This window comes from Onychostruthus taczanowskii, unplaced genomic scaffold, assembly GCF_017590055.1.
Source record: "Onychostruthus taczanowskii isolate IOZ18803 unplaced genomic scaffold, ASM1759005v1 scaffold69, whole genome shotgun sequence".
NCBI lineage: Eukaryota > Metazoa > Chordata > Aves > Passeriformes > Passeridae > Onychostruthus > Onychostruthus taczanowskii.
The window spans coordinates 4,215,107-4,359,285 of record NW_024504676.1 but is presented as its reverse complement, the minus strand read 5'-3'; the positions used below and the strand labels follow the sequence as shown (position 1 = coordinate 4,359,285).

The following is a 144,179-nucleotide window of genomic DNA, read 5'->3' as shown; positions in this document are numbered from 1 at the left end:
AAACTGCTTAGGTATCAGTTATTCAACCTCTCGAGTCTGAACATTAATGTACACTGGGGAAAAGATATTAATTAAAATTACATTTTCACCTAAGTGCATGCCTTACAGCCCTTCAAGGGCCCATTTCTTCCCACTTCTTTTATACAATACTAGTTTCTGCAGTTAATTGTATCACGTCATTAGGACTATTACTTGTGAAGTCTGATGGCAAACAGAAAAAACACAGAACAGAATATTTAACTTCATTGAGAAACAACAAACAAGTATATACTCATTCACCCCCTACCAGAGAAGCTCACCTCATTAATGGAGATAAGCAGGAGGATTAAGAATAGCTTTTGTGTTCAATCCAAAGATCAGAAAACATTGGGATGTAAAATATTACAAGATTAATACTTTTAAGACTCTGGTCCTGTGGCATTTTTCAAATACAAAGACTGGTGACACAACATAAATGTTCATTTTAATCAGACTGAAACACATCTTCAAATCTGCCCTTCCATCCAGTAGACAACTTGTGGCAATGTTCAACTTTACAAAGTTTTGACTCTACATTAGCATGGAAACTAACCTTCCTGAGCAGCAGTACACTGGATTCTTTCAGCTAAGAGCAGAGGCAGTATCTCTTAAAGGTACTGAAGCAGAAGGTTTTTGAGCTATTTTCAGCTGAAATCCTTGATTGCCACAACTAAAACCATTTCCCTTCAACAAGTTTAAAAGCCTGACCTCTGCAAAAAAAGGAGCAAAAGACAGCCCTCCCACCCTTTATGTAACACACTAAAAGCCATTTGTAATGGAAAAAGTCACTTCCTTGTACTGTACATTTTATAGTCTTAATTTCAAACAAGGGTCAAGTCCTATTAAGGCAGGGAGCTGGTATTGGTTAACATTGCAGTACTCAGACAGTGATGTACAAGACATTTATTTGCAGTATGATGACAGTGATATAAGTGGAAAAACCAAAACTGACATGGTTAATATTAAAACTGTTCTGACAGCAATTCACATAATCTCTGAGATACAGCTTCTTTACTTGTTCGTAGTGTGAGCCTATACATCTGAAAAAGAACATAAAATACAATTTAAACAGTTTGGCATTAAAGGAATGCACAGTCAACAGTGAAAACTAAGTTACCTCTTACTTGCTTTGTAAGCATTGTTAGGAAAAAGATCTCAAATTAAAACACTCAGAGGCAGCAAGACAGTGAGCAACACAGCTTTTTCAAACCACTGGCTGAACCAACCCAATTTTCAAACCCTTGTTGAGAGTTACTGTTACTCAAGTATTTTTGGGCTTTAACAGAAAGGTGTTGTCCAGAATATCTGTTAAAGAGGAGCAAATGCTGTGGAAAAGTCTAAAGACCCTGTACAACCACTTATTCAGGAAACAGAAGACAACCACCAAAACCCTATTTTTAATCCTCAGTTAATTTTGGTAACACCTCTTTCAAGAAAGCTTTAGTAAAAATACTTCTAACGTTGTAGTTGCTTGCTTATGCTTTCCTCTTTTAGCCAATTACTCTTTTAATCATTTAAAGTAGCAAAAGAAAGCATACTTAATCTAGTCCAAAGTGCACAAGACAGTCTGGAATATTACAATGATCTCTTTCAAGAGGAAATGATAATTGCTCTGAAGAAGCATCTTACCCAGCTGGGCCAGAACCAGCTGCTACAATTTAATTTCTTGTTGGAGTCTGCAGTCCACAGCAGCCATTGCAATAGTGATTTTTTTTTTTTAAATATCTTAAAGGAGTTTCAGATACACAGAAATATTTAGTTCAAATGAGAACTTGCATCTAAGCTGGAGATAGTTACACAGATACCTGTGCCTGGAGGTTGGGTTCAAGGCGCAGCAAGCATCCAATCTGAGTGGTTTTTGTGTGTATGATACCAGCACCAACAAAGTTAGCAGGATTCGGATCTACCTCCTCAAGCAGGGCTGATCCAAATCCAATTATCTGTGAAAGAAACCAAGAAGATTTAGATGTGGGGAGAGGAGGACACAAATACCAAGTATACCCAAACAGTCACCATCAAATAGCAAAACAAGGAGGAAACTAGCTTTGAAGTCTTCAAGACTGCTTCATTACTACAAAATTTTGAAGGCTGACCCTCATAAATGAGCTATTCTGTAAATAAGGCTCTTTTCAAAAGCAACTGAGAAGCAAGTTAAGATTTAACATCAGTCTCCCCCGGTTTTGATACAGCCATTCCTGTGCATAGTCACTGTTCCTGTTACACAGTCACTTCTGTTTTGCCTAATGCACCCAAAAAGTAATTTCCTTTTCTAACCAGAACCTCAAGTATAAATTAAGGCTTGAACTATCTTCCAATTCAGTTTTAAGCAGTGAATTAGTGCTTTCTTAAACAGCTTCAAGTCTCCAGCTGCTACTGAAGACTGCATCTCATTCAAACCACAGCTAAAAGCTGTCCATTCAACTCAGCACTGCCATGATCTACCACACAGCATGGACTCACACTTTCACTGGATGATCCAACTGCCATATAAACAAAAATGCATAAAGTTTGCTTTAAATGCATGAAGTTTGCTATACATGGTATACCATGTACTAATCTGGCCTGGGAGAGAGTTAATTTTCTTCTTAGCAGCTGGCATGGGGCTGTGTTTTAGATTTCTGCTCAAAAGAGTTGATAACAGGGATGTTTTAGTTATCACTGAGCAGGGGTTACACAGAGCCAAGGTCTTTTGTGCTCCTCACCCATGAGTGAGGAAGCTGAGGATGCACAAGGAGGTGGGACAGGACACAGGCAGGACAGCTGAACAATGGGATATCCCACACTGTAAGGTGTCCTGCCTCAGCATGTAAGGCTGAGAAAAGAAAGGAGGATGTTCACAGTGGTGTTTTGCCTTCCCAAGTAACTATTAAACCTGATGGAGACCTGCTGCCCTGGGGATGGCCAAACACCTCCCTGCCAATGGGAAGCACTGAATTCTTTGCTTTGCTTGTGTGCATGGCTTTTCCTTTACCTACAGAACTCTCTTTACCTCAACCCACACGTTTTCTCACTTTTACCCTTATTCTCTGTCCCATTCCACTGAGGGAGAGTCAGCAAATGACTGTGTGGTGCTTAGGTGCCAGCTGGGGTTAAAACATGACCTGCCACTCCCTGTATGCTATGAATTAAAAATATCACACCACCACCCACCTTTGCTTTCGTGATCTCTGCATCCATTGGGTGCTTTGCTTTAAAGATATTCTGTACTTCCTGTTTGGGACTGCAAGACAAGGCAAGACAAATACATTATGAACAGCATTTCCAATAGCAATTAATTCTACTGAGAGAGCTCATGGCTTACAGAATTGAGTATGGGATGAGGCACTGCACCAGCTACAGTCACAATATACCTTTCTCTTTCCTTGCCCACCACAAGAGGCCCAAGTATAGAGTCTTACTTGCTCAGCTGCTTCCAACGCTGAAAAAAGTCTTGAGAAGACATCTCTGTTGGCTGGAAAAATTTATTCAGAGTGATAGGTAATTTTACTGAAAGATTTTGAAATGTTCCGCCGTACCTGCAGATGGAAGAGAAAAACCACAGTGCATGTGGCAGCCTCAGCAGTGTCAGCAGAAATCAACCAAGCAACTGAAGAACTGTTTATGATCAAAATCCATCAACTGCACATGACACTTCTAATATACAGTTTCAATCCACTGTTAAATAAATTTATTTTCTCTCCTTAGATGGCAATAGATGAATTGGCAGAACTGCTTAGAAGGTTCTCTCAGTTTTAGCAAAGGTTTATCCTTCTAGATAGCACCCTAAAGGGCAAAAATACATCCTTGTGAAAACATACCAGTAAGAACCAGTTTAGACTAGAAAAACAGCATGTAGCCCAGAACTCAGGATTTTATAAAGCTGAGCTGATGTTGAGTGGACAGAACAAGATTCTATTTCTGCTTGCATACACTTCCAGGCCAAGTTATTTGCAGAAATGTTCTTGGTTTCCAGAAGGGAGAAGTTACTGCATATATTCCTGTCAAGATTTCTTAAGCAAACAGGAAGACTGCTGTTTTATATAGACAGCAGAGACAGAAGTCATGGAGACATTTTATCAGCAGCTGCTTCTTGACTCTTTGGTTTGGCTGGGGTTTTAAAGCACATTGTTCCAAGTGGATTCTCCCTAGCACCTTAAAGCTTAATTAGATCAAATTTTCAAGTTATCTACCCAAGAGAGTTTTTTGTGTCCATATTTTGCATTTTAGTTACAAGGGCCATGCCAAATTTAACACCTTTCATCTAATTAATTCACTAACATTTGAATCCTTTGTTTTACCTGAACTGAATGTTCAGGATTGGAGCTTCCATGAAGTCTGACACGCATTCAATGTTAACAACCTGTTGAACCTGTGCACCTCCATCCACTGTGGGGTCAACAGGTTTTGTCTGAAGATTCAGGCATAGAAAAGTAGTTAAGGAAACAGATCAATAAACTGGTAACTTAAAAAATGTGAATCTTCCAAGAAACTCTGTGAGAAATTAGTATCATGTTTTCACTCATTCTCTGTGTGCTACCGAACATTTAAAGCTCAGGTTTTTGTACAAGAAAAGAGTTTGTGGGGGGTTTTTTGTTTGTTGCGGTTTTTCATATTGACACATATATAAGCAATAACTCTGAAAATTCTCAGTTCATTGGCTATTCTTAAAGAAAGATGTCCTTAAAAAGGTGTGAAGGCAAAGAGACTTCACAATAAAAGCCATAGGACTATTTTGAACATGACAGAAGTGCCTTGAGTCAAACAAGCCTAATTACTTAATCTCCCAGAAATCCTGAATTTGCAATAACAAGCATTAGGGACCAGCCATGAATTAAGTACCATCATCTTGGCATACATGTACTCCATCTCCATGTCAAGTTTTAGGTTATCTGCTAATCCAATACTTGAAGGACACATTTTTACCTCTGCTACTTCATGTCACTGGCGAAAGCTACAGTTCATATTTATTCAGTTCATAGCGAAAGTACAGTACATATTTATTCAGGTTAACTTCTTGTTATACCAAAAGTAAAATTTGTGTTTATAACCAGGGCTTTAAGGAAAGAATCTTTCATCCCTGCTCAAGACTTGATCTTTCTATGAGAACTTCAGAGAGCTATCAGCAAGTTTCTCATTTCTTCATGTTCAAGGACACCGTGTCTTGATCCAGCTTTATTATATTGAACAGCTTGAACAGCTTTATTATATTGTGCAGCAATAAACCACAAAGATCTAATAAGAACAGACAACTGCTACTACGTTTAAGGATATTTGACTGAAGGTCATCTGAGCAGATTACTGTTGGAGTAAAATTCAAGAACTGTGTTGATGTCTTATTACCATAGAATATGAACATACGTCCTGGAAAGAGAAGAACGAGACATCAGAATTTTTAGGTCACATAATCACATTGAACTACTCATGCTTCAATTCCCTAACACATTGTCTTTCTGCCTTTCTTTAAAATCACTTTTAAGAACAAAATACAGTTTACATGGTTTACCTCACCAAGACATGCACAGTTCAAAATGCAGCAATTTAACCAAGCCATTAGATCTCTCCTACAGTAGCTGCCACACAGGCAGTTAAATCATCAGTGAAGTCTTTCAATTGCTGGAGAATTTTTTTAAGATGCTACTATGCCACCAAGAGTTTTGCAGAAAGGGAGAAGCAAGAAATTCCATTGCTAGCCTGTGTTCAAATTCCATCTACTTCCTAGATGGTTCCTGTATCTTGTGCATTCAATCTGATCTGAAATGTATTGTGTTTCATATCATAACAATAAGCTTTATTGCAAGATATGAATTTTGAGAAGAATGGTCCTTTATAAACCTCGCTGCACCAGCCATACAATCAGGCAGCATGAGCTGGAGCTTAACACCCCTGTTTCATATCAGCTACCAAAACAATCAAAAAATTTCAGGAAGCAAGAGCCCACAAAAGCCAGGGATACACAACAGTGGGAGCTGTAGAACAGCTTAGACCTATAATGCTATTTCCCTCTTCAGCAGCTGAAAAGTGAGTCCTGTCTGGAATATCATGCTGGCATAGTGATTGATAATGCAGACAGCCAAGCACAGCACTACAGATCTTACCCAAGTTCTGTCGAAATTCAGATTTCAAGCCAATCTGTAGCAACTGATTTTCAAATAAGACTCCATTATTTTTACACACAAACCTAGGGGAAGAGAGGGAAAACATGTTTTAAATTGAGCCACATTAAACAATATTTAGAACCACAAAATTCAGGGTTTACACAGAGGATGAAGACTGCGGTTAACCTAGAATGCATCAATCTGTGAGAGAGGCCTTTGCAGAAAACTGCAGTTAGAAAAGACAATTTTACATCCAGAACCACCACTTGTAGGACACTAAAAGAGCTGACATTTTTATTTGATAGGCTGTCTGAGAAACTATGAAGGAAACCACAATATGCTACATGCACACACACTGTCTAATAAAGGACCAGGCAACAGGATTTTTCTTTTTAGTCTTGAGAACTTCTGAAACTCATTAGGTTCGTGCAGAATTGAAAAGTTTGAAGCTTTGACTGTTTAACCTGAAAGGAAAAAAACCTCCTTGTTTTATAATTTTTGTATCACCTAAGCCAACTAAAGATGTACTTTTTCCATTTTGAGAGAGGAAGACCATTCTCCAGTGATCTCAATCCTTTCTATCACCCTTCACTTAAAAGTAGAAGAGGTGGTCAGCAAACATCTACCTTTTGCATCCAAGGCACTTAAAACACACTCTCAAATATGAGTACTTTTGACAACTACTCTGTTTTTTATTTCCAAATAGTTGCAAAAACTTAACATACAACTGGCATTGCCTCATTTTAGAGCAGTGTGTGATAGCACTGGCTTGTAGAGAAGACTCTAACCTGTGTACTCATGAGTCTGTCCACAAAATCCACAGCATCCACAGATGTGTTCTAGTCACAAGTCTGACAGTACATGTTTCTCTAATTTTGCTGGTAGTAAGTTAATGAACAATATAGTTTTGCTTTATAACTATATTCTGGAAATTGCCCAGCCTTGCAAGGTTTTAGTATTGCTTACTTGTGAAAAAGCTCATCAGCATCATGCACAGTATCAGCTGGTTCCTCAGAAACTACCTCAGATGAAGCCAGGTCAGGGCTAGTTCAGGCAGCACAAAGGAAGAAAGGCAGTAGCGACAGAGACAGCAGGAGTTAGTAAAGACAGCTTAGAGCTTAGTTACTTCTTTTACCTCCTTCCTCAAAAATGGCACTGCTGAGCTTAATGCATGAGAAATTGATTAGCTGCCCTAGCTCAGTACCCTAGAAAGGTTTTAGGCATTAGGCAATGTTTTCCCCCACTTCTCTCCCCCATCCCACCCCGACTGTTAGAAAACAGCAATCCTTCACAAAGACAGCTGAAGGTGATCAGTAAATGTAAACCTCTTACAGAACCAAGTCCTTTTAGGTGTTTAACTGTGACAGCAAAAGTGTTTAAGTTCAAAATAAAAAAGGTAGCTGCATATTAACTACTACAAAGGTGTACTTAAAAGCAGAGGCCTCATCAAGCTTAGACACCCTTCTAATTACAGGTGCACAATCAGTTCCTAAAAACACACAAGTATTAAGCATAGGCAAGAGTACACAGGCACACAGAGAATGACTTACCCAAGCAACAGATTAGAAACAAAAGTGACAACAGCACTAAGAAAAGGCAGGAAACTGTAAAAGCAACTTCTCAGTATCATTAGAGAAGCATTTAATAATCTACAGACAGACCAAGGAGCTGGGCATTGCTATACTTTCTTCTGCAGAGAGAGAAAACTCTTTTTATGTAACATTTGCTTATGAAACTACTATCATTTGGTCCCTCTTAAAAAAAAAAAAAAAACAACACATGAACAAGCTTGTGTAGCCTCCTAAAGCCCTGGTTTTGTGTCGTATGATCAAGTATTGCTCCTGACCTTCCAGCAGAAACACAGGATCAAGTACTAATCACTGAAAACCTGCAACAATGCATTCATTGCCCGATATAAAATTTTGATGAAAGTGCCAATGATCCAGGCAGATCAGTTTCCCTGATTATGTCTTTTATATTAAGATGCACTGAAAATCTGTTGTGCCAACATTCAAAATTTGAATTACAACAGTAATACGTTCTTGTCCAGTAAGACAACTGATTTTAAAGACATTCTGTGATTTTATGTCGTTCATTCCCAAAAATTTAACCAAATAACATTTGAGAGTAGCCACAGGGACTTTTAATGATAATGGAGTTAATAACATATTGTACCTACACCATACTTGCTAATGTAATTGTAGTATCAAATCCCCTTTTAAAAAAACAAGAAAACCACTTGTTCTTTATCCCCTTTTCACACCCCTTTGGTCAGACAGTAGAGAACAATTGAAGTGTAGCATTAAAATCTGGGAAGCAGTATCTCTGGATACAATCCATCTCACTGTTTCAGCAGCAGCTTGCCATAAGTGGAGAGACAAGAATACTTCATGAAAAGAAAAAAAGAATAAATGTATTCATATCAGAACACATAACCCCCGCTTCAAGATGTATGGAGATGCACAAGCAGTTTAAGTTCACAAAGAAGCAAAACCAGCACGAAAACCAGACACTACTGTGTGGCAAATATCCTCAGGTTGAGTACTACAGACTCAGTTCATCAGAAGAGATATTCAATAAAGACAGTACATCCAGCAGAGTGTCCTGACACCTCTCTTGCTGCAAAACTACCACCCAGGAATGCACTCAATATGCTGGAACAAAACCAAAAGTTATGTGTTTTTTTCCTTCAATCCCGTTTCAACAGAAAAATTCTCCTGCAAATTCCTTTCAGGGTGACTTAATTACCTCGCAAAGTTGTCATCAGAACCAGGAGCAAGAGGTGCAACTGCAGAAGGTGAATCTGAAAATACATCCACGAGCAGGGTACCAGGAGAGGCAGGTGGGGGAACTGTATTGGTGACAGGGCCAGCGCCCAGACCCAGCAGATCCGCCGATGGAGAAGGAGTAGTCTAAGAAAGACAAGACACTTCGGTGTTACACTGCAACAAAACTACAACAAAGCTGTCTCGTTTGCATAGACAACTAACCCATGGCAAGGTGCCTCTCCCCACCCCAAATCAAGGTTTGAATGGATGTAAAAGGGTTCACAAATGCAGCAGTTGCCATGCTGAATTTCAACTTAAGGTCATTTACAGGTGTGGTTTTCTTTTTTTCCTTTGAAGAGAGTAATGCCCATCTAACCGTTAAATAAAAGCAAAACCAAAATTCATCTGTCTGAAATTTGGTTCTGCAGAAGAAAGATGACAAAGATGACAGCTTTTCCCCCCTTCTCTTTTCCCATTAGTTTCAACGGAAAATAAGTACTGTAGGGAATAAAATTCCCATGTTGCTTTTCTTTCATGAAGAATCCATCAAGAAAGCAAGTGGCTTTTACACAAAGCTAAATCACAGGTCATCACAGCATCTTTAAAATTGACTATCAATTTAATCCTGGGTTTCTGAAGCCTAGCAAATCTCAGAAAGAACGTAAACCCAACAGCAAAAATTAGCAGAGCCTGTAGCCAGTTCAAGCTGCAAACACTAGAGGAAGAGACAAGATGTTGAAAGTGTTTTTTCCTCAGCAGAACAAATCAAGCAGCCAGGACACAGAATCATGCAACAGAGGCTGCATATATCTGCCCAAGTCGCATGCAAGAACAAAGCACAGACTGTTAATCGAAATGGCCATGTATTAGACATTAGCAGCTTCCACTATGCCAGATAATCTGAGGATGAGTCATGAGATGCATTTGGATAAATATGAAATCTTGTTTTTGTAAGCCAGCTCCAAGTCGTCATATACTTCATACAGTATAATGAAAAATTCCCCAAAAGACTTCAAGAAGCCAATCATTAGGACCAACCAAAAACAAAGGAAGTTTGGACCTCAAATTTCTAACATTTTTGGAATCCAAACCAGATAAAGCCACTGGTGAAGGTAACACTGTGCAGTTTGTTACATGGCTGCAACCCATAAAGTGAAGCTTGTAAAGCACAACGCAGTATTAACTGCCAGTCACCTCAATTTGGAATTCAAAGAAAATTTTGCAGCTTTTCTGCTGGAAAGAGATTTCTGTCCAGTCAAAACTGTTGCACTTGGAGTAGCTACTCTTATACACTGTAGTGACTAATTATTATGCTTTAACAAACTGGGCAGGGAGCATGCTACAGTATTTCCTTCTCTAGGTAATCTTCTACAGCATCTTAAATCTAATTAGAAGTCATTCTAGGCATTAAAACCAGAAAGAAATATTACATTATGGGAAAAATTGATCCTACCAGCTTTAATTGACAATAAAATGAGAAATTTCAGCTCAGAAATAAAAATCATGTGGACTTGTCAAGCATGAACTCAAATAGCACTGTCAAATAAAAAGTAACAACTTTATATTGATTTAAGGACATCCCGGTGAAGGTAAGTTCTGTCCCCTTCTATTAAAAATAATAGCCAAGATGCAAAACAACATGTTAGACAAAGCAGAAAAAAACAGCTGATACTCTGAAATTCAAGTTAAGTCTTTTAAATATATTAATTTTATAATCCCACCCTCAGTGCAATTTTATCAACAAGGAAACTCACATCTCTAAAGTAACAGCAACATTTTTCAAATAACAATGTAAAAGGGAGTTTTTTAGGCTGGAGACAGTTTGTCCCCACTTACATAAGGTTTCCAAAGGAAAATTGCATCCAACCATGCAGTGAGGGGAAAGCAGCTCTAAATCCCCTGCTTTATAGCAAACACCCACAGTCTTAACTTTCAGATGGGAGGTTTTAAATCCCCAAAAAGCCACTTTGGGAAACCAGTCTTTTCTCACTTGCACACCATCTGAATTAGTGAAATAACAGATTTTAAACTCACAACAACAGTGTCATTGACAGGGGCAGGTTCAGCACTTCCATTCATATCAGAGCTCCTCTCCTTTTTGATCTCTTCCAGGTCAGTAACTGTGCCTGGGCCTTTCTTCTTCTTCAGTTTAGCCAAAATGGAAGATTCCCTCTCTGGAAAGGGAGGCATTTCTTCCAACACTGTAGCCTTACCATAGGAAAAAAAAAGTATTAGTTAAACTTGAGAGAAAAAGCCAAACCAGCTTCTAGAATCTTTGAAGAGACACACCCTCATAGATTGCATAAAGCAAAAGCAGAAGTAGTTACCCACACAGAAAATTATTATGCAGTTTACTGTAGTGAGGGATTGACCACTTTTTTGAAAGAAAAAATGCTTTAAAACTTTCTGAAGTCCTTCCAAAGCACTTGGTTAAGAAAACAGGAGCGTATCACTTCTCTGAAACAGTGATATTAAATTTTAAAAAAGAAAATTTAAATAATTAGATCATAGCAGACCTAAGGGTCCTTAAGTCAGGCAGACCTAGACTTAAATGACAGAGAATATTCAAGTTTCTACCCAGACCTAAGCATTTATTAGATGTCAAAACCAAATGTGCAATGCCCTGCTCAGACCTGAGAGCACCAGATTAAATCACTGAACTTCAAGAGACAAAAAATTACACTTTTCCTCCCCACCATCAACTAAGTCCTCAGAAGAAAGCCCCAGCCTTTTGAAATCTAAATCCTCTAGGACCCTCTATTGTGCCAGCTTTCCCTGGCTTCTCTGCTCCAGATTAACATGTCTTAATGGTCATATGTCCCACTACAGCAGTAACAACTTGGAATTTAGCTCTAAATTAAAGATCACTACAGCAGAATTAAGGAGACTAAAAGAACCAGCACCCATATTGTAATCCTGAGATTTCTGAGCAATCAAGTAAGGTTTAGTTGAGTTTAACTTGCTGACAGCAGACTACTGCATAATAAAGAAAATAAACCTTGATACCTACCAATATATCAGTACTAGCAATAGTACTGAGCCTCAAATACTCAACAGCTCTCTGCTGCAGCTCAACATCAGCATTCTTTAGCTGACTGTCACTGCGCAGCACATCTTGAATTGTAGTTTTGATTTCTGGAAAGAGGTTCACAAACTTGATGTAGGTAGACAGAAGCAGAGCTCGGGTAGGAACACTACACAGATGAAACTTGGAATGTAGCAAGTTGAACTGGATGAGGGGACTTTAAAGAAGGAAAAAAATTGTTCAGTTCTTGTAGATATGATAATCCTTATTACTGCATCATTAGCAAAAGCTGAATGATTTGTTAATTAGCTTTAGGAATGCTAGGAATTAAATTCTTTACAAAAAGCATTACTACTTCAATTCAGTATTTTAGAAGGTGTTTTACCTTGATCTTGGATCACCTGCTATCAGATTTCCAAATTCTCCCAAGATGTAGCCACCTACTTTTACAAGATTCTCGTGGCATGCTGGAGCTTGAAGGGCCTGTAACACATTAATAATCATTGATATACAATGTTCAAAAACAACCATCTTTTTCTGTCACTTCCATTCCCAGTTTTCTCCTCTACTTTCCTACAAGAACAGACGGTGGATCTAGACACTACAGAGTACTTACAAGAAAAACATCATGGATGGTATGATTTCTCAGAAGACTCTAATATGAGTATTACTTGATTAAGAGCATTCTTAGGCCCATCTAGCAGTACTGTGGACTTTTGATCACAGATAGAGCTCCTTAAGTTTCCTCTGTTGCATCACGTGCTGCTTCCTTAATTCTTAGCTTGTTTTGATAGGGAATTGAAAACAGTTACTCTCACCTCAAAAACAGTCTTTGCTGCATATCCTTGCACATCATCCCTGTTGATGACAATCTGAATAACTCGGTACCACACTTCTTCACTGACATAGTCACCAGCAATGCGAATCAGATTCAGGATTGTATCCACATACCAGGTGTAATCCACTGCATACTTCTCAGCTAGAATTGCAACTTTCAGAACCTGAGCACACAAAAGAGAACACAAAGTTGACTAGCTTTTACTATGAGCTGTATACACCTGGTGATGCCCCACACTGGCCCAGAAGCCTCAGTTTTAGACGCATGAGCTTGTTCATTTGTTCCCACAGCCAAGGTGAACACTGAAATGCTGTGCCAGAATACAGCAGTTGCCAGGCACATATTGCTTTCCCCATAATGCATTCAAATATGTTGTATCTTCGTGAATTTTCAATTGTGTACCTAAGTGATCAAGAGCAATTTATAGAACATTTTTTGTTTGCTATAAAAACACCATCTAAACTACCACTAACACAGGATCAAATAGGAAATTGGAAACCTCTCAAAAAAAGGCAAAAGCAAACTCAAGATAGCAGAGGCAAATAAGAGTCACCAAAGCACAGCTGACTTTTTCAGGTCATACTCCGATTCCTGCATCCTGAAGCAAACAATCAGCTTCAGGTGAGACCCCACACAATTTACTATCAAATGCATTTACTACTCTTAAAAGAACAGGTCAGTATATGGGAGCAGAATGAAATTCTCACTATTTGCCAAGTCAGGGGACATTGCCAACAGCAACCAGACAGCACAAGAAGTAAATCAACAGTGTATTCCACATTCACTTCTCTAACAAAGGGACTTCAGCACCTAACAAAGCTAAATAACTACTGTAAGTACAAGTTTTGCTTACCATCCTAAAAAGGTTGAAGTTGAGTATTTCAACTTTTATCTACTGGTAGTAAGGGGATAGATATCAGGACTCTTAGCTGATTAGAAGGTATTCGTTTTGGGAACCCTTAGAATGAACATTCTTAGACCATACAAAGTTCAACCTACAAATAACCATTCACCACTAATTTTTGAAGCTACTGGACAATTGAGACTAGAGTAGGACCTAAACCTCAGATGTAGAGAATGTGTTGGTGGCTCACATATAAAATTCACTTTGCTTTCTATATACACTGTCCTGAGACCAAGATCAGTTTTTAAAATTCTTAAGTTTCCAAGGTTTCCCCCTGCCGCCTGGATTAGCTTAACCTAAATTCTTTGCTATCAGACTACAAAGTTAGGAGTTTTTGTTTGTTTTAGTAATTTTCTGGTTTTTTGGTTTTTTTTTTTAAGCCACCATGAAAAGCAATCTCTATCACAGACTATGCAGCATCCTAATCAATAAATGATACTTATGGTACCAAATCCAGCTACAAAACAAGTATTTCAGAAAAACACCAATAGCTTACAATTTCTTCTCTAATGGAATAATCAGCAGTCTCCAGGTAATTGAGCATTTCAGCCACAATCTGTTGGGCATTGCTTCGGTCACACATTGCATACAGGAGATCTACAGCTCTTTGTCGTACACTTACATCTCTTTCAGTCTGCAAAAAGACACAGAGTCAAAGGTCAAGATGATTTCATCTTTGTTTGGAAAGTACATGCAACTTAAGAGATGAAACTTAGTACAATACACAGTCAAATTTAAAACAAATTAATTTGCATAATTTTTCAGATGCAGAATGAATTCAGGTTTACCCTTTATATAAGCTGTGAGTTTCTTATGCTATTTCTCACTTTCAGTCACCTAGGAAAAGCTCAGTGTAGACTCAGACAGCTTCCTGCTTTTAAATACTATCACAAAAATTTGCATCATCGGGTTTTGTTTCTGTAGCATACTTATTCAAATCAGTGCAGGTACTGAAAGAATGGAGGAGTTTGTACAGAACACTTCAGTATTACGCAGAGTAGGGTGGGTGAATCTGTGGTCCATTATGCACTGAGTAACTGGTACCAGTGGCCATAAATGCACCAATAACTGGCTGAAATTGTTAAACTGTTACCAGGCCAATGAGCATTTAGCTACCTGCAGGTTTAGTGTCAGGCATGCCTTGTAGCCACTGAAGTCCAGCTAGAACAAATACATACTTTGAACTTAGACAAATGTATAAATATGCTACAGCACAAATGTGGAAGAAAACAAAGCATTTAAACATCCATGTATGCAAGTAAATTTACATGCAAATAAGTCTTACTCTTTTGACTTCTGCTTTGTCACATAAACATGGCCTGGGATTGTGTCTTTCTGGTTTCTGGTCTTTACAATTCTGTAGTGCATGCTGATCTGCTCTACCACTCCCCGTAAGTTATTACAGCAAAGGAACACTGTCCAATACCAGCAAGACAGTAATGAAACTGTCTTCTCAGCATTCTCAATTTTGAAATTCCACATTTTAAAACAATTATTCATCTTCAGCCTACACTTCAGCAGATACCAGTGTTACAGGGACACAGCTCCAGGCATCAGATTTACCAAGGTGCAAAAATCAGCAAAAGGTAATTACCTCTGTAATTGCCAGCACAGCAAGATTTTGCTGGATTGAGGTAAAAAACTGAGGTAGACTTCAAAGAATAACTCATTTGATCCCTAAGTATCACTAACTTAATTGGGGACAGGGAGCTGGGGGCAGTGGGGGAGAGGGTATTGAGGCAGGGGAGAAGACAACACTCAAAACCAGACCACACACTTCAATATTTACCTTCAATGCATTGATAACTGTTTCTATGTGTGTTTTCACAGCCTCGTGTGAGAATTCAGAGCTGGCAAGCGTGCACATGCTTTCCAGTGCTAGGTAACGCAAATTAGTTTCTCGGTGCTGCAAGAACTGACCTAGCTGGTTACAGGCACGGACTAGTAGGTTTGGCTCACTGCACAGAACAGGAGAAAGTGAAAGGGTTAAAAGCAACAGGTTTGAGAACACTCAATTCAGAATACTATTTCTGCAGTGGAGATTTCTTAAAATGCTTCAACGTGTCTGCTAGAATGCTTTGCTAGTGAAATGCAAATTCAGATACTGTGAGCAAATAATCTCTGTTGGATTAGAGCAGTGGGGTCAATACAAAACATCAAATAAAGAAGCAGCAAAACCCAGAGTTACACAGCTCATTAACACTGTTCAGTTACATTGCTGTGGTTGTGTTCCAGTCTAGCAAGCAACTTTGTGTTCTTTTCCCCTTCACTCCCTCCCCCATTAAAATCTGATTAACTCTTCAGGACATAGCCCCATCTTTTCACCTTAAAAGCCCCTCTGATAACAGAAGTGTTGTCCCAGCTCACCTGTCATGATGTATAATTAAGCTTATTGCCTCAAACAGGACAGCATTCTTCGCATTTGAGTGTTGCACTTTCTTTGACTTTGGTGGCTCCTGTGCTTTGTTGAGGATGGTTTCCAGGCATTCTGTCAGACGGCCACGTACCGCAGGGTCTTCTGGAGAACAATGAGCCGTTGGACAACTTCGTTTTGCTCCAAACACTAATCCCTGCCTTAGGTTTTTCCCCTGGCTAAATCTAAATTAACTAAACTATTCTGAGACATTAAAAACATTTACACTCCCCAACATAAACATGGTAAAATAATTCCAAGCCACAGTTCTATTTGGGTGAGAACAAAAGCCAAACACAATCTGCACCACAACGTACTTGGAGGCTTTAAGATAGTTGATAGTATTAATGAATGTTTAAAATGGCAGCTGCCAATGATTTGATAGATGCACACTGGTTAGACTTGTTAAAATTAAACACAACATAACTCAAAAGGCCAAGTAGCTTAGAGCTATTAGAAACACTCACACTCAGGAGTACAAACTTCAGTATCTTTGCCACAAGACAATGTGCTTGCACTCCAAGCTATGGTAACACTGCAGTGCAGTAGCTCTTCAGAGCCAGTGTACTGCACAGGAGAGATGACCACTGCTGTGATGTGTGCATTACCTGGAGGGGGATAGCACTGTAACAGCCTCAGAAGTTTCACAGATAGCCAGGGAGCAGGAACAAAGTAGTATGTGTAATCCTGAAGGTCTGTTGATGCAGAAGTTACAATCTGTAAAACAAACAGCCAGCACATTAGCTGCTGAAGTTAATTGATTCACAAGCATGAAAAGCACCCAAAGAACACTGTAGGTCACCTCTGACAGAAGCTTAAAAAACTGTGTCACTAGCAAAGTCTAGTTCAGTAGATTAATTAGGTGCAAGCTGCCATACTATGAGTACACCACAGTAAATGCTAGTAATGGAAATCCAGTTTTATAGATACAGTAGTCTAGAAAGTCTCTTCTGAAAGCATACTTGCTTTTTTAAAGAATGAAGACAACCATCTTGTAACATCAAAATGTTTAACCAAAGTTTGACTTTCTCTGTTCTAGCAATTCACAGGTTCAGCCAACAGTTTGGTGGCTGCTGACAAGTGAGCCTGCAATTCAAGTACAAGATGCTATGACAGACTGACCTAAAGCAGAAGCATCAACTAACACCTTCAGTAACATCCATATAGCAAAGCAGAAAGAGACAGCATTCACAGAAGAGGTTTATATGCATAATGGAATGTGATGAGGATTAGATTAGATTGCCCCTCTTCATAGATTTATTTTACCCCTTTTATTCTAGGGTAACCATGAGTTTGGCACTAGCTTTGCTCAAAATAATTCTACCTAATTCTTTCTGCCCCATTACAGGACAGCCTTTCCCTCAGCACTCCCTTGCTTTTAAGCATTAGAAAAAAATCTTCGTATTTGACAAGAAATTAAACAAGTAATTTGGGTATAAGACTGCATAAAACTGGGTGTAAAACACATTTGTGAAGTAGTAGCCTCCCTAGTCTTGCCTACTTGAAGAAGTAGCCTCCTTCCAAAAGGAGGGGGAAAACAAAATCAAACAGAACAGTGACATCAGTTTTCCAGCACAGAAATGTTAACTTACAGATATGTCTCCCCATTCCTCCCTGCTCCTGCTTAACTCCCTACATCATTTACAGAATATCAGATGCTTATGATTATTAAGTTAGCAGCAGCTCAAAAGAAGGAATAGGAAGGCAATTAGTCTTGTAAGAAGCTTAGATAAAGTTAAAGCTACAGTCTGTATTTTTGAGGGGTTTGTGTGAAGTCTGCAGAATCAGTCTTTGATCCAACTATTCTTTGGTATTACAGCAACAAAGTAAGGACTATTACTTGGAGCAGGGATTAAGCCAAGAAAGTTCAGGCAAGCCAATACAGCTTTCTGTCCTGGTAAGCAACAAGCATTTAAAGAGGTTACCTGAAGCACCCACATGAAGTGACACTGAATCATCTTCACATTTCATGGTACAGTAAACTAATCTGACCCTAGAAAGCTGAACAGGAAGCTAACCTGATCTAGAAAGCTGAGTAAATTAATCAACAGTGAAGTATTATCAGGGTCATCATTGGACTCACTCTGCTTAATCTAGACACTGCCAAGGAGACTGAAGTCTTAAACTCTTCCGGGTTCTTCTGTGCCAAAGTGGTGATCAGACTTGTAGCTGCAGTAACCACACCCTAGGAAAAACAAAACACAACACAAAAAAAAAACATGTTCAATTTCGGATCAGTTTACAACACTGCCCATTAACACCTTTCAATTCAACTGGTTTTTAATATACAAAAAAAAATGTTTATCCCAATTACAAAGCCCTACATTAAAAAACCTCTTGTTTGGCCAGCAGCTAGACTAATTACACACCTGCAGAATCCAACAGAATTTTCAACAACATGATACTGCCATGCTTGCAAATTTAATGCTATTTTTTGTATTAGCTTTGTCTCATGCCTGGATAATACATCTAAAATAAGAGAACTGTATTAAAATTAAGCCTGGTCACAAATTGTCTTATTATACAAGAGAAGCATGAGCAGAAGAAATTCAATGCAGCAGATCATCCAGGAAAGAAGTCTTACAACCCAACAAGAGGAGAGGGCTTTGTATAACACAAGCACTGGATACTACTACTGCAGACTAAAGCACTCATTACTGTTGAAGCACAGGTATTAATAGCCTTATTTTCATAAAGTAACTGGACTGGGGGAAAAAAACGGTCTCCTTTCTAAAGCAAGAGGGTTTTTTAAGCATCAGAGTAAGAATGACATGGACACAACAGAACAAGGAAGTCTATGCAATGACATATCAAGTCTTGAATCTTTAGTGCACGTCTATTCTGTAAAAGCTTAGGGCAATTAATATTACACCTATACAATGTGGCTTAGTGTAACAAGGCATAAGATTAATTCATTTACAGCCAGAGGAAAAGAAGAACTTTTCCATATTATTCTTGAACCTACAATGAAAAGGTAAACAAAGCTGCATTAGAAATTAATAAATATAGCAAATAAAAAGGGCAGCTCCTTCCATTTTCTTCCCAAAGCCTGAAGACAACAGCAAGCTGCTTGCTTGAAAGACTCATGAAGAAATGAATTGTGTATTTAACAGCAGAAGGCACATCATTGTCTTTACACACTAGGCCCAAGAAGCAGAATGAGGCTGATTTACCAAGTGCTGGTCATTGAGGAGATGCACCACTCGAGATGTCCAGTCTCCCATGGGAACAAGGTCAGGAGAAGTTCTGTATAAACGCAGCAAGCACAAAGCAGCACTTTGCTTCACACTGTCCATAGTGTCTCTGCAAGACATACATACTGATTTAAAATACCGTGGTTAAGGCACAGCAATACCTGCAGGACAGCTTTATGCCAGACTTCACACTGACTCAGCATCCCTGGCCAGGCTGCACCTTTTCAACAGAAGGTCACTGAAGTCTTCTTATACTGATGTATTTGTTCTTCTTAACTTTTCCAGTTAGTTTACTTAGTCAAGTTTTCAACTATTATAGAGGCTAGAAGACACATGTAATGATTCTTTACAAACTGGAGTGACATTTCACATCTTTTATAAGAACTGAAAGTTCATCTCATCTGATCAAGAACAAGCTTCTTCCAGGCTGACTGAAATCAGACCGTTCAGATTACAACCTTATGAATGTGACCAAAGCTGGAACTACTGACAGGTCCTGCACATCAGATAGAAATCATGAACTATTCAACAGCTTCAGCACCTACAGCTGGAATGTAAGGTGGCTGTCAACAAGCACACAACCCACAAATCTATTCACCTTGCCATCCCTGCTGCTGGCACAGAAATGGACTATTTTAAGAGTGGCAAGCAACTATTCTAGTTCAGTGAACTCCTTTTCAGAAAGTTGTTGATTAAGCATTTTGTGTGATGCACAGACAACAGCTATAAAATGTACAGAGCACTACCAGGAAGAGTTTTAAGAGGCAGCTTATAAAGTGCAATCTTGGTTAGATGTTCAGAAACCTCTATATCCCCAGTAGAAGTTCAGCCCAGCTGTTCTTCATAAATTTATCAGTTTTCCATGAAATCAAGTTGTACATCAGTTAAAACCAACAAACCTATTCCTCCCCGTGTCTAATTTATATTTAAGCTACCCTGAACTAGCAAATGTAACTGACAACGCTCATTCTGCCCAGGTCACTTAGACAGGACAGGCACACAAACATGTTTCATACGTATTATCTTAGAAATGCAGAAGGAATGAGACCCTCAAGACTGATCTCAGAAAACAGACACATCTCCAAGTTTAAACAATTGACCTGAAGGTGCTGTGCTCTGTTTGCGATTAGTGACCCCAAGTGAAATTTTTGGAATTTTTTAAGGCTTTCTTATTATAACCCCATGACTCATCACTGCAGTATTGTCTCCACTATGCTACATGGAGAACATCACCTGGCAATGGCAATGGCCTGACATTTAGAATACAGTTCTTACACCACATGTCACTTTTTATATTAATGTAAGACAGTTACTTGTTATAAAAAGATCCATGCATATTCTAAAACAGTTCATATCCCTGGAGTTTAAATGCACTGTTTGCACTTGGACATTTTAAGTTTCAAAATAAATTAGCCTTACAATCACAAGTCCAACTTTACATCAACTTCAGTATAGTTTCAGACATTTCCCAGGTCTGTTTAGACACTTTCAGCTATACCAAAGTAAGAAAGTTAGTGGTGACTATTTGCCATTTACATGAATTGCTCTTTACAAGGTTAGTAGAGGAAGTAAGAAAATTCACACATCAGTATTATCATGTTCTTTATGAAGTCAGTACATTTACGTAAGAATTTCAGTTTAGAACAAAATTTGTAGTATAAACATCTATTTAGGTTCATTTATTTCTTTTTTCATCAGGAGAGGTAAGGAAAGTAAAACATATGAATTTCAGGGACATTCAGTACCACAGATTTATCCAAAACAAAAATCCAATCACAACAAGGCTGTAAAAGCCTATTCAAGACACCAAAACTCTGTTTGCACTCTAGTCTTATACTCCTACAAGCAATTCCACAGGCAGGCAAGTGAAAGCACCTGCAGGTATTGGAACTATCACTATACTGCAAGCCCAGGGCTGTAGAGTCCAAGCACAGATTAAGGTGCTGCAATGGAACCAAGCCGCTGGAAAATTTATTGGTGTTGTATTTGAAAGAGGCATATCACACCTCCCCAGCCACAAGAATTTTGGGAATTTCTCCAGCAAACGCTTCCGCCATCTCCCGGCTGCCCACATTGGCAATGCAGTGCAGAGCAAGGCCCATGAAGGTGGGGTTCCGGCTGGCCAGGTCGTTCTTGATGGCATTGTTTATCAGGCGAATGAGCTCGCTGTTGGAGTTCACCAGCACGGAGATGAACAGATAGCCCTGTGAGTCACAACATGGAAAATCTATTTTAGCTGACTTCATTTATTGTAGCATTAACAGGAAACACCATTTCTTTGACACACACACTTCTCTCCAATACCATATGGGCAGAAATGGGCATTTAGACAGAGCAAAGGCTAGAAAGATTAAGTGAATTAAAAATGAGTAAGTTCAGTGTTACCCTAATTATCTGGTTTTAAATGTTTTCTCATTCTATTCTGGCAGATAATCAAAAGATAATTTTAGATGGATGGGGACCAATCAAGATTTTGGCTTATTATTCAAATACTAACAAGTTACATGCACCTGACAAACACATCCTTATCTTCTGACATGGAAAGAGACATTTGGAAAATTAAACAGTTACTTCCCTTTTAATGCAAGGCTCAAGGCAGTTTCTTAACAAAAGTAATAATTTTATGCAGAATGCACATTTTTTGCAACTAGTTCAAGACTCCCTGTACACAAAGGTGTTTAGATTTCAGAATAATTCCTAGAGTCAAAATAAGGCTTTAAGCCAGGGCAGAGGGAATGAAGCAAAATTCTTTACAGACTCCACAGCTGAGGCAGGATATTAGACAGACCAGTTTATCTTTTTTAGAGCTCAAGTTACTCACAATTTGTTTCTCTGTATATCTATTGGAACTGAGCAGGTTTACAGCCTCCATGTGACCAAAGTCAATGTCATGACCCAGCAGAAAGATGAAGAGCAGTTTGCAGACATATTTTTTCTTACTGTAACCATCCAGGGCCTTGTCACCTGAAAAGCAAGGTAATAAACAACAATTAGGTCTATGTTTTACCTGGTTACCCAGTGATAATTCCATCTACCATTATCTATATCCTAAAGGATGATAATGAAAGGATGGTCAGGAAAAAAATGCTGTCACTTAGCCCTTGAGGTATCCTGCAGTGTCCTTAGAGTATGTTCCTACTAAGAGGCAACACATCCATGTTCGCTCCATTTTGATTTTCCCGCTTCGGTTAAGAACATTTATGTCTTCCATACACCTTGTCCTCTTAAACCAACTATCAAACCTGTATCTCAGTAAAGGTGTTAACATACTTTTCCAAGTGCACCACTGTAGAGAACTCAGTAGCAACAAAAAAAACTCCAGCAAGTTGTTTTACAAAGATCAGGTGACAATGGTCTATCCCAAAGACTTGAGGAAACACATGAATTGAGATTACCATGAGAATTTTAACGTTTTTGTAAAATGAAAGTATTCACGAGTGTTCCAGTTTCAGAAGAAAAAGGCACTCTAAATAGGTTTGGCCATATGTTGCAGTACTGCTGATTTTAGAAGCTTGCAGAAGCAACATGGAGCAGTGCAGCTTCCAGTTCATCGGGAGACCATTGCTTTTCCTGAAGGGAAGAGCTACATATGAACATAACACTTTCTGTGTTACATTCCCTCCCTACCTCAAATCAGGTTATAAAGGGGTATCCAGTAAATCAGGTAAGACTGACTGCTGAATAGCAAAATTCTGATATATACTGCTGCCTAAAAGTCTATATAAGCTCCTTCATCTCAGCATTCTGGACCTGGAATAACTGATCTGTCACATCAAGTGTGTATTCCTTAGCGACGGGCAAGCTCAGCCAGAACAGCACAGCATACTCTAAAGCTTCACTAAGATATCCCTTACTCACTGCCCTTGCCAATAAAAGCTCTAAGCTGCCTTTTTGTTTTATATTTAGCTGCCTATTACATAAATCTGAAGTCAAAAAAGAATCTTAGTAGCATAGAAGTTGCTCCTTCTTCCTTCTCATGAACTGATGAAGAGGCATATTAAATTTGCCAGGCCACATGAATCTATAGCTCCCCTGGATTTCACACTACATTCACAGACTGGATAAAAACCAAGGAAACCTTACCACTACTGAACTTACAGTTAGTGAAGGAATGAAGACTACCATCTATGTGTGAAGACATGTAAGAATGAGCCAACAGAAAGCGTACTGGTCCACTGAAGTACACAATGCTAAAAGGTTATGTTTACAGGCTGCAACTATGCATTTTGGGGGTTGCTTTCTATTCTGACCCTAAAAAATTCTTCTATTTAATCTTATTTCAACTGAGATCAATTTAAGCAAACCACTGCTATTTTAATGCCGACATTGATATCCTTCTAATTTGGGTTTTTAGGCACCTGTTGATTTTTTTTAACTGGCACAGACACTGCATCAGTTGCCAACAAAAAGCTTCACCTTAAATTAACTTTTATGTTGTGCGAAGAGGAGTCATCTTCAGGTCCATACTACAGAATATATGTCACATTTTACTTCAATACAGGAGGCAGCACTATTGAAGACACCCATAGCAGTGAAATTCTGGCTGTACTGGATCCTGTGAGCACCCTCTAACAACAGCAAGCTCTGCAGACAGCTGTCTAAAGGCATGTTTTCTTCAAGCCACTTTTACAGTTCGCTGCCATAAGGCTCTTTTCCTGCTGAGTCAGCAAGCAAATGTAGGGAATTTTGTTCTCCTAGACATCGGAATTACTGTCAGAAGAACCTGAGTGAAACGTCCAGTGGGAAGTATTTTTTTCCTTCTTTGGAAGCAATATGGCCAGAAGAAAGAGAAGATGCTCAAACATGTCTGCTTCTCTGCTGTGACCTCCAAACTATGGTGTAAGCAACAATGGAGTATTCTGCATAAATACTTCCTGTTATACTGTTTTCCCAATGAAATGGCACTCAAGAGCAGAACCTTCTTCCTATCCCACCATGGCAGGGAGATGCAGTTCAAAGATACCTTTCCTTAGGAGAGGCAAGGGAAAAAAGCCCAAAAACAAAACACAGGAAAGGCAGTGACAGCTTTACTTTTCTAGTATTTTTTCAGCTGCTTAGAAAGAGTTTCTACAAACTCTTAAGATTTGATTTTAATTGGTCATCTACATGAGATCCAGAAGGAAAAGAAATAACCAGTGAATAAACTAGTGGGTCTTTACATTACTTAGCAACAAAAACCACTCTAACTCCTGACAAGCCAGCTATTCTAGGGGACCAATGAAAGGAATAGGTGATGCTCATTACCATTAGCAGGTACTATTGTGACTCTCAGAAGGGGGTACTAAATAAGCTGAATCCATTTTAGTCAGTCTAATTCTAGTGGCCTAGCTCTACATAACTGAGGACTTACTATGGTATTGGATAGCATTAATATAATGAGTTGCTTCTCTGAGACTCAGATACACCAAAAGACATCAGAAAGTAGCTTTCACTTCACCACAAGTGAAGACACCCCAACCAACCTCCAAGACCGAATTCCCAGCAGGCCAAGAGGCTGACCTGCAGCTGCCTGTTAGTGTACAATCATCAGCAATACACAAAAGTTAGAAGTATTAAATCTAATCTCTTATATTCTCAAATAACTGGTGTTGACTTTGTGATACCAGAAAGGAAGAGGGAGTACAGAATGCTGAAACCCAATTGCTTAACGAAGAACATAGGGAATAAAAATATGTATACTTTGAATCACATCAACTTCCACAACAAACTATTTGTCAGAGTTTAGCAATTCCTTTTTTAGGTTTAGGACCTAGCTATTTAAAACATTCTATCCTTCCAAGATCCCAGTATTTTAAGAGTTCAGATTAGCAAGGTCCTTGGATCTCAGGGTATTTGAAGAATTTTTGAGAGAAGCTACGCCACAGAATCAAGCACAAAATATATTACCATCCTACTAACAAGCAGCTTCCTTCTCCACCATGTGGTATCAAAGAAAAATATTGCAAAATCAGTTCCTGAAACACCTCTTCCGAAGACAGAAAAAATGCTACACTGACTGCTTTCAAAGGCTTCTGTTCCTTGTCTACAGAAGTCAAAGCAATGTGAGAGTCCTCAAGCAACTTTATAAACTAGGCCAAGTTCTAGTTCCTACAGCTCTTCTAAGTCTTATTAGTTTCCAGCAATAACAGAATATCAGGGGTTTTAAAGTTTTTTATTATTTAATTATCTGAGCAATTTGAAAAAAGAGCACTTCAGTCAAAGGTCTCACAGTGGTTGTCTAACTCCAGCTGTCTTTTGAAGTCTGTGACTCTGATTCTTATTGAAATTTTAACTATTCCACTCCCTTCCATGTTGCATTTATGGAGAGTTCTGAAGGTTCTATTTTAAACATTACTAACAAGTCTCATTGCTTAAGTATGTGCCAAAATAGTACAGCTTCCCCCAGTCCCAAGCAAACATCCGAACAAGGGCAGAAGGAAATGTCACATGTTCTGTTATCTTTATTGCAATACACAATCATTTCTTTTAACTCAGCTCATTTTCAAATGCTTTCGGGAACATTTGCAAATGCTGCAAATCAAGTCAGCAGAAACAGGAAGGATTCACAATACATGTCAGCAGGTTTTGAGCACAGTGGGCATTTCAAAGGCTACTTGCTTTTCCTGAAAAATTTATTAGTTATTTGGCTAGGAAAAATTACTAACAGCTGATTAACAATGAGCACTATTAAGAAATAATTACTACTTCCAAATTTCTGTGTATCACCTCCCTAGCATTTGAACACAGAAGTTCTGGTTTTCCTTGCTCATACATAACTTTCACACAACCCTCTGAAAAGAAGTAAGGCAAGAAAGCATTATAAGACCTTTTAATTCAAAAGCAGCAGCTTCCAGCTCTAGCTGGGAATGTAAGTTAAAAAACAGCACGTGCTTTTCAATCGAACTCAGTGTATTTAAAAGCCAGTATGCTGCACTGTTACTGAGCCTGCTACCAGCAAGAGGGGTCAGGAAAACAGTTTAGTCCTTGGGATATTCAGTGGGGGTAGATAAGGAAGCCTGACAAGTCTAATCTCACTAGCTTTCACATGGCCTTAAAATCTTTGCTTTTAAAACCACAATAATGGCTTTTGCAAAACAGAATGGACAACACTGTTTCTTTGCTTCCTTCCTACACTGACCTCTGTTCATGCAGCTGGCAGCAATCCAGGGATATACTGTATCAGAAGGCCACTACTAGCTTAGAGGCTAAGAGAACTGAATTTGATTTCTATGTACGTAGCTACACTTTGAGACAAGATCTGTATTTCTGTAGGGGTGACAGTCCAAACCCTCTACATCAAACGCTGAATATTTGTGCAAAATAACCCACACAAATTCATAAGCTTATATTTACCATATTACTAGCACCAGAATACAGATCAGCCCTACAACTCAGGTCATATTTGAAGCCTGATTATACTTCCAATAATTCAGTTTGTCACTGAAGACACTTCATGATTTTACTGTGTGATTGCCTTCACACGTGACCAGAAGACAGTGTGACTAAGCAGACCCATCTTAAAAATAAAGCCTATGCTTTCACAGCCTGCTAGGAAAGCAATTTACTGAGTTCACTGTTACATAGCTTCAGTTTAAAACAGGTATTTAGACCTTATCTTAACTTCCTCCAAAGGGTTACCATGTATTTTGGGAAAAGAGAGATAAGTTGCTCAAATATGGCAAACCAAGTCAAAAGAAAAAAAAAAAAGGAAAAAAAGAGCAACAGTTAACAACTCACATTGGGGCACTTTCGCATGAGCTGAAAGAAGATACACAAGCGTGTCTGAAATCTAGCAGCCACTAGTACCACAAACCCTACTGAGCAATCAGAACAAAACTAAATCCTAATGCCAGAGCAGGAAAAAAGGAACAAGTGTGAATCAGGCAGAGAATAAAGTTCCTCTGACCGCAGAAAGAGCTTACAGATTTGTGGGCAGCTTCATTAATACATAAATTCTGGTTTGCAAGAGCAAAGTGATACAACAATTTAATAAACTGGGCATTTTTTCACTCCCAAAGCAGTTACTTCTTTGACACTCAGACTTCCAGTTTGGTTCAAGCATGGGAACAAAATCAGCTTACAGTCTGAACATGTAAAACAACAGGAATAGCATCTCTGCACATTTTACTCCTACAGCTTCTTCTTTATCACACTGGTGTAGCTTCTCTCTAGTACATTCTTCTTATCTCAGTTAATGCAGAAGCATTTAAAGCAACCGTCAAGGACACTGTGACCTCAGCAATGAAGCTTCCTCATGCTTAGACAAGAAACACAGTCACCTTAAGTACAGAGATTCTAAATTCCTGCTCAGCTGGGTGCACAAAAGCTGGATCACAACCCAAAGCCATAGCACAAGTTCCATGAGTTCAAAGAAAGTATTGCTTGTGCAGAGACGTAAAACCTCATCCCAGCCTGTTAAATACAAGGGTACTTTAAACACCAAGTTACCCAAACATAAGGCAGGTATCAGGCCTGACAGCTACTTGCATGCTAAAACAAAGGTAGAAATATTGAGGGTCTGTCTGCAACAGTGTAAGAATACACCTTGCAAGTTACATGGGATGGGCATCCAGATAACGCAACAGCGTGTACTGAAGCACACAAAGGCCCAGAGGTAGACCAGACTCCTACATTAGTGTCACACAAGAACTTCTCTGTCAAGTGGTGTTGTTTCTTGGCCTTTCCCTGATTACAGCCATGCAGCCAGTCCAAAAGCTGCACCTTTGGCCAGGAAAGGCCAGTAACTCAGAGCACCAGTATTCACCACAGTTATTTAGCAAGGGACTTAATCTTAACTTGACAATCACACATTTGTCTTAATCCAACTATTTTAAAACATTTTGAGGTCAGAGCTACATGAAAAGTAACTGGGCTAAACTGAGTAATCTCCACTTAAACCAAGAATAAAATGCATATGAAAGTCTCTTAAATTTTTATACAGCCCTTCTGCAACAAAGAACCACACAGCATGAAGTCCATGTGGGAGTCCCGCAGCAGAAAGATAACACAGCTATCAGCTCCTCACACTCTCAAGGCCTCAAGCAGTTACACAACAAGTTGTCTGAACACAACTTTTTCCAAATTGTGACATGTATGTTTTTACTCAGGCTTCATCAAGTTATTGTCTTCAGGTAACTAAGATTTTCCACCCAAAATCCATACAGATTTAGTAATAAACCATAATGAAGATCAGCTACAAGAAGGTTTAGCCATCTTCTGCTCAAGCTATTGAATGAGCATATACTGACCTTTATTCAAAACTATTTAAATAGTGCTTAAAGGATGCTACTCAAGGTATGCAGCCTAAAGTTATGACACTACTTTGCTGAAAGCACCTCTATTCTCTGATCACTGCCTGATTTATGGCTCTACATAGCCAGAGACTCCTATGATAATTTCTCCCCTGTTTCATGAGCAAGCAGAGAAGAATTAACTGTTCATGTACTTTTACCTATTTTTCTAAGGAAAAAATGTAAACAAAGAGGCACGTGATGGCTTCTAATTTTGAAGAATTTCTTGCACTGTCATTAACTCTTCCCTTCTAAGCTGTTGATGACACTCAGGTTTCTAAAGGTCTTCATATACCTTAAAGAGACATACTACTTAAAATGTACCCACAGATTATACAAAGTTCAGGAAAGTTATTTGTTAATGTATTGAGTATTCCAAACAGATATGCTGGTCTAAGCCAGGATAGCCAACTAAGGTAAATGAATTTACCACAGATCCAGCAGATTCTGAAGGCACATATATGACCTCCACATTGCAATGCCTTATCTAACTATACACACTGCCCCAGAACTATTTAAACAAAACTTGCCACAGCCACTACTGTCATAACTCAATTTAAAAACATCCCAACTACCCCTCAGAATCTTTAAACTTTGAAACCACATAGACAACTTGCATACAGCTAACAGCATGAGTTTTACCTTGTGCTGTTCAAAAGTTAATTGCTGCCTCTTGAAATTAGTTACTGCATATCCTTTGTTTCAAATGAATAATTTGTACTGTTGTTGCTTGTGGTCAAGATGTATAGCTTCAGCAACTACACATTTTAATTTAATTCTCCTAGAAGACAGCCTAACCCATTACTTCCATAAAGGGCTCAGAGCTGAAGAAGGAGGAAGGAAGAAAAGTTTAAACAGATGCTGTTTTACTGGAAATAATCACATCCACCTATTTTACTTCAAACTATTCACAGCCTCATAGCTTTCTGGAAGCAAACAGGCTGAGTAGTCACATGGTTAGGAGGGCAAGTATTAGAAATAGTTTGTGACCAGCAGCCCAATTCTTTGATAGAGGATGGAGTTTGCTTCTGTTATGGCCAAGAATCACAGGACTGTCAGAATGTTCTATAGTTAAAGAGAACATTTTCAACAGTAATTCTAACAGACTGCTCTACCATTTTGCTTGAGTCAGCAGCTGACAAAAGATGTACAAGCATGTAAAAAAAAAACCCCATAAAAGAAAGTTATATGGAAATATATATAGTATAGTATGAGCAAGTCACTTACCTTTAAATTTTGACCGAATGTTTGCTAGTTCTTTATTTATCCTCTTTATCTCTGCCTCTTTACTTTTGCCTGAAATGAAAAGAACACGTATCAGGACACAGTGCTTTGGACATCCCTCTGCTACCAGAAGCATTTTTTCACCTGAACAGAAATATACATTTGTGAACATACAAACAACAGGAGGAGTTACAACTCTCCATTTCCATCACTGGAACTAAAGGCAAACAGAGGTAACTCAAGCATCACTTTGTACAGAAATGTGAGAAGCTCTAAGGACCTCCCTGTTTCAAGAAGCTTTGCAGACTTTAGAAAGTGTCACTTGCATATAACCTGAGATGCCACTGGTACTGACTTTCACAAATGCTCCAGTTTCTGTTCCTGAAACTGCCCAGAGAAAAATGAATTTTACTTCCTACATGATTACTAAGTTGACTTTGTGCTTTGAAGGAGTGAGTCTCCTAAGCACAATCTTATAAACAAGCAGCTCAGGTTATTCCTCACCTTAAGGACAAGCCAATTTATTGTTTCTCTGTTGAACGGTCATCCAGTTCAACAGCTTTAAAAACATTCTTAACAGACTGAAGAGGAAATGCAGCAATCTCACAAGGAGTCCAAAGGCTCAAGACCTCACACAGTTAGGATACAAGTTCAGACTTTCAATGTATCTCATGAAAATAATTTGAAAACCAGAAATATTTAAAATTCACACTTTATTAGATGACTTGGCAATCCTATGCTTCTCAGCACCATCAGCATTTCATATCAACTTTTGATTCCAAGAATAGGTATTGGGATTTCTAGTACCAATTCAAGTTACATAGAGAAACAGCTGCAGTTCAAATTCTGGTAATGCAAACTTATTCAAGTAATAGTTGCATTGTCCAAACCAAAACAGCTTATTACTCTTTAGCATGTTAGTTTTTGGTGACTGAGATTGTAGAGACATCTGGGTCCGCTGTCTCCTACATGAGCAGAAGCACAGAAAGGTAAAACAGCCAGCTCGGGCACTGTGATCAGCTGCCTGTCATTTGAGGGAAGCAACTGAAGTACACTTCAGCAATGCAGAACTGGCCATTTAGTTCTGTAGTTAATTCAGACCTGTACCTACTCAAAATTTCAACAAGTCTAAAACTTTTGTCCATTTTCCAAAAGTTTCAAGCAGTTTCAAGCATTCCAAACATCAACTAGCACCAGAAAATGACAGCTTCCTTCCCTCTTCATCACATATATTTGCTACAAGGTTATGAGTAAAAGTCTCCTAGCCCTGGTTCAAAATGGCCCAAACTTATGGGTTGTGGGGATCACATGCCCTGCGTTCACACATTTCCCCACACCATCGGGATCACAGCTACAGCCATGAATGTGCAAGCAGGGGATGTGACAAGGCTTGAAGGGCAGATCATGATCAACATTTCAAAGCACCTCCAATCTCACCCCTTTCTTCAACAGAAACATCTCACAGTATTTAAATATCCCACTACATTTCCAAGTCCAAAAGCCTGTGTCACCCTAGGATTGTTAATCCTCCCTCTACTATTCCTTTGGGGAGCTTACAGCAGGCTCCATAAAAGGTGACTAAGTAACTCAAGGAAACAAGTGCCTTAGGATAGTTTAAGGGCAAAGTATAAAGGAATCCCTTGCCAAGTACATATGAATCTAGATTTTGTAATTTCTTGACTTAGAGTCAAAAAAATAACTGAAGTTAGGCACTTCTGAAACCAACTCTTGCATAAGATGCAGAAAACGGGTTTGTATTAATCTGCCTCTAACAATGGCCACAAGAGAACAGAGAGAGAGCAGCCATAGCACACTGCACAAACAGAACTGTTAGGCCCAAAATAGAAGCAACTACTTTAGTTTGCCTTGTCCTTTTAACAAAATACCTACAGACCCCACATACTCACTTCAAATGGAATTTTTCCATTCTACAACAGTATTTTGTAAGGGCTGCTGCTCAAAAGACTTAAGTGCGGGTGCCTTGGCAGGCACTCCACAGGGCAAAAAACAACCCACAACTTCAGAGCTCAATAATTTACAATAGCTGTTCTGAAACAAACTGTAGTTTATATCTGTATGCACTTTGATTTCCAGATAAAGCAGAAGATAATGTCCACAGTTTTAATTTGACCTAGAAATTCCAATTAACTTCCCGAATGACAAAGCTAAAGAACACAGTATAGTTCCCTCTGTTTATAAAGATGCATCTGTTGGAATCACAAAGTCTAGCAGTTTTCACTAATATATTATGAAACAAGAGTTTTGTTCTAATTTAACTTGTCAATCTAAAGAAAGCTGGTTTTAAAGCAGTAACACTATTTATTGTGTCAATGAGCAGCAAGTCGTACAATCTAAGACCTGAAGTGTCTTCCTTTATAGATTTTAGATTGGTCTTAATTGGATTATTTGTCCTGTGCACACAGCAGAGAAACTCAAATGTTTGCTTCTAGGGCACTTGCCAGCATTAGGAGTTCATTACTACACTGAAGCAAGTCGTTTGCTTCTCCACCCTGAGAGAACAGGGGCCACAGTAACATACCCCGAAAGGGTGCAAATGTTTACATAAATAAACAACACTTCAATTTTGTAAGCTATTTCTTTTTAAAGAGTTGAAAACAACTTCCCTTGTTTTCAGCCATACATCTGCTTCTGATGAAAAATTTAATCTCCTGAAGCTATTAGTTTATTTTCCCTTTTACCATGGGAAGAGCACGTCTCATTAAGACATAACCACAGAGTCTGGAGATTTTGTACTTCATTTACATTAACAGGGCAGAGAATGTAGAGCTCAGTCTGGGACATTGCTAGCCTGAGTAGGATATTTAGTTTTTAAATTTAGAAACTAGGTCTTTGCTCTGTATCTTTAACCTATGTTTGTAAGGAAAGTGAATTGCAATATTTACTTTGAATTAGTAGCAATTGTTCCTCTCACCTCAGCAAGTGTAGTAATAATCACAATTTTAAAATGTTAAAAATAGGGTGAGGAAAGGGAAACAGTAATACATATCATTTAGCTTTTCTTAACCCAAGATGAAACCAAGGCCATCTTTTACTTTTTTAAAACCACCGAAACCTCCTGGCAAACCTTTCAAGCAGTATTATTTACCTGCTACACTCACAGATTATCAGTTACTGCTAGAAATTGTGTTCTTTGTGTCCTAAGCAAGCAACAGAGCATTAAGCAAAGCCTGACTAAAATACTTCAGGAATTCGTGAAGTCAGCACCTTCTGTAGAAATAGTCTGCAGGCTCAGCAACACAAACATGGAAATCCCACCCCCATGCATACAGCTGTAGCAGCGAGATGACAGGAACACCCAGAGTCACATCTGAAGGTTTATTATCTCAAATTTTAAATCTTGCTTAGCATATGAACAAAAGTCTTCTTCAAGTAATTCCTTCAGGCTTCTATTTTGAAGGCAGTATATGATCTCATCCAGACTATGACCAAACATAAACATCTTAGCAATTAGCAGGTGATAAAAAGTTTAACTCCATATACTGGAGATCACATTGAACAATTAAGTTTTCACCTTATTACTAATTACAGTCTATGCAAGCCTGCAATTGTAGTTTTAAAGAACAGTACCAGCACACCAAGTGTTAAATGTCACTGAGGGCAATCACACAATGCTGAGGACAACTCACAAGTTAAAACCAGGCTGAAGTACCTAACCCCAAATTTCCTCAACTCCAGCAGTTTATATTGTATGGTAACCTTATTCAAACACAATTAACTGCTTATATTAGAGGATAACAAAGCAAAACAAAAGCTCACAGTGGAAGGCAGCTTCCATTATAAAGGACAAAAGAAAATAGAAGTATCATAAACCAAAAACCAATTTTTAGCTAGATCTTCTGTCACACCAAGTGTGGAAGGGCACTGCTAAAATGTGTTTGATTAACTGAAGTTTTCATCACATTACTCTGACTTGCCAGCATTCACTGAATAATTTCTATATGCATATTTTATTTTTACCATCACTAGAAACACTCAAGTAGCCTTTAGGACAGTAAAAAGGAAGATGATGATGATAGCTGAAGGAGTGCTATGCTGCAGGAATAAAGGCTTACGTTTCAGAGCTAACAAAGGCACTTACTCTGCCACACTTTCAGGCTGTTACCCAGCTCCCAGTCTCATGAAATTATCAGAGCTGTATACCAACAAAATGTAGCCTTACAACCCTAGTGTGTGAGTGCTGCTCATCATCTCCAAGATGGGTACTGAGCACACAGGTACCCAGCCACAACACAGTCCAAGGTGCTTATGGGTGATTACTTCATATTTGGCAGTTTGTCAGGCTTCAGACTGCATCATGCTGCCTACTGCCTTCACTAGAGAAGGTAAATTTAGTCTGCAGAGCAGTATTATCTTTAATTACCATCTTGTTTAACAAAGATAGAGTAGGGAACATCGCAAGTCACGCAGCTCATCAAAGAATCAACTACTATTCTTGTATTTCCCAGTAATCCAGGCTACAGCCAGTACTTCAGTTCTGCATAAATACACCTCCATTCCTCTGTTTGGAGCTCTGCATTACAACCTAAAGAATGAGAAAATAGAGGTTGCAGGAAAGGGGTTTGTTGAGTCCATTCATTTGAAAAGAACACCTGACATAGCTTAATAGTAACCTGGCAGCAGGGTTGCAAAGTTAAGTAAGTGCTTCAAGGTTAGAATTAGTGTGTTGCTTTGGCTCACTCAGACAGTGACCTGCTCCATCAGGATTAACTTGCTGCTACACTAACTGCAGACTGTTAGAGGAAAGGTTGAGGCACACAACCTACCTGTGCTAACTAAACTGTTCTACTAGTTAAGAACTACTAGTTCTTAACTTTCATACAAACCACTTGATATATTTCTGACCAAGCCTACACATTTATTTCCCAAAGGAAGAGAGAAGCATTTTTTCTATCAGCAGCTACACAAACACTGAGCTGAGTAGATTTCTGCAGGCAAGGCCTTGAGACACAGGCATACTGTCAACATTGAAAGCAACAAATAAATAAATAAATAACTTCACAAAAGTTTAGATGTTCCCAGTACTCATCTGGCTCCAATCTGCTTAAGGCCAGCAGTCAGTGTAACTGAGCCCAGCCAATAATTCATTTTGAATTTACATACAGGGGATAACTACACTGTGCTACCTCTTAGCCTTACCTGCCCTACGGCCATCTGACAATTTATGATTACAGATGCACAACTGCTGGCATGAACTATAAGCAGAGGATAGGAGGCTCTGTTAGCACAAGGAAAAAGCCTGCCACAATTCTGTCATGCTTCCTGAAGGCCAGTAGTAGTGTGACTTTTTGAGGCACTATGATAGGCCTAATATAACATGAACTCTGTTCACATTCAATTATCAAACAGGCCTTGAAGAGAGAGGACAAGTTACTTTTCTGTTTAGGAGAGAGAATACAAATACTACCAAGGTTAATTAAGAGCAGCAGCTTCTCTGAATTCCTTAATGGCCAGGAAAACTTAGGAAGAACACAGTTCTCACAAAAAAGATAAATTCTCAATTTCAAAGGTGATGTTAGACATCTTGCCTGAGAGCTGTGAGTCACTGTTTTCCAAACATAAGAATGTTTCTGGTTATGTTTTCCTCAGCCTCGACATCAGGAGCATCCAAGCTGATTGGCCACTGCAGTGGGAGAGACAGCACAGCCAAACTGCTACCCAACTTCCCTTGGGCAAAACACTGATAGTTTGACAGTCAGTTTGATTCAAGGCTGTGCTTCTTAAGAGACAGCTACAGACAGTTCCTAAACTCTGCTCTTGTCCCACACATTCCTGCTACTACCTTGTATTGCTGCAGATCAGTTTGGGAGCCTAACAACCAAAAGCAAGATGGCAAAGTCTAGGCTAAGGCTAGAGCTAAAGCTAAGTCATGCCAGCTTTATCACAAGTGATAGTGCCAGCAGAAGACATGACCAGGTATAGAACAAGTTCACCCATTCACTGTCTAAACACACTTCAGTTGGCATAAAGCAATCAAATGACCCACTTGCCTTTTCTATTGCTAAACCAGCCTGCAAACATGATGCAAAGACTACACTGCATTTTGAACCCTGCTGTCAGGGAACAGAGAAACTGGTTGAAAGGCAGGGAAAGTCAAAACAAATAATAGTGTCTCCACTGAAAAAATGATAGAGGAAAATATGCATGTAAAGGTAATCAGTGCCTCCATTTTTGTCTTTGTGAAAGAGCTTTTTTACTTACTCGTATCAGTAAATTAAACCATTACTTTTACCTGCCAGCAGGACAGATACTCACATTACAGCTCTAGAGGATAGATTAGCCATTTGCTATGCAGATCATGATCTTCATGAAGTAAACCACCAAATCCATCCTCTAGCTCTCCCTAATCTCTCAGCTGGCTCTTTAGCACAGCAGGGAAGAAGGCAAAAGAAAGGCAGACAGGTTGCACAGCAATACATTAGAGGAGTCTGCTTGCCCATCCTCACATTGTCAGTCTGTCTATATAAATTCCTTCATTTGCTTAAACTATCTAGGGTACTACAATAGAGTTGCAAGCTCCAGCTCCACCCGAGTCTGAAGGAGCTTGTTGGTGCAATTGTTTACAAACTCACTGCACAAGTAATCCAGAGAGACTACAATAAAATACTGAACACCTTTACCAGAAAAAAAAAATGTTAGTATGGCTTCACTTTTGTTCACAAATCAACCTGTTCAAGTCTGCAGAACAAGAAGCTTTTTGTTTACTGACGTGCTAACATCCTGTTATGAACAAAAACAGGAGTGCATGCTGTCCTTCCACAAGATCTGTTTGATCAGAAGAAAAGAAGTGCCTGTCATGTTGAAGATCACGAATGGCACAAAGGCAGTTTAGGAGTGTTGTGTCTTTGGACATCCTGCTGTGATTAGATATCTAAAGACAGACACCAGTGACCTACTGATAGTTTAGAACTTTATGTAGAGTACATTTTCTAATATTCAGCACAGTAAGTGAACTACTATCCACAGAACTGACTTCTTCCTCCACTATGCCACTAGAGATTTGCCCCTGTAACAACACTTCTCAGGAAACAGAAGGGAGTCACAGGCTTTACTGTAATCCACTAATCCATTAACTCCTTGTCCTCATAAGAGAAGAGAAATAAGAGCACAAAAGCAGCTTTCCAATCCAGATGTCATAAACTGCAACAATTTAATACAAGTTTAATGATTTTTAGATGCTTACCATGGCTATTTTTTTCTAACTAAGCACCGTAAGTTAAGAGAAAATTTGAGAAGTAACCAGGTAATAGCATCTTGTTTAAGACCAGATCTTTCTCCAGAATAACTGAAGGCGTACTGGAAGTTCATATCCAAGTGACTTTGTGACATCAGAACATCTGTCTGGCAGTTTAGGCGGCAAAACAGCATTGACTCCTCAAACTCAAAAGAGAAGTTTTAAGCCAAGAAGATATGCAAACAGAAAGTGCAGGGTTAGGCTTGTATACAAAGCAGCTCTTCCCTCTTCCTTGACTGAGCAGCATCCGAGCAGTCATTGCCTTGACCAGACTTTGCACACTGCAGAGCTACACTCCCTTCAACAAGAGAAGGCAGTATTTGCACTGATTTACTACACGTCACTGTGGACTCTCTCTACCTTAGCTCACATTCAAACAGAAGAACAGTTTGAGGCCTATCCTAGTTTAGCTATCACTTCTAAACTACTGTTTCAGGGACCTTAAAATACTTTTGAGCTCATTAATTAATGCAGATATGTAATAGTCTCTGCAACAGCCCTTAATTTCCTCTTATCAGTCCTGATGGGCAGTCTTTATCCAAAGGAATTCAAATTAAGCAGTCCAGGGTATCTAACAGAGAGGTTGGATGTCACATGAAAGATTCTAGCTCTTTACTATCTCTCCTCTAAGTCAAACATGCACAAATTAAACAAACATTAAAAAAAACTAACAAAAAAATCCCAGCCACTACGAGCTCTTTGAAATGACCAGGAGCAAGCCAAGACAGAGAAGCAATGGGAAGAACAGCAGTTTTGTTTTAGAGATCCTCCTCAGACTAATCTCATGCTAATTGTGTTTTCCTTAAAGCACTCTCCTGCAAATAGTAGCAAGTGATGCAAGACTTAGAGCTTATTATAGCACGTTCTTAGGGCTGTTTTTTCAGGCCAGAAACCGACCATATTAGATGCACTGCCACAGCCTTGAAGAAGCAACAGGAGAGCAAACAAAGATGCCTTGCCTTCCAATTTCTTCAAAAAGGTAATTAATCTAAGAATACATGTAAAAAAAGTCTCTGACTGTCTAGATAAGTATTTCAAGTCCTGCTTTAACACTTCATGCAATGCAAACAAGAAGCCACACTTCAGAGGAGCAATGCAGTAGCTTTAGCCTACACAGTGACAGCTTATTACTGACATATAATAATTACTTACAGGTAACTAAAGCAAGCTGTATGTGCTCAAGCTTCTACGTGAAGTTTGTTTCACTGGGTGGCTGTTCTCACAGAGAAAAATAACTCCATACATACCCATGTAGTCATTTAATCCATGAACGTGCCCCTCCCACCTACACCTGCAGTGCAGTTCATAACCTACCATCCATGCAAACAGGTGATCATCATATGATGAACTTAATGAACCATCTTTTTTCAATCCCCACTTGCTGACCTGTAACCTGATGCACCAGTCCCAATGCAGTGAAGCAAAGACACATTTTGGGAGGTTCAGCTTCAGGACATTATCCCTTGTCTAGTACAATGAAAATTAAATGCATTAAGTTCTATGAGAAGAAATAGACCTTTGTTTATTATATTTGTTGGATTTTATTTAAGGAAAAAATTTGGCCTGAGGAAAAAGAAACAGTAACTTGGAGGAAAATATGCAAAGAAACTTTTTGAGAACAAACTCAGGAATTCTTCCTCCGTCTGTCCAACTTCTGGAGCAAAACTGAAAAAGTAAGACAGTTACCTAGCAAGGGAAATTAAGAACTGTCTTGTCCTCCAAACCTGTGACAAAAGCAGCTTTTGCCTCTGCTCAGACACATCTCATCAACCTAAGAGGAAGTGGCTTCCCAATTTTAATGTGGAGCAGGAGGTTACCAGTAATACACTTAATACTGTAACAGAAACTATTTCTACATTACAGGCTGCAAATGAAAGGAGAAAAGCAAGCTTTCCTGGTTGTCAGGGTGAACAGCAAATAGCACTGTTGCTGCAGCAGAATAGGTGAGTGACAAATGACTTAAAAGTATTTCATTGTGAGATAAGCATGAAGCTGTACTCAAAAAAAAAAAAAAAAAATACTCCTGATGATGTATCTGTCAGCTAAGACAGCTGGAGAGTTTATAAAGCCCCACCTTGCATAAGCCAATTGCTTCAGCAGCTCTGCAGTAGATACACAAGAAAAGACTTAACATACTATTTAAGAATAAATATTTCTTGCAGGAGTCCATATGCTTGTAACACATGCAGATCTTGTTAGGTTTTAGTTCGTGAGGCACATAATCCATGCAGTGACAAGGACTCCTCCTGACCTGAACTCCCAGGTTTGGACAGCACTACCAAATCACAGGGTTCAGGAACTTTCAGCTCCACTCCACCACAAATTTTTGTACAGCATAGCCACACCTAACTATTTTCTCAGTCACACCAACCAAGCACTCATTAACTGGGCTATCCTAATCAAGTAAGTACTGCAGTTTGGCTTTCAACCTGTAGTTTTCTCGTCTCTCCTCTAAAAACCTACTTACTGTAGTAATTTATATATTTTACAAAACAATCCAAATAAACAAGTTTCTAGACAAGTTCATGCATCTGCCAGCAAACTGACAGACATCTAAAAGGGTTATTTTCTAAAACATATTTTTATCTGGCATCTGCACTAAGACCTCCCATATGCAAAATGCAAAGCCTACAGTAAGAAGCTGCCCTGAAACAAAATTCTGGAGAGCTATAAGGAACTGAAGGATAATTCATTTTCTTGTATTATCATATTTTGAAAATTCACTTGATCTTTGTATGAATAAAGAATATTTCATTTTGAAAGAAGACACTCAATATGACAGCTTCACAGAGGCTAGAGCAAAGTCAAAGTGCTAAGATACCTCTCTTAGCCTTGAAATGTTTTACAATTGCTGCTGCAAGTAGTATTCCAACTGTTTTTAACAAAAAACATCAGACTTTTGAGAAATCAGTGTATTTTAAAATAGTCTACTTTAAAAAACACATCTGACACAGAAGTATTTAAGACAAAAATCAAGAAGTTTAATAGATAAACCATGTGCCAAAAATATGTCTGAACAACACAGAAGTGACAACCAAGCTTTGAAGTATTAAAGACAGGCTGGTAGTGCGAGCTGCTTGTTCACAATCAGCTACAGTTGTAAACACTGAAAACTGCTACCAAGTAAGACTTATGTGAAGCCTGTAACAGACTGGTATAAAGATAGGCAAGACAGGCATCACTCCCAAATCAGTAAGACATCCAACCTGTAACCTAATCCTGCATTATTTAGTACTGCAGACATAGTAGATACAAATGTCCAAAAAATAAATCTTGATGTAAGGAGATCATCCATCCAAGCACAGTCAGTGCAATTGTGTGTGCACCCTTCTTTTTTCAGCAAGATCTGTAATGTAGCATCCTTATCTGTGCAGAATCTTTCAGAATAACCCCTCCCCAAACACACCATGTTTCACCATTACTCAAAATCTGGAAATGCTATTGGCAAACTAAAAGTGCCAAACTTTTGTGGCAGTATTTAAAAGAGATACAGGAGTCCAGCAAAGCCAAAATTTGGATTGAAATTAAAAATGCCCGCAGAACTTTCTGTGTTACTGCAACTATCAGATATTTAGTCCAATTTTAAGGCTAGAAATAGAGGTCAAGAGCTGCACATGGCATCTAGCTTCCCTCCCTTCTCAAAAAAGGAACACTTGCTTTTTCTTTGCTTAGTAAAAATATGCTGTTCACCTTAATAGCTGCTACTTTTTGTTCTTGACAACATCTAGCTCCTCACTGAAGAGGCAAAGAGGGAGCTCTAGCCAACAGCAATACCTGCAAAGCCCAGTCTCCAGAGAGTACTTCTGTGAATACTCCAGGAAGCGCTTTTGTGAATCTTACTCTGTGTACACTAGCCCAGGGTTAGCTGGCAGCACTCAGAGCTCCACTAGAGGAAAGGCTCAAATGCCATTCACAGCTATCTGGAAGCTTCATACATCACCTACTAGTGGGAATACCAGCTCTTCTGCAGTTGTTAAGAAGATGCTGGTTTTTTTTCATTATGAAGACAGAAAGACACAAGTAATTACAGCTCCCAAACATCTGTCTGGACAGAGACAAAACATTTGAGATACACCAATATTTGTTTGAAGAGTCAGAGCATTAACATTTTATTTGTATCAAAAGTAAGTTACATCGTTGTGTTTCCTGCAGATAACTAGAGCATGAGAGGTTTGTTGTTCCATCTGGATGAAGTGAGCTTCAGCTCTGTTCACACATTGCCTCGTGGGGAAATAAGTACCTAATTTGTTATATCCTACCACGTTAAATTTTGTTATTTCACATCCCTGAACACATGTTACAAACCTAAGAGCCCAAATGTTTCTCTTGTATTTACTTCTAGCGAATTCCACTGAAAACAAGCGTGGACCAATTTAACCAACTGCAAGACATGAAACACTGATGAATCAAGTCATACTGTTTCCAGCTGAATCAATGAAAACAATAATTAAAAAATCATTGTGAACTGTATTGGGTAGATACAACAGCTTAACAAGTCTTAACTGCTATGACACCAAGTGGAACTATGTTACACACGTAGCTTACACAGAACACCAGGACACTGGAAAATGCTCACTGAATAGCAAGGCCAACTAGACAAAGCACAAGAGCATTTGTGTAACCTGGAACTGCTACACTATGCATTTTATAAGTCATCTTCTACACAGACCAAAGTGAAGTCTAAAGCAACCTAAGGACCTGCAACTCTGTTTTGAAAAAGAAAAACCACCTCATTCAAACAGCTTCTGCTCTAAGGAAGATTATTAAGCTTGAATTTGTTCACATCTCCATGTCCAAATCACCTGATTATAAAGACACTGCATTTAAATGCTCTCATTTTCCCAGTATAACTTCTTTGCCAGGTTTTTTTATCAGAAGTCATCAATATGAAGTTTTTCAAGCCAGTGTGATTAAATAATCCCAATGCCAGCCCAGTCAGAACAACATAATTTGCATTAAAAGTTCTCCAAATCTGTTTATATCTTTAGAGAGAAGACCTTACTGCCATTCCTCCACTGCTTTTAAAATAGCCTCAAGTGATCTACAGAGACACACAGGTGGACAAAATAGAGCTGTTTCATCACACCAACCACAGCGACCTTAGCCCTTCCCCAGGCAATTCCTGCCACATCATACACTTAGATCTCTAACTCCGATTAATATTAAACTATTGTATGCAATTCTCGGACAAAAAGGAAGACTGAGCACTGAAGTGTGCCCCCACACACAGCCCTTCCCCCCACACCAAGCAGCAGCAGCAGATCTGTACTCCTCCTCTCCCGCTGCACAGTCACAGACATGCTCTCCCACATCTCTCGGGGGGGGGGCACTTACTCGCACCCCCCTCCATCCCATTTTTGATTACACTGATCCCAAGCGCTGATTTCCACCAAAGCACAATCTTAAAGCCAATTTAAGCCAAGCCTAGGCATACGCACTGAGGGCCCAGCTCTCAGGCGCCTACAGAGGCCTGTTTTCCATCAGTGACGTGATGAACCGAGAGCCGCTCAGGGATCTGGAAGGAGCCCAGGGACGCCTCTCCCTGCCCCGCCGCACACCCACCCGCGCCCCGGCACCGCTCCGGCGCATCGCGAACAACGGCGGCACCGACAGCCGGCACCCCCTCGGCCCGGGCGGCCACCGCGACACTCAGGGACGGGCGAGGGGGGTGACAGGGGCAGTGAGGGGGGAGGGAAACACCCCAAACCCACCCACCCAAAACGCACAAACCCACGGGCAAACGCTTTATGCTGCCCCCCCTCCTCACCGCGCCGCCCCCCCCGAGCGCGTCGCCATTTCGTGAGACAGGAGCGCTCCGAGCTGCCCGCTGCGGGGATCGAGGGGGAGAGGGGAGCACTGGGAAGGAGATCGAGGGGTGAAGCCCCGGCCCCACGGGGCACCCGCCCATGGCGACGGCCGGCGCGGCCCAGCCCAGGCCCCGGCCCCGGCACCACTCACAGTTGCGGATATCGGAGATGAAGACCGCCAGGCCTCGCATGCCATCGCCCTTCGACACCGCAGGCATCGTGGCGCACGATCACGGCCGCCCAGGGACGCGACACGCCGAACCCCCGCAGCCGCCGCCCGCTCTCCCCGCGGGCTGCTTCAGGCCGCTCCGCCGCCTCCGCAGCGCGCAGGCGCCGCCGGGGCGGGTGCTGCTCGGGCGCCACCTGCCGTGCGGAGGAGGGAGCGCCGCGGGTGCGCCGGGCCCCCTGCGCCTCCCGGTGCCGCAGCCACAGCGGGCGCGGTCCCCGCCGTACCCCGGCATGTACCCCGAGATGTGCCCCAGCTTCCGAGCATCCCCCGTGCGACCCTGCGGCCCAAAAGGGCTGGCTAGCTGGAGGCTGGGCCTCGGGGATCGACCGTGCCGCTGCTGGGACGCGATTTCCAATCACTGTCCGTGAGGGCAAACGGGCCCGGGCCGAGGTGAGGGGGCGGCAGGACGGCGTCAGCCGCTGTGCTCGTGGGTGAATTCTGCACGCTCCCTGCTCGGGAACAGCCTAATCCCTTCCTCTCCTCGTGACCCTAGTGGCCGAGAAGTTTGATGATTTTTGAAGGTGAAATACCGGGCTACTCAGGCACCTCAGAGGATATAACTGCTGAGGAAGAAGGAGAGGCACAGCCGATCAAGATAGCGGAAAATTTCACTTCATCACTTAAGGTCTGAGCAGACTATTGATCTGGAATCTTATCTTTAAAATGCGAAGAGCAAGATACAGACTCTCAGTGGTACAGTCCGTAAGAACATGCTCTCCACAGGGTGGACTGCAGGAGGCTGTGCCTTGGTCCTCCTCCTCAAAAGGGCCCCAAAACAGTGCACGGGATGTACTGCACGTACCCTGCATAGTCCCTGTGAGCAGTGACAACCCGGAGGCTACTGTGCAGCTCCATCCTTGGGCACATCCCCCTTGTGAGCCCGCCATCGCCATCGGCTCTGTGAGTGGCACAGCTGCTCTGTGTTCGTGTAGAGATTCCCACTCCCTGGGCAGGCAGGCAGGCCTGCAAACCCAGGGCCACATGTTCCCCCTGATGGCTGTAAACATGCAGAGTGACACAGTCCCACACCACATCTACTCCCGAGACTGAAAACATTTCAAGGTTAAACTGTCTTTAACATGCCAAAGTGGTGGGACTGTGCAGAGCATTAATGTCTTCAGGTGAAAATAGGTTCAAATGGTCTCAAAACTGTCCTAGACTGCCTAACCAAAAGTGTGAAGCTGGCGGCCTCAGTCATGATGCAAGGGATTAGTATACTTAGTGGAGAATAATGACTTGCAGAATCATGGGGCTTAGGGCTACTGGAGATCAATCAGTCATATTACCTCTATTTCAGTATACTTCAAGCCATTTCATTTCATCTGGGTTGTTTTGTTTTGTTTTTTACCACCAGTGAACTTAGCCCAGCCCAATATCTAGCTTTTAGCTACGGTCTATCTTCCAGAAAGGCACTGAGTCTTGCTCTGATACAATCAAATTCACTGTTGCCTTGGATAGTTTACTCCCATGGCTAATTCTTCTTGTTTAGAGCTTGGAGTTTGTTTAGATTCATCAAACTCCAGTATCTTTAATTTCGTGATACATTTTTCTCTTATAAAGATCTACATAACACTTGATACCATCTGTCTGACAGTGGCTGTGTACATCAGTTAGGTCACCTCTGAAGGGTCTATTCCAGCTGTTTTCAGGATACATTGTTACATGAGTGCTTTTTAGTTGTGCAAGTATCTGTGAGAAAGGCAGGATGACAGCGTGGTAGTCACGCAATTATCCCTTTGTCCCTCGATCCATTTTGTAGACCAAATGCAACTACAGGCAGTTGTGCACAATTAGTCTATTATTCAACTCAGATTATTTGTAGGCTTTCAGGAAGAACACTTTCCTTTTTCACAGCTTTACAAATAGATTTTGATGCTTAATAATAATTTCCATGCACCTTTGAAGATGAAAACTTCCCATGTCACCAAATGAGGTTTTTTCTGTGATCAGAAAAAAAAAAAAAATCCTTTTTGAGCAAGCCAAAATGTTGAGCTGATTTCTACTCTTAAGAGTACAGTGACACCTAAAGGCTCAGTCTATCAGTCCTGTCTGGCTGTATTCCTGTCAATACTGCAAGTCATGCAGGTATCCAACTGCCTTTTCAGCAGTGGCTTAAATAGCTGTGGCAGTACCAAGCTAAGCATGAGCTGCAAATTCTTCTTGAGAACTGGGAAAATATCCAAGTGGTTAACACATGTGGATGACTCCAGTTTTGCCTCATACAGCTAAATGTTTCATTTGAAGGGGTCCAGTATGCAGTACACATACCTTGATTATTTCATGTCAACCTCCTTTGACTGGCTTTTGAGGCTTCCCTATATTCACCGTGCTGTCTTTTTGCCTCAACAAAGGCTTGTGCAATCAGGACAAATGTGTAGGCATGTCTGTCCTTACTGCCTCATAACTTAGAACTTAGTAGTGCATTTCACATGTCTTGGTAAGGACAAGGTAGAAATTTTATGTGACTAATAGGTATCTAGAGGAAAGAGAGTCTGTAATGGTCTCTAGATGCACCCTGGCTGAAAGAAATATTGTAATGTGAACTCAGCTGTTACTCAGCACAGAGCTTGCACCAGGCACAACCCTTTGCAAACACACTGAGTTGGTTATTCTGTAAAATATTTTGGTTTGAGCCTAAAATCTATAAAACACCAGGCTGCCTAAAAACAAACATAAGTGGTTCCATCCATCCCAAGATGTTATGATTATTTAAGACATTTATAATTACTGTAAAATCAGCATTAAAGGGGAGATAGTACCAAGAAATATTTTCCTATTACATAAAATGTTTGGCATCACATTTGTTTGCCAACAAATTCACAATGTTTGTCCACCCCCTTCCCATTTTATATGGGAGTTACTTAATTTTTTTTTTCAGAATTTCATTGCACTTTGGTACAAAGGCTTTAATAATTGCACTGACCTTCATAAAACTATTACAATTCATCTGAGTGTTTTCAGCTGGTGAGGATCCAGTTGTGGGAACTACAAAAAAGGAATTGTTCCTTTCCCTTTGTTACTTCTCTCACATTTGTCTCACCAGTTATTGTTTTCTTCTGCTCCTCATGATCATTCCAGCCATTACTGGAACCAAAAAGAACTCAGGACTAAGCAGAATCCATGGCTCCACTATGCACACATAGCCATGTTTCTGTACTTGACATTGAACATTCATTATCCCTTAACAGAGAGCACAATGCCTTCTGCCATGCCAGAGTATCAGATGGGCTGCTTTCAACACTAGAAAACACAACTTAGGCTAATATCATTATCATGAAACTCTAAATTTACAGAAATTTGGGATGGATCTGGGCATAGAAAACCATGCATCTGCTTCACTGACAAGACTTTTGTTCAGAGGAAAAATATTTCTATTTTTCTTTTCAGTGCTGAAGAATGCTCACAAAGATTTTCATTACACAAGAGGGAATGAAAGAAGAGGGCAGTTCAGCAGAAAAAGGCAACCTTCTGGTTCAGCTTTTAGGAGGTTGCACCAAACTGTAACCAAGACAGAAAGCAGGTCACAGGAAGGCTTCTGTTGGGAAGTGCACTGCTAAGATATGTAGAGGCCTTGCCTATACATCATGATATAACACATCCACTTTTTAATCAAGTCTTTTGATAGGGTATGTAATCCCTGCAAGCAGCCTGTGAAATAACAGGGTTATACCAAAATGTCTGCTGCAGTAAACAGCAGTAACACAAGCCATGCTGCATGCAAAAACACAATCTGTAGAAGGCCAAAACAGAAGAAACTAAAAAACTCAATTATAAACACAATCTTTTATTTTAGAGTCTGTTAAAAGCCATCTGAGAGCTGACCTCTCCTTTCTGCACACCCAGAGTCACCAGTACTGCCTGCAGACTCTCCGCAGCCTTACCTGTATGATCATTTTGCCTCCAGGTCAATGTGTGCATTTTAGCCCAAGCTAACCCAAGAAACAATTTGTTTTGAAAAGACCTCAGAGATCATCGAGTCCAATCTGTGATCAAACATCACTACATCAACTAGAGCATGGCTCTAAGTTTTTCTTAGACACCTCCTGCGACGGTGACTCCGCCACCTACCTGGACAGCCCCTCCCAGTATCTTATCACCTTCTGTGAAGGAATTCCTCCAGGTCCAACCTGAACCTCCCCTGGCATAGCTTAAGGCCGTTTCCTCTTGAGATGCTGGTGGCCTGTGAGAAGAGGCTGATCCCAACCTGGCTACAGCCTATTTTTGGGCAGTGAGCGATAAGGTCACCCCTGAACTTCCTCCTCTCCAGGCTAGACCTGGAGCTGTATCAATTTGCTATAGCTTGAGCTAAACCAAGAGGCTCTTTATGGGAATTTAGAATCACATCTTTATTAGCATTTCCTTTCTTCAGCTACTGATGGCGCAGCCCGGCGCCCCCCCGCCGCGGCCCGGAGCCGGCGGGGCGGGGCGCTGCCGCCCGCCCGCACTTCCGCGGCGGCGGCGGGCGGTACGTGGTGTCCGCGGCCCGACAGGGCTGGGGAGGGACGGAGGAGAGGGGAAAGGGCGGGGGTGAGGCCGCGCTCGGCGGGGCGGAGGCCTGGCCGTGCCGCGGTAGGGATGACGCGGCGGCTCGGGGAGGCCGGGGCTGCCCCGCCGGGCCGAGCTCGGGGGCGGCCGCTGAGGCGCCGATGCCACGGCAGGCGTGCGGGCTCCCTGGTGTCTCGAGAGTCGGGCGAGTGTGGGAGGGAATTCCGAACGTCAAAGTGGAGCACTTTGCAAGAGGGGAGGGTTTAATGTTTACAAAGGTTCGAAACGGATTTATTCTCACTCTTCACTCCCCGGTATAGCTTTTATTGCTTTCATTTAAAAACGCATCAGGAGTATGCTTCCTGGCCTTCCTTTGCTAAGTGAGGCAGGTTCTCTCTGGAAATGTAGTTAGAATCTAGTTTTTTCTTTATAAATAAAATATAAACATTAACTCAGTGTTGTGTACCATCCATTTAGTTTCTTTGCTTGCTTATTTTGGAAAGCCTAAATCTGTGCTAGCTTTCCTCACTTTTAAAAATTAAGATAAATTTAAAACAGCTTTCCAAAAGTATGCTACCTCATGTGGAGACGGGGTCAAGCAACATTTGTGACTTGGCTAGGAGGGAAACCTGGGCTTCAGATCAGTATGTCAGATGATGTTTTAAAGCAAGCTTTAAGTTGTCAATAGTATCAGTTGGACAAGCCATAGAGGAATTTTTCAATTCTCTTTGCATTTTGCAGTGACAGAGGAGATAAACAAAGAGTGCCAAGCTCAGACAGTTCTTCTGAGTTCAGCTAATTTGAGTAGTGTTAAAAAATGGCAGAGATTTCGTAGAAGAAAAGTTTGATAATGATTTAGTTTTGTAAAGCTTGCAAAATGCATGCTTATATTTTCCATAAAGAGCATTTAAAGTTTGACCAATTCATCTTCTGTGTTACAATGATGCTGTCTACTTAATTTTCATTGATGTTGTTAAAGAACAAACTATTAAAATAAGTGTCCAACCGAGAGTTTATACTGGACTGTCAGTAGCAGAAACCAATTTTCCACAGATTCAGTGCTTCCTCTGAATCTAGGAGTGGATGTTGACTTAACAATAATTGACAGATGGATACGATCCTGTCAAGGAAATGAGCACATTTTGATGTCTAATTAGAGTTCAGGGATGGCTTTTTAAGCTTCTGTTCTTCAGCTGTTAGATATTATCTTCTTTTCAGGGAAGTGGAATCTGTTGCTAATTGTTTCTGAAAGTGAAATCAAACACCTCCAAATCGATATATATGAGCTTCTGGGAGAATTGGTATCCTGTCCAAATAGTTAAGACTTGTATTGACTGTTCAGGCTCTCGATTGTTCCTCTCTGCAATGGTTTATAGATCTTGCCAAGCTAGATGGAACATAGGAGATACTATCAAAAGCAACCTGCTTTGTCTCATTTTTTAGAATGTGGAAAACAAGGGGATGACTGATGACCTTGAAGTAAAGGTGGAAGTGTAAGACCTTAATTATTCATAAGAGGAATTTCAAGCTGTATAGCAATTTAGCTTTTACCACAGTCCCTGGATCCAAGCAATATTAGAAGGCTTTCTGCTTTTATTTGGCAGTTTACAAAAGACTTGACTAAAATCTTCAAATAATTTTGTGCAGGAGGTTTTTGATGTTCTTTGGTGATACTGGCGTTTTTTTCAAGCACTTCTGCCATCTTCCTTCTACTTTGTTGCCTAATCACATATTCCTCTCTTTTCCTGCAGAATCCCTAAATCTTACAACAAATACCTCTGGTTTTTAAGATCTCACTGCTAAGCCAGGCACATCCAAATACTAGTAAGTTTGAGTTGTTGATTTCATGTCTGTTTCATTGAGTACATTTCCATTGAAACTTTAAGGGTCCTTCTGCCACAGTACTGAGAGGCTCAGTCTCGTGTTGTGGGATCCTGCACCTGATGTTTTGAAAGTTTGAAACAAAGTACTCAAACTTTGAGCAGCACTAGTGATCAGTGCCAGTAGAACAAATCTTATGATTTGTAGAAATGAGCTTGTAGGTCTTCAAAATGAGTGGTAGAGTAGTATAAAAAGCAAGATAGTTTTTTAAGTTCAACAAAAATTCAGAATATTGGAAAGAACCTATTTTCTTCTCCATCAGGATGTCATATTTATAAAAGCAGCTTGATACAGATCTAGAGCCCTGGTTCCCCAAATGCCAAATACTTTTTTTTCTGTTTTCTTCTTATTTACTACTGGGAGTTAGGCGGGGAAACCAGTGCAACTTTTAATTGGGGAGAGATTGGAAAACAAACTCTGGCTGTATTTTACTTCTTTTTTTTTACAGTCTTCCTACAGATACAAGGTGTGATAGATGAACACACAACAGAACTGTAGTCTGCTAATTCTCAGTTCCTTTATCTGGATCCAGGACAAACTGTCAAAGTTATTCTTCTTAGACAAAAAGGACATGCCCACCCTCCCCCCTCCTTTTTTTTCCTTCAATTCCTGTATCAGTGACTTGGCAAGGAATTGAAAGCAAAGGTCTCACCTGTTAAGTAAAGGCACATAGCTGTAAGCATATAGCTATAATTTTTTATATCTCTTAATTAATTTATGACACACTGACCAGTCTAGGTAGGAGCAGAAAAAAAAATGTTCTCTTATTTGCTATTGAAAAGGTAAGGTGGTACAATAATTGTTCTGTGCAGCAGACATTTATCTCAGTTTCAGCTGTAAACAGTTGTACTTCTTTAGGAAGATTCCTTAAAAAGGAAGCTGTAAGGGTCCAACCCACTGCTTCTGTGATACAGCTACTAAAACATGGGACAAAAAAGGTGTTTGAGACCAGAAGTAATCTCTCACAATGCACTGCTTTTGTTGCCAGAGCAGAAGCACTGCCTTAATAAGTGATTCTAAATGGGAGAAGATAAGAAAATGTCTTTACTTTTTTATACAAGAAAACCAAATGAAACTGTTATATTCCTCTGTTCACAAAGATTTGAACCCTTATGTTTTCAGGAGAAGAGAAACTTGGCATGGGGAAAAACACCATGAGGCTTCTCTGTGCTTCCCTTTCTCTTGTCATGGTATGCTGGCTAGCTGAAGGTACCCTGTCAAAAACAGATGCAAAGAGAGGTGCTACAAAAAAACTGGAGGAAAAGGTGAGGGAAATAACTGAAATTCTTGTCTTATCTAACATGTGTAGTGAATTAATTGAACTTTGGTAAATGGTCTCTACCTCTGTTGAAACAGTGTTAATGCATTTCCGCTGAAGCTGATATAAAACTTGAAGCTGTCCTTTCCTTCAGCTTTTCTGTGTGTCACAAATGGTTCACTTCCTGAAACATATGTTGTAGACTTCTGGAGCTTCATCCTCTATGGAAGTTGCAGAAGCAGGAAGTTTTTGTCCCCTCAGGGAATACACTTTCATCCCTTTGGAAAGCAGGGTGGGGAACAGTAGTTTGGGCCAAGAGCTCTAGGTCATTTACTGGTGGAATGGAGCCTTGCCAATGGGAAGGCTGTATCCTGATGAAAGAGTTTAAAGAGCCTTCTAATCAGTTGTTGTTTTGCAGGCAGAAATGATTCAGTCTCTCACAATAATCAGAGCAAGCAGAGGCAGCATGCTGAAGTCTCTCTTCACTTGCCGAGCACGTTATTGTTTCCTGTCATTATGCATGTACATCTGTCAGTGTTTGTATCACTTGCTCAACATCTACCAAATCTCATTTGCAGGTAGTGAGGGTAATACAAGGTGTTAAGGCAGGCCATATCCCTAAATTCCTCACAATGAATCAATAGATGGCTTCTGCATACTCACCATGGACATTTTATTAGATCTTCTCCTTCTGTTTTTATCTGCTGGGTCAGTTGAAGCATCTTTCCTAAAGAAGAGTGTTTAAAATCTTGACCTTCACAGTGCAGCATTCTCAGACTAAAATATATCCAGTTCAAAAGCTGTCTTAAAATTCTTGGTTTTTATTATTTTGGGGGTAACATGATGGAAAGCATTAATTAGAAAACAGAGCACCATCAGCTATCATAAATTATGTTCTTTACTCTTATAATGTCATGGGCTTTGTTTTTTGTTTATGTGCTTTTTATCCTCCAAACAAAGTAAGTTTACTAATGATGACAAATAATTTCTGAGGACTTGTATGTTTCAGTTCTAAATTGAAGTGATCTGCATAATTTAAAGGAGTGCTCAGAGTTTAATGAAGGGATTTGTTTTTAAAGTCTGTTCTGTTGAAAGTGGCTGTTTCATATAGCTGGTTCTAATAACTGTCTTCTCTCCACAGAAGCTGCATTCTGATAAAAATGTTCAGGACCGGGGATTGGTAGTTGTGGATCCAAAAGCAAAGGATATTATATTGGAACATAAAAGTTATTGCTCCAAGAAGATGAAGGAACGACATTTCTCAGGAGATGTTCTAGGATATATTACTCCTGTAAGTTGATACAATGAATAAAATCAGTGCTTTGAATGAATATGCAGCAGACTGTGCTAACCTGCAAGTTTGCATCCCTGTTTTAAAAGTATTTTTATATTAATGGGGGCTGCTGGTCAAATACAATCAAATAGCCAGAGAAATATTTGAGACTTGACTTCAGGTGGTCTCAAACCCTTGTTCTCCCATCTGTCTCTCGGAGGATGTCTAGGTCCTCTAGGAGGATGTATCTTGTTTTTCCTCTCCCTGGTGTTGAGCAGTGCACGTAGAGCAGGTACTGGGTGTGCAGCTGCAGTGGGAGCTGCAGGTTGTGCCTGGGTGGGAGCCCCAGGCAAGGGACTGTGACTTGGTCCTGACCTTTCAGACAGCAAAGGGCACAGAGACCTGTGGCAGGGGCCGGGTGACCGGACACTGGGACACAGCAGGAGCCGAGGGCTCAGCAGGAAGACCCCAGACTATCACAGGCTTGGGGGGTACAAACCCTGGGGGTTCCTTTGTTGGGGGTCCCTCGCCAGATGCAGCAGCTCGAGCTGTTTCTGTGAAATTGCTTTAGGATTCCAGACATCTGGGACTCTGCCATGGGAAACCCTGGGCTGAGCCAAACCTTGTCTGACTGTGTGAGTGTGCGGTGTGCAGGGACCAAGTGGGGCACCCCTAGGGTCACTGGAGCCACCCTCAGCAGTGAAAGTTTGGAGTGGTGGGAGTGTGACTGCCAGAGTGGCTCCTAGATGGTCAGACAGGGAAGCTTCCTTAATGCTGGTTTGTTTTAACAGGGATGAGAGTATTCTCCTGTCAGTGGTGAGTTAGGGGAAGTTGCAGTGAAGTCAGAACAGGAGGGCTGCAACTCAAACCTGCTAAATCGACTGTAACAATTGTATGCTGCCATACTGGTGTCAAACTGGATGTCTTTTGCTATCCTGTCTCCTTCAAAACATTCTTTTTTGAATGATAAACGTTCCATCCTTTTTTTTTTTTAGAGGATACTTTTCACTTGTTTTTGTCTTACACTGGTCAAAAGACAAATAGGCACCCTTTAAATTTTCGCCTTTCTCAAGTTCTCTTGAACATAAATTCAGAGTCTGTAAATTCAAAACTGTGTGGGAATCTACAAGTCAGTTGCTATAGTTCAGGTGAATTAGCACAATTTGAAGATTGCCTTTCATATAGCTAGCAGAGCTTCCAGAGTACTTTCTTATTTAAATGAAAGCAATATGGCAGCAGGTTTCCTCAAATGAACGAATAGGGATCTAGCAGATTATTACATTTCTGCTAAAGAGTTTATATTGGTCAATAGTGAAGTGAACTGTATATCTTACTTCTGAGTCTCTCACTTTTTCCTCTCCTTTGTTTTTCAAGTGGAACAACCATGGCTATGACATTGCTAAAATATTTGGAAACAAATTTACACTAATCTCACCGGTTTGGTTACAAGTGAAGAGGAGAGGGAAGGAAAGGTTTCAGTTCACTGGTCTCCATGATGCTGATCAAGGTGTTGTTTTTTTTCTTCAAATATGAATTGCAATATTATTGTGGACTGAATAGATTTGGCATACTAGGTGGGTTTTGCTGGCTCTGCCACGTGGTGAAGTACTTTCATCCTTCCCTTTTTTTTTGGGTTTTCTTCAGATTAAACTTCTTTCTGTCCTCACCATGTTCCACATGCGTACATTGTTTATTTGTCAAAAAATGTAAGTAGAAAGATTGGCTTTTCCACCGTGCTGTACACAAAACCCCTCTCAAAAAAATGAAAGGGCAAAGATCCTGTACAAGGAAAAACAGTCTTTGGTGTTGCATTGTGCAGTTATTTACCTGTTGTGGGTTTTGGTTGTTTTTTTTTCTTTGCAAAAACCTTTAGGCGAATTTGTTTAGAAAGGGAAGATAAATTTAATTTGAAGAGAATTTTTTCCCTTCATTGCGAGGAAAGTGGCAGCAAGATTAAATTTCAGCTAGTATGTACTAGTTCGTGGTTTTGAAGTAGATTGAATGTGAAATTTCATTTGAAATAGCTATAATTCTTACCATGTTAGTGCCTACTAACAAATTCATCCTTGTGCAATAACTGCCAAGAGGAGTGAATGGGACATTTTAAAGTTACCATCTGAAAAAATCGGACGTTCCTCCCAGGTGACGCCTACTGGCTACAGAAGAGTAGGCACTAGGGTAGCTTCCACAGTGAGGTAGAACTAAGCAGGGAGAGGCTGGGTGGAGACTGTTTTAAGGCTGTAGTGAATGCTGTGGTACAGGTTCATGGCCTCAGATCCTGTGCATCACAGGATGGTCTGTCTGGGTGGATTATGAACTGCTAGTCTGTGGCAGGAAGATGTGCATAATGAAGCTATGCTACGTCATTTGAAGAATGTTAGGAAATATGTTATCATTGTCAACGTCATTTATATTTTATCAGCTGTCTTACTTGATACTGTTTGACAGGCTGGATGAAAGATGTGAGAAAAACCTCCAAAAACATAAAAATAGGTGAGCCTCTGGTTTATGTTTGTTTGCTTGCTTTTTATCTTCTTTAGCTGCCAGGAGAGGAAAGTTAAGCTTTCTTCCAGGTCTGTATGGGAGGAAGGAAGATTACCTTAGCACAGCTGTATGAAGATGTCTGAGAAGAAAAATTAAAGCAGTTAATTGTAGATAGTTAAGTAACTGAAGTTTGGCCCTCTTGATGCCTTTATGTTTTGCCTTAGCTTCTTGTCTGTGAATAAATCCTGGGTTACAGTGCCCTCCATGGAGCAATACTAGTATATAACACTGTGTGCCTCCCTGGGGGAAAGAAGACTTCAAACTTGTTGCTTGGGGTTCTGTATAGTTAAAAAGAAAAAAAAAATCCAAATCTGAGACAGTCAGTCAGACTTTCCTGCATGATAGAAAAATCCTGCTTTGTCTCTTCTCCCCTTGAAGTTGGGAACTCATGGGATGTGCTGCATTGTGTGTCTTTAGGGAAAATGGCAAACATTTCTGTAGAGATTCTGCTGTGCTAGACTTCTTACATTTGTCTATAGCAAGAATTCTGTGGAACTGTGAAATGCTTCTTGATTCAGAATGGAGTATGAAATTGAAATGTATTAGAAAAATTGAATTCTCAGTCAGATATTTTAATGTACTTCAGCTGCCAGAGGATAAAGCCTTTGAAATCTCTTTATACTCTTCTAAAACACTCTTTTACAGCCAAGGCAGTTAGAAAGGGCTTAGACATAGCTCCATAAAATCCATTGCCTTTTCCTGTGGGCATGACTGTCGACTGTTCCAACAGCAGTTTTCCTGTCTATTTTTTTAAGGTTTTGTGGTTTTAGAAGAAAAAAATTTACACAAGCTCAAATGCTTTCCAAAAGTAAAAATTTGTCTTAAGGCATTGAATTGAGTAGAAGAGTGAATAATGTAGGGCTATGTATGAAGTAAATTAGAGTTCGAGGTGAACTTTTCTACCTCATTATTGTGGTAGAAGAGATGTACAACTTAAAGATTGGTGTCCTGTGTTGTTGCTGGTTTAACTCTACTTGAGGCCCTGACTGCTAGTTCAGTTGAGATGGTTCAATCAAATGAAGGCATCTTGTCTTAAAACTTGCATCAGTGCTGATTGTTAACTAAACTTAAATTGAATAAGAATGTTCTACAGTGTCAGTTAATCTATGCTGCTGAAGCTGATCAGAGTGAAAAAGCAATTATCTCAGTCATGGGATGTGATTTTTAGTGGCATCTCTGCTTGTATCTGCTGTATTCTGTTTCTGCAGAAACATTCCAGTGTACATAATAAATTTCTTATTTTCTCTACTGATTGACAACTTTGCCTGATAGTGCCTCGAATTTTGTTTGATGGCTGGACTTACCAAGATTTTGAGAGTGTTTTTGGCAGTGAAGATGAGATAGAGGAGCTTTCCAAGAACATGGTTCTGCTAGCCAAGGTAAAAAAAACCCTATTTATGATGCTTATAAAATAGTGAGATGATACTTGATTCCTTTTGTAATAGATGGTTTCTCATTTCTTGTTATTTTGCATTCTGCAAAATAAAATTTGCTCAAAGCAATAATGAGGCAGGATTCTTGATAGTGCGCCTCAGTATGTGTCCAGTTCTTGTAAATATGAAATGTAGCAACACTTTAAGTGCAGGTGACTACAAGTCTGACATGAGACTGCATCAGTCTGATTGACATAACCTTGTTGTCATTTGCAGCTGCACTTGTGATTTTTGCCTGCTTTAATTTTCTTTTACATTTCTATTAAAAGTACAATTATTGAGCTGTGGCTAAACTGCTTAGTGGTATTTTGTGATAGGCAGAAAAAGGGTCATGGGTGCAATGAGTGCTGTTTTCTGTACAGGAATGCATTCAGGCTCAGTGTGGTAAAGCTAAGGAGGCACTTCTAATACCAAGAATCACTCACTGGATATGTGTTATTATAGTTTTCCTCAGGTTTGATCAACCAGTTTCCTCAAAATGTTAAGAGACTAGGGAGAGGAGAAAATTTTGCTGAGGTTTCTGGACAACCTCTTTCCTAATGGCTTGAGAGCTATCCCATGTGTGAGAATAGACAAGCTGCACCCAAAAGACATTCAACATTAGTGGTTTATTCATGGCAACCTGTTTATTTATTGTTAGAATAAGAGTTCTCACTTGTTACATGATGTAAAGAAATCTTAGAGTGCTGTAGAGGAAGTTGGATATATAGTTAAACTGCGTAATTTCTTAACATTTTTAACTGATATGTCGATTTTAGGTCCTCAGTAACACTTGACGTCTTAAGGATGTCAACTCATTTACAACAGTATCCTTGATCATGCTAACAATAAATTATCAAAAGAGAGACTAATTCTGGGAGATACTTGGAATCATGTCTGTGGTGAATTAGCATTTATGTCTTCAGACTCAAGAGATAATGAGGTTTTTTCCCTGATATACAAGTAAAAGTGTGTCAAATTATTTGCTTAACAACCACTTTTCATTAGTGTCTGTCTATTGGCTTTTTCCATAAAAGTAGATATAATGGATAACTAATACAGATTTTCAACTTCTGCATGTTTGTGTTTGTTAAATGATTTAAATTTCTCTTGGACTTCTCCATTAAATGCTGTGTTAAAGGTGAATCTGGTGTAAGAATACAAAGCATGTTCAATCTGTAATAGTGAAAGAAAAATAACTGCATGGTCATTAACTGTGTGTTGTTGACACTTCTCTTTATTTAGAGTGAAAATTTTGATGGTTTTGTAGTTGAAGTGTGGAGTCAACTGGGAAATCAAAAGCAAACGTAAGTATAAATCTCTAGGAAGCAATTCCTAAAAATCAGCTTCTTTAAACCATCTTTTTAATTTGTCCATGTTGATTTGAGTATGTTTTTATAAATAAATACACTTAATTCCAGAGCAACTGAAGGTTGTTCTGCTTGTCTTACAATGAAGTAGAGGGGTTTACCTCACTCTACATGAGATCAAAGATTACATCATAATCTTCACAGTGGGTTTAGCAGGCCGTATTAGTCTTTCATTCTTGAGTTTTGCATGATGTAACATGATGACACAGAGGGTACCTTGGTTGCACACTCACTCCCACATTGGCACTGGCCTTTATCATAACAGTGTTTGGTTTGGGTTACTGGGTGAGGCTTGGAACAATGTGATACTTTCAAGACCTAAGGCAAGCACCAAACTTCTGCTTCACAAGGAAAAGGCAGAATATGGTGGCGAAATTAATGATTCAGTGCAGGAATCTGAAGATTTTGTGTTAGTTTCTCAGGAAATTCAGGCATCCATTTCTCTAAAGCACAGTGTTTCTTACAGATCTCTGTTGCCTAAAATTTCTGGGGGAAAATAGCTTCAAGAAAGCTGCAGAGAATGCAGACTTCATTATGGAAGGCTTTCACCTTTCAAGAAGTGGTTTCTTCAGATTATGCTGGTTAGGGCAAATGCTGCTGACTGATGGCATATATTAGTTACTTCTCAAAATGAGTGTGCTATTAGCAGTTCTACCTTTTCCCTATAAAATTAAGACTTGGGAAAAAAATGGAAACTGCAGAATCTTTTTAGCTTTGTAAATGGCTCCATCAATTGCCCTGCAACGAGTAATCCTTCAGCTATATGCTCTTGCTTATAATTAGGTAATTTGCCAGGTTGTTCCTAAGAGCTTACCTGTATCCTGAGCTCTGAACCTAGTGCAGTGTCTTAATAAAGTAGTCAAGAATGTGACTGAAACAATTAGTAACTTCCAGTCAGAAGTGGGTGGTAGTGGTCATTTTATTTACTGTGCTTACTGTATTTTGAGTAAAATCACTAGTTTTCCTATTAGTTAACACAGATATAAGACAGACTGTGTAATTGTCATTGTAAGACTCACTGAAGATCATTTTAAACACACTGGCATGAAGGTGCTGTATTGAAAATGAAACACGTGAGCAAAGCATACTTTTCTATTAGCTCCAGGGTGAGTGGCATGGTAAAAATACTGCTCTCTGCCAGGAGTAATGTTGGTTTAAAGCAGTGTTGTTTCACAGAATTGCACAATAAGCTGAGTTGGAAGGGATCCACAAGGATCATTGGGTCCAGCTCCCATTCCTGGACAGCACCATCCCCAGGAGTCACACCATGTGCCCCAGTGTGTTGTCCAAAGGCTTCCTGAAGTCTGTTAGTCTGTAAGCGCTTCTGTGGGGAGCCTGTTCCAGTGCCCAAGGACCCTCTGGGTGGAAAACCTTGTTCTAATATCCAACCTAAACCTCCCCTGATGCAATAACTGTTACCAGAGAAAAGCAATCAGTGTTTGCCCCTCCTCTTCCCCTCAGGAGGAAGCTGTAACTGGAATGAGTCTCCCCTCAGTCTCCTGTTCTCCAGGCTGAACAGACCTAGTGACCTCAGCTGCTCCTGGCACGGCTTCCCCTCAAGGCCCTTCACCATCCCCATGGCCCTCCTTTGGACACTCTCTAATAGCTTCATGTCATTTTTATATTGTGGCACCCAAAACTGCCCCCAGCACTTGAGGTGAGGCCACCCCAGTGCAGAGCAGAGTGCGAAAATCCCCTCCCTTTTCTGGCTGGTGATGCTGTGCCTGATGCCCCCCAGGAAAGGGTTGGCCCTTCTGGCTGCCAGGGCCCTGCTGAGTCAGATTCAACTTCCCACAGACCAGGACTCCCCCGTCCATTTCTATGACACAGTTTATCTGTGTGCTGGACATTTTGTCCAGGACACTATGAAAAACAGGTATCATAAAAACTGTTAGTAGTACAGGAGATAATGCTGTTGAGTTGCCTCAGACTTCAGTTACCTGAGTGTTACTTAGGGGAAGCATCACCTCCATTCACGATCTGTTTGTTACTCCTAGACAGGAGTGGGAAGTATTTTCCATAACTTCTCGGAAGGAAAGGGTTATTCTCATGCTGTATAATGGGAACTGGATCCTTTTCTCTGAGTTGGTAATGCATAATCATATGGGGCCACTGTGAACAACACTTCAGGATTATCCTAACTTAAATGTGAGATTGTTTGCCACAAAAACATAAACATAAGTTAGAAACTGCAGGTTTTCTTCCATTTCAAGACCTGATCTAAGTGCTTCATTGGAAACTCGTCAGTGGGTTTTTCCTCCTTTTATTGCTGTGTCCCTAGAAATGGTTAGGGTGTTTAAGTTGAACAGTGCCTTGGGTTGGGTTTGTAGCATTCTAAATTGTGCCAATTGAGACAGAAAAGCTGAAGCTGGGCTCAGTGTGCAGTTACAACTGTTCTGTGAATGTAGGAGACTCCCATCATTAATGGTAATTTTGTCTTATGATGCTTCTAAGTTGTGGGACCGTTGTCTTCATTTTGAGGTTGTGTTTCCTCTCACTAGCTTTGAAACTCAATGGCTTGGCTCTCCAGTGCCCAGGAGTTTTCCCTAATGATGTTTTCTGGCGGGAACAACTTATTAGAACAGATCTTAAGGTGCAAAATTAAGTTATTTTATTACGTTGGCAAGCCTGTATTTTTATTGCACATTGAGTGCTGTTACTTTGGGATCAATTAATTTCATTTTGAGTAGGACAGCAAAGTTTTTTCAGGGTAAGCATGTTTGGTCTTTTGCTTCGCTTGTTCCTGTCGGAAGAGTTGGAGCAGCGCAATGCCTCCTTTAGCCCACAGCGTGGCAATATTGTAACGTGAGTCGCGCCTGATAGTCCCTCGGTTTGTGTCTTTCGAGAGTGGTAAACACCGGTCGTAAAGCAAGTTCTTAACCTTGGAAAGGTGGGGATTAGTTCGCAGGAGATGTCAGCACAGCGGTGAACCCTAATCCTTTGGAGAGGTGAAGTGCTTGTAGGATGTTATTTGTGCGTACACCAAATAAAGCATCTAGTGTAACTGTTAGGTGAAGTGTAGTCTTTTCTGGTTCAGGTCCTTCAAGGTCAGATGCCTGGAAGTAGCTTAACCTGCTTCTAGTTAAAGGGACAAAAGATCATAATGATGCTCCTGGGAACTGGTATTTTGCCTTCAATCTACTTTCAGAGCAGTCTGACAATACATGGAGACCTGCCTAGCTAATATGGTTTGTTCATGTTATTTAATGTGAACATGTTTTAGTTTAAAATAAAATAAAATTTAAAAATCCCTTTTTTCCCTGACATATAAGGGATAATCTCATATAAGCAGTTAGCAACAGGTTATTGAAACTCAGCACAGGGGCATAAAAATGCATGGGTATATGCTGCAGCTGCCAGCTTGCTTTATGCAATGTTAGAGCAGTGGTGTCGATCTAGGAAAAAACATTTCACAGTGAATCATTATTATTTTCATTTTTCAAAACCTAAATTAAGTGCGTACCTAGCCATTAAAATAATAAATGGCATTCAATTATTTTATATATTTCATATATCTGTGTTGATGGGAAAGCTATGGAAATTAATCCTGTGATATTTTTAACTGTGTTATGGAAAAGATCTGTGATCCCATCCAATGCACTGCCTTAGTAGTGCAGGAACACTTGATATACCACTGTTTCTTTATCCAGCTTAAAATGACAATGGGGGGATTTGCTTATAGAAATTTGTGCCTGATACAGTGTTTCAGCTACAAAATCAGCATCCACTCTCTGAAGACAATGTGCAGTGATACTTTCTGGCAGAGTGCACCCAGAAGCAGGTGAGTCTGCAAAAGAATCTGAAAACCTGATAATTAGTGTTCTAACTCACCAAGAAACTGGGCTATGATTTAAAAACTACTTCATATATCAGAAAGCTGGATTAATTGCAGCTGAAGGTCTCTTCTCAGTTGACCTCAGGTGAGTAAGTGTCCCCATGAGATACCTTTTTTCAATAGCTGAACCTGAATATTGGATGGCATTTTCAGAACACATGCTCTCCCTTGATATTGGGGCTTTAAAATTGCCTAAAAGCTTTGTGATGCTTAAATTATGTAAGAATCTTTATCTAACAGGGTAACAGTGCTAGCTCTTCAGTAACACATAAATCCTGTGACCAGCCTCTTTAAGAACCTGTAATCACTGAGCACTTTTAAAATTAGGTAAACTTATACATCTCTCTCTCAGCCCTTTGCAGGTTTCTAGAAAACCTTTCTTTTTTGTGGTACTCAAGTCAACTTTAGAAATGAGTGAAAATTTTTCCCTTGATGCCCAAGGAGTTATCTAAGAGTCTTCAGTTTCCTGTTTATTCTAGCTGGCATCACAGATGAGGTGAAATGTTGCTAACAAGTTATGTTGCTGGCATCCACTAAAACATGAAATCCTGTGGTTTCAGGCTCACTTAATATCTTGTGTTTTATGTCTTCTTAAGCAGAACTAACTCAAGCTAGTTTGGGTTTTTTCTAGAGCAAAAAATTTTTCAGTCATTCTGGTTTGGGGTTATAGAATTGTTCTGTAATGCTTAGCAGACTAAAGTCTTATAAGTCCTTTGTGCTACTTTATTTTGCATATTCATTAAATGTTGGTTTATCAACATTATCAAGTTTTATAAGAGAATTATGTGCCTGAATATATCTGCGTGCTGTTTCCTGAGCAGCCTCTTCTCTGGCTGTTCACATAGGAGCCTTGGTGTCTCGAATCCTACGCAGCAATGCATGCTGTGTGTATTTTTACGTGTTTAAAATAGCATTTTAGGGTCTTCTGTTTAGGTTCTTAATTTTAGAAATAACACATGTTCCATCTGAAGAACCTGAATTACTTTGATAAGTCTTTGTGGGCCTGTTTTAGGGGCTTTATAGTGACCACTTCAGGCTCTTGCAGATATCTAATACAGATACTCTGAAGTACCCTCGGTAGCGCTGGCACCACTTCTTCCCTGTGTTTTCTGGGAATAGAATTATTAATATGCAAATCACAGCAGCATCAAATTTAATGGGAGATGAAATACTGCATCTAACTGATGCTGCTTTCTTTCATGCTAGCAATCATTGCACAGTAAAAAAGGGTTCAGCTTCCTATGTCTTACCCTAATACATAGGAAAGTAGTCTCCTAATAAAAATCTAAATGGGCTGAGATATCCTATGCAGATGATACTTCAATTCTAATCTGTTTTGTGGCTTCTTATAGTTTAAACCTACTTCTTAAATAACTGTCTTTATAAAGTTATTTCTAGAAGTTTCTTGCCTGATTTTGCAATAAAATAATCCAAGTTATTCATCTCATGGCATTTAAGTTTAGAAATGTACGTGGCAGAAATATTGAGAGATGTGAGCAGGCAAAGGTTCTCCTGTTTATTTAGCGAACAGCTAGACAAGACCACGTCTCACTTACTAATCTCAATTGTGGGTTTACTGGGTGGGTTTGTTTTTCTCCAGAGATCTGTATATGTTGTGAAAAAGGCATAATATACTCATAATACTCTCACAGGCTATATAAAAATGCACACAATATTCTGATCAGTCCAACATTTCTTGACAGATAGCACTGCCATCATACAGAATCAATCTGAAAAAATGTGATTTTTTTGTCACTCTTTGCAGAAGATGACCTTCAGGCATCTTATTAATGTTGGTAGGAGTATAGGAGGAAAAACTCTTCTGGTAGTTGTATCCTTCATGTTAGTCCCTGAAAAATTAATCTATTAATCAAAGATTTGCCATAATTCACTCCAGTTTCTTGGTATTAACTAGGCAGTGAAATGGCAGAAAAGGGCAATTTCTTTTTCAAGTAGACAGCTTTATTTTGTCCAATTTTCTTGACAAGGCATAAATTTTAGGGAGCAGTAGCTCCTGATTTGTGCAGAAAGGTGGCTGAAGTTGGAAAGCTGCAGAATTTTGAAGGGTGGTGTAACTGAAGGGAGGAGTATGAAAACGTTTCATATCTTCTGCAAGGCCTTTAAAATGCATTGACATCCCCCGCTTGTGCACTGAAGTAAACTGTTCTACAAGGTGTTCAAAACACAGTAGACCAGCAATGCTGGAAAAAGTGATATTTGGAAAAATAAGCTTGTCACAGACTATGGGTGATGAAAATTTGGAGGTCTGCATACTTTATAGGGGACAAGGTACTTTGAAATCATAAACACTTGGAAAATTGACCTACCAAATGGTAGTGATAAAAGAAGGCCTGAAATAGTATGAATGAAGTAGACCTTAGTTAGCTCAAGATAGATAGAATCTTAAAGCTGCCAATATTTCAGTAGCTACTCTGGAGTTAAACTTGACTATAGTGAAGTGTCTGGTAAATATTTAATGGAGCTTTTTTAGAAAGATTGATTCTATTCCTACTTTCCTGTACCTCATTATAATGTTTAAAATGTCAGTAGCTTTTCTTTCAAAATTACCAATGGTAACATTGGAGCATATTGCATTTAAAACACTGGAAAACGCTGTTGGGACACAGTAAAGTTTTAATTTATAGCACAATAAATGAACGTTCTGCTATTGCTCTTTGGAGGAGAGAGAAAAGTGCACATTTGATTTACTTCATCTGTCTTGGCCAGCACATGGAAGCGAGCCTAAATTCAGTCTTTAGCCATTAATCCTGCCTGATTTGCCAGAAAGTTTTCAGGACCCAGAACCCTGGCTTGACAGGTTACTGAATAGGTACTAATTTGGGTTTCTCAAGCAAAAATCTGCAATTGTCCAGCTGTCCTTTTGCTTCTTGACCTCCTTCAAGTTGAAGGTAATTATTTTTCAGCCAGATCAATACTGATTGAATTTTGTGAGGATAGGGTAGGAAGTGGCTGTTGAGATGTAGCCTGTTTTAAAGTCCTGAGTGTACCAACAATCCAAACTGTATTCGCACCCCTTTTTCAGACCACAAATCTCTGTCCTGTGGTTCCAGTTTGTACAGTTATGGTTCTTCACGTACATGTTTCAAAACATGACTTTTTTGTGCAGTCACTATTTTTGTGGGTATGTCACTGTCTTTGTGGATCAGATTTTGTCTGTGCAGAATGGGAGTGAAGATGTTAACCTCATTTCTGAGTGGGAAAGTTGTTATCTTGTTCTGTACCTATGCTAGGTTTTTTTGTCCTATCCTGCCCGTCTTTTTATCCCCTCATATTCTAAAGAGTTGAAGTCAGCAAATGTTTTGCATGGAGTAGAGTTCTCAAAGCTCCTACAGCTAACAAAGGTAGCCAGACAGGGAAGAGAGATCCTCGCTGATGAACACTGTAGGATAATCTCAAGGCAAGAATAATTGATTTTTTGGTCAAATTTATCTTATACATAGCATTTCTGACATCTAATAAAGGTTGAGTTATACTGTAGTTCAGGCATAATTAGTTAAAAAGGTCACTAAGCCACAAGATACAAATCAGTGGGAAAGCTTGCTTACCTAGTTTTAATACTGATTATAGTTTTTGATAAGATTACATCATGTGGGAGTTGTGATAGATGCGTGTGTTTGTGTCAATAAATGTCTGTTTAGCTTAGTACTGTAATTTTTTAATGTGTTCTTATGGAAAAGGATTCTTCTCTGCTGTAATTGATTTGTCTGAATAGTGACACTCCTAATGTGGAATGCATGTGATAAAGTAGCAGGGGGGAAAGCTGTTGGTTTTCCAGAGCAAGAATGGTAGAAGTACATGCTGCAGACAGACCAAAAGCTGATTCCTGTAATCCTGTCTTCTCCCAGAAGAGAAATATAGCTGGCAGTGTGATAGTTCATTGTTAAGGGCTGTTCAGCACAGCCAGCTCTCAAATTGTAAGCACAAATATTGCTGGTATTGGAAAGGTGATAAAACGTGCTTTGTTTGTTTGCCAGGATTTTGAGAGTAATGGTTTTTGTAGACCCTAGGAAATTTCTATCAAGCATCAAACAATTTCAGGGAAAATGGAAATACTGGGTTACCTTTGGATAGTGTTTCAAGCATAATCACTGTGACAGATAATTATATAGGAAGAGCAATAGCCTGGGAAGAATATCTCTAGGATTACACTGCCTTGAAAGGCATGACAGTACCAAGATGTTTTCTGAGAGTTCAGGTCTAATCCAGTGTAAGTGGAGCAAGCAGGTTGGATGATGGTTTGTCTATTCTGCCTTTCCTGCTTATGCACTTTCAGCCTCCTGGAATGGATAGTGAAGTTGCTTTTTATTTGGTTCTGGTTTAAGTGTAGTCCTAAACAGATCTAGAGTTCTGTACTAATATCATCTGACTGTGTTTGTGGGTCCTCGTGGCCAGGTGCAAAATAGGAAAGTTAACTTTGTTTTGAAGAATCAAATGACTTAAGAAAGGCACTCAGAAGGGCCATGTTTGTAGTGCAAATTTAAGGTAATCTTGGATTCCTCTTAAGATGACATTAAACTTAGTTTCTGCAGATTGAAGGGTTTTCTATTAACATCAACCTTCCAGTTAGGAGTGCTCAAACCAGTTTGCATAAGAATTTTAGAGTTTATTTTACTATTGAAATAGCAAGAATATGGATATGAAAGTCAGCTTTTGTGGAAGTCTTTATTTAAATGATGCAGACAGAAGATGCTCTTTCCAGATATGACATTGTCAAACGTGTATTTTGTAGGTATACAGTAAGCATGGAGAAACAAAAGGATTACTTATACAAGAAAAAAAACCATCAGAATAAATATTTCTAAACACAGGCCTCAGAAATATCCCTTGAAAGGTGCATGTTCTGCTGTGAAATTGTCTTTACAAATTCTTGTGTGCAGCAACATAGTGGCAACTTTATTTTCTTCAAAATTTTCTTCTTCAGAACAGTGTTTGGTTCTTCTATTGATCTAATTCTTTTCACCAGAAATGACCTCAAGAAGTGATCTGCTCTGATAAAGTATGCTGGCTTGTTTTACATGCTAACAATGCATAGTTAGAAAAATAAAATAAAACTAAGAAACACTTAGAACCCCAGGATGATCACCAGTTCAAATAAAACTAAGACTGTCTCAAGCAATGCAGTGTTCATAGTCCTTAAAGAGGGTAAACCTAATCAATCTTCCTAATTGTTTTTTTCTGCTATGATAATTTGCAACAAATTGTGTTTGTCTCTCTTGCCAGCTGCACCTTTTCAATTATTACTACTGTTACTTGTTCTTGTCAATATATGGCAGCAGTTTTCCTGCCTTTCCCTCTAATAGTGTATTTCTGTTTCAGGGAGTTGATTCACTTGCTCACTCACCTTTCTGAAGCTCTGCATGAAGCACAACTTAAATTCATACTGGTCATCCCTCCTGCAGTTGCAGCAGGGTGAGTATTCCTCTTTAGACGGCAGTTTCCAGCTGAAAAATGTTTACTTGTCTGATAAACAGTAAGCTCAAAGCTTTGTTTAAAGCTGTGCAGTTTAAAATAAGAAGAAATTGTTTGGATTTGATTGTTAGTTCTTTCTCCATGCATGTTGCACTGAATAGTCTTGGTAACTATGTGCATTCATACATATCTCTTAATTTTTGATGTGATATAAGAGCCAACAAGGAGAGGTGCTATGCTGGACCTTGTTCTTCCCACACTCCAGCTGGGGTGTCATGAGAACAGAGTAGAGGGGCAGAATTTCCTCCCTTGACTTGCTGCCCACCTGCCTTGGTGCAGCCGAGATCGTGGTTGGCTTTCCCAGCTGCAAGTACACAGTTGACTGACAATTGCATAGTTGGCAATGCAAGATTATTTTTTTTTTCCCCTCCAAGTTTCATTTCTTCCTTTAAGCTGTTCAGCAACCTTATTGCCTGCATATAAAAACTCAGTAATGTAAGTCAAACAGGGAAGAATTGTTAGGTACTTTTTCAAATGAGTCAGTAGACAGCTAACGAAAAATACGACAATTTCTTATTTTTCTTGCTTTGGGCTGTACAGCAGTATGGATATGCTCACAGCCAGTACAGATTATGACAGTTTAACAGCACAGTTTCAGGACAGTGTTGCACAGCCTCCTAAACTTCTTGTAGGCTGCCACATCTTTCAGTGTACGTTCATTTTCAAACTGCCAAAAAGGCTGAGAAAATTTAATGTCTGAGCAGTCGTAAATGTTGCTTCTGTGACTGGACTTCTCTCTGCAATGACCTGAAGTTTTTGTTGAATTTTACAAAGAGATCCTATAGCATGTTGGGGAAATAAAGCATTTCTACTTAGAGCTATCTGTGCAGACTTAAATGCATCTGGCTGAAAAGATTCAGGGATTCTTTAGCAGATGTCTAAAAGGTTGTCCTTGTGCTGAGGTCAGTTAGTATCTGCCCTGTAACTGTGCTGTCACCTCTTCTGTACATTAGTAATGTAACCCCATCCAAACCAATTCCTGAATATAGGTACTTCCTGCCATCTTAAGCCTGTAAGCCCAGAACAATATCTACCTAATTTTGTTCTTCAATAGCTGCCTGAAATCTGATTGCAGTTTATTTTCTGTAAAGTATGTACTTGAGGGTACTTCTTTTTTCTTTATATTTTCCTCTGTTGCATGCTATAACTGATTTATATCCTTACAAGAAGTAGCTAGTTTAATACAAAAATCCCTTTGTTTCCTGTGTGGGGATGGCCACGCAATTTTGATAGGCAGAGAGAGAGAAACAATATGTTGAAGACTGTAGCAAAAGAAAACAATAAATTCCATGTAAATTTGTAAAGTAGGCAGTTTTGTAAAATATTACCTATGCGGAGTCATTTACTTAAAGGACTGAAGGCCTAGCTGCATTTTGAGGAGATTCCTTCATATCCCTCAAGCACCTATGCTTTTACCTTGGCTCTGGATCATTGATCCTCTAATTTCTTGCAGATTTCTCAGGAAAATTGTGTGCTGGTATGCCTTTGCATCACATGACTTTTCAATGGTTCTAACAAGTATTTTGAATTTCTTGTGATATGGTTAAATCAAAAATAATGCAAAATTATTATGTCCTATCTCCTGGCTGTCATTTATTCCAATCGTTCATGCTGCCCTCTTACATCCTACCTCTCATTCCAATTGATAGTTACTTTAAAAAGTAATTTTCTTTTGCTAGTAATTTTAGTCTATTACAGGTAAAGCAAAAGAGAACATTTCAAAACATTTTTCTAAAATGCCTTATCAGTCACTGCATCACAGAGATGCTTTTTAAAATACTAATGCATGCTCTGGTAAAATTTAAGTAATTGCTATAAACAGTGTTCACGTTTGAAGTTCATTTATGCTTTTGGTGGTAGGGAGAAAGTGGAGAATAGCATAAACCTCAACATTCCTGTTCATTGTGATACCTATTGATGTTACCAAGGTCAGCCAGACGGACCTAAGTCTGTTTTGTTTCTGTAAGTCATGTGGGGCTCTACAGTCTATTTTTTCTAAAGTCCCTAAACATGAGTTGGAACCTCTATAAAACTTCTGTATTCTTAAACATGTTTTGCCTGGACCGGAATTTGCATTTTAAAGATAACTAGCTTTCAGGTCTATTTCTCTGTTGAACACCACACTAAGGTTTGGGTCTTGTGTTGTCATTGCTGCCTCCTGCTGTCCTGTATATTGACACAATAGTGAGGTCACGGTTCTGAAACCTTTCTGAACTGGGATTTAGGGATGCACTATTAGAGCTGGAAAGAGATGCCTATCTAAAGTGCAACTTTTAACCTGCAATAAGTTTTACATGCCAGTTCCTAAATGGCCTGTTTGTAGAGGAACTGTGAGAAATAGCAGCTGTAGTTTATAAAAAAGAATATGAAAGTCTCATTCATCTAAACCAAATATATATACCTTTATGCATTCCTAAAGTTTTTGGGATTTATCCATAAACCTTTATGACTCAGGAGAATTCATTAATCACATTCTTTTCCATCAATAATCTTACATAAGCCACCTGTCTGTGTCTTCTGTGTGTGTATTCTTATTGCATTAACTAGGAAAAACACAAAGTTTTTGAGTAAATAGGTTGTTGCAAATAGATTCATAACTTACAGAAACATCCTAAAACATTCACAATGTCCATGTATACTTTAAAGCATAGAGATACACTTGATTTAATTATATCAACAATCATAATTCTGAAATTTTATTTCTATCTTGCTTGACTTTTTGGATAGCAGCTGTACTTGAAAATATTTGATTTATTGGATACAAAGCTTGAACTGAAAAGCACCTCCTACTGTGTATTAAATATCTCGTGTCTTGAAATTCACTTTGGGTTTTAACACTTCCACATTGTTGAAAGTGTGGTTTAATGCATCTTACATTCTTTAGTTTGTGGAATCACTGCAGACTGTTACTGAAAAATACAGCAAAAGGCGTGGAAATAAGTACCATCAAGAATCAAGAACTATATCAGAGTTCAGCAGCTGGCAATAGACTGATAAAGGAGACATGAGCAATATGTGGAATATCCTACCCAACTGGGATGTTAGGAGCTGAGACATTGTCCCTTTTGTGTTCTGCCCTGATTAAAATTTAAAGAGAGCATAGTCAAATGTAAGCAATTTATTTAGGAATTTGTAATTTAGACTTTTGATATGTGTTAAGCTCAAAGCAGTCTGTCAGCAAATGCTATTTGCAAGGAGACACTTAAGAGCTTAAAATACCAGTTCGCTGAGGGAAAGACCGTCTGGAAAATCCAGCACTGCACATGCACATGAGATCGAGTGTGGGATGCAGGAAGAAAACATGTTGGATCATCTGTTTAACTTCTCAAATTCAATTTTTGCAACAAAAATTAAGTAAGACTGATCCTCTACTGAACCTTGCTTTAGTAACTGAAGCGGTGCCTTTGGATTTTGGTTTGCTTGTAAAATGTTCTGGACTAAAAGAAAACTTCACTCTTTTTAAATCCACACATTTTCTGGCTTTTCACAATATTAACCAGAGGCAGTTGAGCTGACATAATCAAGAGTAATCAAGAGCTGGGAATGTGTTTGGATGTTGATTAGGAGGCAGGAATCTCTCTAGTAGGCTTTACTGTCACAGAGAATGCTTGTAGAGTTCCCATGGTGGAAAACAGAGATTGAGATAGTGTTTTCATCCACCTGGTATCTAGGAATTGCATGATTTTCCTGCACATATAAATGATTTACAAAAGAGAGGAACAGCAGGAACCAAAGGTATTCTTTGTGAAGTGTGTATGTGTAATTCTCCCCTGTGGATTGTAGTCTTGCACTTGCAGATGTCTGAAGAGGCGTGCAAGGGTTGCAATGGTGTTTAAGAGGTTGCTAGAGCAGATGATTTACTGAAGATTTCCACTCTGTCTTTCAACAGAATATCTCAAAATTAGAATTTTACTGCTTTTAATGTGCATGGATATTGAGGCATGTATAAACTATGGGTATCATTTCTATAAGGTCAGTGGGCAGCCAGGCATATTCTGTCCATTGCTATGGTGAACTCCTACTAATCCTGGGCTTGATTAAATTCCCTCCTTAAATATATGCAATTCAGTGTTTTATTGTGCTGCAGAAATTGCACTGGGAAAAGATATGTGAATGTTTTTATACTGATTTCACAAGCCTCTTTCGAAATAGGATAGCTGTGCTGGAGTGAACTACCTTTATGCCTAAGTATGCACTTGCATAACTATGTTGGGGGGAAAAATAAATATGGCAAATGGACCTTGAAATTTGGTTGCACCTGTTCTTATAAGTCATAGGCATTGAGTTGGTTATTTTGTTTCTCTGTACTTAAATTCTTTATAAGGTTAGGAATGTGTTGTCAAAGCAAAAAGTGAGACTTTGTGTAGTAACTCTTTTCTGTCTGCAAGTAAATTGAATTTTATCTGACTAGATTGTTGCATGTTTTGTCCAGGTTCAGCAACCATTTTTTCCACTGTGTTTCCCAATTACTGTCAAGAAAACAATGAGTAAAGAAAATAAGGTTTATTTACATAAGCTATCATTGGAGGGAGCATCAGTAATTTTCCTGTTTCTTGCTGTCCTGAGAAAGAACAAAGACAAAAAGTTCCTGGAAGCTGTAGGTATGGTGTTTTCTTCACAGGGGTTCTCAGTCTATCCATGGCTGCATAACCATTGCCTTCCTGGCATTTGTAGTTTATTACAGACTTTAGACATATGATATAAATATGTTAAGTCTCATTATACACTCATTAAAAGCTGTTCATTTTGTTAAACACAGTGTTAAATAACCCTGTGTTTAGGTTGTTAGTGATTGCTTTCCTTGGGCATTTATCATCTCCTGAAGTATAGTCCTTTGGGCAAGTAGAAGTAAAAATGGCATTGGTTGTGTCACTTCATAATATAATACTATACTCTTTATTGACATTTTGATGGTTAGGATATGCACTAGGCAGTTTGCCCTGTGTGATGAATATCCTTTTAACACACCTCTCTTCAGGCTGCAAGACAGTAGCTGCTCCTTGAATAACAGATGATTCTTTATCTCTTGATGTTGTACAGAATCTGTAAATGGGAGAAAGTAAACAAGTAAACTCAGGTGCTGAGGTGAGAGGCTGCCCTGTCAGCATGATCTTTGGTGGTGCACTCTAGTGCTGCCCAGGGGGGCTTCCTGATCTGGAAAGCCCTCAGGGAACTCCACAATGAGGTGAATTGGTTGAGGAGTATCCAGTAGTCCAAGAGAGAAATGGATTACAGGAATCACACCCTATTTCCCTGGTGGAAACCTTTTAGGCAAACAGGGCACATGACACAAAAGATTCCTTGTCATCTTTCCACCTGACTGAACATGTGACTTAAGGGAGAGGGGGCAATGGTGACAAGTTGTGCCTGTTGCAGCAGTTGCATCTCCTCTGTTATTTCCCCACCTTCCCCACTTTGTCACTATTAAGAGTTTTAGAGTTACAGATGTAGCTATTGCTGCATTTCTGAGAAAAAAATATCAAAATCTGCTGAAAAATCTCTAAAACTTTGGAGCTTTTTATGTATCAATCATAATTAAAATGCATGGAAGACAGTGTTAGAAAGAGATTATTTCAAGAAGCCTCAGGTAACACAAAATAGCTTTATACTTTTAGTAATTTTATCAAGTCTAGCATAATAATGACTGGATATGTCAAACCTTGCTCCTTGATTTAAGTAATTGTATGCAAAATAGCTGCTGTTGTTAGCTATGTTTTAATAACATGCCTGCCAGTACAAAGCAGAGGTGAGTGAGCCAAGATGGTTTCATTCAGCCTTATGGGACACGGTGTTGGGGACTATAAGTAAGAATGAAGCACTTTGTAAATAAACCACTGGAGCTGTCACTGTCCTTGTGACATTCTCAAAAAAATGCTACTATTGGCAAATTGCATACAGTTTAGCTAGAATAATTTGTTATCTCCTGGCTGGTTTCTGACAGCATATATCAAAGCAGTATTTAAATTAAAACCAAACATGTTTCTCCCTGATAAAAGGTACACTTAACCTCATAGCTTCTAGAAAAAATTTCTGTCTTTATGGACTTCTTGAGATGCACAGCTGTAGTGCACCTGCTTTCATTTTAAAGCTACAGGAACCCAAATCACTCTCCAACTTCAAGTATTTGAACATAATGTATGTTCTTGTCTCATCAAAATACAGCAAGCATCCCCAACTTTGGATTTCATATTTGCATATGTAAGGAAAAAAAAAAAATCTACAGCTTCTCTTCCTGTTACTTGAAACTTCTAGAGGTATGTATTATCAGTATTTTCCAGCACTAAACTGCCACTTCTTCAAAATTAACATTTTAGCTACTCAGTTTATTCTTTATTCTTGCTGCAAAAACATTGTGGATGTGAAGTACTGTCTTAAGTGTCTTTAGCCTTTTCTTTGTAGAGCTTCTGTGTAATGAAAATTACCAGAATCTATGCAGTCTTCATTACTTCTATCCAGTAGCAGTTGATATCGGCTTAATTTTGCTACTCTGCCTCTTGGAAAGATTGGCAGGAGGGTAGACATGTTGTCCCTTCTCTTAGTGTTGTCATGCTCTTTTCTGCCTTTCCTATAAATATGTTTACATATTTGACAGAAAAGTAGGAAGAGCATACAATGAATAACTGCTCATTGACCTCACACTTCCTCAGCCTAATGGATGCCACAATTGACCAGTGTTTTGTATAAAGAAAATAGGTGCTTTGGTCTTTTATAAACTGATTTGAACAGACACTTGTAATTACATTTTTGTTTTATATCAGTAATCTGTCATCTTTAGAAGTTGCTGCAGATTCAATTGCCTTGCCATAACTTTGTGTATACAGAATGATGTGTTGGTGTGCTATTCCAGTGTATATATACACACTGTTTCCCTTAGAAGTATTTCTGGCAAGTAGCAATTCTGATGTAGAATATGCAAGTAAACAGCAGGGTAATTTTTATGATAATGTATGGTAAACAAATTTAATGAAATTATAAGCAGCTTCTAACATGTGTCTGTTTTGGAATGAAGTGGAAACTGTCACTTTTAACATGATTCTCAGAAAGGACTATGTGGGACAGAATGTAGAGCATTGATATTTTGGTAAGCAAATAATGCCAGATCAAACCAGCAGGAAACATATTGCTTGCTTCAGATGAAGTTTCCAATTACCAGATTATGTCAAATAACAGCATATTAGAACACCAACTTTATAGAATACTGTTTATTAAGTAAGATTTTGCTTTACCAATACATGCACTTTAAATTATGAAAACTTAAAATATTTGTGAGAAACTGGGTCATAATAATCTTATTTTGTTGGAATTGGTAATACTATTGCTGAATTTTTTCTGAGCTTTCCACATGTCTAGTCTTTCTGACCTTTCTTTCCAGTTTGACAAATGAGGTCACAGAAAAGCAAGCAATTCTAAAAATGGTGTTTATTTATTGTAGAGTTACTAAGTATGTACCATATATGCTCTGCATTGGACAATCAATATACAGAAAACGGGACTTGGGAGGAAAAATCTGAAAGCTAAATATGCACAGTTTCATGTTTGTTGTGACTAGTTGGTAATAACACTTTGACCTCAATTGTTCCCATAGTTGTCCATCTTTCTGTGAGTATCCAAAAAAAAAAAAAAAAAAAGGGACTGTCAGGAATATGAGGAGTACAGTTACATATCAAGAAATTTTGTAATCGGGCCTGTGCATAAAATTCACCACTCAAGAAGGCACAGAAATGACTAAGAGGGCTGTCTAGGCTAACTGACTGGTGTAGTAATTTTTATTGCATGTTAGAGAACCTGTATAATATGTTTGATTTGGATCACAAGATATAGCTTGAGATACGAGTTTATACTGAGGGGAACCGAAGACTCAGTAGGAAATTATTACTGATTGCGTAGTAACAGTTATTGGAGCAAGTTTAATAATGTCTTCAAATTATGGTAATACTATTGAATCTTACTCAGTCATGCTACTGGGCTCATGTTTTTCCCTGTGTAAAGGCTCAAAGTGTGTCTGTCAGTGGCATCTCTTTTTAAAGTGAATTCTGTTAGTGACAGTAAATCTGGATGCTTGTTAATGGCTCTAAACTACATCTGTTTCCCTTGCTGATGACTTCCCAGGTTTTGCTGTTGTTTGTTGGGCTGCCAGCTCTGTACAGCGTGGCTCTGGCTGCAGCCATGAGATGTTCCATGTGTTTTGCATAGATTCAGAAAGGACTCGAGAGGAACAAATCTATTCTTTTCTAGAACTGGCTCTTTTAAAGATTATACTTTACAATCTAAAATCAATGCAATGAAGGTCTGATTCTACTGACATCTTCTGAAGTAAGTGCACACATCTGGTTTTGAATTCCCAGTAGGGAGAATCATTGAAATAATCTGTAGGTCAGCTAACAACAGCCAAAGAGAAGAAAGGGTGGAATGTATTCCTCTGCATATCTGTCATTTGTAGCTCTACCAATTTTGAGCCAGCTGGTGTAGAGCAATTACTACACAAGTTTCAGTATTAAGTTGGAAAACTTTCCAAAAACAAAAAGAAGAAAAATGGTGAGCATTTTATGCAAGGAGGAATTAAGGCTACATTTGGTGTGTTAGAGTTTTTAAATTAGGCTCATATGTTCCAGAGTACAAGCTTGTTTTGCGTGATGTTCTGCTGTTGGAGCATGGCTTGCCTGGGCATTAAGCCCTGGCATGAAAGGCACTAGAATAGTTTGGAAATTATGAAGCAAATGGTGACACAGTGGATGTTCATTTGTGCATAGTCCTTCCTAAATGGCTCCTATGAAGAGACTGAAGCAATGTAATGGAAACAGCATGAAAGGAGATGAGTTGACCTTCCCAATAATGGAACTGGTAAATACAAGTGTCAAAATTAATTTTTTCCTATTTGGTAGTCAGATTGTCTGATTTTGTCAGATACTTATTTCTTTTGTTGACGTCAGAGTTTTAGATACACTGTAACTTAAGAATTTACACTCTAACTCAAGTTACAGTGTATCTAAAACTTCAGAGTTTTAGATACACTGTAACTTAAGAATTTGTAAGTGACATGGTCTGCCAGCATGCCTCGGCTTTGAGGACTGCAGTTTTCAGGCTGATTTGTCCCTAGCAGTCTGCTGAGATTTCATGCTTTTTTTTCAGGGCATGTATTGCTTGGCATGTTTCTCATTCTTGACTTCTGTTGCTGGTTTAAACCAGATGGGCCACAGGTAATTAGTTTGGCTTCATGAATACTGTGTAGGCTACTCCATGGCAAGAACAGATCCCATGCTTCTCCCTATTTGGAGAGCAAGGACTGCAAAGACAATGGTTGGGATGGGATGTGTGTATTAAAGAAGAGTGCCAGCCCTTAATGTTCTGCAAAACATTCATTAGGTACAGAGATACCATTCTGCTTCCTGATAAAAATATAGCAAGTTTTCACTTGTCAGTCTGTTAAAATTCACAGTCCCTCAGAGATATGAAGCACTCAGAGTGTATGAAGGAACCACTCCCAGACCTTTTGTGTTATGAATCTGTAGCAGTCAGTTGCACTGTTCTTGATTGTCGAGCTGTCTAGGTTTTGTTGGTTTTAAAATATCTATATTAATCTTCCCTATCAGAGAATTTGGTAAAGAGATTTTTGCTACTGAGAATATTTGAACACAGTCAATAATGTGACTTGTGTTCTTCAGTAGAGATGTTTGTTTATTTTAAATTGTGTTCTTTTCTGTGGACAAGGGACAGATAGCCCTTTTGCTCTGAAGGATCTGAGTTCAACATTGCTATCATGAAATAAGTGCACCAGACAAAGACAGTGCACAAGTAGGGTTGCAGGTTTTACTTCTGAATTTAAGCTACTATTCAGAGTAGCAGTAGAGTGTAGCATTGGAAGGTGCAAATAATCTTTTAAAAGTCAAAAGAAACTATAACTACATTACTTTTACTAGACGTTTATCTAGCAAACTCTTAAAATCTACAAAGGAACGGATGTCAGACTACCTATACCTTTAGAAGGTTCTCCCTAATATCTAGCCCAGGTTTGCTAAAACAATTATCTTGGGATATTCATACTGCTCCAACTCATTACAAATGAACTGCTATACTGTTGTGTTTCCATTAAAATTCTCCTTTCTCATTTGCTCATTCTTTTATAATTTTTCTCTCTTGGGATGATGTTTCTCTGACTTATTAATAATAAGATGTCCTTTTATACTATGTAAGCAAAATGAGATTTGGAGATGTTAAGATGGGCTTTAAATGGGAAGGGAGGGAACCTGCTGTTTTTGTTTCTGCCTTCATCTGCTCCAGCACTTTAGTGTGTGAAACTGGCAGAGTGTTCTTTGACTAGAACCAGATGGATAACCATGACTGGAAGAGTGTATGTGACTAGAGGTGTTTGCACTGGTTTTATGGAATAACCTTTCAGTTTGATTTTTAATTCTATTTTAAGAGGAATAATACTTTTGTACAGAGATTGATAAATACATTAAAAAATTGGGAGGAGAAATTTATACTAACTTGGCATATGTGTTACTTGTTTCTCTTGAAGTGGACTGACCTTAACATTGTGGTTCAATGGACATTTTTGGGTTTGAAATGTGCAGTCCCTGATTTGTCATATTGATCTGGGTTTGTAGGCCATAAGATTAAATAGTGTTTGGATCACGTGCTTCACCTCTTGCAACATTTTGTCCTTAGAAAGGAATTAGAGAAAAAAATCTGTATTTCAAAGGCTAATGAAGGTATTTAAATTTACAGTAAGCATGTGCATGTTCTGAAATGCCTGAGTTACATGCATCTCTGCAAAAGCCTTGAACTGTTGTCTGGGAGGATGTGCTTACTGAGGGAAAGAGGTCAGAAATGGAGAACATGCTGTGCTTGTTACAGTCTCCATTCAGCTGCATGGAATTCATCCCCCACTATGTAGAAATCTGCTTTTGTCTATCTGAGGATCTCTTTTTTGTTGGTTAAGCATTCAATATGGTCAGGTTCTTTTGACAGCAGGGATTACATCTGTAATTATTGTTCATGGCTTTGAAGGTTTCAAGGTCCTATTGCTGACTGGGCTGCTTCGTACATTGCTGTTGTAGACAGACCTTAATTCTGTTTTTAGCCTGATTTCTGAGGTAGCAAGGTGTCTGTAAACTTTCTCTCTTACATTTTTCATCTCTCTGCTAAAGCTTCTTTGGCATTTGACCAGTTTCAAGCCAAATAGAATAGGCATAGAATTTTAATAGTCAGGTTCCTGTTACTTCATGAAAATATGTAGCTGGAAGATGAAGATGAAAAAATATTTTTTTGTCCCCTAGATCCAGCTGTAAGAGGGCATTGTAAGTGAAACATCTAGAGGACACCAGAAATCTAGTTGCAAAACATCCATGGAAACCAGGATTCATGTAGAATTGTTTTCTAAGTACTGATAGTGGAAAATTACTTCAGTGAGCTTTCATCTTGAGAGTTTTGAAAAACCTAAAATGAGAAAGGGTAGTTACAAAACTGTCAAGAGGATTTTTTCGGAAAAAGAAATGGTTTCAGATTGAACTTGGTTACACGTTTGAATGTTTCATTATCAATGCCTATAATTGTGTGATGAACAGGGTAGTCATTTAGCTCTTTTTTCTATTTTCTATTGAACAGACTTGATGCAGGAAGAAACAGTGGATTTTTATTCAGTGATTTTGCATTAACTGAATTCAGTGGTCTGTGTTCATAAAATGCAGTAGCATTATCTTGTGGCTCCTACCTGCTACGAGCTATGAAAACCAATAATATCTCAAGATGAAGAAAGATTTACAAACAGTTGCTCTACAGAAAATTATACATGACAAGAAAATTAAGTCATTACTGAGAGGCTGACTTCTGAAATAGAATCATAGTGGAAACAGAAAATCAATCAGTTTTCCATTATGAAGGTTATTCAAAGATGAGGAGACAGGAAACCTCTCTTTTATAAACGAGAGTGAAGGTGAGGTAAGCCTACAAGAATGCAGTTTGAACTTGCAGGGAATAGCAGTCACTTAAAAGACCTTTTTTCTCCTTATTTCATTTTGAGAGTCATTGTAGTGAGACAAGAAGTAATTGAGAATGTAGATTCATTTGAAAGTAAATGAAAGCAGCTTTCATTGTTGAAGTATTTTTTTCCAGTCGTTCAATATGAAAGACTACAAACTCAAAACCTTACAAAAATACTTATCAGTATAGCATTACTGGGAATTTTGAGACCTATTGACTGTATGTAATTTGGAAGATTCAGGTAATAAACATTCTAGGCAGTGAAACAAACCACCCTGCAGTTATTTTAGACATTAAAAGACAGAATACTAAAAAGAGACTGTAGAAATCTAGGCTGTATATATGGAAATACCAAGGAAAACAGGTGGTTTCTTCTAGGTCTGTGATGTTGTCCCAATAATAGGGATTTTGTGTATGCATGTGGCAGTGTGCCATTGGGAAATGTTGATAGATTCTCAGGAATGTGTGCAAATAAGACTTATGCTCGGGGGAATCATCATTCTGTGAGTTCTGCCAGGTTGCCATTGCTCTCTTACTTGAAGGGAGAACTTGTAAAGATTATGTTGTATTCCTGAGGCTTTTTATGGGGAGGATTTCCGTGGATGTTGTGTAAGGCAGCTTCTTTACTCTTGGTTAAGAGAAAAATACATAACAGAATAAAACATGTTCACTTAAGGTTAAAACAGCAATGAACTGGAAAGAAGAAGTCTCATTTTCTCTTTGCAGTGTGCTTTTGTTCTTCCACACCCTTTCTGCACACCAGCAGTCACATGCTCTGTTTCTTGTCCTTAGTGTTAACATTTCCCTGCACTGATAATTTCTACTTGTAGAAATTTTTGTAGGGTTTTTGTAGAAAGCCACCTCTCTGAATTCCTGATGTATGGTGCCTTATCCTTTAAATGTTGAGCAGGAGTGACAGACACTTTTTAGATTAATCCCAAATACATATTTTTACACGGCTAAGTCCATATGTCTTACACATTTTAATAAATATTTAAAAATACCATAAAGAACAGATATTGTATCCATTAGAAAATCTTGTTGGTCCAAGAAATTTAAGCAAGTGTTTACATTTGGCTGGTATTTTAGAAATAAAATCCTACAGATTTTTCTAGAAAACAGAAAATTGAAATATATGGGATAAATATCATTCCATATTAACAGTTGTTTCAAACCAGAAAGAAGGAAAAAATAAAGCTTCATTTCTTTGAGAGATGCTTTTCCTTTTTGATGGCAAGGAAAACACATTCACCACAAAGTGTTAGTTTAAAATATTAATTGTATAAGATAGAGGATACAATTTGATTTTCCTTTTACTGTGGAATTTTATATCATCCTCATTACCAGTGTTTGAGCATTTTCAAGTCACTCTTTAAGTGACAGAACTGATACCTGACACTTTTCATGTCTTTTCTTATGGAGATTTGTTTATGCACTTCATACTTTGCATTGGTGTAGTCTTGCTTAGATATTTCCCCTGCCTGAAATATGCTTGCCAGGCAAATAAACCACATACCCTGTACTGAAAGTAGACCATGAATTGTAAGATGAATTTTTGGATCCTGAATTGTCAATCAGAAAAGTAGGTTGAGTGATGACTCAGGTCTGAACACTTCCTAGCTTTGCAACTGCTTTTCACCAGAGCATTGTTCATTGCCAGAGAAGCTCTTTCATCACAACGTGGAAAGCATATTGGGTAAAGAAGACAAAAAAAAAAAAATTCATTGCCAGAGAAGCTCTTTCATCACAACGTGGAAAGCATATTGGGTAAAGAAGACAAAAAAAATAGTATAATGCCTGGTTGCATAGGTTGAGACATAATATTGCACTGCCACATTGAAACTGCTTTGAAAGGAGCTAAAAACTCCAGTGCTTTCTCAGTAATAGTGCAAACCAAACCTGTGGATCCCTTCCAACTTAGCATATTTGGTGATTCTGTGTATATTTTACGGCACTAATAAATGATGATGAATCTTCTGCCACTTCACTGACTATTTTGGAAATGGTATTAAAAGTTTAGAAGAATGACAAGCTTTTGACTTAGACTTGGAAAGCATTACTTTCTTGGACATTGCATATTCTCTGCCAAGTCTCCTGACTTTCCCTGCTGGATTTCTCAACAAAGTAGTCAGTAGAACATACCTGCCCTTGAGGTTAATTTGCATAAATATCAGAATGATTGAAAAACCTCCAATTTGCAGTATAATATCTGTCAAAAAAAAATCTTGGACATTGCATATTCTCTGCCAAGTCTCCTGACTTTCCCTGCTGGATTTCTCAACAAAGTAGTCAGTAGAACATACCTGCCCTTGAGGTAAATTTGCATAAATTGATATTTATGATTGAAAAACCTCCAATTTGAAGTATAATATCTGTCAAAAAAAAATTTGGGTTTTATTTTTGAGTGCCATTTTTCTTGACTCAGAGCAGTTCTAAAGGCATGAATCAAATAGTCCTGGTTTTGTTCCAGTGGAGCTTCCCAAAGTGCTTGAATAGAGCAGAGTTGACTATTCACTGAACTGGTGAGTGGTGCTTGTTTTTTTGAAGAGTGCTGCTGTTTTAACACTATACATTAATGGACAAAGTGTATTCATTGCTGCTGGGTTTGTTCCAAGTTGGAAATTCATGCCCTTGCCACTTAGATGGCCTTCCTTTGTAATAGAAGTAGTTGAGTTACAAAATTGCTTTGGAGAAAATTTTGGTAATATCCATTTTTACCTGTGGGTTTCTTCTTAAGTTACCCGTGCAAATTTCATTAAAGTACTACCTGGCTAAATCTATAAAGCAATCCAACTTGCCCTAATATCTAATACACATTATAATTACTTTTTATGTTTTTCCCTTCAGGAGTAATCACAATCAATTTACTTAAAACGTGTTTTGCTGGAGTTTGCATTGGAAAATTGCTTTGCCCACAGACATCCAAGGTGCCATAACATTGTTTCAATGATGTATTTATTATTTTAATTATTGTAGAACAACTGTAGTTTGCAATTGCAGTACATCACAAGCAGATGACTATAAAAAAGCCTAAGGTCCACCAGCAGGTTCCAGAAGTGAAGACTTTTTAAAAATCTGTTACAACCCTTGAAAGAGAAGAATGGAATTTCTCCTTCCTGTGATCAGTATGTCACTGGTTCTGAAAATCTGACAGGCATGTTATGTGATTTAATCTGCCCTACTTTGTAACCTGCATTTTGTTAACCTCTGTGCTTATTCAGTGGAACACGAAGTGTCCTTGTGAACTGATAAATGAACACTGTTATGCTCTGGTGATCCTTGCAGCACATATGGTTGGATGTAGAATTTGTACACTGATCCAAAAGGGATAAAGATCAAAATATGTGATTTTTCTGTTTATTACTTGCATCTGTCACTGAGCATCATTTTTGTTTTTACATTTAAGATGGAACGTGAGTGGTTTTTAAAGCATACCTTGCCTAGACAAGGCTTGGCTTCTAATTTCCAGCTTAAGTGCCAGTTTCTGGTACTATTGGGAAAGTCTGAATTCTCCAGTCTCTCTCCTCTGCTCTCTAGAGGAATCTTGTACAATGCTATAAGTTTGCCTCTTAAATGGCAGAGGTGCACCACAGAGTTTTTAGCTGTTAAACTATATTTTTTCCCCTTTTCTCTTATTTTGCCATGTCCCCCTAAGTACACTGCTGTCCCAGATTATTTGGAACAATATTCTGTTTTTCTACTCGTTTGTCTCATGCTAACAAGCTTCAAAGCCCTCTGGTTGAGGACAGGGTTCTTCTGGCAGCAGTATCTCCATTTTAGTCCAGTCCCATCTTTGCAATGTGATTAAGGTTGCCTTATGTTGCCTGCTGTGCTGTTTGTGCTGCTATTTTGAAATGACAAATTCTCTTTGAAACAGATTCAATATTTTCAGGCAACTTGTGTGAATTAATTGTTTCCATCTTGAATGATTGAAGGAAGTCAATAGCCTCTCTGAGTCCAGAACAGACAAGATACACACCTCCTCACCCATGAAGATAAAGTAGATATTAATCCAAGTCTCTATGTTGTAAATCAAGAGTAAGCAAGAAAAGGGGGGAAGAATAGTTTTCTGTATTTCATACCAAGATATGCCGAAGACATAATTAAACTTTTGTCTAGAAAAGATCATAGAATGGATTTCTTCATTCTTCTCCCCTGCCCAAAGAAAGAAATGGACCTGTTTATTCTAAAGCAAACAAGTTTTCTTTCTTAAGTATGATATAAACTTAAGTATGATATAAACTGAAATTCTTCGTTTTGAGGTCAATAAAAATTACCTTTGGTTTATATCTTTCTATTAACAACTGCACCCATCCATTTATTTAAGTATTCCTCAGAGAACTTAGTTTTGTAGGTGTCAAAACCAGTTCAACGGCCCAAGCAATTAAAGGTTTTGCAAAAGCTTTTAGAGTTCAATTGATTGCTACCTAAGGCAATTTGATTAGTCCACAGCCTAATAATCACTATTGTAGCCATGCTGTAAATGCTTATTTGGTAAGTATGCTGTGGAAGTATGATCTTCCCATTGGCCACCTACATAGCATTGAATTCTTTTTTTCTTAGCTGTTTATTACAAAAATGGCACTGAAATACATATTTTAATTTTTTTGCCACCTCAGAATGATTTTTCTTATGTGATCAAATTATATGAAACCCAAAGGAGAGAATAAGCCTGGTCATTGTTGTAATTTATCTCCTCCTGTTTCTGTTTTGCTTTGTTTTGAAAGGACCAACCAGCCAGGAATGTTCACAAAGAGAGAATTTGATCAGTTGGCCTCAGCGATAGACAGCTTCAGTCTCATGACATACGACTATTCAGCACCACATCGGTAAGATTCCATCTGACATCAGAAAGATCATTGAAGGATCTGATTCCTACTGAGGTCTGTTAAATCCACAGTACAAGTTAATTTTTTTTCTAGTAAAGTGGATAGTGCTTTGTATTTGTATGATACTAAAGTTCTGGATTAGTAATTAAAATAGACAATTTGTCCAGAAGCTGAAAACACAGTATATTTTTAACAGCAATGTGTTTCTGGTGTATGGATATTATGAAAGGCTTTGTACTCCAGCTAAAAAGGCATACTTTTAAAAGGATAACTAATTCTTTTCCAGGCTAAATAACTCTTTTTGAGTTATTTAACACAGTTCTGCAGGATAGGTACACTAATAATCTCCTAATAATAATAAGATTGTCAAACAGATTAGCTTTAAACAATTGATACTTCATTTGCCTTTAAATATGAGCACAGTTCCCAGCAACTTTGCTCTGCTGTATTAGCATGTTGAGTTTTAATGGCACAGGTATCATGAAGGCTTTGAGGTAGATAATTAGTAGGGAGTAGCAGATGTTGATATTTGTAAGATTGGGATATACTCTTCATGTTACCATGCTATTGAGTGCCTTTTGTCATGTTAATGTTTGAGGGAGAGCCTGCTCTCCTCTCCAGTGAGGTAGGAATGGAATGAGCATAATATCCTGATGTTGATCCATGACAATCCCATCACTCTGTGTGTTAAGGCTATACTCTTTTTCTTCCTGTAGGTTTTTGTTAGGTACTTTGTAGGTTTTCTCCCATAAATAAGTGTTACACAATCATTGAAACTTGTCTTGCTTACCAGTGGCTAATTTTTTAGTTCCTTCTGCAAGTAAATGGTCAGTTTTGTCCCAGTATTTTTGCCAGATTGTTGCAAAAACATTGAGGAAAAAAACCTGAAGTCATACAGAGTTTTGAATTATAGCATATGGACTGTGCAAGGCCCAGTAGCAATGAGCTAGGGGGAAACCTTTTCTTATCTCTAGGAAGGAATTCTGTGTCCCTTCACTTTAGAATTGAATCAAAAAATTAAGAGTGGGGCAGTCATGTTTTGTGTATCTTTGTATAGCACTTCAAGCTACAGAAGAATGTGTATTTACCATTGTTAGAATTATAGGTTCATCTTCACTGATTTTTGTGAGCCAAAATTTTTTTTTTACAATTACACTGGTCAAAAAGAGAAGGCTGAGTGTGAACATGTACTTTTTCTGACAACCTGTTTGATTTTTGCTAACCTGACAGGCCTGGTCCAAATTCCCCCCTTCCCTGGGTACGAGCTTGTGTTGAAGTACTGGATCCTGATTCAAAATGGAGGAATAAAATACTTTTAGGACTGAATTTCTATGGCATGGACTATTCTGCTTTGGGAACCTCTGGGGAGCCAATCCTTGGCAGCAGGTATGACTTCTCTGGATATTAAGTACTTCTTTATGACATATTCTCACAAAAATTAGAAATTCACAAGTATTCTTATTTAGAAATATGGATGAGTTAGCAACACAGAGATGGAAAAAAAGTGATAAATCTGCACATGAAATAGTAGTTCGCCACTTAGGGTAAGACCTGTAACTTGTCTTCCCAGTAGCGAAATGCAGATAGATGGCACAGTTATCCTGTCAGAACTCATATGCAAAAATGGTTTGTGTAGTTTTCCCTCTTTCCTCTTTTCATGCTTGTACATGCAGGTTGCCATCTTTGTGTTAAAAATGTTCTGCAGTATTCTCTTACGCTCTGCATCATTTTGGGGGTTACTGCAGTTGCCTTAATGATTCTTTCTCTCAGCTCCTGAAGTTGTTACTTGTCACTTTGAAATTTGATACTGGTTTCCAGCAGCAATCTTTCAGTGCTGATCTCTGACTCTGACTGAAAACAGAAAAGGGAAAAATAAAGCCATTGTTTACAGTGAAAGGTATTTAGCAAGTATTCCAGAATGACTTCTGAAAAATTGGTGGTGATGGTTAGGTAGGAAGAATGTTCAATAGTCAAAGCATTGTTGATTTACAGACCTAATTATACAAGCTCATCAAAATTATGTAGCTTCACTGTAATATTTACAGCTCCTTTTGCAAATGGAGTGTAGCATTATCTAGCAGAATAAAAGGTTCTTGCTTTTTTCTGAACTGCAACTTTTGAATTTAAATTTCCACTTGAAAAACACTGTGCACTAGGGTGGCGTCTGCTTTTCCTAGATTCTTTTGGACTATATTATTGTATTAATTCATGTTGCTTTTTAATTAATGGCAAAAATACCCTAGCCAAGAGTCATGTATAAAACTTATAAAGCTTAAAGTTTTGCCTTTTTTTAAAAGTTTTTAAAGACACTGGTGCACAGTATGGTTCTGTTAACATATTCTTCACTGACAGGTCATGAGATTGTCCAGAACCTTGCTTCTGGTAAATACCTGGAAAACTACAGTCTTTAAGAGGCTTTGAATTTATACATAAAACACATCAATTTTCCCTTTGCTGTGTTACCCGTTGGTCAGTGGTTATGTTTATTTTTCCAGAAATAATAGCTCTAAGCATCCACAGTTGTATATGCCATGTAGTAATGTAAAAGTAGAATAGACTCAAGGTAAAATGGCTTCAAAATAGGCCAAACTTCTGACATAAAGAGCAGAAAAAAGAGGGTTTTAGTGTAAAATATAAGCTTTCTGCCACTTAGTTGGTATCAGGCCATTTGTAAGGAAGTCCTATGACCTGCAAAAGGTGCTGAAGGATTGATGCATTTCACCTTTAAGGCACTGTCCATATGTTGTAGTGATAGTGAAGCTGGGCTGAAGTACTGGTATTAAATTAATTCAAAGTCTATTCAGTTAAGTGCAGTCTGGTGTGTGTCAACTTCTTTGTTGTAGATTTCTGCTCAAGTTTTTGCATATGAAATTTATTGCAAGTACAAGTCTCCAGCATGTCAGTGCTGCTTGGCACACAGTAAGGTGCACAATTTCTTGTTGAAACATATTCACTGAAATCTGATCCTCTTTAGGAAGAGAGATGGAGAATTGCAAGATTCAGTGGCAAACTGTGTATTCTCAAGTTGTTTGATGTTAGTGTATTATGCATCTTAATTGATTATTAGTAAAGAATTGCATTCAGAATGTGAAATCTATGCTGCTCTTGTGTTAATGTTTTTCTTTAGGACAGGAATTACATGATGTAAAGAGACGCTGAACATAGGTGGATTTCATTCACTACATATTTTTTTCAGTCCAGAAATTAATAAAATAACTTACAATAGAACTCTTATTTGCATAACATATTATTTGACAGTGTTTTTTATTGCAGAATGTAATATGAAGGTAGAGGGTAGAAGGTATACTTGCAAAGACATACAGCCTTTCCATGTAATATCCTGTTTCCTTCATACAGACAATAAGAAGTAATAGGTATATATGTATAAGCTTGCATATACATATATATCTATATAGTTATATCTCAAGATTAAATTAAATGAAAACAATTTCTCTCTTACAGCAGCACAATGTAGTTTGTCCTTGGGTGTTGTTGCAATAGGAACTACAATTTATATTTGCAGCAACAATTTGTTTCTTAAAGCTCAGTCACAACTATTACTTATTAATACAATGAGTCAATCACAGAGATTACAGCACTTTCTGGTGCTTTAATCAACCAGGTACTATTTGGTTAGCTGTAGGGAAGCTACATTCCTGTGTATATTTCATTGTGACATAATTTTTATGAAATCCTAAGCTGGAAATAAAGGTGTTCTGTTTGTGATTCTTCAAATCACCTGTAGTGCTTCTGGCAATGTTTTCTGCCCACTGGCTGTCAAGAATCAGGTGTTTGAATTGTTAAGAAGCAAAGATGCAGTCATTCTAACTTTCCACTGTATTAAAATCCTGTCAGAACATAACCATCTTCTGCTGCTTCCTTGCTTTTCTAGTGATCACCTTGTTCCAGCATGTCCTCTGTTGATACTGTGACCTGACAGTATTTCCTCTTCACCTCAAAAGTGTATGTCTTGGGCAAATAATTTTTCAGTATATTCTGAAGCTTAAGAAATGGGTTTTTGAGACCTGCAGTAGGTCAGCAAGCCTCTCAATCTCATGAGCTTCTGACTTCCAATGTGTTTTTTCTGCCTTTAGCTATCTGTTCTACAGAATCTCTCTTAATCATTGGGACATTACCTTTCAGTTGCAGTTTTGTTTTGCCCTCTCATGAGAGGTAACACAGCAGTGTAATGGTGTTTTTCATTCCATGACATCTAAAATCTATGTCCATTATGACCTGGGCCAAAAGGGAACGGATAAACTTCATTGCTAACTGTGAATTAAAAGCAATATAAATCAAAGGCTGTCATGTGGCAATGGTGTTACAAAATTCTTTATTGAGCAACTCCCTGCTAAGTTTCATGTGATAATGTCATTTTGTCCTTTTTTTTTTTTTTTTTTTGTATAGTGTTGGAAGAGGAAAGATGCAATCTCTAATGTTCCACCTGGCTCTGTGTAACTTTTGATTATATTCTGCCTTCAAGCTGCTTTTGTTCCAAATGTAGCCATTGAAAATAGATATGTGAATAACTCTATTATTTTGAAACACTGCTGTGTGTGCGCTTATCTTTTATTTGAAGTAATCTGAATAAGGACTTTTATGTTAATTTTAAACATTTAAGAAGATTGATATAGTAAATTGCCAGCTGAAGCAAGGGACAAACTAATTTTACAATGCATTGTGCTGTTCAGAGGTAGAAAATAAGATGACTTCCAAGATATGTGAGGATGTAGAGTTCTACTGAGAATTTCATTGGCTTCCTGCCATTCTGTAAATACCACATAAAATGTGGTACTTAGAAACAGTTAGAGGTGAACTTTTTCTCTGAATTATCATGGCAGTGTCTTTATAAGCAGCAGTTTAAGATTTGGGCCAACTGTGACTCATTATTTTGTATTATGGAAGTTAGCAAAAATCTTGTGCTGGGAACTCTTTTACTCTTGAAGCAGCAAAGCTTTTACAACATTTCTCTTCGTGCTGTAATTCTCTCAGGATTTCTGTTATTTGACTGTATGCCACGATTCTGTATCCTGATTTAACCTATTTTCTTCATAGTTCATGGGATTTTGGGGAGATACTAATGTTTCAAATAAACCAATGTACCCATTAGCTTTGTAGGACTGAACAGCTTGACCTTTTGTCCACCTCTCCTCTTTCCTGAAGAAACTGCTAAGCTATTTCTTCTTAAATTGTACTGCTGGGTCAGATAGTAAAACCATGACAGTGATAGAAGGAAGTTACAATTGGGCCTGGAATCAGAAGTTATTTCTGTATTACAGATGTCTAAATATTTCAGAAGTGTTTAAAAAGTTTTATTCTATTAAATTCCCTCTGGAATATTCTGGTATGTATCTCTGCCCTGGTATATCTGTCCTCCCTCCCTTTAGGAATGGAAGGTGAAATTGAACTAAATTTCTAAACTGTTAGCTGAAATTGTAAGATTAGTTAATTAATGTAAGGAAGATAGAGCATCTTACAAAGTAAAATTATGGGTCATATTTCAGCTTATCCAAATTTACCTTGTGATGATAAATGAAAGAAGATGTTACAATTGTTTTTGATGTAAAACACATTCTTATTTCTTTTGAAGTGAGGGAAAGGTGACTTTTGTTTATTAGGCAAATGACTGGTTCCCAGATTTGGTTGTACAATGCATTGGATGTGGGTGAGTGTGTATATTTCAGTGAATCTCCTTTAAAAAACTCGTCAGTTGTGATGTACATTTTAAATGGTGAGCATATTATTGTGAAATGTGCTTTTCTCCATCTGCCATGGTGTTTTAATAGTAAATTTGCTACAGGCAATATTTAGGCAGTTAAATATTGACAAAATAATAAGGATGTCGTTCTTTAGTGTCTTCTTGTTGTACTCCAACCATTAGAAGATAGCATGATAAAATTAACAAAAATACTTCTGTGGTTTAAAACGAAGAGCCAGAAACCTTTACTGTAAGCTAAATTTACTTATGTCCTTAGAATTGTGTGTGGGCATTTGCACCCACTGTGACGTGAAAGAAACTTGTTGCTTTGTTGACCTTCTTTGAGCTTGTGAGATCACTAATGGTGGACCTAAAGGCAGTCGTAGCTCAGAGTGAATCTCTTCAGATACATGATGATTAACAAAGAACATAGAACAGATGGCACCATGTGTGTATCCAGATCACTCCACTATGAATTCCTTTGCTCCCATTGCCCCATCCTCTCTCATGCTCAGTGCTGAAAGGTTAATCTTTAATTTTGCTGGTGTTGTCCGTCCCTCACAAGATATTCCTCATGTTCAGTTCCATTGCAGTTCAGTTGGGAATGAGTGAAAAGGACCTCCTGAAAATGCTGAGTGACTTTATATGTAGAGTTGGGTCAATACACTGTGCTCACATGTTGGATTGTGTGCAGGATAGATTCCTCTGGGAATCTGTGGATTTTGAAGGCATGGCATCCTCTCTTGGAGCCAAAAGACAGCAGCCTGGGTGAAGCTTATCAGCTATACTGGGACCTCCCCACTGCTGACATGGATGCATGAGCTAAGGTGTTGGCTGCAGACAGCTGTCTATATTTCCCTCTTATTTCTAAACAGGGAAAGTTTTGGACCTTTTCACAAAGTATAAACAAAAAAAAAAGAAACAAAACAAAACAAAAAAAAAACACAAAAAAACCAAACAAAATACCAAACCAAAACAAAACAACAAAAAACCCCAGATCCTGGAGTTTTAGCTTGATTGCCTATTGTCTTTAGTGGAAAACTGGCAGTAGTGAGATAATTTGTATTTTGTTCAAGTAGGTGCACTGTTTGGTGTGTAGGGTATGCTTGGGGTTTTTTGGAAGACAAGCTTTTCTTTAAAAAGCAAGTAGCTTGGAGCTTTTCTGATCTTAAACTTATTTTTCAGTCCTCACTATCTAATTTTAACATAAATCTGTTCAGTGAATTGAATTGCCATGATTGTTGGGGAAGCAGTCAGATTAAATTCAACTTTCTATATAAATTTCTATAGGCCTTTTAAAACTGATCTGAATGTCATCAGCATGGATTTAAAAGTTGAAATTAACTTTCTTGGTAACTCAAATGTAATTTCGGTTGGTTGAACTTATAGGAAGACAACTATATAGTCCTTCATTTGCTAAAGAGCAGCCTTTCCAAAGCTTTATTTAGCAAGCTCTGAAACATAAAGCAGTCCCTGACAGAGCATGGCACTTTGCTTTTCTTTTTTTGGTGTGAAGTTACGTCTTTATTGCTTGGCTCTGTGTTTGCTGTCAAGATGACTGCCACAAAAATGGTACTGGGGACCCAGTGCTTACAATGAGTCTTCAGGGCTTCTTCCTTTGAGGTGACTCTGCTCTGGTCCTATGAGCTGGAATTCATTAGCAGTTTGAGTGCCACTCCAGTTGTTTCATCCAAAAAAAGCATCTCTTTTATGCACTCTGAGACTGCTTCATGGTGCAAACTAAAGCCTGGTGCTAGTTTTTATTGTCAAAGTTCCATCCTGATATGAGCTGGGAGTTTGATATAGGCAGAATCACACAACCTAAATGCTTCCTTTCCTTTTGATACAATGCTTTTAAGCAGTATGATGAAAAAAGAAAATAAGATAAAGTTTAAAAACATTATTCTTTGCATATGGCAGTGAAAAAAATTCTCTAAAAATAATATTACATTTCTCAAGATTTTTTTTTTTGTGCCAAGTTCTTTCAGAGGGAAAGAATAAATGTGCATGTTTATTGCAGTTTCAGAGAAAAGTAGCAATCACAGCAGCAAAGTATTCAGGGTGATCAAATTACCAACAGAAGGACCCAATAACCAAGTGAAGAGCCAGTGTGGAAATGTATAAGATTTAGGAATAGCTTTGAAGCCTTGAAGTAATACTTACAGGAAATAGTAATGGAGCATATAGCTATACAGTCTTTGAAGTAATAGAAGTGCAAGTGTGTTCCACAACATTAACAGCTTTTGATTTGTGCAAACAGCTTGTTTATACTTGGTATTATGTAGCAGATGATTGAATAAGGTTTCTGGTGATAACGTTCAGTAGTGGTACAATGTCCAATAAATTTTTTCTTTATGATTTTATGAGCTATTTCAGTATATTAGTAGTACCAGCAAACAGAGTGGGGTTTTTCCACCATAAATTAATTCATGCCCACATTAGGAGAATGAATCTAAAAATGTTGAGTAATAAATCTTACCTAAAATAAGTTTTTGGGTTTTGGGCTCTAAAAATAGGAGAGTTGCATTTCACAATGTTGCTGGAAGGCAGTATTCAAGGCTAAAATGGAAATCCAGGCAAACATTGATAGTGTGTCTACTAAAAATACACTATAATGAAAATTATTACAAATTAGTTATTTGGAAATTCAGTGAAATTTAGAATATGCCCAAAATATATCTATGTACCTTAAATATATATCTTTGTTACCATGTATACCCATATAGTTAACCATTTCTTACAGTTTTATGTACATATTTTTGTGTTTAAACCAAATGTTTGTTTTGTTACACTATTTTAGAAAGAAACTGTATTTGAAAAAAGTAAAAATCTCTCTATATAGTACATCTTTGTAAACCTTTTGCAAGTAGCTTCTGTCATTTGTTATTTACCTGTCCTTAAGTTTTGGGAGGAAAAAGAAAATGTCTCTAGAGTGGTATTTCCTGTAAAGTTCAAGGTAACTGCACTGCCTGGCTTAGAGCAGGTACATCCTCTTCATTGCTCGTGAGGCAATTGAGCAGGCAAGAGGGTTAAGAGGAGACTCTAAGTTCTGTGACCCAGTTTGGGTGAGATCTGGGATACTCCTACTGCCAGCCCCTAATATAGGATGGGGGTGTAGATGGCAGATGATGCCTGAAATTTTGAATATAAAATAATTTTCTACAATGGTTAAAACCAAAGGAGATTGTCTCATCTTTAGGGTTTGTTTGTATTTACCAAATTTAGACCCATTTGTATCAAAACTTTTTTTCCCCCTGTAAATGAAAGCAAATGTCCCTGAGTCCTGGGCTTTGAGCTGCAGTAAATTAAGAAAATAAGGTGTTTCTAGCTGAGAAGAAGTTGTGGGTTAGAGATTGGTACAGTGCTTTGTACACTGTTCCCTTGGAGCCATAAATCCAGAAATGTAAAAGTCAATGAAGCTGTTGCTTTCCGTATTCATGCACATCTTTGAATGCATTTTAATGGATAAATGTGTGGTTGCATTTTCCTGTATTCTGCATTTTATAGTAAAGAAATGAAGCTGTTGCTTTCCGTATTCATGCACATCTTTGAATGCAAAGTGACACTGGACAGTTTGAGCAAACTCAGAATAGAAGTAGAATGTATTTTAGTATTGACAGCAGAAGTGAAGATGCCTATTGATAATAATAATCTATTGAATTGGTCTTCAGTTTTAGCATTTGTGGATTGCAAGCATATGGAGAGAAATCAATGGGTCCAGCATCTTTAGGGAGCCCTTTATGTACCAAACCTGGGAAACCAATATGGTCGTTGCAAACTGCCTTGCTGAGCCCTCATTACCTGGTGAATACATGAGGAAATCATTAGGGGAGCATGGTGTCTCTGCAGTCACCACTGTAATTTTGAATTATAAATGTGATGTGAGGGTCTCATATCACCTTGATTGCTGCTGACTTACAAATTAAAAGTCTTACTTTCCTCAGAATTTTAGTCTTTCTTTTTGTGGACACAAAGTGTTAGCTGAGTCCAGGCATTCTTGTTTAGTTTATCCTAGCTTTGTTTCTATATTTGGGTTTGGATATTGAAGGACTCATGAACAATTCTGGTTTTGTTGATGCAGGTATCCTTGGGAACATGAATTAGGAGACAGGAGACTGGGTAGAATAGTTAGAGATGAGTGGGAAATTCATGTTTGTCATATGTAATTTCTCTCAGTTGACCCTTAAAGCCAGTACTATAAGCATCTCTATGTGTAAAGTAGGTATCATGTTGCAACTGTTTAAGTGCCAGTGTCTCTGTAAGCCTTGCCTGAAGATGCCATTTTTGGGATTTCTAGAACTGTGAGTTGATAAGGGTAACAAACACAGTACTTCCATTTAAAGGCATAGCCAGTATGGCAGTATCTGTGAGACGCTTTTTCTTATTTATATTCAGGAGTATTTTAGCTGTTTTTTCTATTCTTCCTCGCAAATCTCATAATGGAATAAATCTGATTAATGTGGTGATGAAAACTATCCACCAAAAGCAGCATAGTCTTAAGAAAACCAAGCTAAATTTAAGTCAGGAGAAACTAAGGTGCTTGCTAAATATAATGTAAATTTAGTCTCTCCCCAGATTAAAAAAAAAAAAGCCCTGTACCACTGATGGCAATTTGTCAAGTTTACAGGGAACTCCACCAATACATTTCAATCTGACCTGAAAACCTCTTTACAAAAATGAAGAGTTTTCATCTTGCTTCTTATCCCTTGAGTATTCCTTGAGAACATCCATAAAAGGGAATATTAAGAATAAGATGTGCCTGGAACTCTGTAGCTGACTGGCAGCATTTGTTTAGCAGATCTATTAGGAATAGTTGAAAATCTGTGGGTTTTTAAAGCAAAAATCTGATACTGAATCATGAGCTTGCCTAAAGTAAACCACTGTTAATTTGCAAAGAAACTGTTTGCCATTAGTCTTTTGTGAAATGGTCGTTATCGAGCTGCATAATAAAGGACTGATGGCATCCTTTGCTATGTACAGGAGTGTCTTCCAGGATAAATAGTATTTTATTAGAATCTGTTTTATAGTACTGTCAGAAAGAGATGTTTAAATAGGAGTGGATTAGGAACATAAAATCTTCAAGTGCATTAGTAGGTAGATTTAAACAGTAGGGAGTCTGTGTCAACAGATGAAACAATTTATTCTGAAGAACTCAGAAATCTTGTACTTGAGCAGGAAAAGATGTGTTTTTTAGTTGCAGTAAAGAAGAATAAATGTCATCAGAAACAGTTGTAGCTTTAGAGCATGGAAAAATATGATATGGAGAAAATTACCTGGAGCCATTTATTTCAAATTGCATTAATGTGCATATTTTCACATGTACTGCTCAGATTTCCATTCTAAACAATTTCCATTCACTTTAAGTTCTCTGCACTTAGTTACTGGAATTCCCTTCTTTGCATTGGACACAGTTTACAGTCACTTCTTCTGCTCTGCTACATGTTGACAGCTATCATTTGAAATTGGAGTGTTTCTGTTTACATGGATTTGATGGGAAGTTATCCTTAGCATTGTGGCCCTGTTACTTATGTACATTCTGTGTAGAAAAACCACTGAAGCAGCTCAGTTTAAATCACTCTGATACTCATGGAGGGTTTAAAATTTTAAGAATTAGTTATTTCCAAAACTGTTTGTTCCATCTCTTTAGTGTCCAAATTCCAGAATGTGTTCACAGACCACTAGAGTAGTATTAGCTCATCTAGGGCGTATTTGCTGCTTGATTGTTTATACTTTGGCCACTGTTCTGAGTATTTCTTGGATTCTGACATTAAATTACCTGCTGTTTAAATGTTTCTCTTCCTCCCTCCATGAGTTTGGAAATCCCGGCAATTAAAGTATTTTGGCAGCTATTTTAGTAATAGAATGTTTCTTGAGCTGCTTTTTTTTTAAGATGCTGATTTATACAATGAAACTCTTTGTTCACAGGGTAATGAATTTATTCCAGAGCTTATTTTCACATTAAAGTTTCAACTTAGCATCATTTTTAAAATTGTTATTAGGAATGAGAAACACATTTGATATTTACCTATTTTAGCAAATTTTACAATAAATCAAATGAAAAGCCGCTTGTTCATGAAAATGAGTCCTCAGCTGCGTCATAAAATCACGCATAATGACAAGAAGAGTGATCAGGGGACAGAAGACCTTTGAAGTTAACCTTCTCTCATTTATATAAATGTATAATTTGAAAAATGCTGGTATATTTATTTATTCTGTGCTATTATGTCAGTTTTGAAGCTGATTTTGCTTTCCACTGCCTAATTGTATCCTCTGGTAGCCAGTTAAGGCTAAGTTTAATTAGCAATATTTGTAGAAATATGGGGAAAAAATCCTTGCAGAAATAAGTCTGAGTTTTATTTGATTTAAAAAAAAAAAAAAGAGGTTGACAGTTTCTACACAGGTTCTGGGCTATGAGGAAAAAAAAAACAACCCATGAAGTAGTGGCATAAGTGATAGAATTATATACTTATTTACTACAAAATGCTCAAATTCTGAATTTAGCTTCTTTATACAGCTGCTCATTCCAGTATGTGGCATAGTGATTCTCTGCATGTAATCTTTCATAGCTGTTAAATTTTGGAGCATCTTGCCATTTAATACATTTATCTTTTTAAGGATGCCTAAACTCCAGATGATTGTAGTATTAAGGTACTGGGTGGGAGGTACATTGTGGGTGACCATGTTATAACGTCCTAGTGCAATCACACTAAATCTCCTCATTTTCCCTTCTTTTCTTTCCTTCAATTTTTTGCCACTTTAATAGTTGTAGTCTAGTGATTACTCTTCTGTAGTTATGTCTCCAAGTTTAGTAGAATAATAAACCAATCATTTATCAATGGAAGCCTTATCTGGAATTATTGTTCCACTATTTTAACAAAAAAGAATGACACCAGAGACTCAGTTTGTCATGAAGTAGGTGTCAAATTGAAGGGATGGATTTGAGACCTTTGACCAGAACTGCTGAATCTCATTGGCTGTAGCTGTGCTTTTAACTAAGTGATCTGCCTTGCCTTTTCTGCCTCCTTCAAGCAGTGTCTACTTATGTTTAAATACAGCTTTAATTATTCCAAATTGAAGCTGTTCTTTAAACAACCTGACCTTGGGACATGAGACTTTCCACCTTCAAAATGTTTTTTTTTGCTGGGACACTCAGACTGAGGCCCACAGTCTTTCATTACTGGCTACTGCCAACATGGTATCTGAGGAGAGCAGTGCTGTGCAAATATTTCCCTTTCATTTGTCAGTGTTTTTATTAAATCAGTGTTTAATATGCCTCAATATGCCTGATAACTAATGGCGCTATGTCAGGGCCAGCAAAGCCTCCCATCACCTCCAAGGAAAAATACTGTGTGAGACTAGAACTGTTCTAGAGTTTGGAAAGCAAATGATAGGAAAACCTATTCAGAAGAGGCATCCCTGCAGAGAGACCCCTGTTCTGTTCTTTTAGCTAGTGAGATAAAAAAAATCAAGGTTATGTTTCTAAAGGGAAAGGAAAGGAGTATAGTGGTGAAAAGGCACAATTTTAAACAGATCTATACTGGCTGTTTTTCATTTCCTTTCTCAATGCTGTTGACTTCACTGTGAAACCTTAGCTGCTTATTTAACCTCTTTCTCTTTATTTGAGCTGTTAGAAAAGGAAACATGTATGTATTTTATTTCCAGGAGTATTACTGGTAAGAGATCTACATTTGAACTTTGGCAACTGTTGAGATTTTTAATACAGATGGAGCAGCTTGGCATTAATTTCAATATGCAGCTTGTGCTTTTGTAGTGATTCTGTATCCAAAATTGAAAAGATACCACTTAAAATTTAAAAACCTGTGGTGCATTTTTCTGAGCTATGGTGAATATAAGTAATGCAGAATTCAGGAACACTGTGCAGTAATAGGATAATAAATATTTGGCTGTCAGCTTGGAGACCTGAGCTGGGCTGTGCTTTTGTTTTGTTTTGCTGGTTTTCAGGAGGGAACATCTGATTTTTTCACTAAAGGAAAAAAATGTGTTTCACCTTACCCAGTTATAGCTTTCAATGATTTGCAGTTTCTTGAATTATTTTTATCACATACATTTAGTCAGTTAATTAAATAACTTTTTCTCTTATTCTTCCTGATTTCTGACTCTGATTTCTCTTAAAGTTTTTTTTCTATTAACCTCACTTCCTGCCTTTTGTCATGCAGCTCCAAATCTTTACTAATTGTTGATATTTTGCCATAAACTAAGACAGTCTTCATGGATGGAGTCACTTTGCTATTTCTGTCCAGCCAATTTGTGTGGAGGTTAGATTTTTGACAGGGAGAAAAAAATGGCAAATATGGAGGCTGTTAAACAAGCAAAACCTCTACCAGGATTGCTGGGGAAAAAAAAAGTAATTCACTCTCATGGGAAGTAAACTGAACTTTTGCTTCCTAAACATATTTCATACTAACAGTGGTTCAGGTGAATAATTTTTATCATGCAAGTGACGATGCAAGAATCATCTCATTAAATGAACCAGAGAACTCAGCCTTTCTCCAGCCTTCCAGTGGATAGCAATTCTCTCCCCTTCTCTTTATGTTGCCAAAGAATAAATAAAGGGGAATCAGAATATTCTGCCTTTCTTGACAGCTTACCGAAAGGGAGATTTTATGACCTTTTAGAGCCTTGAAAAGAATTAAATAAATTGAGAGTTTGTCAAGTGAGTTGCTTTTATATAGGGTGGGGGTTTTTTAAAATTTTATTAAGAACAATCCTGTAATACTGTGCAGCAAGGGATCTTGGTTTGGATTTGGAAAATGTGTTTCTAAAAATGCTGGCATTTGATATTTTATCTTCCTTCACAATATTAGTTGCAGCATTTTCCTCCATTATAACTAAAGTCATTTTGCAGTGTCCTCGTTATTGTAAAAGGAGCTGGTTATCTCAAAACTATATGTTCAAGGATAATCTGAGATGTTAGAATATTTTCATCTACTTTGAAATTACTTTGAGGAAATTCAAAGATGTTTGTCTTTTTTCCCCTCTTTTCTATCTTACGTTATAGAGTAAAAGTTTTGAATGTTGTCCATCCAAGAAATAATAATCTTTGTTGGAGAAGGATACATGATACTGTCTTTTATGAGTATTGTAAGTCCATTTTAATGGGTTTCTTCTATTCTGGAAACAAATAACAGTCCAATATCATTACCAGTGCTGTAAATCTCATTACAAGTTGTTCTGTTAAGACTAGCTATTTGATCTGTGGTTTTTCAGCAATTTATTCAGAATCTCTAATACTTCTACTACATATTTTAATTTGTATGTTCATCTCATAGAAAATTTGCCATACCCGTGACTTGTCTCTTAACCTACTTTGAGGTAAAGCATAGTTTTAAAAAGTGATTCTATTTATAATTCTAATTTCTATATTTTTTAACTCTGAAACATTGAAATAGAAAGTTCTCAAATAAGAGTGCTTCAAGCAGTTGCATTCAGAGCCACTTAAACCTTCTCCCACTGTTCCAGCATCAAAAAGGAGCATTCCTGGTGCCAGAGTTGGAATTTACCTAATCCAAATAAGGAAACAGAGTTCCCAAAGAAAGTGAATTAGATTAACATGCAATATTGAATCCCATATCTCTTTGGGGGGGAAATGAGCATGTTAATCTTAAAATAAATTTGAGATATAGATAAAATATTGGGACTACTACTGAATTTTTGATCATGCTGACCTGCTTCTATTGAAAAAAGGTCTGTATTGTAGGCAGGAACAAACATAAAAGGGAGCTAAACAGAGAGGGATGAAGGAGGGCTGCTAGTCATTCACAGTTGCATAGAAATATTGCAGTATTTGAAAAGTAGGGAGACTGGCTGAAGAAATTGCATGAAATGTATTTATTTATTTACCCATGCTATGGCACTGTTAAAGTGCAGAATTGTGCTTTCAGTTTCTAGGAAATGTGAAATGTATGAAGACAAAATTCAAGTACTCATTAGAGTAGTCTGAAAAAAAGAAAAAGGCTGTTCTGAGGACAGAATTTAAGTAAATTACGTATTGAGATGCTAAGGAGGAGTGATTTTTGAACTACTAGTGAAAAACAGTAGCTCTTCATGAAATGGGAGGCTTTCTCCTTGACCATACATAGATTTGGGACCGAAAAAGGTATTCTTGTCACATTCAAATGTGTCACATTCAGGTAGATGAGTTGTTGGGGAAGAATGATGCTTAGCGATGTGTCACCATGACATTTTCTGGAAAAATCTCTGCACCAGGATTTCTTCTCCTGGGAAGCTGAGAAGCCTCAGAGAAAAATGGAAACAATAATTATCTGATTGCTTCTCCTGTATTTTGCTGCTTTGGAGATTGTTTACCAACTAGTAATTTTGTTTGATTGGTTTCGTGTGAATTGTTTTAACCTAATGACCAATCACTGTCCAGCTGTGTTGGGACTCTGGAAGAAGTCACGAGATTTTCATTATCATTCTTTGTAGCCTTCTGTCTGTATCCTTTCTCTATTCTTTAGTATAGTTTTAGTATAGCATAATAGAATGTAAAATAATATAATAATTAGCCTTCTAAGAACATGGAGTCAGATTCATTCCTTCCTCCTCCATCTGGGGACCCCAAAAATAGCACAAGCTGTGTTACATAATTTCTATTTATCAAAGATACTGTTCTTGGAGAAATAAAGCTATTGATGTAATAGGCAGTTTTCTGGTAAACAGGTAAAAAGTTGTAATTTTTTACTCTCAGACTACTGTATTCGCCCTTCTTTTTTTCTTCTTTCCTTCTTCCTTTCAAAACTCTTTGACAGATGCTATGGTTAATGGATTTTAATTTTAATTTGGCCTTTTCCTTGGGTTGCTGACAGTTCCTTCTACACCACAGAGACCTTTCTTTTCCAGCTCACTTCATGTTTCAGTAAAAAGTAGACTATCTGATGGAAGCTTCTTCATGAATAAGTGAACCCCACTGGAACACAGCCAAACACTGTCAGAACTGGCTCCCTGATTCCCAGGCTTGTATTTTACCATGGTTTGAGAGATTAGATTCATTAACCTCTCATTAGTAACATGTCAATGCTAAAATCCCACAGCATGCTAGACTCAGCTTATTAGAAATCTCAAAAGGCCAGTTAACATTAAAGAATTAACATTTTGTATTCTAGAAGTTAATAGTATATTCCCCATTTGGCTCCATTCCATTTCATTGATGCAGTAACTTCTTAGGTGCTTTTCCATTTAGAATTTGCAAAAATGTTATTTATCCAAAAAGAATTGTTTGATAAAAAAGCTTTTATTACTGTAGATATAGAAGCATTTACAGTTTAAAAATGGTTACTTTATTGTAACATCTTCTACATATGTGTGTGGAGAGCACTGCATGTATAGAATGTGGTATACTTTTTGGCTATAAATATAATAACACTTTCAAGAGTTATCTCTGTACTAGAGATAACTTATACGGAGTTTGCTATTTATAGAAGAATATTAAATCCTATTTGAGCCGGTCTAAATGCATCCAGATATGCACTGGGTTTAGTTCCAGAGTTCATAGTCTAAGGTAAAATGAAATATAATTTCCATTGTCTTTTGACCTCAGGAGCTCTCTTCTATAATGAGAATAAAGACTGCAAATAATTTGAGTAATATAGAATTCATTCTACACCAGTCATGTTACATGGCTTCTGTTCAAGCTTCATGTGAATGCTGGTTAAAATCCATAAAACAAGAAGTAAATGACCCTTTACTAGCAATACATTTTTGTGTGTATTTGTCTGCTACTGTGAGCAAAAAAAGAAATTTCCATTTTGTGTGGCTATTATAAGAAGCATGAAATAATGCTTTTGAATTGCCTAATGTCATTACTTGAAATGGAAAACAGTATTTTCAAAGACATTGCACTTTGTTATTCAGAGCCACGCTTATCAGCCACCATTGTTAGGAAATTTGGCTGCTATTTCAAAGTACAAGAGTGGAACGTGGGGTCGTTAGTAGGGAGATGAGAAAGAATTCAACTGGCACACCCGTGCTCTGCTCTCCCTGAGACAGTAACAAGAACAGCTACGAGACAAAACACAGGATGAGGAGGATCCTGTATTCCTCCCCTGCCATGCAGAAGGCAGTAACTTAAAAAGAGTGAACAAGGACAAGTCCTTGTTTGGAGCAGCAGGCAAACTCCCTCTTTGCCCACCTTGCCTTCCTATATGCTTGTACACAGCAGCAATGAGGCTCTGGATGTGAAAGGTAAGTCAGAGGGTGGTGTGGATGATGGCCCATCTACTCCAGAGATACTGCTGAACAGGAAGGAGTGGCACCTGTATGATGACCACCTCCACGAGGAAGGAAAGATGGGCTACAGTGGTAGGTGACTCCCTCCTGAGGGGAACAGAGGGTCCAGTGTGCTGGACAGACCCTCCTCGTGGGGAGGGCTGCTGCCTCCCTGCACCCTGGGCTGAGGACATGGCTAGGAAAGCTCTTAGGCTAGTGCAACCCTCGGGCTATTACTCCATGTGGGCAATGACAAAGCTGCAACATGTTGTCCAAGGGCAATCAAAAGAGATCCCATGGCTTGTAAGGGAATTCAGATCTCAGCTGTGGGAAGCAATATTGGAAGACAGTAAAAAGGAATGGTGTGAGATTATGTCGGTACGTCAGTATACTTCAGGTACTTCAGGAAAATCTCATGGAATGCTGTGTACAAGCATTTCTACAACCCACGGCGCACTTGGTACTTGGTCATGTGCTGCATCATTGTGTGGCAGTAAGTATTTTGGCCACTGGGACCTGGTTCCAGAGGTTGCATTGGTCTCCTTCTGAATGTCAGTCCTGCAATTATGTGTGTTTTAGTCATGTCAGAACAAGACCACTGCAGTCTCCCCTGAGGAAGTGAGATTACTGAGTGAGGTGTCTTTGTAAGGGCAAGCCTGAACCAACTATCTGAATGAAAAATGTAGAACTAATGGAGTTACAGAAGTGTTTGCCACAGGAATTAAATGTATCAGTATCACTAGAAAAATAATTTTTTTAAAATAAAGAAAGACAGCCACCATGGTTTCTCTAGGAGTAAACTGTTGCCTTTTGCTTCCAGGATTTGTTTGGAGTAGCTAAATTACAAATAATAATTTAATTTAGATTTGGAATTTTTTTCTCCTTTTATAAAGCACCTGAAAAGCTGCCTCAAAAGATCAATAAAGAAATGCAGCTGTAGAGAAGTTAAACAGTGCTTGTTATGTATAATGGTAGTCACTAGGAAATAAGAACAAAACAGTCAGTGCACAAAATAAGTAGTCAACAACAGCATTATTTCTTTAAAGTGCTTTTCCAAAAAAATGCTTGAGTCATTCCAGAATCACACTCAGTAGAGAAAAAATATTCTATATGTATATTTTCCAGTTATACACTATTGTCAGTATAATTTCAGGGCTATGTTGTCAATTTAAATGTTTTATTTTGAAGAGTTGAATGTGAGAATATTAAAGGCTTGGGCTGTGATTAAAGTTAAGATATTTGAATAGCTTTCTTCAAAGAAAATTCCTGTTAGGAATTCAGGTTTTTTTACAGATTTAATGAACTAACACAGAGTTGATTTCTGCAACAGAAAGTTGTACATGTCTTGACAAAGCAAGTATGAAAATACCTCTCAGTTGCCTTGTTTGTTGAGATACGTTTGGGTTCTGTTGTGCACAAACTAGAAAATTCTTTGTTCAGTGGTTTGGTATTTGTAGGGAGGGTCATTTTCAGGTTTCTTATGGTTTGCTTTTTCTTAAGGATAGTTTTAGTATTATTCTTTGCAAAAAGCCAAGAAACTTTTCCCTAGAATATTAAACTGAAGAGCAGCTGTTCAGTAGGATAACTACAAGGGAACAGATCACTTCTCTGTGCTGGTGGTTCTGAGTTGCATTTATGTTTTTCAGTATGTGGAATTCCTGATCTGCACAATTTGAAAGTCTCCTATGAGCTGTGCCTTTGTACAACCCATTGGAACTGCAGTAAGATTTGTGAGGAGTTTTAGTTCAAGAGGTTTTTGCTTTCTCTGGTGCTAAATACTGTAGGTAATACAGCATGTTGCTAAAAATAATGACATATAAAATCGTACTTGTTCACAAGTTCACAAGAAACTTGGGTTCACTTTGGAAGTTTCTAAAGGATGTGGTTTACCAGGATCTTCCATCAAACGTGAAAAGCAAAGTCACTCTCCACTCACACAGATTATCCTGGGGCATTTTGTAAGCAGTATTTTTTTCCCAGGGTTGGCATGATTTTGTATTATTTTAATGTGTTCTTTCACACAGATGTGCTGCATTTCAGAGTGTTTTTTTTTTGTTTTTTTTTTTTTTGTGAGGCTCCTTGAGGCTTGATATTGAATAACATTATTACTAATATGATTTTAAGGATCTTAAGTCTCAAAGGTCTTTAACTGTAAATACCTGCTGATGCTCTACTTCTGTATTTTTGAAACTGAAGAATTCTTTGGAAGATGATGGGATTCTCTGTTGTGTTTTAGAGGTTTGGGGTTTTTTTTCCTGTTTCATATGAAACGAACCAGTGTATCAGAGATGAATAAATGTTTTCTGAAATTGCGGTGAGTATTCTCACAAGGGCCAGCGTCTACTACTGATACACTTAGAAAGATGCAGTAAAAAGGGTTCCTAAATGTATGCTGTAAAAAAAAAAAATTGCCAGTTTTCTAGTGCATTTTCTTCAGGGGGTAAGGTCACCATTGCACACAGTATATTTGGTTAAGAGGCCAGCTGAAGATGAAAGGAAGTTGTTTCCAATCTCTCTGTTCAGTCACAGTTTAGCTTTCATTTTATATTCTTTTATCTCCAGATAGATTGAACTCTAGGATATAGCACTGTTGGCAACAGTTGCTGGTTAAATTTGCCATGATCCCTCAATATCAACGGACCACACAATTTTCTTTCTCCTTCTAGCTCCTCATTATTTTAATAGCACGTTTTTGCAGATGGGGAGGTTCTTTAATGGGTGTTAATGAAACAACAAGCCCTGTAATTTGGTGAAAGCATGGGAAGCTGATCATTGTGATTGCTATGAGAGCTGTGTCTGCTTTACATGCATGTGAGTGGACATCATGACCCTCTGTATAAGAAGTATTTGGGAAGGTTGGAGAAAAAGGAGTTTTCCTTTGGAAATGTTTTTTTAGTTTAACTAATTGTTAGACCAGTGTTTTCTTTACACATGTATTCTTGAAAGTATTAGGCAACCTTAGAACCTGTTGATGTTAACAGGCATGGTGTTTAAGCTCACTACAAAGAAAACTTTAAGTCCCTGTATGACAAATTCATACTAATGAATCCGTATAAAATACTGAACATGGAAAACACTTAATGCTAGAGAATGGTAGATGTTTCCTAAGGCAAATTTTAGCACACTTCCTGAAATACACATTCTACCGGAAAGAAGCACTTCCTTAAAGATACCTTGGTCAGGATTTGTGTGTTAGCTGTTTTTCTGTTGCCATTTCTAGTCTTACTAAGTGATCCTTCTAAACATAATCTTCCTATAGGAGAATTTGCTTCTAAAGTGTGTGCTGGGTGATCTACTTGTGTATAAACTGTGATTGCACAGCAGACCTCTGCAATGTGTTTTGCCTATGTGAAAGTTGGTAATTACTTCCTAGTTGTTTACTGTCCTTTAGATCTGCAACGTTGGCAAAGTAATTGTTGCAGCTTTGAGCTTTAAGACATCCAGTATTTCCTTTAGTGTTGTTTTCTGGTTGAATCATTCATAACCTGGCAATTTTTGCTAATCCAATGATTGTGTACAGTTTCTGAACATCTCTTTTACTAAACCACATCCATATATGCATACAGTAATTATCTCAGTAAGCACATCACATGCAGTGTTTATAAGTGGATATGGATCAGCTGTATGTCCCTTACATTACTGTGTGTTTTTAGAGCTAAGGCAAGTCTAGCCTTCCAGTGTCTGCCTACAATCTCCTTTTCAATTACTTTTACATTCAGTAGTCATTATTCATAATAGGAGCTTACGTAAGCTTTCTATTTTCATCTCATGCTAGCTGTGGCATATGAATAACATTTAATACTCTCTAATAGCAGGGAAATTGCAAGTACATACTTCAGGGTGTTTTCTTACTGAGATTTGCTAATGTCTGCAATTCATAAAGACCTCAGTGGTCAAGCTGATTGTTCTGCTGTCATTCAGCTCTGTGTGGTGAATTGACATTCATAAGCTTGTAGCTAATTACCCTGGATAATAAGTATGCTTTCCTTAACAGTGGCTATTAGCAGAGGTTATGCTTTGATTTTTATGTATTCTTTCAAGACAGTATAATTTTGAAAGTGATAACCAGGGAAATGAGGTTCAGCATTTGTTAAATTATGTTAATCAGATGTACCTTGGGTGGTGTCAAAGAGCCAGTACTTGATAGAAAGGCATAATTCTTGTGATAGACCAACAGAAGCATAACTGTCTTGTATCAAGGGAGTACTTCAAGATCCAAAATATATTGTTAAGGCGTAATATTTTGACTTCTGTAAAATGACAGTTAGGTGGCTTTTCATAATATTTTGACTTCTGTAAAATGACAGTTAGGTTGCTTTCAGGTAATAAATGGTTTACCAGAGATAGCAAGTTCTAGTACCTGAATCACTCTCTTGAATAGCACTGGCCATAAATTGTATGTAAACATTGTATGTGCTAGGACATTTTGACTTTCTTTGTTCATGTCTCTGCGATGCTTATTCAAAGTATTCTAAGTCATGCAGTGGCTTTTGTAGAGTTAGCCTTTGTAGCTTAATGTGTTCATAAAAAGATTCAGGAGAAAATTACCCCTTGCTTTATGATCTAAAGGTGATGCTTACTACCAAAAAGAATTCCCATGTACTCTATCTCTGTAGGTGCTGCTGTCTGTCTGTATTCTCTGTGCCCTCTTGCTGCCTTGACAGCACTTGCGCAATGTGCTGATTCTTGGCTACTTTTCACCAGCCTCCCCACCTCTTCTTGGTCTTTTTTTTCTTAAATCATGGGCTTTTTTTTCCTCTCTCTTTTTGTGTACAAATTTCATAGATTCCATGAAAGATGGAGCAGTCATCTTGGGGCCGAGGACAAGTACACCTAGAATTTAAAATACTCTTCAGCAACCTTCCTCTCTGGGGAAACACAGGCTGGATATGGGATGCTGGATGGTGGAAGGTGATGAGTGTGCTGTACTGTACTGATGATGATGCTGACACATAATGTTGAAGGGCTGAAAAAACATCCTTTACAGCCATTCTTAAATTGGACTGTTTTACATCTAATTTGAGCTGTTTCAATGTCCAGTTGCAGTATCAGTGGTGGAGAGCACACAGCTTCTTTCTTTTCTTAATACTTCTCTTGTAATGCTGTAATGTTGCTGTACTTCAGCTTTGTGGAGAGCTTTTTGTAATCTTAGGTCATGTTAGTGTTGCACTGTCTGACTCCATGAGCCATTGCAAGAGGCTGACAGAGTCCTGATTACTAAGCAGAAAACTGTAGCAAAATTCTTGACATCTTTTCAGCAAATTTGTCTTCTTCCATTATACAGATTTCCTGTGCAATATCTCTCTTGTCCATCTTCCTTTATTCTAAGCACTGTCATAACCAGTCAGTTTCAGCAAACAAAGAATATGGAGAAAGACACCTCATATCTAATAAGACAAGAAATGCAAGCTCAGGGATGGAGTGTTTAATGACAAAACCCCACTTGTGTAATGCATCATATGCTTGATTTCAAGATAAGATTGCTGGGGAGGGGGAACTTGGGTTCATTCCACTCCTACTAGTTTATGCCAGCACCGCTAATAAATGTCTTGAGCCTGGAGAGGGATTGCAGGTGGGCAGAAGAGCATCTTCAGGGCAACACAAATTCCAGACACACAATGCCCCTGTGCAAACACACACAGCATGGGGAATAAGCAAGAGGAGGTAGAGAGGTGTGCATGCCTGCAGGGCTATGATCTTCTTGCCATCCAGATGACTGGAGTGTTGGAATGGAAAAACAGGGGATCTTTAGGAAGCACAGGCAGGAGATGAGGAGTATGTGTCACCCTCCACCCTACAGCTGGAATGCATGGAGCTGGAGCTCTGCTTGGGGATGAATGACAAGCAGAGAGCTTATGGGTCAGGATTAAAGGAAAAGTGATGTTTAGGGAGGTAGTGCAGCAGGGGTTTTCAACAATTCTTTGGTATCTCAGTGTGCTTATATTATTATTCATGTGAGTGCCCCCATTCTCATGTCACTTGAAAACATTTAGTGAAATGCACCATCTTGTACTGATTAGATACTATTGTATGGAAAATCTACTTGCATAGCAGTCTGCTAGATTATGAATACATAAGTCATTAACTTGCAAATTTATTGGCAGAAGCATCTTCTAGACTTCAGTGTTACACGTCAACCTTTTGCTTTTAAGCTAGAGAAATAACAATTTACTGTTTCATTCTCCACACAGAGCCAAAAAATGAGGGGATCAGCAGGAAGAGCTTAATTGCTTTTCTCCTTAGTTGCCTTTGAAAAAGGCTGTACAAAATTGTGGATAAAATATACTTTATTAATTATTTAGGATTAATTAATTTTTCACTTTTAAGATGTTCCTTATTCTGAGATGTTTTAATGAAGCTGGTCAGGTTAAACCTTCCAATACATTTCACACTTGGGAGTCTGTCTTACTGCTTTACATTAATTGGCTGCACTTAACCTTGTGTGCCAAAAGGATCATATTCACAGGAAGATGTATCCATTTCACTGGGAGCACATGCACTGAGCTGGGGCATTCAGGTGGCCTGGTGGAGCCAGAGCCATCCTTTCTACTGTTTTATGATAGCTGTAAAATTTTCCCAGAAGTGTGTGTATCCAGGTGGAGATTTTTTGTTATTTCTGTGTGTTCAAATGAATGGTCAAAAAAAGGAAAGGTTGTCTGGCAAGTGAAATAATTCCAAGGCAATATGATATTTATTAAGAATGCACACACTAAGTTCTTCTGCTGTCTGGGGTTTAGATTATGGGATCCTATAATGCAAAAAGGGGTGATCTTAAGAGCACTCTGAAGCAGAACAGGTGACTGTGCAGTGTCTTTAAATAGAAAATAAAATAACAATGCTTCTACTTTTACAGATTTTGATGTTTGCTTTTTCAAGAAGCTTAAGGGACTGCAGTACCTTCACACTGAGTGCGTGCACATATTTATATATATATTTTGTCAACATAATTTCTGAGCTTCTATTAGCAATATGTGTTGTTTGTCCTGACTTTAAGGACTTTACTGATGAGCAGTTTAATTTCAGAATTCAGCCAGGAACTGGACTCTGCTCATAATTCTCTTATTGACTTGTGTTGCCTTTGGCAAATTGCCTAATATTTGCATTTCTATTTGAAAAATACTGCTACTTATTTTTGTACACTGCTTCTGGGGGAAGCTTGCTTTAGAGTGAAAAATTGCTGAATAAATTAATGTTTATTTCTATATATTAAGTCAATCACTCTAGGATTTCTTCCATATTTAGTTCCTCTGGCACATGTTCCATTCAATAATATTTTCTTTCTGGTACAATTCCCAAAATTATTTTCAGGGAACTGATTGTGGTGTTAAAAGTACATAGGAGAAGGCATGAGAGAAACAATGGATGAAACCTCTCTGAAACACTCACAAAATTATTTTCAGGGAACTGATTGTGGTGTTAAAAGTACATAGGATGGAGAAGGCATGAGAGAAACAATGTATGAAACCTCTCTGAAACACTCGGGTTTTTTCATACTTTCTGCACTAAATACGTAGATAAATGATGTATTTTTGTATCAAGAAAATTAGTGGGTCTGTAGTAGCAATAATACTATTACTTCTTAGTGTTTTCACCATAATGTTAAGAATTTGGTTTCACTGAAGGTATACAGAACAGTAAGAAATAGTCTTTTTGAGAATGTTTTCCGTAGCTATTTCATTTAAAAAAAGAAAGTAGAATGTACATAAATGAAGATGAGGATGTAAATGAGAGATCAAAGGAGTTTCCAGTGCAGCGCAATGCCAATTATATTTTCATGTTATGAACTACTGATAGATGCATATATGTGTGGGATATACATGCATAAAATCTACTAAATTTGACATTTATTTAAGAGCCTTCCTTTTAAAATTTCCTAATGCTTGTCTGTTTAAAATCTATTTAAAATCTCATGCCTATTGAGAAATTGTGACACCAGTTCAATTTCATTTTTGCAAAGAAATGTAATACTAATTTTTATTTGTGCGTAATCTTGTAAAAAAACCCCAATGACATTCTATCCAATATATGACGGAGTGAAGAGGTTTAATATAGCTTAATCAGAATTACCAAAATAAAACTATCTTGCATAGAAAGTTATTTATAATCAAGTACAGTAATACATAGTTTATACTGTTTAAGAAAGATGTAACTGGGTACAAGGAGAATAAGGTCCTGCAAATTTGAGTCTGTAGTAAAAAGTGAGGAAGAACAGTTCTTTTCTACAAATTCCACCCGTGTGTTATGAGCAGCTATCTGAAGGCTTGCCAGCCTCTGCATTCTCATGGGTGCTTGTGTGGACAGGCTGCTGTAGCTAAGTTTGTGCAGGAGTACAAACACACAAAGTGTGGTGCAGCGTAGGACTCAGACTTCAGTGTTTGTGTGCACTTGTGAGCGCCCGCAAATGACCTGCCTGCCTGATGTGCCACTTCAGTAAGGGAAGCCCAGAGGTGCACGGTCCCTGCAGCACTTCTGGTGAGATCAGTGGACCTCTGGCTGCCTTCCTTCTCCTGCAAGCTGTCCTGGGGCAGACATGGTGCCAGCATGGAAGGATGTTTGGCTCTCCATCTCTCTAAAGCTGCCTTCTGCCCATGAACCAAATTCCTTCAGAATGTGCTATGGCAATTGATTAATTACTATATGTTAGCAAAATGTAACAAACTAGTTATAACTAGTTTATTAGTGAAGCAAAGCAATAATGCTTAATGAAACATTAACTTCAACAGTGAGAAGATCAAATAGTAGGAGAGACACGCAGACATACATCACTCATACATGACTAATTACAGATATGTGCTTTGTTTAACCCATGCTGTGGCTGCACCAGAGAAGTTGTATTCCCATGCACCTTCCATTCCAGCTGACTGCAGGAGGGCACCCATCTGATGAGAATGGGGTTGTTCTTACCATTCAGCATAAATTGTTGTAAAACAATCAGTAATTATAAAACTACTTCAACTTAGGTCCAGTAACAGGGGTGAGATTTCAGTGCTTTTTTTCCTTTGGATTTTTATGCTGCCTCCTTTGAGGTTTTGTTTCTGAACTTAAGTTGTGCCTGTTGGTGGCTGTTCCTCTAGGGGTTTTTTGAAGTACCTTGGCAAAAAAATACAAAACTTTTGCTGAGATTAAGCAATTCATCTGTCCATATTTCATTCAGATTTTTGTTACTGCATATTTTGATGGCCTCTGATAAGGAGGCATATTTATCTTCCTGAAAAAAATGAAACTATACATGGCTGATACAGACAAGAGCTGTCACCTCAATTAGCAGCAAAATAAATTTTCTAATATCCTCAATCAGCCGTTTCCATCAAAACCAGCTGCTATTTCTAAGAAAATATAGCATTCTCCAGGTTTTGGATTGTTTTGTGTATTTTTTTTTAATACAGAAATCTCATTGCATTCAGATAATTAAAATGCCCTAACAGTTTTCACATTTCATTGCCTAATTAACAGCAATAAAGGCCACACTAAATCAGGATGAATCTCTCATTTCATCACTAATAGCACAAGTGTGAGTGTCAGAATTATAATGAGATGCACAAATCTGGAGGTAATGAGGCTGTGGCTGTCTGGGAAATTAGAGCAAGTGCTGGCACAAATTGTACAGCAAGGTTTATTCCCATTTTATTAATTATATGCTCGCACAGGGAATTGTAACCAACTCAAATTACTTTAATTTGTGAAACTCATGCTCTAGCTATGAACCTGACATCTGAGCGTGAAGTTGGGTTCCCCATCCCTCCCTCAGCACAAAAATTGTGAAACATGTCAGTGCCCTGAAATGTTTGTTTAGATGTGAAGATTTTGACATTCTAACATGGAAGGATATTACAATGCTGTGGCAGCACTGTTACATACTGACCATTTAGTGTTGGTGGGACCATCCTATTGTATAGAACACCAAGGCTTTCTCAAGTGGAAATGCGTTCCAGTAATACAAAAACTTAAGAGTATGGCAAATAAAAATATTTGGGGCACACATGATAATGGTATAATTTAATTTATTGTGTTAACTGGTATAATACTTCTTTGATGAAAATACCAGCCTGACTGTTGCAGTCAAGTAGAAGTATAGTTTTGCACTCTAACAAAAGCCTGTTGTAGTGCTACAGATTAATAAATTCTGATTGAAACTTGATTCCTGTGAGGTTGATTGATTTTATGAACAGATCATGCAAGTTAACCTGTGTTTTAGACTAAGATGATCTAATGATTAGTGCTGATTCTGTCCTGACATTTTATGATAAACTGCCAAGTAATTTGGATGCTTATACATCAGAATTGACTCTTTTTGAATACATGCACATTTTATGTTCATAACCAAGGATGACAGTGATCTTTCTCGTACTGAACTATAATTTGGTAGTACTTAGCACCCAAATATCATACTTTAGGCTTTTGTTCTAAATGCTACTAGACTGGTACATGGAAAATCTTCTGTAACATGCTCATAAAATCAGTATTCATTGTATCTATATTCAGTTTCTGTGTTGTGGTAATGTTTCTAACCAAACACTTAATATCATACCTGCTGTGATTGCTAAAAGGGTTGTTCAGAAGGGGTTGAATGAATTATGGTTCCTGGTTATGTTTGTTAACGATGTTGTAAATGTGTAAAGGTGCCAGTGAGTTTAATGATTATCAACATTTTTAGGAGAACATTGACAATCCCGTAGTGGGAAATGGTTGATTTATTCTCTTTCCCTAGATAAATGTTGTTACTAGCAGGTAACTCTTTGTATACTAGCAGGTAACTCTTTGTATTACGAGTTAATAGCTAAAAAGTCTACTCCAAAACCCTTCTGTAGTAATACTGAATGCAGCATTACCTGTTGTAGCAGCAAACAGTGCTAATTTCTTTAAATCTGAGAGAGATACTATTTCCAGTTTCTGGTAGTCACCAGGAAGAGCTGGTGTGTATTACCATAAAATGGATCAAGTTCCTGGTAGATCAAGCCATCCTGTGTGTGAAACATGTATTGCTTGGCATGAGAACTATCTTTCAGTCAATCAAAACAAAACCTTTTTGCATTTCATTGCATCTTTGCTCGAGACTGGTGTGTGGTTTTGCTCACATTTCCAATCTTGTTAGGTCTTTTAGGTCTTTGCATTAAAGAAAAACAGTAGTAGCCTTATAAAACCTACAGTAGCACAAACAGTTTTCCCTCCATTTAGGTTTTTTTAATCAGCCCAGTTGGACTTACTCAGTGCTCTGCAGATAGGCTGTGTCCTTAACCAGCACGTGGGGTTTATCAAGGTACAGATGAAGCCATACTAAACACTGCCAGCATAAACCCGGTAGTCACATCTTCATCTTTTATTAACAGATAGTATTAGAAGAAGTTCAGTGTCATTTTTCAAATGACTTACTGATTGCTACTTCAGGAGAAAATTTTATCTGTGTCCTTTCCTATTTGGCACCACTTGCTCTTAAGAAATTTGATTTAAAAGTTGAAGTTTGACAAAACCATGGTTCTGACACCTCCCATAAGGCTGGTTGTTCCATCTCAAGATGCTGTCTGTCAGATCCTTGTTTTTAGATTCCTGTTCACAAGTAAAAGATTTTGGAAATCACAAAGCTCTAGGAGTTTTTGCCCTAAGAGGACAGGTGACGGACTACAGTGTAAGTCATACAGTGAGTGAGTGATTGTGTGCACTGACCTGAGTTTATCCCCAGTCTTGGATGCATAGCAGGCATATCCTCTCAACTCTGTCTTAGAAGAAAAACTGTCAATGGAAATTACATCCTTTTTTTGCAGTTTTTTCCTCAGATTTCCCCACAAAGCATTAGATACTGTTTTAATACAGCATTACCAGGTATCTGTAAATATTCTGTGATCTTTTATTTAACTTTGAGAAAATTATGTTGTCCATTATTGGTTCAGAATTTATTATTTGCATCCCAGTGCTATAATCAGGAGCTAACATTTAAATTTGTTTTTAGAGCTTTGCATGTCTGTGAATATCAAGACTATGAGGTTTGGGAGCAAAGAATAAGGGGAAAGGAAGCTATATGTTTTATCTTAATATTTATTTTTTAGACCAGTTTAATTTTTCTTGGTACAACATACCTTTTTCAGTTATTTTGGTTGGCTAGAACAGAGGATGCCGTTTGGCATCCCAAAAATCCCAAAAGGTGCCCCATGACATTAGTACCATGCACAGGATGAATTCCATCTAGCCATCGTCACAGCTTCTTGCAGCTTCCAGAGTTTCTACTTATCTCAGACATTGAACAGAGATGCAGGAAAGTGAGTTTTCTCAAACTGAGAGGCAGAACTGTAGACAATATTCTCTTCCCAGATTCTCATACATTGCCTCTATGTGCCATGAGTATTGTAAGGATATGTGTAAATTTATATACTGAACTGGTGGAATTACAGGAAATTATCAGATAGCAATTGAGTGTATAAGAGGGTCTGGAGTAGAAGCAGCAGCACAGCACTGAGAAATGAGTGGGTTTTTTTCTGAAACTTATAGGTGGCAGTGCTAATCAGATATCTATCAAATATCTACATCTTTCTTCCTCTTCCCTTTTTTTCTATGTAAGTCAGTTTAACAGATGCCTTTTTGAAAGGTAAGAAATACTGAAACATTATTAAAAATTGAATACCTAAGTTTATCAGTAAAGATGATCTAAAATAATATGTGTAAAACTAAAGCAGCAGTATGAATTGCAGTTGACCTAGATTTTTGTGACTTGATGAGCTCATACTGGCTTTGAAGGTACTTAAGCTTTTGTAGCATAAACTATTATTCTGAAATGCGATTATCCTGTTGAACTGTGGTTAGAACTCATTGTAACTTCATTCATTATTCAGAAGACTAGCCTTAATAGTAGCTTAAGATACATGTCATGTATTTGTAATGAATTAATTCGCTTTCAGCATTCATCAACGCTTAATGTAAAATTAGTGAGCAGATTTAACAATCTGCTAGGATGATACTCCCTGCCTGCTACATAATCATTGTGCTCATGTCTCACAAAATCCAGGGCAGAGGGAGGCTGCAAGAGAAAGGTTTTCACAGCAGCACTGCTGTTGTTCAACAAGCAAACATAATATGTCATGTGTTGCTGCGTTTCAGGTATAATATTTGTGTGTTGTATCAACATTGAGTTGGTACTGGAACGCAAAGTAAGATGGAATATGCTGTGTCTAACACTGCCTTTAGAATTTGAATGTCAGGAATGCATAGCTGTGCTGCCTAAGGTTGTAGTGAGTGGGGGTTGGTCTCTTCTCCCAGGTAACAAGAGACAGAATGAGAGAAAATGGCCTCAAGTTGCACCAGGGGAGGTTTATCATTAAAAATTTCTTCACTGAAAGGGTGGTCAGTCATTGGAGCAAGTTGCCCAGAAAAGGGGTGGAATCACTATCCCTATGAGTGTTCAGAAGACATCTGCATGTGGCACTCGGAACATGGTTTAGCTGAAGATGGCAGCTTTAGTTTAGCAGTTGGACTTGATGATCTTAAAGGTCTTTTTGAACCTTAAAAATTCCATTATATGGGACATAACCTAGGATGACTATAGCAATAACTGGATTAGATCCCTCTTCTGTATGTGTCTTATGTTTGCTGTCTTACATTACCCTTAGACAGCAGGGTGATTGGAAGGTCTAGAGGGACTTGTTGCTAAGAACACCCTCCCTCCCTTTACTGAGCTTGCACAGTTGCAGGTAGAGAAATTCCCAGGCATAACAAGCTGTTCTCAGCTGTTGTACTACTCCTCTCTGCTCAGAACTATACAGAGGTGTCCTGCAGAAATACTTTAGAGCAGTGTTTGAGGGCTTCTATCTATACAGACATAGTGTATTTGAACATCTACAGAATGAATGAATGAATGAGTAAACACTATGCATTTGCTTCTTAGGAATTTCTGCAAGTTTAGCCCCCATTCAGAAGACTAATTGGCCTGTGCTCTTCACTGGTAAAAGCCTGAGCACAGCTGCCCCAAATGCATCTTAGTGAATGGCTGTCCCTGGTTAGTGTAGATCTGAAACCCTGAAGTATACACAGAATTCAACAGGTTCTAACAAGCAAAATTCAGGTGATATTCCTGATGTTGCACTGACTTTCTGCGTTGCTCTGAGAACATTGGAAGAGCTGGTAATGTCATATGGACTGCTGTAGTACAGCTTGGCAGTCAGCTGCTCACAGGCAGCAGCTAAGAGCTGTTTTAGGGAGCACCCATGATGTATTTAAACACAATTTTCATATTACGAGCAATTAGAATAAGTGGTTTATGGAGAAAATTAAGTTCCTGCACATTAAATATGATAATTGTATTCCTTGAAATAGAATTCATGTTAAGTTACACTGCATCTAATAATAATTATGAAATAGCATCATTCTTCTAATTCCAGCTGGCTAAATGTTTGGTTGCTGAATGTTTTTCAGTGCAAATACTTGCTGAGCCATGTGAGATGGTGAAATGGCTTGAACAAAATAGTAATCCTTAGTCAGCCCATCAGAGCACTGACTTTATGGAGTTACTACTTATCAAAGCAAGACACTTGAAAGGCTTTAAATTTGTTGATTTCCCGCACATTTAAAAAAGATTCTTCTGACTGCAGCTGTAACTTAATCTAGTGCTCCTCATAGGAACTGCTAAGATGTAAAAACTGGTGTGTTATCACTGGGTACAAAACTGCAATAAGAGTCTCCTGTATAAGGAATATCAGACAGGCAGAATTTGGGAGAACACACTGCTCTAAACACGGGAAGAATTGCAAACATCGCTCACTGCAGCGGCTGTAGCAATTGGCCAATTAAACAGGTTTTATTGATGATCTGCAATAGCTAATAAACTTTTAACGAGCTGTAAAACATCCCATGGATCAAGCTTGCTATTAACAGGCTGGATCATAACCAATACGTGTTAATCCTAACTAGCCTTGTTGTTGGGATCTGGAAGGACTAAGTGGACTATATGCCAAATGTAAAAGTGGGGACAGCGTTCCAAATAAATTCTGATTGTTTAGGGAATATTTTTTTTTTTATAATTTACTTTGGCAGATAAAAGAAGCATTTTAAAAAGGAAGGCCTGGGGGCATGTTTTTGGCTTTCCATGTCATTAAGGCAAGGATGAGACTTCCAGCCATCAGACTATAGCACAATCACAGAAAAGCTGATAAAGAGAACCAGGAAGGTTTGAGGGGATTAGGGATTTTCTATAGTTCTATGTAATACAAAACCATCTCTAGGGAATAGCTGTTCCTAAACACACGGCTTAAGTAACTATAGTAACTATTTGCCTGGTACCGTATTTTTTATCTGATTGGCTGAATGTTATTTTTCTCAACCAACGTGGTTATTTAATCTTACACGCTGGCAGCTTGAGGTTTTTTTAAGATAAAACATAGAAGTCTAATAGGGAGATAGTTAAGGATTAAGAAGTTTTAGAAAGTAAAATGTTGACAGATAAGATATTCCTAAAAGTTTTAAAATACCAAACATAGTAAAGAACTCAAGAAGTATTTAATCAGTATTACTGTTACAGGATAAATCATTGGGATTCCTAGGATTTCGAGTGAGTGACTGATGTAAGCTGGAACTGTGAATTTATGGGAATTTCTTACCAAATTTCCAATTAGTGTCAATGTTAGTAGTTTGCATTTTTTAATTTCTGATGTCACATTTTCTTGAGGTTAGTCCAGTACTGTTATTTCCATCATATTATTACCAAAATATCAGTTCAGCTGAAGATTCAGATTGTTGTTCAGGGAAATTGCCATGATCCGTGCACATGTATCCAATTGTACACTTAAAAGACAGAGAATAATATTGCTTAGCATAGGTCCTCTTTCTGGCTCCATGCATGAAAAGCACTTACCTACGTGTAACATAAAGTCTATATGTTAAAATTTCAAATACTAAATTTTTGCACAAAATGTAGGCTTCAACACTCCAAAAAAAGAATTGTTTCATGTCGTGGAGTGTTTGTCTTCCTTTTTGGTACAGCATTGTAAAGGAAATTTTCTGCACCTAAAGTAACTAATGACCTCAGAGTTTTCTGTAAATATTGGCTTGAGCACTTTATAAGCATCTGTTGCAGTTTGCAAATGTTTGAAGTTGGCAAAGAAAAAAAAAATATTTGCAGGTATAGGTACCACAGAAAACATTCCCAGTATAAAGTGTGTGAAAAAAACTGAAGCACAAAAAATCCCCCTCTCTTAGTAGATGAGATACATTGCAACAAGAATCAGGCCTATAACCATCGAGGCTGTCCCAACAAAATCTTCAGTTACCCTGCAATTGTTGCTCGAAAATTACCTTTGGTTTCTTCGCCGTGTGTTAATTGAAAGTAGAAATAAATAATAAATAAAAACCACTCTACTAAGTACATTTTAGGTGAAATCTGTTATTGCAACAACTTAAGATTTATCTGCAACAGGTGAATAAACAAGAACCGATATAAAGACTGTAGGTAAACCAGTAAAATGTTGGCTGCAGCTGTCTTCAGCAGCTCTTTCTTGTTCCAAAGCCACTACAAAAACAATATAAATTCAAAACACTACTTACTAGCATGTAAAATGCCACTTGCTGGTCATTTGATTTGCATCTGCTGTGCAGTCAAGTACTTAAATTTTTTCATGTGGGCTGTAACCAAATCTTTTATCAGGGGTGTGGGGGTCTTTGAAGTATCACCAAAATACATCTGTAATATCCTGTCCCTGTGGTACGGAATCAGTACACAGGTAAGTTGTCCAGAACAGCTCACCAACTTTCTGAGATCGGTTGATATGTTTACTTTCAACTTGCAGCACTTCTAATTAATGTGCTGAGATTTTTCCAGAGATTTCACAGAAAAATTAAGTTACTGTAGCTGGGTCTTACCTAGAACAGTCTTTGCAGGAGCTGCAGGCAAAAAGGCTGGAAATGCAATGAAAGTGTGGCACAAGCACCACTTAATTCCATTGCTGCACGTGCTGGTTGCTGGGTTTGAATTTCACCATCATCCTTGTACTCATACCTTTGCTGGGTCTTGGTTGGTTACACTGCTGTCACTTTCCTTGGTTCCCTGATAGTTTTCTTGGAGGCAGATCCTTAATGGATTGTATTTTGCAACTGTCCAAGTTCCTAGATGTGCATGAATCCTGCAAATTCATTGTTAGCACAGACTCTTCCTGAGCTCCTGCTGTGCAGTTTCATTTTGCATTTTGTCTTGTCGGGTATTTGTGTTATTTAGAGGAAAAATGAACAAATAAACACCCACTGGGTTTTACTAATGGGTCCAAGAAAACAAACACCCTTCCACTTTAGCTAGAAGAGGAAACATATACAGAGAGCATCATAATAAATGTCTGTGTATTTCTTATGGGTTTATTTTCCTCGGTAAAGTGTTGTTTGAAGATAATGTCAGAGACTCTAGAAGTTGATTATTCCCCTCTTGCACAAAATTTTTACCCTTCTGCTTAGGAAACAAAATATTATCCACTTGCTATTTTCTCACCAAAGAACCGTTGTGTAACCCCTCTTTTTATAATCCTTTGTTTCTCTTTCCCACGCAGCCTTGTCCGAGGCTCCCAGTTCAGTAGTACATTTTTGTCTTATGTAGCAAGCCTTTGTCCAAGGTTGCTCCCTCTGAGTAGCTGGGCAGCAATTGGTTGTTTATTGCAGCTGGCCTTGGAGAGCAGATGCTGCTCTGACAGAACTGCAGTGTGTGTGCCCTGAGGCCATAACTGCTGCCACCTTTTTATAACCTTAAGCAAAATTCATAACTTAGTGACATTCTCGGAATTGTCAGAGGTACTTGATGGAAATGCATCTTGAAGAAATGATATTTAAAAGATTTATTGAGGACTACATTGTATGATCTGTACTGCAGAAAAAGTTGTGAAAAGCTCATTGTGATGTTGCTTTTGGCTAGAACATGGATGGCATGGCAATGCAAAGACTTGTTAATGCAAGTGACAGTGACACTGTATTTGCTAAGACATGGATGTGGAAGAAGCAAAGACTTTGTGACTACAAAATGTAGTTGGTCAATGCTAGGATTCTAGAATCTGGTTTTGCTTAAGTCTTTAAAAATTATGAGAAGACAGACTGCATATATCTTTTTTTTAAGTTGCTGTAAGCAGAAAAGAAATTAAGTGCTTGGGATTACCCAAGTTCAGGTTTTCATTTGGATTACATTTTTAAGTTCTATTTCTCTATTTTGAAAATTTTAGCTTTCTATATGTACATAGCTAGCTATTATGTTACTCTTCTCACTTGCACAAAATGTAAAGGGGCTTCAAAGCACTGGGCTTTTTTTACCTCTGTAATGAAATGGAGGAAGAGAATGGCATTGAAGTATTTCAGTTTTACGCTTAGGACACAGTTTGATTTTGATCCTTTTCCTAGTCTATCTAAATTGCATAATTTGCACAGATTAGATAATACTGATGCAAAAATTGTTACTCCAGGGACATGAAGACATAGAATCTTTTGGTTGGTAGTTGCCTAAAATACTAGAAGAGTGATAAAAGTTACTTTCCTAAGTAGCAAAGCTTTATGCTGACAAAATCCTATTGCAGATTCATTTATCTTTTTGTCCATTTTACTTATTCTGATGAAGTAGCTGATTCAGGTGCTGCCACTAAAGTCTTGGTCAGTCCTGTAGGTGTGTTTTCATTTTGGAGGGATCACAAAGTGGGGTTAAATTGTAATGTACCAATTGACTATTTAAATATGAGCTATTGCACAGATTAGCCTGGTCGTCTTGACAGGGAAAACAGTTTAATTCTTTTATGGGTTTATGTTCTATCCTGAAATATTGCTGTGTTAATTATTACTGTAAGATGAAACTTTGAGCGATTGTGCACTTACAGGAAGACCAAGATTATCCTATGTTATAGTCTAAACCTGAAAACTGGCAAGAAATATGTGTGCTTTGTGATCTCTGAAGTGCTTGTTATTTATGGAGTTTTAGTTATTTTCATTACAAAAGTAAAGAATTCTCATCTTTCAGTTTCATTTGCAAGTTTCCAGAATTTTTATCAGTCTGCACTTCTTTCACAGCATCAAGTGTTATCTCCCATGCTCATGACTTGCAATTATGAAATCTCTGAAGCAAATCTCAGTGAACTTCCAACCATGATATTCAACCATTCTACCATTGTAGTGCTACCTACATTTATGATATTGGTTTGCTTGAGTAAAGTTTTAGAATGCCACAGTATGTTAGTATGTTCTTCAAGTTATGATTAGAGTTTTGCAAATAATGTGTTTGCTGGTTTTTTATCACAGTGATTGGAAAATAATTCTGATGTAACTGGTTTTTTTAAAGAGAAGTTAAACTCATTGTAACAAACCCATCTATGTATTAACTGACATTACATTGGCAGTGACTTTTTTAGAGCCAGTTGGTATGCAGTCTGTTTTGAAAATTAATATGCTCTCAATAGGACAAGTGAAAAAATAACAAATTACTAGAAAATGTATCTTGTCTCTGTTGACTTGCTAAAATACTATAACAGTGATTTAAAAATAACAGGCATTTCATCAATATTCTTAAATTCCAAGGTTTAACAGACTTGAATTCAGAAAAAAATATTATCATATTTAATGGTTAGTTACTATTACAGAAACCATATATAAATGATAAATCATGCCTTGTACTTTTATTATGACATTTTTTAGTATACCTGCATGGTGTATATTTCTAAAAAACTAATATTATACCAAATTTCAGAACCTGTGATCCTTTAAGTATGTTGTACAATTATTTGAGCAAATTAGAGCAGTAAGGTCCCAGATCTGCTGCAATTAACATTAAGAACCTGGTTCTAATTCTAATGCTTTTCTAAACACTGTAAAATTAATACGCTTAGATTCATCTTGGAGTTTTGTATGTTCCCAGGCAAGCCTTATGCACCAAACCAGCACTTGTTGGACTATGATTCAGTATCTCTCTTTTCTGATTCCTCCCGAGCCGCAAACTTTGCTGGTGATTGACACATTCTGTTAATGCTTGTTCCTGTATGGAGATTAAACCATGACTGATGGAACTGTCCCAGACTTTTTCATTTACCTAGATTTCTCCCTCATCTACTACAATTGCACATGCTTGCCCTGTGGGAAAACAAAATTGAAATAGGTGCTAAAGCCACAATAAGTTTTACATTCACCTCACTGATTACAGTATTTTTGGGCAAAGTGATACAAATGATTTCTGGTTTGGTATTTATTTTCTGGTTCAAGGGAATGTGTAGCAGACAGTGGTGTTGGCTGGAAATTGGCAAAGGCTGGTTAAATGTGACCCTTAGCTGAATGTTGCTCTATGATATGTTGAAATGTTCTATCATGAGCTTCCAAACACCAGAACTAGGAACTGCATTCAGAATATTTTATGAAGTTAGTTAAACAGTTTATCACTTGCAGTTCCTGTTTCTGTGGTCCTTTCTTGTTAATTTCTAATATTTTGTTTGACTTCTTGGCAATTTTTGAGTGCTAGACTGATGCTGAGAGAGAGCAACTTATATAAACACCAAGGTCATTTTTCTGGGTGATGGAAACTTATTTAGAACCCATATATTTTTCTAATACTTATTATTTTGTGTTTATTGGCATCCAACTTTAGTTGCCATTTTATTGTGACATAGTTTGTTTTTCTGAGCTTCTGTGACTCATTTTGTTCAAGTTTGGTTTTTATTTGGCTCTGAACATTTTCATATCACCAGCAAATTTTGCAGCCTTGTTAATTTTTACCCTTTTTTCTGTATATGGAGTGAACTGCAGAGGTCACAACACAGATATTTATGAAATGCTGTGCCTTCTTTCTGTTGTGAAAACAACCACTTACTGTTGCCAGATAAACAGTCCATATGTCTAGTAATTTGATGAAAAAGCCTTTTTCAGTGCAGAACTATGGATTCCTACTAGTATCTTCTTTCCCTCTTGAGAGAGTTTGAAGTCAGAGAAAGCCAAGCTTCTGAGACGTCAGAAATAGAAAATTATGGGGAAAAAAAAATCATGTAGCAGCTGTTCTCTCTTTAAGGGATGCATCTGTATGCCCAATTTACTTCCAGTCTGCCTTTGCACTGCCCTTGGGAGGAGGTACATGCCTACATCCTTTGGTCACCCAGATTAATCCCCTTGCACCAGAGCAGTTGTTGTCGTCCAGTGCTGTCATTTCACTTGCTCGCACTTTAATCTGCAGCCATGCTCTGCTCCCAATTGCCAGTGACAGAAAGTGGATAACAGAAACTCGTGGGCTGATGCACCCATGTGATGCTGTTGAGGCAGGGACGGAATGAAGGACTCCAGTCTTCAAAGGGTGAATTAGAAGGTTAGTTTAATGAAAGTTGAGGGTCTTTTTATAATGTGACTCTCTAAGGTGAGACTTGATTGGTCTCAAAGTAAAAACTTCTCACATTATTGGTGAACTATGAACAGCACACTCTGGACAACTATACAGAAGGAGAGATAATAATTGTTTTAATTCTTTTCTCTAAGTTTCCCACAGCTTCCCAGGATTTTCCTGGGACAGCTATGTCTCTCTCTGTTCAGAGGATATGTGATTACCACACCTGTGTGCTGCCATTCTCTGGAAGTGACCCTGCCTGGGGCTGAACCTGGGAATGCTCAAGTCGTGCCAAATGCTTGTGCAGTGCTTTCCCATGTATGGGCTGGGCTGGTAAGCGTGGAGCTACAGTGCCTGCAGTCATGGCTTTGCCATATTCTTTCAGTTGATCCCTCTGTAGGCTGCAGGTCAATGTGTAATTGGGAGTGTCAGGATGCTTTGCCAGTATTTCCCAGAGTTGCCCTGCCAGCAAAACCACGTGACACACAAGTTTTGGGATTGAAATACCTTCACTCCCCTTTGGGCTTAGTGTTGCAGAAGGGCATGAACACCATCAGACAGTCTTTGAATTAATGAGTATTTTCAGGAGTGAATAATGCATAAATCCAGATCTTAACTGCCACCAACAATCCATGTTGTTTTATAATGAAATATGAATTTCTTTTATATTTGAAAAACATAAAGTACATTCATTTTGTGGGTAGTGCAAAATTTATGATCTTCTTAATTATTCATTTCAATGCTTTTCAAAGCTTGTAGATATATTTAAGCGACATGACAGATGACCACTCTGTCCCTTACCAGCTCTTGAAAGAAAATATGATAGATTTGGAACTCCTAAGGCCTGAGCCTTCTCTTTTCCCCATCAGTTTAGATATGATCTCTGCAGTTGGCAAACCAGGTTGCTCAAAGCATTTGAGTACTTAGTTCTTCCTGAAGTCTTCTGTAGCAAAGGATCTTAATAGAAAGAAAATGTGTGAAAATGTTTGAGGCTCTGTGCTTGACCACCTGCAAGGCAGTGCTCAGTGGGTTAGAGGGTGCAAATTTGAGATGGAAGCATTCGATCTGTGTTTGATGGCCTTGTGTATTTACCTTTATAGTCAGGATTTTTTAAAAAGAACATTTCTCTTTGTAATTTACATCGAGGGAATAGAAATTTAGACTTAAGAAACACCAGTAATAAATCATAATTTCTCAGGTCTGATTTGTTATATCCAAATGGCAAACAAGAGCAGCTGTGTACTGCTTTTGACTTTCATTCATGTCTCTTATATGAGCACAGCTCTAGGTTTTCTGACTTTGTTTTGTGTGCTTTTTTCTTTTTTTTTTTTTTTCTGAATTTGTGTGCTTTACCATTGCATTTGTTGATAAACAGGAACTAGGAGAAGATTTTTACAGAGTACCATTTTGAGTAATCAAAAAGTGAGATGAATATTTGGCTTTGATAGGTTTTCAGGTTTTCCCTGTGAGAAATCCTCAAGTACATCTTTCAGACACCATTTCCTAAATGCTGCTATTTGGAAAACTTGATATTTTGTCAGTTCTTTGAAGACTGTGCACATGGTTTTGAAACAGTCAATTGCAAACCTCAGGATGCAGTTCTTTCAGCTTGCTGAGCTGTCATTGCAGCAGCCTCCAACTGCTCTGTTTTTCCTGAGATAAATTACCTTGACCACGTGTACACTTCAACCACTGCCCATTTGAGACATACTGTGATGATTTGCCTGAAATAACTCAGCAAGACATTTTGCTGAATTTACAGGTGTTAAGACTACTTTAACTTTGTTACTTGCTCCTTTTAACATGGTTATATTCTTCTCTGATTCAAAGTTGTGAACTATATGCTCCTTCAATTACCACGGTTCTTCCAGTGCTATTCCCTCCTGCATTAAACAGCTCTTTCTGGGCTTTGAAAATTTTACAGTTGTAGATGTGGTTGTTCACTTACTCCTGTACATCTAATTTTATGACATAAATTAGAAAAACTTTTTTTTTGTTTTGTTATTAGAAACACTAGTAATATTCCTTTCAGTCACTGTACTCTCATTGTAGCAAGGAAACTGCCCAGTATTTTGATTTACAGGTACTTCAAATGCAGCAACTAATGCTGTCACAGAATGAGTGTTTAACACAGTGTGACCACTAGACTATGGTGTGCCCTCCCAAGAAATTTCTTATTTCTTCTGAAATTACATTTAAATTCAACCGTTGTCCTGTCTGACACATCAGTGTTAACAGACCACATACTTCCCTTTACAAGGTCCTCTTCTGCTGGTTCAGCAGGGGAGAAGTCCACAAATTACTTAATTCTCTTTGCTGACATGCCTCACTGGGACAGCCAATACCAGAACGTCACTCATCAGCATTTTCTTTGTATTTAATTTTCTGTTAGTGAATTAAAGCTGATTTTCACATTCAGTGCTTCTTGGGGGCCACTCTGAGGTACTGTAACAACGGTCTTGCTGTCTGATTCTGTTTTAAATCATCTGGGGCTGAGGATCTGATTTCTTTCCCTCTGCAAGTGCACTAAACCAGGTCCCTTTACTGTTTAACTCCAGCTGTGAAAGGCTTGATCAGCAGCTGGTAGATTTTTCTTGACTGCTAATTTTAGAGATTCTCTAGTTAGCTAATTGTGGCCAAAGGAAAACTGAAAAGCTTTACAACCATCAGGTATTTTACCATAAAGATTACCTTAGGCATTAAGCACTGCCCTTTTTTCATGGGGTATTTCACCTATTCAAAAGCTGCCTGGACACAACCCTGAGTAATGTGCTGTAGAGTTTGAGAAGGGAGGTTGGACGAGACGACCTCCAGTGGTTCCTTCCAACCTTAGCCATTCTGTGATTCCTAATGCTTTTGAAAAGAAAAAAGGAAGTAGCAGAGAGCAAACAGATAAATTGTTATGTCTAATTTCTATTTTCTGCTCAACCTTCTGTACTGGCATTCTGTTTCACAAATTTAACTCATAAACCACCATAAGGTTCTCCCTGAGCCTCCTTTTCTTTCAGGCTAAACACTCCTGGCTCCCTCAGCCACTCCTCATCAGACCTGTGCTCCAGATCCTTCCCCAGCTTCATTGCTTAGCTAAATGTGTTTTCTGGAGGTTTCTAGCTTGTCATTTACATAATGCAAGGAGTTTTAAATTATTTGGCTCATATAGAGGAACATGGTGAAATCAGGCTTCCACCAAGCAAGGATTGTTGCTGAATCCTCCATGGCCCTTTCCTATGTTAACTAAAATTTCAGAATTTCTTTATGAACAGTACAAACAAATTAGACCTGAGTCTCTTTATGTAAGGCTTTAAAATAATGTTAGAAGTAATTCATGTGGGCATGATATCCAGTGTGAAGTTTCAATGTGTCTAGTAAAAGCACGTCCAGCCTTGTTTTCTGTTGGGGATATTTTGTGTTGATAAATTACTTGCCTGTGACCATAAGAGAGAGGGAGGAGTAACAAACCAGCAATAGAATGTTTAACTCATAACTGTTCTGTGAGTTAATCCCTAGGTCCTGCTGCCTCATTACTAAATATCACTTAGATTTACTAAACTGATTGGAGCAAAACTTGCTCTTAGCATCTACTTCAGCCTTGTAAAATCATCATGAACTTCAACAAGTTTCAGCACACAATCTACATACTAATGTTTCTTATGACTAGGGTAATGAAAAAGGTATTTTATTCTTCTATGTCTCTGCAAACATAATCCATGGTGTAAATTGAGTAGTTTTTTCTGAGTGATGTTGTTTTCTATTCTGTTTTTAATATGTGTGGGTAAATATACTGACTTTTTTAGTACTGATGTTTTAGTAACCAGGGTTATTGCTATTTTAATTATTTTTCAATCCTAATGTTTCTATGTTTATCCTTAAATCTTATGTACAGTTCATCTTTCCTTAATCTATCCTGAGTTCTGAACATTGAGAAAAGTGCTCCTGAAGTTACCCAATCCTGTCGTGTAATATAGTTAGGCCAACTTGGTAATTTCTTAGCCTCCCTTTCCCTCTGTGACCTTTTGGGGAGCACAATTAAGATTGTCTGGAATCACATAAAGAAATTTAGAGAGTTGTTAGAATTTTTGATATCTAACTGGATTTTTTTAAATCAATTTTTTTAATGATGTTGCAGTATTTTTTAAGAAATAATTATACATCATGGCATCTTTAGTTGTCCATGTAGGGATAAGTCGCTGTTTTATCACAAAAAAAAAAATCCTTGTCATTATTGACTGGACTGGTATTGTTTCTGTCTAGTTTAATTTATAACATTATCCCAGTCTTCTGTCCTCAGAAGAAGACCTTGTTTCCACATCGATTTTTTATTTTAATCCATGGTCTTCCCACCTCTGTCATAATCGCTTAATATTTATGCATTATCTTGTGGTGCGAAATGCTGTAACAATGTGATGATTTTGTGCATTCTTTCAGCACTCTTCTATTCAAAATCTTATTTTATTGTAGGTATAAATTAGAACAAAATGATACATTTGAAAGTGGAGGTGCAGAACAAAACTGCCATAGGAGAAGAATATGTAGCGCCTGCCAGTCAAGTTCATTAAATTATGTTGTTATAGCAACGTTATAGCCTCTTCCATACTTAAAATGCCTTGTGTCAAATAATTAGTGCTGCTTAATTGTATTTTATTGCAAAAAAGGCAAGTAATTAAAAGAGGTTCTTGCAATGGCTGTGGGGCCAGAAAGGGTCAGAAACTACTTGTAATTAGAATATGTTTTGTGAATGTAAATTAATAGATCTAGTAATCTATCTCTTCATTCCCCAGGATCTAAAAAAATATGTAGCATGCTTGAATTGCTGTTTCTTGCTTGAAAATATTAATGGATAAAAATTACCTCTTGTCCTCAATTTTTTTTCTTTTGTTCTCATCCTCTTAGGAAGTCTGTAACATGTGTGATTTATGTGATAGCCCTGTCCACATAGACAAATGGCCCAATAAAATGCATTTTGGACTTCTCAGGGTATTTCTCTGTACTCTGTCAGTCATGTGTTGCAGCAGGTTCTTTTCCTCCAAGTTTGGTCTTCTGCATGAAAACTTTCTGAGCATTTGATCAAAGACAGCAGCCATCATCATCCACAAATACGGAGCTTTGTGGGAGAGAAAAGATTTCTAGCAACATAATATTTGGGATTTCAAATCAGCAAGTGCCCAAATCAGTCAGCCAAACAAGTTCAAACAATCTCATTGAATTAGAGCCTATTGTTAAGACAGGAACCTGCACTTTTTTGTTGGTGTGAGGAGGTAATTTTTATTTCTCTTCAGGACTCCTGGAATTGATCACCAAGCATTTTTGATGCTGAGTACAGAATCCATTATCTGGCAGTAATGGTTCTTTATTTAAAAAGAAAATTGTGCCATCCTGAGGGGGTGGAGGATTGAAATGAAAGATCTTCTGAAGTGGTGCAGTAGTTGTTTGTAGACTACAAAGTGTATACAGCAGTACTGCCACTTACAGGAGTAGCGGCAATGCAGAGTGAGAGAGGAACAGATTACAGCCCTCCACTTCATGTAAAAGTAAGTACAACTAAAATATCACACAGCAAAAGCTTTACCAATCCCAAATGTAGGTCAGTAAGTCTTCCTGTGACTGCACTTGGAACTGTTTCGTCTAATCCAAGCAATGTTCCCCATGTTATCCATTCTTGTGCATTGTAGGGCTTCACAGTTCTGCAGCTGACAGTCCCATCTGTTTCTCTTCATCTCCAAGCCTTGCTCTCATCCTCTTTTTATGTGTCTTCACCTAACAAGGTCATTCATTCCTCTTCTCTGTGCGTACCACTGTAGCAAGAGCTCATGTTAATTAGGTATGTAGGGCACAGGGAGTTATTCCCAGGTGCTACGTCTGCCATATGGTTTTGAAACTTTTTCATTGCTTTTTGCAATGAAAAGTGGAGCTTTACTTCTCCCCTCAGGCCTGCCTTAAGGTAGAAAAGTTGACTTGTTTGTGGGTGTGAACCTTTCAGAATCTTGTCAGACGTAATTCACCAGAATTTTTTTTTTTAATTAAAGCAATCAAATGCTTTTTCTGGGCCTCTGAAAGAAGGAATGTTCACTGATGAAATCACAAGGGAAAGAGAAAATGAAAGCTTCCTTCCCCAACAGTTGTTTCTGAGTTGTGTTTTTAAAAAAAAGAAAAAAAGATGTCTCTTCATTCCACATTGTATCCATCTCTCAGCCACTATGCTTTTAGAAATTGATCCTTTGCAGTATTTTTTCGCTCTTTAATCTTGCTTTTGACTCTCTGGATTTGCCTTTCTTACATGCATATCATAATGTTAATATTTAACTTGCTTTGCTTTACAGTTAGTGTTTAAAGGACTTTCTTTCATTGATTACACAGCTGTACTGGTGACTGCTCCATGTGTTGGATGACTTGTGTAGGTAGTGCAAAGTGATAGTGTTTTGAAAGTGTTATTGCAATTTAATGTTTGCATATGGAACAACCTAGGAGACAGAAATGCCTGACTGTTTTAATTTTAGCAGTGTATTAGGATAATTTGTCAGCATTTAACTATCTGAATTTGTTCAAATAATTACAAAAAGCAAGCTTCTGTCATACAAGCACAGCAAAAGAATTTGTTTTCTAACTTCCCCAGATGTTAACAAAATTTAGATGTACACAGATCCCACATATACTGAGTATAATGCCCTTTTCATTCTTCCTTTAAGCCAACAATTTCCTGAGCCAACCAAAGATCTTTTGAGAGGATTAATGCTATAAGTGCTGTTTAATTAAAGATTGAAAAAGTATATAAGTACATGCCTGTTACAGGTAAATAGTATTGCATTTTGGAATTTCCAGTTAATTTAAAGGAGGTAAAAATTTGGTGGCCATAATTTTGTCCTTTGATTTGCAATCCAAGTGTTACTGTTTGATTTAAGTAACAGCTCTTTTGGAAATAATTTTAAGTAAGTTCATGCATATTTCTTTTTGGTTTAAAATTTAGTCTTAATCTCAGCAAATTTTATCAGAAGCAAGATATGTGTGTTCAGCAGAAACTAAATAGATTAGAATATGCAAATATTTTTAGAATTACGGCAAAGATATGGAAGATGTTCTGCTGTTTTTTCATGATGAAAAGTGCCCAGGCTTTTCTTTAAAACCGAACACTTTCACATGAATATGCATTAGTTTAACTAAATATCAAGAGATTTAAAATTCATGTTCTCAAACATTTATTTAACTGCCCTGATGAAGATAGTTGCTTAAAAGGGCATAAACCTCCACTCTCGTTGGTTAAAAGATAGCTTATGACTTCATAGCCTGTCTTCAATTCAAGTCATGCCAAAAATTGAGGAATTATATGATATCTAGATTATTTTAAGGCATGTTAAAAATATATTAATCTTCTGAGATTTGCATTTTTTATGAGAGATTAATACTCATTTGCATGAATTTGTCGTCATTCTGTCTTTTCAAAAAACAAAGTCTGAAAGTCTTACATTAGTTCTGTTGGTGTACACGGTCAATTGAGAGGAGAAAGATCCCTCTGCCAAGTATGAAAAATTAACTAAAAAGCCAGCAGCAGTGTTCTTTGTTCTTCACTTAACTTGGTCCCAATAGATGGAAAAGAGTATATAGTTCATATCTTTATGGGACACTGGGGGTTTGGAAAATTTACTGCTCTGCCATAGATTTTCCTTTAGGATAGTTAACTTCTCTAGTTACAATCCTCCCTGCCAAGGATGGAATTTATGATTTCTTTCATATGAAACTGTCTGCTGTATTGGGCTTGATAACTTAAATTTATGACCATGCTTCTACAACTACTGCATGCCAAAAAGACTATTCCTGAGCTGTGTTTCTTTTATTTTATAGAAGGTGTTTGGTGTTTAGCTCCTCCTTTTGCCAATACCTTTGATGGTGTTTCTTTAGGCAGCCAAACCACTCATTTATTATAGCAGTGGAAATTGTAGGCCTGGTGTGATTGTCAGCTAAGGAACCTGAACATTCTTCTGAGGCTACTTGGAAGTGCAAATACTTTTCTGTGTCTTGTTCTCAGCATCTTGTGAAGCAAAGGGAATTCAAATAGAGGTTAGCTTTTACAGGGTACAGTCTCCCACTGTAGTTCATTTATTTCATTGTCTGACGTTCTGGTTCCTTGCAGACAGCTCTGCTTCTGTGTGACCTCCTATTTTTGGAGAGACAACAGAAGCATTTCATTCCAAATGCAGTTGCTGGGTCAGTTTTACATCCTCAGAGTCCTGCAGCCTGCAAATTTTGTGCTCTGCCTGACTTAAGTCACTTGGGAGCAGATCTTCATCTTCACTCGTGTCCTTGTCCTATCCTTGGTGCCTTCTGCTGCTTGCACCCAAATGCTCCCTTCATTTCTTCTTTGCTACCAAGTGTATCCTTGCCCCTGCGTGGGGCTCAACCAGGGCATCTTAGCAACCCTCTGGAAACAGGGCATGAGCACCTGCCTGGCTGAGGTGGAGGCTTGGAGGAAGAACTGCACTGCTGCTTTCCTGACACAGGGTGAGGAGAAGATGTTCCTGCTGGCTTTTGTGTTTCTTAAATCTGCTGGATGACATTGCTATTGACCTTGTGTTGTGTTGGGATGATTTAAATTCAGGAATGGTTGAAGAGAGATACAAGAAGCAACTGGAAGAACTAGGAGTGGTATTTAATTGCATTAAGATCATCTGACCTTTTAGAAGTGGATGGAAAAGAAATGTGATTTTTTAATATGTACCTTTTTTAATGAAGGAGGTGTAGAAGAATTAAGAACATCAAAGTAGATGAGTTTGCACTCAAAATTTATTTTCATACTGGAGTGGATCAAACTTCATCTCCTGTACACTGAATTAAGACTAACTAAATCTGACCAGGCTCCAAATCTAATATAACAGTTTTCATTGCTAATCTGTGTAGCACTGTGTAAATAGAGCTGATTTGTGTACTTGGAGCAAGAAGAAAGTCTGTAAAGTTTTTGTGATGTGAGTAAAAGAAATCCCAACAAACCCATCTGACACACAACAGAAGTAGCATAGTTTTTTATTTTTTGTTATTTACAGCTGAAGCTGAGCAGCAGATATATTGGTGGATCTGAACTTTGTTCAGCCTCACATCCAAAGATAAATAGCCCCACTTTTTCAGATGCAGTGCTTATTATGTCAGTTCTTAGAAGAATAGAGCACAGTATTTTATTTGGAGTAATGGATCTGAAAATGCTTCAACCTCAATTGAGTGTTACTTAAACATTTCAGGAAATGGGCCCTTAAACTAGCAGTTTTATCTTCAGAGATTTTATTTTTAGGGTGAACCTGCTGGTTCTTGAAACAAGCCTGTAGGGATAAACAAACATTAGTTTTCATCATGTTGAGAAGGATTTTTAAGCAGAAACACTCTGTCTTGTCTCAGATACTGAGACAGAAACTAAGCCAGATTATTGGGTGAACTGGAGCAGAATGTAAGTTTTTATGTATGGTCTAGGAAGCACTAATACTTTCGCTGTTTCTTGATGATACATTGCCTTATAGGAATCTATTAGGACCTGTGTTTCTTCTATGAAGGATGGGCATTAAGCTTCTGTAATGTCAGTGCAGTGGTTTGGCCCCGACTGAGGAAAGAATCACATTGACTTTTCAACAACAACACATTTTCCTTTAGAAACAGTCATGCTGCTGAACAGCAATGTGTTACTGAAGGCACACAAACAGATATGCAAACCTTCTGCCTCAATCTAGTTATGTCCTCATTATCTAAGAAATACTTTTTGACTTAAAAATCAAGGTCTTATTTTCTTTAAGGAGATTTTTGTATGTCCCTCCCATATCCATCAGTTTGAGTTAAAATCTGAAATATATAGATAAATGTTCACACCTTTCTGCCTTGTGTGTGATTAATTCTATTAATAGATCAATATCTAACTGTAACTTTGTGGGGTCTTTTTTTGGTAAAGAACCACCATTTTGGTTATATTGAGAAATACAGCATGCATTGTATTACTTTCAGCTGTACTTGACATTCCTGTGGATAATTTGCCAGTGTCCCACTGTGTAAACTCTCAGGTGGGTCTCCCTATAAAACCTCTGTGAAGTTGAAAATAAGGGGCACTACTAAAAGGTGAAGCTCTGTATGTAGACATATGTATTTTTTATGTTTTCTTCTGTAGCCACAGTAATGCACCAGAAGGTTTTGATTCTCATTATTTCTTGAGAGAGGGATGCTCCTGAAAAACTTGACATTGTCTACTGTGTCTCCTGAGATCTGTATATTAGGAATAACTTTCTGTCTCTCTGCAGTTTTGTCCAGCAAGATATTATTGTTTCCAAATTACTTTGGGAATGCTGAACAAGATGCTCTTTTGAAGGGCCCAGGGTAAGGATAGAAATGTCAGGTTCTGCTTGTTTTCATTGGGCTTGTGCATCATGGCAGAAGGTACAAGGTCAGTGGGTTTGTGTAAAGTTGGTGTGGAAGTGCTGAAAAGTGTCATCTATCAAGTCAGTAATGAAGTATTGTGAAGAAATCAGTGAGAATAATTTTATAAAACTTACTGAAAGCAATACACCCAGAAAAACTACTATGTTGGAAACTTATTACTATTAAAATAGTAAAAATGTTCTTACTGAATTTTAAAACTGACAGAGCAAGGTTCAGGCAGCAACAGAGAGATTACTAGAGAAATATGATGCTTGCTTATAGATTTTTCATTTCTAGGCTGCTACTTGGATATTTTAACAGATAACTGATTGATGTCTCTCCTCAAACTGTGTTTATTTGTTCTTTTACATGAAATAATCTAAAGACTTAATGATTATTTTTGAATAATATACCCCATAGACAGGCTTATAGTGTGCTCTCGACTCCTCTCAGATGCATAGATCTTCAGAGTAAAAATTATCTCAATGTTAGTTCATACTTTTGATTCACTAGAACATACATAGTAGCTGTCTTTTTCCTGGATAACCTATTTGCTTTTGAAAGAACTTGTGGGATTTGTGTTAATAAAAACTGAATTCTTTAATGTGCAAGCAAGGGATATAGTGCTATCAACATTACCACCTTTTAAAGTTGGAAGCATATAAATTGTAAATATGGTGTTAATGAGTGGAGAGAGGAGATGAGTAAAAAGGTTCTTAAGTGATCCTGATGGAACCAGTGTGGTGAAATCTTAATTGTTCAGTCTGATGTTGACCTTTTTTACTGCACTGTGTGATGCTGTATATATATACACATACACACACACACACATAAATAACATTATGCTGTTAATGACTCTGCTAGGGTTTTCATAAATTTGTGCATGCTTTCAAAAGTATTTTAAAGGCTAATATATAAAGATGGTTAAATTGCAGGGCATCTCTGCCTTTTGCAAGCTGCAAATTTTAGGAACTGAGAGATTGAGAACTCAAAATCTGTATAAAATCTTATTTCTTTTTTCAAATTTTTTCCTTTTGTGTTTTTATTTAGTACCATTGAAGGCATCTTTTATCAAAATTGTTAGTTTCATAACTAAATAATTCAGTAGCTTATAGGATATTCAGAGTTTTTGCATTTGTTTTTTAGAAATTACCTTCTAAAGAGCAGAGAAGGCCAAAAAATTCCCACTTTTTAAACCTTTTTTAAAAAATGTCTCCAGATTGTATTGTTTCTTGACATTTTGTCTCACTTAAAAGGAAGTAATTTAAGAAAAACCTTAAATGACAAGTGTCAAGGTAGCTAAAATTAAACATTAAATCTAAGGGAGTTTGACTTACAGGTTAGATATAAAGCCCCTCTGAAAATCTTGTTTTGAAGATGGGTATCTTCCCATTCACAAGTGTCCTGATGTACACAGAGCAGTGGGGAAACGGACTGGTACTTTTTTGGAAGGTGTGTATTGAGAATATTTTTAGGAGTACTCCTGTGAAAATTATTTTGGAGCTATTTCTGTCTTATTGTTTTGCACCAGAAACTGGAACTCTGGAGCTCTAGAATACAGCCTTTTGTGTGACTTCTCTTACTTTTATTAAGAGATACAGCTCCTGTAAAGGGGGAAGATGGGCCCTGTCCAGCTGAGTCTAAAACTTGCCATGTACAGGCACTGTTGATAGTTACAGAGATACAATTCCTGGGAGGTTCACATTTCTATAACTATGTCTATTTTAACTGAAGAAAACTGAAAAGAAAATGTGTGGTATGGATTTTCAAGCTGGGTAGTATTTTTGTTCTTTGACTGAATCTCTCAAATTTGGTACAGTGGAAGATAAACTCAATTTTCCATAGCAGAAGAAAATGATCTTTCATTCTGATTAGAGACCTGTTGCTTCTAATCAGAGTTTTGTTCATGTGAGAACTGGGGAGAAAATAAAAAGTGTTAGAAAAGAGCGTTAAAATGCAATGTATGCTCAGTAGTGGTTTCCTTTTCACTGTAAAGTTTTTTGGTTGAAGAGTGATTGAGGACTAGTAAAGCAAAACACCTGAAGATTAAAAAGTTTAACTTCATAAATAAATCCTAGTCTAAGAATTAAATAGGAAGCTATCTCTTCCTAGAATGTAAATTTTTGTTGCAAAAGATATACTAGAGACTGGTTTCTTTATATTCTCAGTGAAAATAGCATTATCCATGAAGATAAATACCTTCTTCAGAGGGACTAAAGATTGTGGATTTTGCCTTAACATATTCCAGGGCCATGCCATTTTTCATGTTTTGGAAGAAAAGCATCTAAGAAAAGGAACACCAGACATAAATCCTGAGAACCTTTCATCTGGTTCCTTTATTTATTCATTGAATAAGCAGTAAAGTGCAATACTCTGTAGATGTAGCCACATTAGGGTTGTTCATAGGTACACATCTTCAGCAGGACTGACTTTTCAGCAACTCCGTAATATGTATGTTTTGGCTTCTCCTTTACTTTGAAGAAGGAAGTGTTTGTTTTAACCCAGAGTCTTTGTAACCAGGAGTATCTGTCGCTCAAATAATAGTTCTTCTCTGAATACCAGGAAGTGCCCATTTTGACAAAGGCATGGCAATTTAAGCGAGCCAGTGTCAAAACATGTGTTTGCAAGGTGGACATGCAGGTGACACTGGCCTTTTGTTACTATTCCTGATGATCCATGCAGATCTGTCATTTCTAAATGTTGCATTGGTGCTTCAGTAGAGGCTGGCATCAATAATCCAGCTACTTAATCTGTGCTGACCTTGTTTCAGGCTAGCACCACAGAAAAAGCATGACTTGCTCTGCAAATGGTCACAAACATCCCAGGAAATATGTAGTGCAAGGCAGAGAAGCTGAGTTTTCAGTGTTTTTCATTCTCCTAACTGCTGAGGCAGCTTGGTAAAAGAAGAAAGGTAGTAAGTTAGGAGCTAATGGATGAGGAATTAGTCTGGATAGCAGTATAAAAGCAGAAGTGAACTGGCACAGAGGCAGTAGAAAGAGGGATAAATTAGAAAGAGAGGATGAAAAATAGCAATAAATATGAGTTGAAAGGTATAGAGTGAAATGAGGGTGAAAAAAAGGAAAGCTGGCTGTGGTGAGCTTCTTGCCCCTTTCTTTTCCTCTTTGAGAACCTGAAAATTTATCTAGAATTCTGCTATCCCAGACACATTGACATCCCTTGTGGTGTTTGTTGTGATGGCAAATTTTGCTTTTTTGTTTATTTATTTATTTTAACCAGTGCATATCAAATATTTGGAGTCAAGTACTGCCCCAGCTAGGAGATAATATATTATAGAGTTCCTGGTAAGCATTAGTTTGAGTCAATCAAGTGTGTTGTGATAGAGGTGCTGCAGTTTTACACAGGAACCTTTCCACTTATGATGCACATGGTAGGTTACTACAGAGATAATAGGATAATATGGCATATATTGGAGTTCTTACCTTCTTTCTTTTACTGAAAGAAAAGGAATCAAGTAAAGGGGAAATTACTACATGGGTTATTCTCATGTTAGGGCAAAAGAAAACCCATGGGAAATAGATGTGGTTTGCTGTTGCACCTCTTCCTGACTCTTCACAGCAACTTTGTGTCTGGTTGAAAAAGATAAAGCTTGATTTTTATAGGCATTGAGCATAGAGTTGCAACTGAAGTAAATGAGAGCTTATTGTTTTGACCAATGTGCTTGGAATTTTTGTTGTCCTTAGCAAAGAAAAATAAAAACCAAGTTCATATGTTTCAAATAGGCTCTCTAAGATTAATGGATAGCAGTGACAATTTGGGGGCTAATACTTCTTTTTTTCCCAACTGAAGCTTGTAGCTAGTCTCATAACTGTAGATGTGATTTCAAGATGAACTTGTTCATTTTTTTCTGTTACATACTGTGGGGATAAATGCCTAAAGACAGAAAAAGGGAAATAAATCCTCTGTGCGTGGTCAGGATGAGTGCTCATTAAATGTGATATATGCCTTAACAGGTTTAAAATAATGATATACCTTTAATAGAAAAGGGTATAATAATTGGTTTCACTTGCATTTCTATTTTTAAAGCTTGTTCCTAAGTATTTTGAGCACTCTTTAATTGTGTTGGGAATTTTAGCAAGTGAAATTAAGATTTCTCATCTAAAGTCATACGTTCAGGAACAAAGCTGTGTGCCAGGATGTCTTGGCTGGTAATTATTGTTTTCTGCTCTGGAACATCTTGTTGCCATATTCTATATGAGTGTAGTCTCCTGTCATTACTGGAATGGGACAATTTGTTAAAATCTGTCCTTAAATTTTAAATATACAAAACTATGTCTCTTTGCATATGTTTCTAGTGGGGCAACTTAAAATTTTTGTATGTCTTAAAAAGGGATGGGCAGGTCCCAAAGGTCTAACTTATCCTGTTTGAAAAGGATCATTATTCCAATGCATGTGTGTGTGAGGGAGAGTGCAAGAGCTCTTCATGTTTCCATGTGCTCACGTATTTTCCTGTGCGTTTGCTTATGTAGATAAACCCATGCCTGGTGTGGCTTCGTTTGACATAAATACAAAAGAAAATTTTTTCTAAACCTGCTAGCACTAAGAAACAATTTACCAATATATGAATAAGCAAGCCACAGCAAAAGAGAGATGATGATCCTGGCAATGCTGAATGTTTTAATTGCATTTAGAATAGTACCAAATGAGTGAACAAATCTTTTTCAAACTGAGCAATACAAAATTTTTCTGTTTCTTGATGTGTAATAGTGAGCTGGAATTTCAGCACTGATGCAATCAGGATAGTGGCTGATGGAAATTTCTTAATAAGAAAGAAGATGATTTGAAGGAAATGTTTCCTTCCACATCCTGTCATAAGCAGAGAAATTACTGCAAGAATGAGACCAGTTGTGGGAGATGGCTTTGATAGACCTTTCAAAAGAGATGGCCAAAGATGCAGGTTAAAAATGCAGAAGAGACAGGGGAATGAGACTTCTCGTTTTTGTGTGACACCTGGGTGGCCTCTATCACTGGCAGTAGTTTGCCATCTTCTGGTCCTCTGACATGTGGCAGCCAGCAGCTTTGTGTCTGATTTGCTGTCAGAAATGCAGACAGTGTCTCTGCACTGAGAGGATACTATGAGCTAAATTTACAGCATAGCAGCTCTTCCACCCCAGTTCCCCTTGCAGGGTTTTGGGTCCAGGTAGTACTCTATCCTCACTTTGTGTCAGGGGAGATAGGTCATTCCGTGTTCAAAGTGTCCATGCAAAAAATAATACCAAGAAGCCAGTGATGGGGAAAAGCCATGTGCAGAATTACTTAGCAGTGAACTTTCCTTGACAATTTCAGTTTTAGAAGATTAGCTAAGCCCCTTATCTAGAAGAACTTTCCTGATGACATAAGGCTCATATTGGAGGACACAGCTGTGTACAGCCTAGGGGATGACTTCAGTTCCTGTGCTTTGGCATATGGATTTCAGACTGTAGAAGTAATAAAACAGTGCCTTCATGTGTCCTTGCAGATTTGTCCATCATAGAACATTAATTCACAGAATCACACAAATCACAGAATGAAAAAGGGGCCACTGGAGGCCATCTGGTCCAAGTTCCCTGTGCCAGGGACCATATTACTGAGGATGGTGCCCTGATACCATTTGAATATCTCCAGGGAAGGAGACTCCACAGCCTCTCTGGGCAATCTGTTCTAGTGCTTGGTCACCCACATAGTAAAGTGTTTCCTCATATTCAGGTGGAAGTTTCTGTGCATCAGTTTCTGCCCATTGCCTCTCGTCCTATTGCTTGGCACCACCTCCTGACACCCTCCCTTCAGATATTTATGTGCAACGCTTTAGAAAAAAAATAGCCTAAAAATGCAAACATGAAATTGTAAAGTGGTTTAGGAAATTAGTTGTCAACAAGACAATATTTTTGATACTGTGTTCAACATCTAAACATGGTAAAACTGCTCTTTAGAAATTTCTGCAATGTAATTTCATAACTGCTTCTTAGAAAAGTTCATTCCTTATCTATGTTTTTAATTTGTAGGTACATCGAAACCTTGAAAGAACACAAGCCAAAAATTGTCTGGGATGAACAAATTGCTGAACACTACTTTGAATACAAAAAGTGAGTTGCATTTATTAACTTACCATTCTGCAAATATTTTTGGGCATGGGCTAATGACTGTAGTATGCAACTGAATTCAGCAAATGGAAATTCTGCTGATTGTATCTGTGTGTCAACACCGAACTGCAGCATAAAAGAGTGTTTTGGGCGAGAGGAGAAAATCAGAGAAGGATTCATGAAATTACATAAACCAGAACAATCTTTAGAAGAGAAGACTGATGAGTCATATCTTTAGAAATTATCCATCGAAGTTATCTATTGAGTGTCAGTTAATCAGAGGCTCTGAGATGAGTACTGGGAGCTGTCTGGTGATTACCAATAACTCAACCAAAAATAGTTCTGAGAAAAAGATATGGTTCAAGAGCCTGGTTTCACAAGTCCTACTGCTGAGATTGTTTAAGTGACAAACTTCCACTAGATGGAATGGACTGTAGAGAAATGTAATAGAAGTAAAACTAACTGACTTCTAGATAAAGTTTTTGAAAGAACTAAGAGTGTTAAGGGTTATAGTGTTCTTTGTCCTCCCTTGTTCATTGTGAAAGGACAAGAGGATTCCTGATCTAGAAGAATCCATTTAAAACAGATTCAAATAAATAAACCCATCAACATCTTATTAATCCTCTGATAATTTTCTATTTTTATGCAAAAATACCAAAATATGCAAACTGATACAAACAAATCCTACTACTTCTGTAAAGCTGTGTCTTGTATATTACTCAATGCACTGTTAATGTGAAGACACACAACTGAAAGGAAGAGTAAAACACATTTTAGAAGCTTTTAATAAAAACAATCAAAACTTCTTTACTTCCAAAACAATCTGGTCTAAAATATTTTTCAATATTAAAAAAAGCCAACCAAAAACCAAAAATTAAAACTAAACTTACAAATCGCCTACCTTTGTATTTTTAGTTTAATTTTCAAGGTGTTTCTCAGCCTGTAATTTTCTTCTGACTTTTATTTATCAGGGAAAAAAAAATCTGTTGTTGAGCAGTGTTTAAATTTGGGGGTTTTTCATGTGTTTGGATGAAAGGACTGGGATCTGTATGCCTTCTTTTTTAATTATTTGGTATCCTGTTGCAAAATTACTTTTTACCAAGCAATTACAGTTTTTTGTGTTAACTAAAAAGGAATAAATCAGAAGCTCTGTTTTACTGATCTTTAATGTCCAATCCTGTTGGAGACACAATGAACGCTAGATGAAAACTTGCTCTCAAAAGTGTAACTCTGAGGACTCTGTTTCAATGGCATGCTTCTGGGATTCATGTCTGAATCACATTTCTTACATGGCAAAATGAACTTGTGGCAAAGGGATAGCTTGTCTGTAGTACTTCCTCTTTTTTCTTTGAAGCCAACCTTTGGAGGTTCTTGTCTGGGGCTTCCTGGAGGAATTTTGATGCATGAAGCCCACTCTTGTCTGAAAATCACTCTAAACTTCACTTGTGCTGTGCTTGGCAGTCAGCTGAGTGGTTCAGCTGGCTGCAGGGGAGGGTTATTTAGGGAACTCTTTTTCAGGTACCACTTTGTTTTGCAAAGGTTCAATCATTTTGGACAGGGATGGCAGCCAGGCCTGAAATATGTATGCTTCCCTGGTGAAGCCTCTCACCTGGAAATCCTGCACGTCTGCAACGGCTGAGAAATGAAATCATGAATCTTTAAGCAAAGCACACCTAATGATTTCATGTTGCAGGCAGAGACTGTCTATTACAAATAGTTGCAGAAAGCTGTGAGATTTTAGGAGCAATTCCTTCTTGATCTGTCCATGCACACTACTTTTTCTCCTGGCCTAAGTGGTAAAGTGGTGTTGTGAAACCCTTTGTAACTCATCCTTCTCATTACTAGGGATTTAAAATGCCACCTTGGTATTTGTGCCCAGTATAGCTTGCCCTGTCTGTATATTTTATACTACTGGCAGTTAATTTAGCCTGAAAGATAGTAATTCAGGGAATTGGAGAAAATATTTCACAGTTTGCATCAGAAAAACAAATGTCTTCATCTTTTTCAGATGCGTGTTTAGCAGGCACAACTGCCTGTTACAATCTGACAGTTTTGTCATCCAGTTGCAGCAAAATATCTCAGTGTTTACTATGATATGGTATCAAACCATCTCTGTTGTGAGATCTCTTCTTGGATCCTGTTTTCACTGTCAGCCTTTTCACAGTATCAGAGAATCTCAGAATTGTTAAGTTTGGAAGAGACAAACCTGGTTTTGAATTCTAGCCTTAGTTTAAAATCCTGGTATCTATCAAAGCTACTGTGACTATTTGGTTTTCTTGTTTTGCAGAAATAAGGGAGGAAAACATGCAGTCTTCTACCCAACACTGAAGGTAGGTGTCACTTTCTCAGGTCTGTAAGAGGACAGAGATGTTTACTTGACCCATTCCATTATTGAGACATTTCAGAAAATGTTGAACTGGGTTTAGGCTTTTGTGGAAGAAGTTTGCCCTCATGTAGATGTTACGTAAATTGTTATGATTCAAAGATTCAGCTGCTTGTGCAAGAAGGTTGGCTTTTTCTCTCACGCATAATGGGCTTTTGGGATCTCTGAAGATAAAGCATGTCTAGAGATAAGACACACCGGGACAAACTGGTGTTGTAGAGGATCTGTTCAAGTGCACAGCTCGTGTACTATCAGACATGTTGTTAGCAGATTCTCAGACAAGATACCAAAGAAATTTTCCTTCTCATCATGGTGGCTGGAAGCTTGGAGAACTTTAGCCTTCCTTTGCAACAGGGTCCTGATTCTCCCTGTCAGCCTGCATCACCATGTTATCTTCAGTTCTGTTTCTGTGGAACATACTTTAGTGTTTTGAAAACTTCTACACAATAGTCTGCAGTAGACCAGCATGCAGGACAAAATGGGTAATTACAGCCTTAGTTCCTAGGAAGTTATCTTTAGACTTTCTCAAATTAAACTGAAAAAAATTCAAAAATCCAGTGTGTTAAACCTCTGCTGGCATTTAGTATGGGAAGGGAATTGCTTCTGTAGTGAAACTACATTGTATTTACAGAGACCAGAGACTTTTTTTGTGGTTAAAGTAGTATGAAATGATCTAAGGCTCTGTTTTCCTGGATTGTTATCTTAAGTAAAAGGATATTTCCCCTCATTAATCCAATATGGGTGGAAGTACTATCACATATGGGGTATTAACTCCCCCATCTATGTTCTTGCTGGTGCTGCATGTCTGAGAGTGTTAGAAAGTTTCATTGTGAATGTATCAGAGAATAGATAGCTTGTGCTGTTATGCTGTTTTCTTCAGCCTCGGGGAAGGATTTTGTCAGTGCTAACCAGGTTAAGAAAACTCATTTCTGTGCATTTCTTTCATTATTTCCTCTCTAGCAGATCACCACTCAACTGTGGTGATTGGTGAATGCACAGAAATGGATTTTCTTTCCATTTTCAACATGCTTGTAATGAAATAATTTGAGATTTAGTTGCTGGTCAAGATGGTTTGGAAACACTGAATGTTATTACCTCATGAAAAAATTAGTTTCTTTCCCCTTTTAATGTTATACTCACTAACAAGTAGCTCAAAATTAGTTTGTTCATTAGTTTGTTAAACACAGTCATGAATGCCAGGCCCAGTGTATCTGTTAATGATGCTGTGATACCTTATTCCCAGGAAATGATTTTTAAGCACATCCCTAGTGTGAGTAGTTTAGTTTAAGCATTGCAGTGCTGTAGTTCAAAGTAAGAAAACCTGAGAGCAAAAGATGGAAAAATAATTATTTTTGTTTGAATTAAAAAAAAAAAAAAGGCAGAATGTGAATTGTGGCATTGCTTCCCTTGTTAACCAATGGCTAAACTAAATCTTCTGAATCAATGGCTGGAGCTCAAATAGAGATACTTTTAATTATTATCTCCAAGAATCTCTTTAAAATAGAATTTTTGTAATGTAAATTGTGACTCTGTCCTGGGAAAAGGCAAGGGTAGGCAGGAGATCTTGATGGTATTTGACAAGTCATTCTGATTGTCTTCAGTGATAAAGTTTTATTTTACCCCTGAGATATTTCTGGGAAGACTTAGAATTTCTGTACATTGTGAAATGATAGCCTAAATTAGAATAGTTCTTTGCATAGTTCATAAATCTGATTTATTTCTGTGGCATTTTGTCAATTTATCTGGTAGTCTTTTATTAGGTCATTGAATTAACTGGTACGATTAACTGTCTTTGACTGAATGATTGCTTGCTAACCAGAGAGTATTTGAAATACAGACGAGGTTTTTCAGTAGCTGGTTCAAGGGTAGATGTTTTTAAAAGGTCTGGTAATGGCATGAAGAGATGGCAGTATGGAGTCTCTGATATCTCTGACTGAGACCTGACTGCTTTATGTGTCTTTCTCTTAGTCCATCCAGTTGCGTTTGGAGCTTGCAAAGGAATTGGGCACTGGAATATCCATCTGGGAACTGGGACAAGGCCTGGACTATTTTTATGATCTGCTTTAAAATGAGAGATGATCTTAGAAAGAATTTATTTGCTTCACTGAGGCTCCACCTTCAATTAATCTGGGTATCCTGGAGAGGTGATTTTTAAAACATTTTTTGTAATTTATATCATATCTGTATTAAAATTGCATTTTTTTCTCCCCAATAAAGAATCCTTTTTGATTTGCCACACAGACGTGATTGTTGGCATCTGATAAAATTTTGACAAAAACCCACAGAAATTTCTCTTAAAGCACCTGAACTCCAAGTCATTGAAAACAGACCAACGTAGCTGGATGGAGTCAGAGTTGAAAATATTTTCTGAAATGTTTTCTAGAAGAAGTATAAAGTGGGAAAGTTGATGCCATCTGATCAGAGTTTAAGACGGAGACCTTTCAAAGAGCTACTGGTAATAACCAAAGTAAGAGAACAAATAAATCCATCATATTACACCCAGCAAATTTAAAATCTGCTGGACTCTCTGCATCTTGCTGTCTTCTGATATGGTAAGTGAACATAAAATGTCTGGAGGGGAGACCAATTTGAAGACTTTCCCTCAAGCTGGTAGAAAATCAAGCAAAGCTGTTGACAAGCTAAGCTGTTGGCTCTGTTTGTTTTGTCATGTTAGTAAATTCCTTAAGTAGTTCAAAGTCACAGTAATTTCAATTTATGACCTGTTTCTAAATCAGTTCTGGTACAAGAGGTGCTGTGTG

At 38.1% G+C, this 144,179-nt stretch overlaps 2 protein-coding genes across 5 annotated transcripts in view; one reads left to right on the top strand and one right to left on the bottom strand.

Annotated features, from left to right (window-relative positions):
• AP2A2 (adaptor related protein complex 2 subunit alpha 2) overlaps positions 1-43,114 on the bottom strand; it is a 44,735-nt gene extending 1,621 nt beyond the window's left edge. The window contains exons 1-22 of one of the 2 annotated variants that reach the window (XM_041421116.1): positions 42,938-43,114; positions 29,731-29,799; positions 22,056-22,198; positions 21,245-21,438; positions 19,214-19,343; positions 18,124-18,225; positions 16,649-16,757; positions 15,995-16,145; positions 15,417-15,585; positions 14,124-14,261; positions 12,704-12,886; positions 12,271-12,368; positions 11,871-12,102; positions 10,895-11,068; positions 8,841-9,004; positions 6,093-6,175; positions 5,269-5,358; positions 4,296-4,419; positions 3,417-3,533; positions 3,169-3,238; positions 1,824-1,958; positions 1-1,058 (exon numbers count right to left, since the gene is read on the bottom strand). The exon at positions 1-1,058 is cut by the window's left edge and continues 1,621 nt beyond it. In XM_041421116.1, the coding sequence (XP_041277050.1) occupies positions 981-1,058; positions 1,824-1,958; positions 3,169-3,238; positions 3,417-3,533; positions 4,296-4,419; positions 5,269-5,358; positions 6,093-6,175; positions 8,841-9,004; positions 10,895-11,068; positions 11,871-12,102; positions 12,271-12,368; positions 12,704-12,886; positions 14,124-14,261; positions 15,417-15,585; positions 15,995-16,145; positions 16,649-16,757; positions 18,124-18,225; positions 19,214-19,343; positions 21,245-21,438; positions 22,056-22,198; positions 29,731-29,799; positions 42,938-43,004 (2,820 nt within the window). In that variant the 5' untranslated portion in view covers positions 43,005-43,114 and the 3' untranslated portion in view covers positions 1-980. The remainder of the gene's footprint in view (positions 1,059-1,823; positions 1,959-3,168; positions 3,239-3,416; positions 3,534-4,295; positions 4,420-5,268; positions 5,359-6,092; positions 6,176-8,840; positions 9,005-10,894; positions 11,069-11,870; positions 12,103-12,270; positions 12,369-12,703; positions 12,887-14,123; positions 14,262-15,416; positions 15,586-15,994; positions 16,146-16,648; positions 16,758-18,123; positions 18,226-19,213; positions 19,344-21,244; positions 21,439-22,055; positions 22,199-29,730; positions 29,800-42,937) is intronic. The other variant, XM_041421117.1, reaches the window with a different exon arrangement.
• A 4,315-nt stretch (positions 43,115-47,429) lies between these two features.
• On the top strand, positions 47,430-143,658 carry CHID1 (chitinase domain containing 1). Of its 3 annotated transcripts, XM_041421135.1 has the most exons (15): positions 47,430-47,480; positions 49,252-49,324; positions 50,504-50,646; positions 51,781-51,930; positions 53,287-53,419; positions 54,361-54,405; positions 55,729-55,835; positions 57,114-57,175; positions 66,411-66,503; positions 83,273-83,374; positions 84,605-84,760; positions 138,960-139,040; positions 139,488-139,489; positions 141,325-141,367; positions 143,389-143,649. In XM_041421135.1, the coding sequence occupies exons 3-14, from the start codon at positions 50,521-50,523 to the stop codon at positions 141,363-141,365; spliced, it is 1,098 nt and encodes a 365-aa protein (XP_041277069.1). In that variant the 5' UTR covers positions 47,430-47,480; positions 49,252-49,324; positions 50,504-50,520; the 3' UTR covers positions 141,366-141,367; positions 143,389-143,649. The 3 variants fall into 3 exon arrangements, with proteins under 3 accessions (XP_041277069.1, XP_041277067.1, XP_041277068.1); XM_041421133.1 differs by lacking the exon at positions 139,488-139,489 and having other exon boundaries at positions 143,389-143,658; XM_041421134.1 differs by lacking the exons at positions 49,252-49,324; positions 139,488-139,489 and having other exon boundaries at positions 47,438-47,480.
• Positions 143,659-144,179: the final 521 nt, after the last annotated feature.

Coding starts and splice junctions, on each gene's coding strand:
- CHID1 (XM_041421133.1), top strand. CDS start 50,521: ATGGGGAAAAACACCATGAGGCTTCTCTGTGCTTCCCTTTCTCTTGTC. Junction 50,647..51,780: donor CAAAAAAACTGGAGGAAAAG/GTGAGGGAAATA, acceptor TTCTCTCCACAG/AAGCTGCATTCTGATAAAAA. Junction 53,420..54,360: donor TCTCCATGATGCTGATCAAG/GTGTTGTTTTTT, acceptor ACTGTTTGACAG/GCTGGATGAAAGATGTGAGA.